The 143,579-nt window shown below is 39.6% G+C and overlaps 9 protein-coding genes and 1 pseudogene across 12 annotated transcripts in view; 5 read left to right on the top strand and 5 right to left on the bottom strand.

The window, feature by feature from the left end:
• The window catches only part of LOC122002974 (E2F transcription factor-like E2FE), a 16,969-nt gene extending 3,357 nt beyond the window's left edge, over nt 1-13,612 (top strand). For 2 of the 4 annotated variants that reach the window (XM_042558383.1, XM_042558385.1), the window contains exons 3-12: nt 229-455; nt 541-661; nt 752-829; nt 915-962; nt 1,065-1,185; nt 1,276-1,349; nt 1,458-1,530; nt 1,625-1,680; nt 1,773-2,163; nt 11,934-12,460. In XM_042558383.1, the coding sequence (XP_042414317.1) occupies nt 364-455; nt 541-661; nt 752-829; nt 915-962; nt 1,065-1,185; nt 1,276-1,349; nt 1,458-1,530; nt 1,625-1,680; nt 1,773-2,163; nt 11,934-12,043 (1,164 nt within the window). In that variant the 5' untranslated portion in view covers nt 229-363 and the 3' untranslated portion in view covers nt 12,044-12,460. Of the gene's footprint in view, nt 1-228; nt 456-540; nt 662-751; nt 830-914; nt 963-1,064; nt 1,186-1,275; nt 1,350-1,457; nt 1,531-1,624; nt 1,681-1,772; nt 2,164-11,933; nt 12,461-12,519 lie in introns of those variants that run through there. The other 2 variants (XM_042558384.1, XM_042558386.1) reach the window with 2 other exon arrangements.
• Nucleotides 13,613-14,456: 844 nt separating this feature from the next.
• On the top strand, nt 14,457-15,722 carry LOC122002975 (heavy metal-associated isoprenylated plant protein 35-like). The gene is made up of 3 exons (XM_042558387.1): nt 14,457-14,613; nt 14,704-14,779; nt 14,940-15,722. The coding sequence occupies exons 1-3, from the start codon at nt 14,566-14,568 to the stop codon at nt 15,644-15,646; spliced, it is 831 nt and encodes a 276-aa protein (XP_042414321.1). The 5' UTR covers nt 14,457-14,565; the 3' UTR covers nt 15,647-15,722.
• A 14,489-nt stretch (nt 15,723-30,211) lies between these two features.
• On the top strand, nt 30,212-40,865 carry LOC122002972 (zinc finger CCCH domain-containing protein 4-like). The gene is made up of 13 exons (XM_042558381.1): nt 30,212-30,452; nt 30,844-31,030; nt 31,346-31,519; nt 31,866-32,016; nt 35,303-35,611; nt 36,367-36,513; nt 36,590-36,770; nt 37,026-37,492; nt 38,564-38,708; nt 38,780-39,042; nt 39,133-39,318; nt 39,817-40,320; nt 40,555-40,865. The coding sequence occupies exons 1-13, from the start codon at nt 30,305-30,307 to the stop codon at nt 40,765-40,767; spliced, it is 3,075 nt and encodes a 1,024-aa protein (XP_042414315.1). The 5' UTR covers nt 30,212-30,304; the 3' UTR covers nt 40,768-40,865.
• An 86-nt stretch (nt 40,866-40,951) lies between these two features.
• LOC122002973 (cytochrome P450 716B1-like) lies at nt 40,952-42,742 on the bottom strand. Its single transcript, XM_042558382.1, has 4 exons — nt 42,230-42,742; nt 41,612-42,053; nt 41,347-41,534; nt 40,952-41,251 (listed from the first exon to the last, which is right to left on the bottom strand). The coding sequence occupies exons 1-4, from the start codon at nt 42,728-42,730 to the stop codon at nt 40,952-40,954; spliced, it is 1,431 nt and encodes a 476-aa protein (XP_042414316.1). The 5' UTR covers nt 42,731-42,742.
• A 4,752-nt stretch (nt 42,743-47,494) lies between these two features.
• On the bottom strand, nt 47,495-48,826 carry LOC121999795 (annotated as a pseudogene).
• Nucleotides 48,827-61,877: 13,051 nt separating this feature from the next.
• LOC122002971 (lysophospholipid acyltransferase LPEAT1-like) lies at nt 61,878-68,613 on the top strand. The gene is made up of 8 exons (XM_042558380.1): nt 61,878-62,492; nt 63,057-63,158; nt 63,257-63,294; nt 63,783-63,847; nt 65,003-65,071; nt 66,608-66,741; nt 67,510-67,650; nt 68,322-68,613. Exons 1-8 carry the CDS (start codon nt 61,977-61,979, stop codon nt 68,424-68,426), a joined length of 1,170 nt encoding a protein of 389 aa, XP_042414314.1. The 5' UTR covers nt 61,878-61,976; the 3' UTR covers nt 68,427-68,613.
• A 1,886-nt stretch (nt 68,614-70,499) lies between these two features.
• LOC122002970 (RAN GTPase-activating protein 1-like) lies at nt 70,500-74,273 on the bottom strand. Its single transcript, XM_042558379.1, has 2 exons — nt 74,098-74,273; nt 70,500-72,402 (listed from the first exon to the last, which is right to left on the bottom strand). The coding sequence occupies exon 2, from the start codon at nt 72,380-72,382 to the stop codon at nt 70,757-70,759; it is 1,626 nt and encodes a 541-aa protein (XP_042414313.1). The 5' UTR covers nt 72,383-72,402; nt 74,098-74,273; the 3' UTR covers nt 70,500-70,756.
• Nucleotides 74,274-75,717: 1,444 nt separating this feature from the next.
• Nucleotides 75,718-109,518, bottom strand: LOC122002969 (magnesium/proton exchanger-like). Its single transcript, XM_042558378.1, has 10 exons — nt 109,344-109,518; nt 97,534-97,935; nt 96,964-97,139; nt 96,575-96,693; nt 96,053-96,210; nt 95,097-95,227; nt 94,405-94,624; nt 94,174-94,303; nt 78,764-79,069; nt 75,718-76,093 (listed from the first exon to the last, which is right to left on the bottom strand). Exons 2-9 carry the CDS (start codon nt 97,907-97,909, stop codon nt 78,772-78,774), a joined length of 1,608 nt encoding a protein of 535 aa, XP_042414312.1. The 5' UTR covers nt 97,910-97,935; nt 109,344-109,518; the 3' UTR covers nt 75,718-76,093; nt 78,764-78,771.
• A 15,665-nt stretch (nt 109,519-125,183) lies between these two features.
• LOC122002968 lies at nt 125,184-127,444 on the top strand. The gene has a single exon (XM_042558377.1). The coding sequence runs from the start codon at nt 125,249-125,251 to the stop codon at nt 127,259-127,261; it is 2,013 nt and encodes a 670-aa protein (XP_042414311.1). The 5' UTR covers nt 125,184-125,248; the 3' UTR covers nt 127,262-127,444.
• Nucleotides 127,445-128,751: 1,307 nt separating this feature from the next.
• LOC122002967 (heat shock 70 kDa protein 15-like) lies at nt 128,752-135,134 on the bottom strand. The gene is made up of 10 exons (XM_042558376.1): nt 134,967-135,134; nt 133,511-134,706; nt 133,056-133,283; nt 132,754-132,849; nt 132,491-132,685; nt 129,967-130,161; nt 129,741-129,887; nt 129,524-129,673; nt 129,304-129,434; nt 128,752-129,180 (listed from the first exon to the last, which is right to left on the bottom strand). Exons 2-10 carry the CDS (start codon nt 134,678-134,680, stop codon nt 128,955-128,957), a joined length of 2,538 nt encoding a protein of 845 aa, XP_042414310.1. The 5' UTR covers nt 134,681-134,706; nt 134,967-135,134; the 3' UTR covers nt 128,752-128,954.
• Between the last annotated feature and the right edge of the window lie 8,445 nt (nt 135,135-143,579).

Below are 143,579 nucleotides of genomic sequence, written 5' to 3'. Positions count from 1 at the left end.
AAGGGGCAAGTTCTTACTACTACTATTATATACATTTCGCGAGCAAAACACCCGATCCATGCCGATCACCTGGCTCCTCGCGTCCTTCAGTACAGTCCTTCTAGGACACATGCCGCGCTCCGATTCTAGGAAATTTTGAATTGACTAAAACACCCCTTCAATGTTTGCCCTTTTCTTCTATTACTATCTGTCAATACTTACACAAATTGATGGCATGATCGTCAATAGATTCACGAGGGCGCGATACTGCTGAAAATTTTGAATCCCGGCGGGCAGTCGATCCTCAAGAGGCTCCCAAGTTCCCACCCGCCTCCTCCTCAAATCTCAATCGATCGAGCAGGCGGAGAAGCGAGGCGGGGAGCGATGTCTTCTTCACCGTCTCCTTCTTTGGATTCGAGGTCGAGGCATCACAGTTACTGCAGGAAGCAGAAATCTCTCGGCGTCTTGTGCTCCAAGTAATCGATCTGTTTTTCCCCCCTTTTTTTCAATAAAGTTCTTGATCAGAATTTGGTTTTGTTTCGATCTGTTTGGGCCGCGAAGCTTCGTGAGTTTGTACGTTCAGAAAGGGGCTGAATTTGTGGACCTTGACTACGCCGCAAGGCAGCTTGGCGTCGAGAGGCGCCGGATCTATGATATCGTCAATGTCATGGAGAGTGTCGGGGTAATACCTTGCTTTTGATAAAATTATAAAGCGTTTCTTTGAGTTAGAGTTTTTGTTTTTGAAGAAACGAGTTCTTTGGTGCATGGATAGGTCGTTGCGAGGAAGGCGAAGAGTAAGTACTCTTGGATAGGGTTTTCTGGGATCCCAAATGCACTAAAGGAACTCAAGGTCTGGTCGCTTCTCTGTTTTGGTTCGATCTGTTGTTTTCATCTCCTCAATCTTCGTTTGCCCTAAAATATTATGGCCCGAGCAGGAGGAGGCACTTCAGGAGAGTTTTGCCACTGATGTGGCCTCCGTAAAAGTAGGTTATGTGCTTAGAATTTCATCATAATTCCTCGTGCGACTGAAAGTTGAGATCTTGTGTGCTGAGTTGATTGTTCTTGCGATTTTTTGCGTGTAAAAGGAAGCTTTGGAGGATCAACATGAAGACAGCGAAAGCCAGAGCCACGATGATGTAGATGAGAAACCAAGCAAAATTGGCAGCATTTCTTCATTGATGGGCTCTTTTGGCAACATATTGTCAGGTAATTTGTTAAATTTTTTTCTGTGTTCAGTTGGGAAAAGTATCTTCTCGCCTTTATCTGATTCTTTATCGTCTCACCTTGAATTACCAGCTACTGAGAACAGGAAGGATAGATCACTATACCTGCTGAGCCGAAATTTCATCAAGCTTTTCCTGAATTCAGAAGTAATTCATCAAACTTATCACAGGAAACTTGGATTCCGATTCCTTTAATAGCTTGCATACAATATTTTCTCAGGCATCCTGACTGATTCATATGTAAACATTGAACAGGTAAACACTATCTTACTGGATGAAGCTGCAAGGCTGCTGCTTGGTGACAACACCAACTTATCCCACATCAGAAGTATATGCCAATCTCGTTTCACATTTTCTTTAGGCAAAAAGAAGTAAATAAATCTTATCTGTGATTTGATTCAGTTTATGAGATTATCGTGCAGCCAGACGTCTGTATGACATAACAAATGTGTTGTCGTCTATCAATCTTATCGAGAAGGTAATTTATTGGTATCTGTAATGTAGCAATTTGAAACAATATAAATTGTGCTTGTTCATTTTTCTTCTGTTTTGGAAAATTTGCATATCCAGATTCAAGAATCTAGGAAGCCAGCGTTTCGATGGCTAGGAACCAGTGGCAAGTCTAAGATGGATACTTCTGTAACAGTTGTTGCTTCTAAAATTGGAAATCATTCCAATAAGAGGGCATTTGGAACTGAGGTCACTAATGTGGAATTGAAGAGGAGCAGGCTGAGTCCTAAAGCAAGTAAGAAGCCTAGTAATTATGCACAACTGTGGAATCAGGACCTCAAAGAATGTAATCTGACAGCTCAGAAGCAATTAAGCATGAAGAGTGGCTTTGTTTTTGGTCCTTTCTTCCCTGCTGGAGCAACTAAAGAGGTAACTGAGGAAAAAGGTGGGAAAACTGCTCAAGGTTTGGAGGGTTCTGCATGCTCGTCGCGACCACAATACCACAATGAAGGTTTGCGATACATTTCCTTTACACTTTAATTATTGATGTATTATGATTATCTGCTCTGTCTAAAGGTTAACTCAGTCATTATTTGCAATTTCAGATTTATTTTGCTATCCTGAAGTTTGATCTGACCCTATTTTGCATTGTTTCACACATTGTTTTCCCCTTTGAAGGATAGGATCTATGCTATAGATTGTTAATTCCACCAGTTTTTCCTACAAAAACATTTCCCTTCTCAGGGCAATTTTTTTTGTTCCCTTTTATTGTGAATCTTTGTTGTCAAAACACAATTCTTTTTAGCATTCATTTATATGAAAGAACTTTTACCTGTAAATAAGTAGCTTTATCATACATGGTGCACTTTTTGATTTATAAAACTAAACCTTTTACATATCATGAACACATCTCATGTTTATTTATAGTTTTATATTTTTGAACATTTGATGAGATTTTGAATTCTTGATTGAGCAAAGATAGGTGATCCTGCTTGAGATTGTCGACGGACGAATTATTAGTGAGTTGACATTGACTAAGTTTTCAATCACCCAGGGGCAACAAGATTTTATAAAGAGGTCTGCCAAAATCTAAAAAGGAGAAGTAAATGAAGAAGAGGGGGTTAGAATAATAGCCGTGAATGTTCTAGCCCGATCCCTTTGATGCTCAAGTTAGCATAGGGGTTATGGAGGAGCAAGGAATGAAATAAGTAAGTTGTGTTCTCGTCGCTTGCGGGGGGCGAATGATCTTTTATACAGTTGTGGTTGTGCCCTCACATGCACTATGCGTCTTGAGATCCATATATATGTTACCCATATTTTTCGAAATAAATGGTTGTGTTACTCACCTCTTCTGGGATAAATGGATGTGTTCTCCACATTCTTTAGGAAATAACGACTACGTTGTTCTTATCTTTCAGGACCAACGACTGAATGTCCTATCTGTCAGAAGTCTGGTATACTAATTCGAATCTAGGTAATCCGGAGTTGGGGATTGATTGAAGTTGGGGATTGTTTTGAGTTAAGGATCCCATGGATTCACGGATTGTTTGGGGTCGGGAGTCCCATGGAGTCTAGGGCAGACTCAAGTCGGCGACTGCATGGAATTAATGGATCTTATGGAGTTGGGGATTTTTTGGAGTCAAGAGTCCCATGGAGCCGAGGGTTGTTTGGAGTTGGCGATCGCATGGAGTCGAGGGATCTCATGGAGTCGAGAACATTTTGGAGTAGGGAGTCTCATGGAGTTGAGGGCTTACTTGAGTCGGTGATTGCATGGAGTTGAGGGCGGCCTGAAGTTGACGATTGTATGGAGTCAAGGGTAGCTCAGAGTTGGCGAGTGTCTTTCTATTGACTTTGACCATCATCTCAACATAACTATTGACTTTGACCATTACCACAACACGAGAATTGACTTCCTCAATCATGTGGCTCCCTTTGGGTATCCGTATCACCAGTCTTTTTTTCAAGTTTAATCGAAGGAGGTGGAAATTTGATTGATTTGACTATTGTGCGGTTTGATAGGGTGGTTATTTTTGCCCTGACTACAACAACCACGTGGCGAATCCCAAGCGTGATTTAAACGACATTGTGCATTAAATTCGGCCATGCTTATTAAATGTGCACCATGCGGTAACATGCCTCAATCCTTGAATTGGATGTACGTTGGCAGTATGTTTTTGAGGTTGCGTCTAATTATGTGATGTGACCATATGTAGAAAACGAACTAACATTCAAATTATAATGATTATTGAGATTTTGTTTAATCCATGCACTTGATCGAACGGTTGAAATTTCATCATGCTATTTTGTGTAGAGATCCAATGGTCAAGATCGGGAGAGCAATGTTACATTAGGTTGAAAGGAGATGCCATTGCTTTTATTGCTTAATCTTTGCTTCTGCAATTGTCGCTTTCATCTTTTTAGTCTTCGAATACTTCCTTTTCAACTTCTCAATAAGTGTTTACTCCTTGCTTTCACCCTTTGCATTGATAAACTGTTGATCTTCTAGCCCTCAATTTCAGCTTCTATTTTTGTATTATATCTTTGGATGGTCGTGGAGCCGTCTTTTGCTCCTTGATACAAATCCATCGAGTCAGATTTTAATGGTGGTGAATTGGATCGAATAAGACTTATAAGATTCCTACCAATAATTGCATAGTAGTCTAGATAATAATGATCACCCAGATCATCTTCCTCTTGGTTTCATGACCTTCTTCCGAAGTCACTTATCGAACGGGCTTCGCTTTTCCATCCTAACATTCTTTTTCAAAGTGTCTTAGTAATTTCGTGTTTCTTTGTCTCATCTTAGTCTAAATTCTTTCCAAATCCTCACTGGTGTAGTCATATAACTGCTTGAGTTTTTCATTATTTCTTTTACTAAAAGAAATTAGAAGACAAGGTATTCTTTTTTTTTTTTGCTCTCCTAAATTGGGTTTAACTTTTTGAAAAAATTTCCCTCCTCACAAGGGATGGAAATCTTATTTTTTCTTGGTGAAGCCTCTAAATCCTCTGTGTTAGCCCATTCAATAGCAATTTGAGTTATCCGTGGCTCCTTCCTTCAAGTATTATCATTTGGAGCTGGATTATTTTTCTGTGTCCAAGAAATTGTAAGATCTGTGATTCAGTAGAAACTTATTACTTGAGGAGGGGTTGCTTTACATATTCGAGCAGAGCCTCGTCCCGATTCCTCTCAAAGCTTTATTCGGTAAGACTTTTTTGCTTTTATAAGTTTTAATATCTAATTGAATGATTGCCGACTCAAGCACACAATGTTGAAGGCTTCTATTTGTAGGATCGAGATGCGCTAGAGGGGGATGAATAGCGTTTGTGGCTTTCATGTTTGTTTTAAAACAAAAATTGAAGAGACAAGGGTAGCAGAATAAAGATAGAAAAAAAAGCAAACACTAACACACCAAGATTTACACGGTTCGGAGCTTGTGACGACTCCTACTCCAAGGCTCGTGATCGTTGATCATTTTTGTTAGACAATCATTATCAATTCGAAATGTTACAGTAATGATTACAATTAAGCAATTAACTTTAACAATAATAAATAATATTGACGACTTAGAGAATTAGATCTTGAATGTGGTTATCGTTGGAGTAGCTTTTGGGCGTCGTAGAGGCTTTATCAGAGTAGCACATAGAAGTGGAAGTTGCTTAGAATATCGTTGTGAAGCCACTGGGTGAAGACTTCTTTTATAGCATGTTCCGGGCGCTTGGATCCCTTCTCGGGTGCTTGGACTGTGTTGACGTCGTGTGCTCTTGTCGAAAGTTGATCGACAAAGGTTATCCACCTCTTGGTGTGTGACGCAGGTCTGACCAATCCTCATGCTCCAGCTTGGCTAACAGATGATATTTGGCTGTCCGAGCACTCGGACCAGCTCATACAGATGATATTTCCTAAGTTTGCGGCCTTGAAATTGTTGACTATTATTAGAGAATATCACGTGAGGTAGGCCAAATCGGTAGATAATATTTCGCTATAGGAACTTCTTGATGTTATCTTTTATTATCTGAGTTAAGGCTTCAACCTCCACTCATTTAGAGAAGTAATTCACTACCATAAGAAGAAGTTGTAAGTACTTTGGGTAAGTTTTGATATAATCAATCAGGTTAAATTAGATCCTGTGGTGTTTTGATCTTTGTGTCTAAATGTGTATGAACTTAGGAACACAAGAAGTCTAGTGAAAGATGTAGCTAACGAGAAGGATGACACGGAAAGGGAGCTGATGGACGTGGTGTATTCGAGAGATGAGATGTTGCGGAAGAGTACACCAACGAACGAGAAGGACGTGCGCGACGTTCAAGGGATGAGAAGTTGGGGAGGAAGCTTGCTCAAGGAGAAGACCCGAGTTAGGTTCGGGTAAACTCAATTCTCGAAGGCTTGAGGATCACTCAAGCGTTTAGAGAAGAAGGTAGCGACTGAAGAAGGCGTCGGATGGTCAACACATGGCTAATCGATCCAGGCGCTCAAATCACTTTGGTGCCGAAGGGGCGCCTCGATGTAGTGGATCAACTTTGGGTCCACATTAGCAGCGGTTCGGGTGCTTGGAGTGGGTCTGGGCGCATGAGTATGGATAAATTCTTATCCTTTTACCGTTGTGAAGCGAATTGAGATGGCTAACTGGGGGTAGCCAGATTGGGTTTGGAATCTTGGATCGTGCCACGTCATCAAATAGTTGCTTTGACCTAAAAGGAGCCTGGTGCTCTTCATTCAAGATAACACTTTTTGTACTTCGAATTATAATTTTGTTTTCAAGTTCTGTGCTTCCAACACTTGTTAGAGGTTTTTTTGCTTATGACGAAAGGAGAATTTTATTTGTGCTTTCAATATCTTAGATTAATAATTTCCTTGATTGTAACTAAGTAAAAATTGGTAGTTTTTTTTAATTTATGCAATATAGTTTTTGTTTATTAAAGTATTTGTTTTAATTATAATTAAAATTCTTGAGAAGGGTATTCTTGTCTTTGTAGGGCAATTCACTCTTCTCTTACCGGCCGCATAGACTAATAAAAGTTTCTTTTGTTGAGGCTAATTGAGAAGGGACCTACAATATCTATGCCTTATTGATTGAAGGGGTGTGAGACAATGGAGGTTTTCAGGAACTCAATTGGGTAATGAGAGAGGTGCTAATGCTTCTGGTAATGAATGCAGGCGGCAACAAATTGGGTCATGTTCGCCTACATAGTCGGCCAAAATACCCAACCATCAGTGTCTTTCGAGCTAGCATTCATCCCCCAATGTGATTTCTGTAAATACCTTTATCAATTTCTATCATGACATAAGCATTATCAGGACTAGGCATTTGAGGAGGGAGCGTGAGAAGGTTCGTTGATATAATTGATCCCTAATTAGAGTGAATCAAGGAGCTCTCCACTTGAGTAGTCGAGTTTGCTCTAGATCAGTGGGCATAGTTCCTTGTTGGAAGAAAATAGTTAGAGGGGTCCTCTAGTTGGCAGGCCTATCTTGACTTGGTACTTGATCAATCTAGGCAACTAGTAAAACCTGAACCATCTAGTTATCCATGGTCCAAGTCGCAAGTGTACTCACCAATTTAGCTAGCTCATTCACCTTTTAATTTTCAGCTTAGGGAATGTTTTGTAGATTAATCTCTTGGAAGTCAACTTCCAACTTCTAGAAAATTTCCTCAATCGATCATTCTTAATTTGAAAACTTCTTTCTAATTGATAAGCAATCAATTGGGAGTCCGAGCAGATGACAACATGGGAATCCTTGACTTGCTTTATTGCTTGGAGTCCTACGAATAATGTCTTATACTCAACTTCATTGTTGGATACTCGGAAGTTGAGTCGGATTGAGAGTTGGAGTACGTTCTCCCGAGTGGATGTTAATAATATCCTGAATTCCCGATACAACTATCTTGTGTATTGGAGAATCTATGCACATAAATTTTCCATGTTCTTTTAATTTTTTGGTCTGGAACTTTCCTTAGGAAATCAACTAGGGCTTGAGTTCGGTGGTCCATTTGATCAATCTTTTAGAGGCTTCTGGATTTGTAGCACTCGGCCCAGAATATTGTTGGTGAGTATTGTGAAGATAGAAAGTACAATCTTAGTCAGTGAGTGATAAGAGTCAACCCCAAAGTCAATTTCTCCAAAGTAGTGTATTTGCTCTTGACGTCCTTTAACAAGTGGCTCGTAAAATAGATGGGGTGTTGTAAATTATCTTCTTAAGATAGCAAGACCGTGGCAATCGCTCCCTTGGTTGTCGACGGTACACCCATAGCCTTTTGTGCGCTACTGATTTTGAGAGGAGTGGTAAGCGGGACATGTATTCTTTCAACTTAGTGAAAGTCTAATCACAGTTTACATCCCAATCAAACTTGGAACCCTTCTTCAATATCTTGAAGAAGAGTAAACTCTGATCAGCAGAATGGAGATAAATCGGGAAAGCTCTTTGATACGATTGAGTAGTTGTTGTGCTTCTTTGAGATTGTGGGAAGGCATATTTTGAAGCGTTGGGACCTTCTTGATGTTTGCTTTGATTTCCCTTTTAGTGATGATGTGTTCAAGAAATTTCCCGCTCTTGACTCTGAATAGATATTTGTTGGGGTTGAGGTTGAGCTCCTACTGCCTTAAAGTATTGCATGTCTATTTAATGTTTGAGATTAAATTCTCAGATCGAGTAGTCTTGATTAGAATGTTGTGTACATAAACTTCAATGTTTCTTTCTATTTGTTACTTGAAGACCTGATCCATAAATTGTTGATTAGTTGTCCTTGTATTTTTTAAGTCGAACGACATGACATATTAGAGATGATGAAACTGACTTTTTCTTGATCCTCAAGGGTCGGGAGAATTTGATGATAGTCTTGGTAGGTATTCAACATATATATAAATTCACAGTTAGAAGTTGAATTTATCAGTTGATTAATGCGGGGAGTGGATAACAATCCTTTAGATTGACCTTAAAGACATTAGTATCATGTTGGTGAGTCAAGTCGGGAATTGGATTTCTTGAATGTGTCCGACCTCTATTAACTTGTTGATTTCTGTTTGGATTATTTGGCTTTACTTGGGAAAATGTTGTTTTTGTCGGACCAGCCGAACATTTGGAATTGTTTTTAGCTAGTGGGCCATCGAAGTCGGAAGTATGCCTATGACTTTTTAGCCGATAAAGCGAAGACGTCATGGTTGGCGAGAGACATGCAATCAAGTCTTGTTTGAGTTCCGATGGAAGATTTAAAGCTACTTTGGTGATCCCCTCTATCCAATCCTGATAGATTTGTATGTCTTCTTGTCCTTCTATCGATTGAGACACCGTCACCTCTTAAATAGTTGGTACTAAGATATCTTGAGTTTGATGGTTTTGTGTGAGTTGATCTTGATTACATCAATATAACATTTTCTGGCCATCAACTAGTCCCCTTTCACCTCTTCGACTTGGTGTTCCATAGGAAACTTAATTTTTTGGCAGAAAGTGGAGATTGTTGCTTGGAAAGCACTTAGCGTCTATCTCTCTAATATGACATTGTAGGCTAAAGTTGAATTTATGATAATAAAGGGAGTACGCTGAGTCTTCATGAGCGGTTCTTCCTCTAAGGAAAGAGAGAGATCAATTTGGTCGAGCGATTGCATTTCATCTCCTGTAAATTTGTACAAGGTGTGTATAGGATGAAGCTCTTTCCCATCAACTTACATTTGGTCGAAGGCCTTTTTGAAGATAATGTTGATGAATTTGCTCGTGTCTATAAACACTCTTTTCACAATGTAATTGGTGATGAGAGCTTCGATCATTAAGGCATTGTCACGAAGAGCCTCTATTCCTTCCAAATCTCTCGGCCTAAAGTTGATTGAGGGGCTCCTTCCTTTTCCTCTAATGGTGTTGACTCCGTAACTCTCCAATTTTCGATCATGGACCTTTCTGACCTGAGTGGAGTATCCATTCGTTGGACCTCTCAAAATCATGTGGGCAGTTCCTCGAGGATCAATCTTGCCTTTGCCTTTTTCCTCTTTATCCTTCTCTTAATCTGTCTCCCTATGAGATTGGGGCGAGCCTCCATGCTTCCCAGAGGATGAGTGAGTTTGCCGATCCAACTGACGATTAGTAGCGGCATGGTGAGTAGGATGGCGGGACCGTCGGTAGGGCTCAGGAGATCTTCTACTTGGTCGATTTAGATTGATTTTTTGTTGATCAACCACATGCTGCAACTCTCTCGTGTACTCTTGGCAATCTCGAGTAGAATGAGTTTTCGATTAGTGATAAGTGTAATAGCGATCCATCCCGAAAGGTTCTTGACCACTTTTGTGTCGAGCCCGAGAAAGTTGTTAAAAAGACTTGACATTTGATGTCATCCATATATTGATGTAACAAAGAGACATTTTCAAATTTACGTATATGGTTTTCTGGGTTGGTTATGCCATTATATTCCTCGATCTCCACTGCTTAGAAATGTCGTGGTAATTCGTCCTGAAAGATGCTTCTTGAAAATGGAGGGTCTTGGGAGACTTTCGTTTCATTAAATGTGAGGGCTTTTCCCCTCAAGGCATACTGATGCGAGGTCTCTTCTGAATATTTCAAGGATAGTGTTCGCATAGTTGATGTCCCAATTATAGTAGGGATAGGAGCCTTAGGTGTTCAAGTGGGTCGGGTGGATATTTGATGAAGCACTTGATCGATCGGGGTAGCGTCTCAAATGGTGTAGGGTTGGGTATTGACGGTGCTAGCTGTTGGGGCTATCCTTGAAACATGCTTACATCGTGGCAGCAATCAGTTTGTTGAAATCATCCGTTTCCAAAGTGACGATGTTGGATATTTCAGTGTTGTTTATCTCAACATTTTAATTTATGTCCTAATTCAGTGTTCTCACAGACGATGCTAATTTTGATTCTGTTTGCGATCACTGATGGACAAACTATCGGTGAGTCAACGTTTATGTTGATTAAGTCATCAATCATCTATGGGCAACAAGGTTTTGTGAAGAGGTCTTCTAGAATCTAAAAAGGAGAAGTAAAGGAAGGAGAGAGTTAGAATGATGATTGGGGGTGTCCCAGCGCAGCCACATTGAGTGTTGTCTGGAGTTGCTGACGACATCGAGTCGAGGACGACTCAAAGTCGACGACTGCATGGAGTTGAGGGAGCCCATGGAGTTGGGAGTTCCATGGAGCTGAGGGATGTCTGGAGTCGATGACTGTATGGAGTTGAGGGATCCCATGGTGTTGGGGACTTTCTGGAGTTGGGATTCTCATGAGGTCAAGGGCTGTAGGGAGTCGGCAACCGCGTGGAGTTGATGGCAGCCTGAAGTCTGACTAATGCATGGAATTAAGGACAGTTTGGAGTCGGCAGGCGGTTTTCTATCGACTTTGACCACTACATTTGCAGGACTATGGACTTCCTCAATCATATAACCCCCCTTCGAGTACCCCGTATCTATAGGAAAAACTGAGACTAGAAAAGGTGATAATCAGATTAACAAATGTGAAGATAACAACCATCATTTGAATCTTTTATACTTTAGTTCAGTTTTCAGTGTTTTTCACCGTCGTATGTAAACTTACGGACAAGTTTAGCAATGCCATTTTTTGTATTACCCTTTAGCGAATTAGCCTTGTAGTTTGTTGCTTGGATTGGATTCAATCATTTATTTGCAATCACAGACAAACAAGGTCGCATAGTCACGAAAATCATTTTCTATTGGCATAAATCTAGACAATTCCATATCTTGGACAAAACTGGATGATAGCCATGATTTGGTGAAGTGTGCTTTCACTACACAATTCTTGTTTCGGGAGAATCTTCAAACATGTTAACAAACATGGGCATATATATATATCTATTAGACAAGTATACTCACATCATATCTACTGAACATGTGCATTTAAAATTAAGAATTCATGTGCTTACAGTTGCACGAAATATACACAAGTTTACAAAATTAATGCACATATGTCTCTACTAAATCGGTATATCTACAGTTACTAAACTAGTGCAATTTAGAATACAAAATTGGTTCATCTATAGTTGGTTGAAACAACTCTCTTATCATACTTGCATATTATATACAAGTCTATAAAGTCAGTACATATCCTTCTACTAAATTGGTAGAGCTTCTAATACAGATGGTATCTACAGAACTAAATTCTGTCATATCATCTTCACTCAACTTACGTTTTGAGCACTTCATCATATTTAGTAGCAACTGCAGCGACGCTGGAATTATTTTTGTCCAGATACACATGATCTATGATGTTTCATTTCATATTTGATCTAAACATTCACAATTATGGTAATACGACCATTTCAAAACTCCTCTCTTGCAGCCCTGAGTGAACTTTTTTCCCATTACATGGAAGCATGGAAGTCATGGTACGCCGAACTCGCTCAAGGCAGCAGCAACCTACAGCAGCAACCTTGCAACACCTCCAATTGAAACACATGTGACTTTTGTAGGGTAAGCCATTACTTACCCTCCCCTTTATTGTCCTTTTTCCTGCTGAGAAAGAAAGGGTTCTAGCTACATGGTCCCTTAACCTGTACGATTCTTGCATAGTAGAGAATGATGTTCTAGTGTGGCTATCCTAATTGATTTCTGTAAATTAGCAATGAGAAGGTTTTAGCTGAAACACTGACGTTGTGGTGTTAACTGCTGATTAGAGATTGTCGTTCCAATTGTTAGATTTGAGTAAACATAAGGTACTCTCATTGTTTATTGAGCAGCTACAGCTAAAAGATTATGATTTGAGATCACTACATGTAGATTATTAATATAAATTATATGCACATATTTGATATCACTGCAACTTTCTTTCATAGAGATGCGTCGCTATTAATCTCTTTTTCAAATAATGTACAACCAAATTGACGACTATTAATGCTCATCATATGCACTGGCATTGCGTCAACAAGGTCTCACTCCATCTGACGCGGCTTCGACGCTTCCGAGGCTCATCCTTATCCCCATGCGATGGCACAGAGGTAATTAAGTGGCTTTCTCAACTAATTCAGATTATCTGTTCTCTAATTTTTTTTTGTTTCCGTGTCCCTTACTGATTAAATGGATCAGATTATATTTCAAGGTATTATGATATTCTTAAGATGTATGTAATATCCTTGTGACGTGCAAAATATTTTTGAGATATAATATGATTCGTTTGATCGATAAAGGGACATGAGAACAGAAAAATTTAAGAAAGAGCATCAGAACTCTTTCTCAACAGTCTCATTTTTTTTAAAATGTAGTTTTTCGTGTCCGTTAAATCTGATCCTTTATGAATACTTTTATGATTAGGGAGGCACACGTACTGAGATTAGGAGATGAGTTTATTTCTTGATGTATTTGAGATTAATTCAACTCTTTTCGGAGGTTAGATGTGGGTCTGGTTGGTTTTTATGAGGTTGGTTTCTATCGGGTGCCTGTTTTTGTTAAATCGATCTCTATCGGATCAGCTTCTACCGTATCGACTTCTGTTGAATTGGATTGATCGAGATTCAGCTTGATGGATAAAGAAAAAAAGAAATAAAGAAAGAAAGACGTAACAAAGTGAATTGGATGTTTCTAATTCCAAAATTATTCATTAAAAGATATGTCTATCTCGATTGAGGTAGTTAGTCACCCTAATAATCAAATTAAAGTTAAGACAGACTTAACCACACACCTACTTGTTGATTAAGTGTACTAATTAAGTGAGTGATGAGTGAGGTGGTCACGCCTTCAATTATTAGGCCATGGGACCTCATGCACCATCACCTTCATTATCATCTCTTATCAACACAATTCATGTGTGTGGTTGTGCTTAGCTCTCATTAAGAGACAAGTGGCCTTCTATTTATTTCACTAACTCTTCGTACAATTAAATAAGGTGTTTATTTATTTATTTTTTATAAAAAAATTAAGGATATTTTATTTTGCCCCCTATAGTTTTGTTCTTTCACAAAATACCATTCGACGTTCCCCTCCCATAATTTATTTATCCTACTCATTTTTAAAACGGTAAAGGAGTCAAATGAGTCAAATTTATAATTTAAAATTTAAAATTTATTTAATAAGGCAATTGAGTTCAACTAAATGGAAATAGCTGTTCAAATTTAATTTCTTTTTTAGCTTAGCTTAAGTTTGTTTAAGTTTAATTCATTAGAAATTTTTTATAATTTTAAATTTGTTTTATTTTTAGAATATATATGTATACACGTTCAAAAAAAATAATATTCTTTTAATAATAATAATAATAGTAAAAATAAAGATTGCTTTTTTTTTTAAAAAAAAATTACCATAAGAGAATAATATTATCTATCATGTGGCAAAAAGGCGATTCGCTCGTCATAGTGCCCCCACTAACCCGTCCTTAGGTCAATACGGAGGAGGTAAATCACAGGTGACTACTAGCCATTAGTGTAAATGGCCAAGACATGAGGGAGATTATGCTCGGTCATGCCGAGTTTTGACCCCAAGACCTCATGTGATAACATCCCATATCTTAACCATCGCGTCGTCCCGAGAGGACAATAATATCATCTATCATGAAACTCAATGTTGATCCCAAATAATATTGATAAATATGAGATATTTGCCACAATGCATTGCATTGACAAGGCGTTTGATGAATTTACAATGTGCCATAGTTCTAAACCCAATTAGCGTAGGGATAGACTTTATAATGAATTACCTATTATTATTTATGTTTTCACCTCTCACTTAAAAAAAAAAAATTCCATAAATATTTCAAGTCTACTCGGATTAAAAAGAAATATAGTAAACCATGAGGACCAATTTAAAATTTTGATTCCTCCAAGAAAAAAATTCTTTCCTTCCACCTTCCCCTTTCTCTTTCCCTTTCCCTTTCGATACCAAACAAACTCAACTCACCAGCAATCCTCTTCGTTTACTTCCTTCTCCCTTTATCTATCTCCATTCCAAACCTCCTCAACTTCTCTCTCATTCCTCTGCATCTCACAATGGCTTCAGGAGCAGGAGCAGCAGCAGCAGCAGAAGGCAACTTCAAGGTACCATTTTCACTCTCATTTTATTTTATTATTATTTTAGTCATTTTTTTAAAAAAAAAAATTATTTAAACACATTCTTCGATCCTTCAGACTCTCGTTCTAAAGGTCTCCATCCACTGCGAGGGCTGCAAGAGAAAAGTCTCCAAGATCTTGAGCAAAATCGAAGGTGTTTCTGTTGGATTATATTTAATTTCTTTATCAGTGGGCTTACATGTTAATTTAATAGCACATCCGATTGTGTCATGTTGGATTGAATTTGAATTATTTCTTCAGCTTCATCTGTTTGAATTTGGTAGATCAATCTTTCTTTGTCCTTTTTGTTTCAGGTGTCGAGTCAGTCGATATCGATGCGAGGCAGAACAAGGTGAGCATTAAGTCTCTTGTGGATGCCCAGACAGTAATTCAGAAGCTGAAGAAGCACGGCAAGCCTGCTGAGCTCCTGCAGGAGGTGAATCCGAGTGATGATCGAGTTCGTAAACCGGCAACCGAGACCGACAAGCCGCCTGAACCCGCGAAAATTGGTGTACAAGGCAGTAGTCCTGCTTCTTCTCCCGGTGCTGATCAGGCTGAGACGGTTATGGCAGTTGACAATTCTGTTACTGAGGCCAAAGTGACCAAGGATGAACCCCCCCAAAACCCCGAAAAATCCGAAGAGGTAAAGTCGAAAATAGGCGATAAAAACATCGAAGATACCTTGAAGCCGTCACGTGAAGAAGAGAAGTCCAAGAAGGTCGAAGAATTAAATGATGAGCATCACACCCCTCGTCAAGTGTTTCCCCCGCAACCGGCTTACGTTATGAGCTACGACACGACTAAGCCAAGTATGAGTCAGTCGCACTTTGTGCCTCCTATGGCAACCGTTTCGTCTCAAGGGAACATCTACGATGATCAATATCGGAATTTTCCACGATATTACGATGGCCCGGTTGAAGCTCATTCGAACTCAACTGGTTACATGCATCAGCAAACAAATGATCCATACAACGCCATGTTCAGCGATGAGAACCCGGACGCGAATTGTAGTCTTATGTGATTGTCCCGTAGAGCTTGACTAGAATCATGTAAGCTAAAATTGTGTTAATCAAAGACCGTGCGTAATATTTTGATCATTGAAAGATGAAACACCTCTCCGATGAGATTGATTAGCATGAGAATAAGTTATGATTTCACGAAGAAACCTTTTGAAGGCCCCTTACGACTATCGGATTCAATTGATTCGATCTTAATCATTCGTAATGGCTCTAAATTAAGAGGACCTTCGGAGATTAGCAGCGAAGATATAAAATATGAAAATCGTTTTTTTAGCAATAATGGAAATGAAGAGTGATCCAAACTTATCGAGAAATGATGATCAATTCAATAGGTGAAGACATTTGGTAGGATTTGGTTACTTCACAAGCCTCGCGATAAAGGAAAATGACCATCCTATGAGTTAGGAGAGAGAAGGAAGAACTAGATGCAATCCCATTTTATATCAACAAAGATCAAGTTTACACCTTAAAAAAATGAATCGTCTTAGTAAGCGAAACACTTGACATTTTATTAATCTGAATCATCTGGACCGCAACCCTTGGTCCGCTCCTGGACCAGAGTTCGTTGATAGACGTGATTTTAATTAGTTATAGCAACACATAATCGTAAATGAATCTTGAATCCTTAATCTTAAATACATTTTATCAAAATTATTTAAATTTAATTAAAATCATTTTAAGTTGATCAAAATCACTTTTAAAATAGTTATAATAGCTACTATGTAGTTACTATAATACTACAATAATACAATCGCTCTGAAAATAACATATGATGGAATGCTTATCATTGGATATGATCCGGCAGTAAGGAGGGGGGGCCCCCATTTTAAGTAAAGTTAACGCCACGTGGAAGTCAAAGGGTCAAACGGCCGATCGGAGAAGGGGAGACTGGTCGGCCGAACGGGGTCTCATCATAATCGAAAGCAACCCGACGGGGAGTCGGGTCTCCGACGCTCATGGGGAACAGGGTCGCCGGGCCGATCGGGGAGCCCGCTCAGCCAAGGCAGAAAACAGCAATACTGTGAACAGTCAGCAAAGCACCGACTGGGAATCTTCCGAGCGGACTAGCACATACGACCGGTCGGACGTGAGGGGACTGCTGACCGGCCGGACGCTCGGCATGGGGTAAGAAGAGACAAAAGGACAAGGGAACAGCTTCTGACAGCGATTATGCTCAACGACCAGGCCATACGCAGCATCTTACGACAGAAGGTTCTGTTGTCCCATCAGAGAGGTGCCCGGACTGTAGCAGTATGGTGTCAGGCAAGCTCCTCTGACAAGCCCATACTGAGGTATGGTGAGAAGACACGTATTTGCCTCGGTACGTGTGCATAAGTCTCTTCCTAGCTCTATATAAGGGTCATCATTCTTCACCGGAGGTACGCATTGACGAGATCACGCATTCTCTGAGATTGAGAGCCACTTCTTTGTTGTCCACTTGCCTGACTTGAGCGTCGGAGGGTCGTCGCCGGGAACCCCTTCCTGGCCTGACTTCCTTGCAGGTTCGCCGGAGGTCTGTACGACCGGTCGGAGATCCACGTCAGCAGTTCGGAGAGCCCCACGTGCCCAGCGTCCGTTGATTCAGCGTTCGAACAAGATCAATTTGGCGTCGACTGTGGGAACGCTCCTGCATCCGATCGGGAGCAATGGACGAAACTGGACGACCGCACTCGGTGATGCTCTCCACAAAGGAGCTTGACGCTCTGATCGAGACACCAGCAGCTAAGCTTGTGGAACAATAAAGGCAGAAGTCGCAAGCCGAGCGGATTGAGCAGCAAGCGACATCAGCATCAGGGGGCCGAGCGGAAGCACCGCATGCCACGGTTCCATTTCATCGGTCCCTATTCCGCACGCCTCCTGAAGCCGCAGCAGTGAATCGTGATCGAGGATCTTCATCAGATGAAATACCAATATGATACAACAGAAAAGGCAAGGCCCCCCGAGCGGACGCCTCCCCCGAGCGGATCAACCGTCAATTCTCAGAGGCCATCCTGCGGGACCCTCTGCCAAAGCACTATGTGCCCCCGGCGATCGGTGAATACAACGGAACCACCGACCCGGACGATCATTTGGGTAAGTTCGACAACACAGCTACCCTTCATCAATACACAGATGGAGTGAAGTGTCGGGTTTTCCTTACCACCCTCTCGGGATCAGCTCAACGGTGGTTTCGGAGGCTGCCAGACGGATCCATCACAAGTTTCAAAGACTTTCGCACGACCTTCCTCCACCACTTTGCAAGCAGTCGGCGTTATCAGAAGACAAGTGTCAGCCTGTTCGCTATCAAGCAAGAGCCCAGAGAGCCGCTCAGAGCTTATATCCAGCGATTCAACCAGGTGGCCATGGACATTCCAACGGCCACCTCAGAGACAATGATGAACGCATTTACGCAAGACCTCGTGGACGGTGACTTCTTCCGTTCGCTCATTCGGAAGTCGCCCCGAGACTACGACATATGTTACACCGGGCCAATGAATACATCAATGTGGAAGAAGCCCAGGCGGCTCGAAGGAAAGAAGTTCCAACTGAGCGGCCAGCACTTGCCGAGCGGAAGCCTGTCACTCGCCAGGAGCCGCCCAGAGGACCGCGGGCCGAAGCAATCCGCTCTCATCATGCGAGGTCCCATGTCCAAGAGGTAGCTGCCGAGCGGCCCAAACCAAAGAAGAAGGTATGGACCCCCATGTTCTGCTCTTTCCATCAGACCGATACACACAACACAAGAGATTACCGAAGCCTTCCCTTGATCGCCCACCCCGTTCCCCGGAGTGGCGGCCGTCGATCGCCATCATCCGACAGGCGACAGAGACCTCGTGAAGCCGATCGGATGATATCCGACAGGCGACAAAGACAGACTCCCAAGCGGCATCATACTCCGAGGCGTGAGAATCCCCGGATGTCTAGGGAGTAGCCTAGACCGTCCACTCGGGAAGAAGAAAATAGAAACAACACTTCCCGAGGCGAAATCAACATTATAGCTGGCGGGCCGACCGGGGGCGACTCTAACAGAGCAAGTAAGGCGAGCGTCGGGCAACTTCAGATTCATGCGGTCGGCTGCAGCCAGGAAAGGGCGAGTGGACCAGAAATCAGCTTCGGGCCCAGGGACTTGGAGGGAGTCGAAGTGCCACATGACGACGCTCTCCTCATCAAAGCGGTAATAGCTAACTACACTCTTCACCGCGTTTTCATTGATACAGGAAGCTCGGTCAATATTATATTCAAAAAGGCCTTCGACCAACTGCAAATTGATCGAGCCGAGCTGCTGCCCATGACAACCCCCTCTACGGGTTTACGGGCAAATGAAGTTTTGCTGGTCGGACAGGTCCGACTGGCTATTTCGCTGGGAGAAGAGCCGCTCAGGAGGACGAGAACAGCAAACTTCGTCGTGGTCGACTCTCCCTCAGCATACAACGTTATCTTGGGACGACCGACGCTCAGCGAGTTCCGAGCGGTCGTATCCACCTTCCAACAGAAAATCAAGTTCCCGGTGGAAGATAAAGTGGGAGAAGTGCGAGGAGACCAGCTGGCAGTTTGGCGATGCTATGTCGAGATGGTCCGAGCCGAACTAAATTCCGCTCGGAAGGCGCCACGGATCGAGGTAAACGCCATAACCGAGAAACCATCCTCTTTGGTGTATGAAGAAAAAGAGGAAGTGCAGATTCACCCGACCCGATCGGAGGCCACCATATTCATTGCGGCCGATCTGGAGATGAGTCAGAAAGAGGAAGTGATCAAATGCCTCCAGAGAAACTGTGATGTCTTCGTCTGGTCGACGCATGAGCTGCCCGGAATTTCGTCGAGTATAGCGCAGCACGAGCTCCACGTCTGACCGGACGCTCGGCCGGTGAAGCAAAGAAAGAGGGATTTCAGCGCTGAACAGAATGTCATCATCCGAGCAGAGGTTGAGAAGCTCCTGGAGGCCGGCCATATACGCGAGGTCCAGTTCCCGAGCTGGCTGGCGAACGTAGTATTAGTCTCCAAGCCGGGCAACAAGTGGAGAGTGTGCATAGATTTTCGGGATCTCAACAAAGCGTGCCCGAAGGATTTTTATCCTCTGCCTCGGATTGATCAACTGGTGGACTCCACAGCTGGCTGCGTGTTGATATGCATGCTCGACGCCTATCAGGGCTACCATCAAGTGCCGCTCGCCCGAGAAGATCAAGAGAAGGTTAGCTTCGTTACAGCCGACGGCACATACTGCTACAATGTGATGTCGTTCGGACTGAAGAACGCGGGGGCAACCTACCAGCGCTTGATGAACAAAGTGTTCAAGGAGCAGATCGGACGCAATCTGGAAGTGTACGTGGATGATATTCTCATCAAGTCCGTCCGAGCGGCTGATCTCTTTAAAGACATGGAGGAGACTTTCCGAACGCTGAGGAAGTATGGAGTTAAGCTGAACCCTCAAAAGTGTCTGTTCGGAGCAAAAGGCGGGCGTTTCTTGGGCTACATAGTGACCAAGCGGGGCATCGAGGTAAATCCCAGCAAAGTGAAAGCTCTACAAGATATGTCGCCCCCAAGAAATCTGAGGGAAGTACAGCGCTTGATCGGTCGGATAACAGCATTGTCCAGATTCATCTCGAAGACTGTCGATCGGAGTCTCCCGTTTTTCAAAATCTTGCGCAAGGCTACCAAGTTTCATTGGGATGAAGAATGCGATCGGGCGTTCGAAGAGCTGAAGACGTACTTGAACTCTCTACCTGTGCTAGCCAAGCCTGCTGTGGGCGAGCCGCTCTGTATTTACTTATCTTCAACAGAGCAGGCCATAGGCTCGGCCTTAGTAAGGACGAGCGGAGAAGAGCAACCTGTGTACTTCTTGAGCCATATATTAAAAGACGCTGAATCTCGTTACACTGGGCTCGAGAAACTAGCTTTTGCTTTGGTCCTCGCCGCTCGGAGACTTCGCCCCTATTTCTTGGCACATACTATCATCGTCAGGACAAATAGCCCTTTGGGAAGAGTGCTGTTGAATCCAGAAGCGTCCGGACGGCTCATTAAATGGACCACGGAGTTGAGCGAATTCGACATTCAGTATCAGCCCCGTTCGGCGATAAAGGCGCAGTCATTGGCAGATTTTGTCACAGAAGTGCAAACGCCAGAGCCCGAAGCTATGTGAAAAATATTTGTGGATGGATCGTCCACTCGGCTCGGGAGCGGAATTGGCGTGTTATTACTCTCTCCTCAAGAAGAAAAGATGCACTTATCCGTCCGGTTGGATTATAGAGCTACAAATAACGAAGTGGAGTATGAGACCCTTATAGCAGGCTTGCAGGCCGCCTGACATGTGGGGGCCGGTCTAGTGACGCTGCATTCAAATTCGCAGCTTGCCGCCCAGCAGCTCTTAGGCACTTTTGAGATTAACAACGCTCGACTCAAACTCTATGCTGAAGCCTTCGAAAAGCTCAAGTCCAATTTCAGAGAAGTAATTATCTAGAATATACCCCGAGCGGAAAACCAGGCGACAGATGAGTTAGCCAAACTAGCAAGTTCAATAACGTCGGTCGTCATCCAGCAGTCAATTGAACAAGTATCTTTGGTGGCGCACGTCGACTGGATGGAGGGTCTCGCGTTTCCGAGCGATTGGAGGACAGCCATCATAGAGTTTCTGCGCTCGGGTGCGACACCGTCCGATCGGGAGGCTGCCCAGCTGTTAAGAAGGAGAGCCGGTCGGTTCACACTTATTGGAGACCAACTCTACAAGAAGGCTTTCTCCCGCCCGCTTTTGAAATGTGTAAGCTCGGAAGACGCGGCGTACATCCTCCAAGAAGTGCATCAAGGATCATGCGAAGGGCATCTGGGCGGACGATCACTAGATAAGAAGATTCTGCTGGCCGGATACTTCTGGCCAACCCTGCAAGCAGACGTCGCTCGGACCGTCGCGACGTGCCTTTCCTGTCAGAAGTATCACAACTTCTCCCACCGACCGGCGGAGGAAATGAAAGCAGCTACCGTATCCTGTCCGTTCGACCAGTGGGGAATGGATATTGTGGGTCCATTTCCTATGGCGACCGGTCAGCGGAACTTTCTACTAGTGGCGGTCGACTACTTTTCCAAATGGGTGGAGGCCGAGCCACTAGCCAAGATCACCGAGCAGATGGTCAAAAAATTTATTTGGCAGCATATAATCTGTTGGTGCAGCATCCCTCGCCGGCTAGTATCTGATAACGGACGACAGTTCATCGGGAAGCAGCTCAAAGACTGGTGCAAAAGTTATAACATTGAACAGCACTTTACTTTCGTGGCGTATCCTCAAAGCAACGACCAAGCGGAAGTAACCAACAGAGAAATCCTTAGAAATCTTCGGGCTCGACTTGATCATATAGGAGGAAGCTGGGTGGACGAGCTGCCAGGCGTTTTATGGGCTATCCGCACGACCCCAAAGGAAGGAATAGGCGTTACGCCATTTCATTTGGTGTACGGCGGTGAAGCAGTTATCCCGATTGAAGTCGGCGTCGAGTCCGTCCGGATCCAGAACTATGATGATGACAACGCAGAGTGGAGGAACATGGAGTTGGACTTGATCGATGAAGACCGGGACAAGGCGGCCGTCCGGCTGATGGCGTACCGGCAGCGGATGAAGCAAAACTACAACCGGCGCGTAATCCCCAGAGCATTCCAAGTTGGCGACGTTGTCTGGAAGAAAGTAAAGCCGGTCGGCGACATTGGCAAGCTGGAGGCTCTTTGGGCGAGCCCCTTCAAAGTCATCGAAAAACTCCGCTCGGGTGCTTATTAGTTGGAGGATGAAGACGGACGGCGGCTGGATCGACCATGGAGCACGAATCATCTCCAGCCGTACCGAGCCGGGTGAGAGGTGCGCGGATGTAATTCATTTTGTGTATCTTTTGGTCGCCTATGTCCTTGTAATGCAAGAAGCAAAATGATAAAAGGTGCATTTGCCAATATTCGCCGAGCGGTAGTGTTGAAATTAGCCTTAAAGGCCGTCGAGCTCCGACGTTAAATATCGAGAGTCGAACCGACGACTATAAACTCTCCGAGCGGAAGACCATCGAGCTCCGACGTTAAAAATCGAGAGTCGAGCTGGCGACTATAAACCCTCCTAGCGGAAGACCGTCGAGCTCCGACGTTAAATATCGAGAGTCGAGCCGGCGACTATAAACCCTCCGAGCGGAAGACCGTCGAGCTCCGACGTTAAATATCGAGAGTTGAGCCGACGACTATAAACCCTCCGAGCAGAAGACCGTCGAGCTCCGACATTAAATATCGAGAGTTGAGCCGACGACTATAAACCCTCCGAGCAGAAGACCGTCGAGCTCCGACGTTAAATATCGAGAGTTGAGCCGACGACTATAAATCCTCCGAGCAGAAGACCGTCGAGCTCCGAAGTTAAATATCGAGAGTTGAGCCGACGACTATAAACCCTCCGAGCAGAAGACCGTCGAGCTCCGACGTTAAATATCGAGAGTTAAGCCGACGACTATAAACCCTCCGAGCGGAAAACCGTCGAACTCCAACGTTAAATATCGAGAGTCGAGCTAGCGACTATAAACCCTCCGAGCGGAAGACCGTCGAGCTCCGACGTTAAATATCTAGAGTCGAGCCGGCGACTATAAACCCTCCGAACGGAAGACCGTCGAGCTCCGACGTTAAATATCGAGAGTCGAGCCGGCGACTATAAACCCTCCGAGCGGAAGACCGTCGAGCTCCGACGTTAAATATCGAGAGTCGTGCCGGCGACTATAAACTCTCCAGCCGGAAGAAGATAATAAAAAAGTCGACTTGTTAGTCGTTTGGGCGTTCGGCCAATGAATCAAAGGTACTTCGCGAATATCTATCGAAAATCCTATTTGCGAAACAAGATATATTCAGTCGAGCGGAATAGCTACGCAAAATACTTCGCGAAAAATCGTTTTCGAACAAGAGGTGTGATAAGAACCGAGCGGGACAACACTCATATTGAGTAGCAAAAGAGAAAGCAAGTAAAAGGATAGCATTAAAGAAATCAAGGCCGAGTGGCCAAATTACTAAAAAGGGATAGTTTTTTGGCCGAGCGGCCGAATAACAGGCAAACTTCTATTCTAAATACTCGTAGAGATCTTTCGGGATATTGTTGAGGAGTGTTGCCTGGTCCTGAGCAGAGATAACGGCGGAATCGGGAAGTTGTCCTTTGGACTTCAAATATTCCGTCGTGGCATTCATGGCAAGTTCAAAGGCCATGTACATCCGCTCGCAAACTTTCTCCGAAAATTCGGCCGAGCGGATGTAATTCTGTCTCAGGGCGGCGACCCGACTTGGCTCGGCCTCTTGATATTCTTTAAGGGCCGCTCGGGAAGCATTGGCGGCTGCCTGATGTTCTTGTAAAGCAGTCTCGAGCTTCGCCACCTCATCCGATCGGGCAAGCTTCTCGTTGGCCAGTTGCTCCATCAACTCCTTTACTTTTTGCTCCAAGCCCCGAGCCTCGACATTCTTTTTCTCTAGATCGGAGATAGTCGTGTTTTTCCGAGTGGTGGCTAGGCTTATTTTTTGGTCGAGCGTCTTGACTTGCCGCTCGAGCTCGGCCAAAGTGTGGGCCTGATCGGCCGTCTTCTTCTGCTCGGCAGCCAACAAGTTTTGGGCCTTCTTGAGCTCTTTCTGCAGCTCAGAGTAAGAAGGGCCTTGGGAACCGGGCGGACCGCCTGCAGCCTTTAGTCTTCTCAATTCTTCGTCCACCATCGCCAGACGGTTGGAGACAGCGATCTCCTCCACCCATCTCTGACAAAAAAGAAGAAAAAGAAGTTGTTAGTGGCCGATCGAAAAGAATGCATAAAAAAACTTGGAAGAAAACACACTTACTCCAGTGGCCTGTTGCATGTGGCTATTAGCCAAGTTGCTGAGAGGAATCATAGCGACGCGTGCCCGAGCGTCGGCCCACATTTCGGCTAGAGGCCCTTTCATGGTGATCAGGTGCTCGGGCATTGTTGGTCGATCGGCTTCTGGCATTAATTCCTCGGTGGGGAAATGCAGGGAAACCCGGATGGTGCGGCGCCGACCGGGTGTCGTCTGGGCGGACGCGGGGGATGGATCGGAGGCCGGCATCGAAAACTGCGACAAAATCGCTGAACGTTGGACTTTGCGGGGAGCAGGTGGAAGGACGCTGATCGGAACGGCCTCAAGGGGGTCCGCAGACACGTCTAGTTGGGAGGGCGTCCGATCGGAAGAAATCGCCTCGATCTCTGGCGCTTTGCCTCGGGAAGCGGCGGTGGCTCGCTCGGTGGGATGGACTGCAGATGTAGCCGAGCGGAGTGGTGTTTCCGCTCGGCGTCTCTTTTGTCGGAGGGGGCGCTCTTCCTCTTGAGCCGAGCCCTCCTCCCGAACGGAAGGCCCTTGACTAGCAGTTGCGCCAACCGCTGGCTCCGGGAGAGAAGCTTGGGCGGCCGACTCCCCAGCATGTGTTTCGCTCTCGCCTTCATTGGAGTCGACCGGCTGAATGCCCAATTGCTCCATCTCTTTTGCAGCCGCGGCCTCGAGCGCCGCCGCCTTCCTCTTCAAAATTCCAACCATCACCGACTCCATGACAATGTTCGCTGCAAAGGAAAAAGAAGAAAATCAATTAACAATTAAGGCGAAGGCACAAAGTAAAATTCTTACCGAAGCCGCTCGGAAGGGGGGTCCTGATCGGATTCAGACCGAATATATACATCACCCCTTCAGGCAGGAATTTGTTGATGTCAAACCTCAGACCGGCCAGCATGTTGGCAGCATGAAGATAGTCCGGTCGGGTTTTGAACCTTTTGAGCTCTGGTGAAGTTGGTGGTCCGATCTGCCACTTCGTTAGGAAGGGGGCCCGCTCGGGCATACGAAGATAGAAGTAGAATTCTTTCCAATGTTTATTGGAAGAAGGAAGTTTATTGAAGAAAACCAAGCCGGGGCGAGCCTGGAACATATATGTGCCCAGCTCGGACTGTTTAGGATAATAAAAATAATAGAAAACCTCCGATCGGAGGGGGAAGTGGTGGATTTTGAACAGGACAACGACGCCGCATAAAAGGCGGAAAGTATTAGGGACTAGGCTTCCGAGCGGAATGCCGAAAAAATTGTAGACTTCAACGATGAAGGGATGAATGGGAAACCGCAGACCGACTGTGAACTGGTCGCGAAAAACACAAAAGGCTCCGCGCGGCGGTTTGTGAGGCCGAGCGGAGGAAGTGGGTAAGATGATTTCGAAGTCAGATGGGATGTCAAAATTTCCCATCAAAATATCGGCTTCGCGCCGATCGAAGCGCGACTCCATGGTAGTATACCATGGGCCGAGGGCTTAGTCTAGAGGTTGGGAGGAGCTAGCCATTGGCCGAGCGGACGAAATCAAAAAAGGCGAAGAAAGGTAGAGGATAGGAGAACAAAGACAGCAAACGAAACGATACCCCGATGATCGAAACTCGGGAAAGAAATGCAAAGAAAACACAAGAACCAAAGAGAGAAAGAAGGAGAACCTTACAATGAAGAGGAGGATCGAGGAAAGCGCACCAGAGATCGCCGAAAACAGAAGAGCAAGATCGCCGGAAATCTGGAACGCTAGAAGCAGCGGTAAGCACTCAACAGCAGAAGTGCGGCGAAGACGGAGAAAGCGAAGGCTTTATAGGGTTGAGCCCGAGCGGCCTCCACCGTCGAATTCAGGTCGCGAGAATCGGAGCACGCATCGCACCGTTCATTTCGAACCGCCTGGATCCCGTCAGAACACCACGCCGCCGCCGTACAATGACGGCAGCATCGCCACGTGGCATTCAGCCACTGGAACGCATTTAATAAGCATGTGCTCGACCTTAATGATGGAGATTGGCGAAAATTTCGAAAAGATACCGAGGAATGTGGGCGTTGACTGGCGTTTTAGCTGCCCCATTATGTCCGAGCGGAGGGTAGTCGCATATGGACGCCGCTCGGTGCAACTGATGGTTCAGTCAGTCGGACTAATCGCCTCCTTCGACTAGACTTGAAGGGGAGGCAAGTGATCCGACAGTAAGGAGGGGGGACCCCCATTTTAAGCAAAGTCAACGCCACGTGGAAGTCAAAGGGTCAAATGGCCGACCGGAGAAGGGGAGACTGGTCGGCCGAACGGGGTCTCATCAGAATCGAAAGCAACCCGACGCTCATGGGGAACAGGATCGTCGGGCCGATCGGGGAGTCCGCTTAGCCAAGGCAGAAAACAACAATACTGTGAGCAGTCAGCAAAGCACCGACTGGGAATCTTCCGAGCGGACCAGCACATACGATCGGCCGGACGTGAGGGGACTGTCGACCGGCCGGACGCTCGGCATGGGGTAAGAAGAGATAAAAGGACAAGGGAACAGCTTCTGACAGCGGTTATGCTCAACGACTAGGCCATACGCAGTATCTTACGACAGAGGGTTCCGTTGTCCTATCAGAGAGGTGCCCGGACTGTAGCAGTATGGTGTCAGGCAAGCTCCTTTGACAAGCCCATACTGAGGTATGGTGAGAAGACACGTATTTGCCTCGGTACGTGTGCATAAGCATCTTCCTAGCTCTATATAAGGGTCCTCATTCTTCACCGGAGGTACGCATTGACGAGATCACACATTCTTTGAGATTGAGAGCCACTTCTTTGTTGTCCACTTGCCTGACTTGAGCGTCGGAGGGTCGTCGCCGGGAACCCCTTCCTGGCCCGACTTCCTTGCAAGTTCACCGGAGGTCTGTACGACCGGTCGAAGATCCACGTCGATAGTTTGGAGAGCGTTACGTGCCCAGCGTCCGTTGATTCAGCGTTCGGACAGGATCAATTTATATGATTCCTTAAACGTGGATGCTTTTCAAATTTTTTTTCTAAAATTGAATTGATTAAAACTTTATTTTTCAATTTCGATCCCCTCACAAAGTTTAGATTTAGAATATTTATAACCTAAATTAAATCTGTTAATTTATTTTTTTAAGAAAAAAAATCATTACTTCTAATGATTTGCAATGTGATGTCATCGGGGGAGATTTAAAGATTACAATTTGCATGGCCCGTTGGAGACGATCTAATTAAATTTTGGGAATCTGTAGCTAAGCGAAGATCGAAGTGGACCCATAATCCAACCCCGCCGATTAACTAATCGGACGTCACTTTATTCCACGCTTGCCTAATCACTAATCGGGTACGAATGCGAGTAACGATCCTTAAGGCTGGCAACAGATTTCCTAGGCATAACGCTACGGTCAATTTGCCGACAAACTACCATTTTGCTACTGTAGAGCCACGTGACTGGCAGCAGACATCACGTCAATGCAGTGTCAAGTTAATGACACAATTTATGCATGGGCTAAATTGCATTTCAACCCCCAAAGTTAGTTTTATATTTAAATGAGGATTTTAGAAAAGACAAAACTTTGGGTGATAAAATAAAATGTACTTTATTCTAAAAGGCCCTTGATTTTTTTGTTTATATAAAATGCTCTTATTTTCAACTCCTAATGATCAATTGTAAACCTCAAGACAACAGCTCATCAAAGACACATAAGATTTTCTAACCACCAAATTTATCTTAATTTATATATTTGATGTAAAAAAAACATTACATCAACTTTACATTTATTATTTAAATTTAAATTGCATAAATAATATTTCTCTAAATTTAAGAAATACAATTTATTTATTAAATATTAAAATATTATTTAATTTACAAGAGAGAAAATAAAAGAAATAGATTTAGTAATAAAAAATAAAAAATTAGATGAGAGAAGAAAATAATAAAATAATAAAGATAATGAAAATTTTAAGGTAGCTGATATAGTATGTAGTAAAAAATGATTTTCTAAATTTAATAAAGTGAATAGTTTATTTTAAATTTTAGAGATATTATAGAAATATTAATGTGGATGCTAAGTTGATAGTCAAGATGATAGATTTGAATCATATGAGTAAATCTCTTGGGGTTTGCTTTTTACCTAAAAGATACATTTTACTTAAAAAAAAAGTTTTATCGAAATGATAATCTACTCAACACAAACTCAAGATCTATTTGAGACAATAATGTCGTGATAGTGTGTCTTCTTAATTTTTTAAATATCTAAGGATTAAGTTCTAGTTTGATGAATTTTTCTTAATAAATAGTTGACCTAAGAATATTGGACTAATGAACTACTTATTATTTATCATGATGGCTGATGAAAAACTTTTATGAAATGGAATTAATTACTTTTAAAATATATATGATAATTGATAAAAATAATAATTAAAAAATACAATAGTAATTAATACAATATACATTTTAAACTTATTTATTTACTTATGAAATTTTTTGAACTTATTTATTAAAAATCTTATGTTTAGCTAAATTATTTATAAGCTCAAATAATAACGTTATTTTATTTATTTATGAATATTCACGAATAAAAAATTACTAGCATTTAACCTTATTTATCTTTATATACTTTTATATAATTGAACGAATATATAACTTTATCAAATTAAACCCCAAGCTAGCTACGTAAATACACCCAACTTTAATTGTATTTTTAAATTATTAAATACTAGGGCTAAACCTAACCGTTTCTATATAAATTAAAAATATATATTTGGTAAATAAAAAATAATCAGAGAAAATTTTGAAGGAATCAACTAAATAAATAGTGATTAAGATTTTTGTTTTCATTTTTATTTACACAATTTTGCATAAATATAAATAAAGTAAGCATTTATTTTTGTATATATACTTTTCACATTTTTTTAAATATTATTTTTCTTATACAAATTCAATTTTAGTAGGTCATAATTAATTTATTTAAAATAAAGGGGGTAAAAGATAAAAGTACTTTCCTTTTTTTAATCATTAAATAATTATCCAATTGTCTCTAATATAATACTACTCAGTACCGTTATTTCTCATCTAAATATCGAGTTGACCGAGCACATTATAATTATAATAAGTATGATTTTATAGTTACTATACATACATATTATATATTATAATAGTTATGATTTTATATCTACTATAATACATATTTATTCAACGTTAATAGAAATTTACATTATAAATAATTATGAAATCATAACTATTACAACGTGAATTCAATTTACTTATTTAACATTCATCTACAAAATAATAACTATTACAATACAAATTTAATTTGCTCACATGACATTTATTTTGTAGTAGTTATAAAATTATAATTACTATAACACGCCCGAATAATTTTAAAATTAGATAGAAGATTTAGAAGGAAAATACCAATACTTAAAAGTATTGGAGGCTAGTTTAATAATGATTGGAATGAAATGTTCATTAATAAAAACTTAAAAGTATGGGAGGGTAGTTTATAATTATTGGAATGAAATGTTCATTAATAAAAACTTAAAAGTATGGGAGGGTAGTTTATAATTATTGGAATTTAATACAAAATTAAAGTGGGATAGAGGGAAAAAACTTAAGGAAAAATTCATGATAAACACATAAATTTGTGGGTTCTATTGTTCATTTTTGAATTTTTCTTTAAGATTTTTTTTCCTTTGTATTATATATATATATATATATATATATATATATATATAGGCACCAATTTTGATAAAAAAATGGAATTAGGAAATTCTTGTTAATTTTAGGAAATCCACTGGCGTATTCGATAAATTTCCCAACATCGAACTGCTCCGCTCGGTCCGAGACTTCAAAAAGCAGGGCGAGAGGAAAGTGGAGGCGACAGCGCCGTCTCCTCCGCATTCTTCGCCTCGAAGTCAGATGGGGAAGTCACCGGGGGAAGCCTCCTCCTCCTCCAATCCTGCCGCCGGCGGCCGTCCGCCACTCCCCGTCATGGCTCTCCGCGAGAAGATCGTCGCTAAGGTCCAGCAAAATCGAGTGACCCTCATCGTCGGCGATACCGGTTGCGGTATGACCTAGATGCTTTGCTGATCGTACCTCGACTTAGGTTTCATTTGAAGTCCTCTTTGGTGCTTTTTTGCCAGTTGCATTTTGTTGATGTTGCGTGGTTCATGCTAAAGATGGCTCCTTTTCTTTTCTCTGTCTTGATTTTGGATGACATAAAAATCCATGTGCACCGATAGTTCATAATCATCACTGATTGCTTAATAGTTGACTTCCAAGAACTTGTTCATAGATAACGCAATGCTTGGTGTTGTGTATCGCAAAATAAAGTTTAATTCGGTGAATTCATTTTTTGTTTATTTATTTTGTACAAGTATTGTTTTATCAATCTTGTAAAGTTGTACTTTGACTCTTTATTATCATTTTTTAAAAATTGTTATTCCACTATGTTACAGGTAAAAGCTCCCAAGTGCCACAATTCTTGCTCGAGGAAAATGTTCAACCGATATTGTGCACACAACCTAGAAGATTTGCTGTTGTTGTAATAGCAGGAATGGTAGCTAAAGCACGTAATTGTGAAGTTGGACAGGAGGTTGGATATCATATAGGGCACTCAAATGTCTCTGACCTTGGCTCAAATCGGTATTTGCTCCTTAAAAAGTGCCATCGAAAATGATATTTTGTTTAGTTGTTTTACTATTTCTTTTCTTTTGTTCTTTTAGTGTTAGATTGTATATTGTTGATGAGAAAGACAAGGATAGTAATTCCATATTGCATTTAGCTAGTATCATCTGTTACTGCTCTTCTGTTGATCTTTGCTCTTCTGGTGTGCCTGCTCCACCTAAAGTTCTCCATCTCGTAGAGTCTATGATATTGGACAGTATGAAGATGAATGTTCCTTCTCAAGTTGATTCTGAACTTTAGGATGCTTACTTTTTTCCTTCTATCCTGTTACAGATCAAAAATCGTCTTCAAAACTGCTGGTGTTGTACTGGAACAAATGCGTGATAAGGGATTAATTGCACTAAAGTATAAGGTTATAATTCTTGATGAAGTGCACGAACGATCAGTAGAATCTGATCTTCTTCTTGCCTGTGTTAAACTGCTTATGATGAAAAACAATGACATGAGGTTGGTACCATGTTCTGTTTTCCCATTTCTCAAATTTCCTAGTCAATGCTCTTATTCTTCATTGTGGTCTTTGTTTCATTGCATGGTTTTTGATGCTTGGCACAAGGTTTATACTCATAAAGTGTGTTGAAACATGATCAGATCTTACTTTGGTCTGTGACAGTTGCACCGTGCTAATTCAATGCCTCAAGACAACCATATCTAGTTATATGCTATTGTTTCTTCATAAGCAGATGGTCACACAGTCATGGGACATCTGATATGTTATCTGAAAAATACACGACCTATTTTAGTTATGTGAATTTGCCTTCAAGCTAGAGACTCACGGTGCTCCAATTTTGCCTAGGGTTGTTCTCATGTCTGCCACAGCTGATATTACAAGATATAAGGATTATTTTAAAGACCTTGGGAGGGGTGAAAGAGTGGAAGTTATTGCAATACCAAATGCGCCACAACAAAGTAGCATCTTCCAGAGGAAGGTTCTCTATCTCGATCAGGTTAGTTAAATCTGCTCGTTCTCATTCATATGATGTTGAATGTTGATGGTGAGTTTAAGACTTATATCTTCATTGTTTGATTAGATCTGGTTAACTGCTTGGCAAAATTTTGAATTGTTGATACCTTATTGGGAAGAAGTAACAAGATCTACATCGTTTGATAGGCTGATCTTGCTTAAGGATGCCAAATTCACATATTCAAACAAGGGGCTCAAACTTTGATATTTCACTTCCCTAGGAATCATACCATTTATGGTGTGTGGCTCACGGCTTACCTATTAGTTATCAATTTACTTGATTTCATTGCATGACTTGGGCTTGTTCTTTTTCTTTCCTCTTGATTTTACCACCTAAATAAAAGAGCTAAATGTCATGTTTGTTCTGCTAAAAGATTAATCCTCGTGGCCTATGGTGGCTGGAAGCTTCGAAGAATGGGATTTGGTGTTTCCAGCCCACATAAAATTTAAATTGTTACTCCTTGTCTAGGGTCAATCAATCTATCAGTAGATATCTTTTGGACATGCCTAACATTGCTGCAGCAGTTTCTATTGGGTAAAATCAGTTGTTAGCAAATGTCTTGTGCAACTGACTTGACATCCTCATGAAACTAGAGGCACAACCAATAGTAATCACACTAACAATATCACATCTCTCTCATCTGTAGTTGGAGATTTGGATAGTTGTCCTTCCCATGGTTGCCAACAAGAACTTCAAATTCGCATAGCCAAAGGAGATAATTGGAACTAGGGGTGCAAACGAACCGAATTGAGCCGAATAATATGAAAATATTGATATTTGAGTTCATTCTCAAAAAATATATGTGATATTCAAATTTGATTCGAAACTCAAAAATACATATACTTTTGGCTCAACCTTGGTTTGAAATAAAATATGAATTTGAGTTCGATTTGAATTATTCAGACTTTACTTTGCATATTAAATTTAAAATTGTGTAAAAATAATCAGAGTTCGATTCAAGTTTGACTTGTAAACAATCGAACAAAATATTATGGGAATTTAGCTCAAAAAAATTATCAAATATGTGTAAGGAATTAGGGCGCTAAACACGCGTAAGCGCAGCGAAAAACATCTAGTTCCTTCAGAAGATCCATGCGAAAAGAAATCATATACTAAGATTTACATGAGAGGGAGTTATACCTTTGTTGCATACCCTTCGCAATCTCGACAGCAACGTTTCTTTAGATGCGGATCTTAACGCGATCAAGTGGTCGCGCCTCTATGGTATCCAAACAAGTTTCGTTTGTCTCACAAACTCACAAAGTGGAGAATGAAACAACCAAAGGTTGTGCTAGCAACCCTTCTTGGAAGTTTCGGTCAAGTGAAAGAGAGGAGGAGGAAGAAGAGCAAGAACACCAAAAACTCGTCATCAAATAAATCCAAAAAACCTCTTTTTATAGATTCATGAAATTGCCTCATGCCTTAATGTCAATTGCCTTAATTGACATTAATATTTATCTTCATCCAATGAATCCAATGCATGAGCAATTCAAATTGTTCACTCTTCATCCAATGCATCCAATGCATGAGTAATTCAAGTTGTACACTCCTCTTTCTTCATGAATTCAAATTCATAAAATCACTTAATGAGTCAAACTCATTAATCATCAATCCAATTGACTCAATGAGTCTAATTCAAATTGGACTCAATCCAATAGTTGGATCCAATTGAGTCTAACTCAATGAGTCTAATTTGAATTAGATTTAATCTAATGATCCATTATATGAATCCATCTCCATTGACTTGTTCTTTGTGCGTAGCCCAATAGGTTCTCGTAACATTGATAATGTATCCAAATCAATATTTAGATACATAAGCAATGAGTGTCATATAGTAAGACATCATTGCTACCCAAGTGACGAGAATGTGGAGATCCAACTTAATCTTTTCGTGGCTATTATCTTGTATGACTCAGTCCTTCTATCCTTGATATTTAAATTGATTAATGAGGCATAATCGTGTCATCCTCTTATCAATCTTTGTGTTTCTTGATCTCTAAGTAGACACATTCAATCAAATAAGCTCAATATCGCATATTGACTCATTTAAGCATGCCCATGCATTCTTGTGTCCTACTAATCAAGGGGCGCACAGATATCACTTCCGTTATGTGGAAGGGATAGATCCCATCTACATCACTCACGTCCCTCCGCATAACTTATTGCATACCCAGGATCGACTTTATGGTCCACCCTGTTATGGGTGACGTTTATCGATACCAAAGTATGCAACTTCTTATATAGGGAACCGTAGTGACTTCAGGTCTAAGGACTATTCATACTAATAGTCACATGAGAATATTTATGACACTCATATAATGATCCATGAAACATTCTCATGGCGGGTCATTCAGTATATATTCTCTAATATATACTCATGTGTCAACCTGATATCTCATATCCATGACTTGTGAGATGAAGTCATCCATTGACCTACATGCTAGTCTCAACGCATTAATATTGTCCTTGCATATTAATGCTTGATTAGAAATAATTAAGAGTAGTATTCTATGTATATCTACAATATCTCACTATCAATTCATCCAATTGATATGTTGTAGATTAGAACCTCCTACTCTAGGACATTATTATACTTATTCATTTATCATTGAATTGAAGTAAATATAATAACCAACTTTGCCTTTATTAATAATGAAATATGATACAAAAGAAGCCCTTTACAATCATCTCATAGTTGATACTAGGGTTAATACTAACAATATGTTCTATTTCTGGATAATTTTGATTATGAATCGTGAACGGGTTCAATTCTTTTGCACCCCTAATTGGAACCATTAAGATTGATATTAGTTCCAATATCATGATTGTGGTTGAGGAGGATTCCATGATGGATGAGAAGATGATACTGAGGTTGAAATGTTTCGGGGTTGAAAACTTTGGAAAATTGTGGATTAAGTCTTAGGGCAGTTTGGAAAAAGAGGTAACCTATGGAAGGTGAAGTGAAAATTTCTTCAAAATATATCCAGCATTTTTCTTGTTGAACTCTGGGATATTTTATAATTTTGAAAGTCGAGGCATTTTGAAAAAAGAGTTGATACTGATGGTGAAATGAAAATTTCCCCAAATATGTCTATTTTTCCCGTATTATGTATTTGTTATGATAAAATATTACTCTCATTTTTTCCCTGTGTCTGCAATTTGGAACATATATTAAGCTTATGTTGTTACCGCTGCATGATTCTAGTAACAGAAATCTGTCAACTTTCTATATCATATAGATAATTACTGAATTTGATATCCTGATCAGGTTGCAGAGCATCTAGGCATGGATTTAGATTCGGTGTCATCAATATGCTGTTCAGAATGGGTCCCTGGTGATGCTGATATTAAACCTGAATTACATGAAATTATTCACAAGTTAGTGATGCATATTCATAACAGTGAACCAGACATTGAAAAAAGTATATTGGTATTCCTCCCAACATATTATTCTCTGGAGCAGCAATGGGTTCGTTTACGACATCTTAGTTTACTCTTCAAAATACACATTCTTCACCGAAGCATTGACACCAAGCAAGCACTGTTAGCAATGAAAGCCTGCCAATCTCACCGTAAGGTAATCTATAGTAGTTACATTGTTGTTTCTAAATTTTTTTTTGCTATCTCATTTGATCAGTTAATTCTTTGAGTTAACTATAAGCTAATACAAACGTCAGAGAATCATAAATGAGGTAGAGCATTAACACCAACCTGGCCTTGTATGTTTTAGCTAAGAAAAGTGTTATTTTAATTATTTTTATCTTTCATAGGAGATTGAAATTTTATACTATTTGTATTTGAACTATTCCTATATCATTGACAAAACCGGCCAAAATACATTTTTGTGCACATGAAATGCCTTCTAAGTTCCTACCTATTTCACCGTTGTTGTCATTTGGAATATCATTGTGACTTGTTCTTCTCAGTTATTTTGTCACACCGTGATAAAATTTTCTTTTTTGTCTGTCATTGTTAACTTTAAGATTTCATTATCTTTGCCTTTTAAACTTCTATAGTGACTACTGGGTTAAATTACTTTTGATTAGTTGGATTACTATTTACTGGGCTTTTTGAATGATATTGAAACTGACCGAATTGTCATGGTCCTTTTAAATTTTGTTTCATATATAAAAACATATCATTTTACATGCGAATCATAATGTGTCATACGATATGAACACGAAGCCATATAATTTTAAGACTTACATGTACATTTTTTAACATGCTTCGGAAGTTCTGCTAATTTATTTGGAAGAAGCTTTATTACTTTTCTAAAATTACTTCCCAAAATAATGCAGTTTGTTCTTCTCTATTCCTTTATTTGAAGAACAGGTGATACTAGCAACAAATATTGCTGAATCATCAGTCACGATACCTGGAGTTGCTTATGTAATTGATTCGTGCCGATCTTTACAAATTTTTTGGGATCCTGGCAGAAAAGCAGATTTCTCTAAGCTTGTTTGGGTGTCTAAATCACAGGTGATTAGTTATTTTTATATCGGCTTTTCAGTGTTGTAAGATGTCTTGCTGATATGCATGCTCAATGAAATTTCAGGCCGAGCAACGTAAGGGCCGAACTGGTCGAACTTGTGATGGTGAAATATATCGGTTAGTCTCAAGATCATTCTATAATAGTTTAAATGATCATGAAGATCCAGCAATATTGAGATTATCATTGAGGCAGCAGGTGCTCATGGTTTGCTGCTCAGAGTCTAAAGCAATCAATGATCCCAAAGGTGAAGTTTACATTTAATTTTACTTGCTTGTTTGGTTTTATAAGTCTACTTGAACTCAAAATGACGAGAACGAATCTTGTATACTTATTTTTTATAACAAGGATGATTTGAAATCTCGTAGTGTAACAAGCGACATGGGTAATCTATCCTATGCTACCGTTGCCATTCATGTCGATAAGCATCATTTGTGTCCACAATTGACACGCTTTGCTGAGGGCTTTAGAGGCCTAACACTTGACCTTTGCCATATGGCAGTCTTATTGCAGAAAGTTTTGGATCCTCCGGAGAAAGATATCGTGGAGGATGCTCTTAGTTTGCTAGTCAAAATGAACGCATTGGAAAAGCCTCTTTCTAGCAGAGGCCGCTACGAGCCAACATTCTATGGGCGTTTACTTGATAGTTTTCCGCTTTCTTTTGATGCTTCAATGCTGGCATTGAAGTTTTGTCAGGTTGGGATACTTCGTGAGGGAATCATTATCAGTATCCTAATGGACATCCAACCACCTCCGATTTATCATCCTTTCGGCAATCAAAATTTGGTATGGGAACTAGTTGTTTATTTAATATCTGTGATTTTCTTTTTACTGACAATTTTCCTATCTTCTTTTCCAAAGTACATAGACAATTTCTTCGATGGTAGCAGCTGCAAGCCCATTGCAAAGAAGGAAGCTTCATTGATGGCAAATTTGTGTGCCTTTCAATTTTGGGAGCGGGTTTTTAAGGTTCTTATTTAAAAACCATTTTAAAAATATATCGACCCTCACAATCTTATAAAGTTTTCTTGTTTACCTGAAGACATGCATGATATTTTTACAGGACTATAGAACTTTCTCCATTTCAATCATTCACTATCTATGACATTGGCGATATCTTCACCAACATCTCCTTGTGTATAATAAATTAATATATCAAAAACTCTTGCAATATTTTCTTGTCCATCCAACTTTAGGATTCTCTTATTTAAGTTTACATTTCTTTATTTTATTTTAGTTTAGTTTATGATAAAAGTTTTAGTTTATCATGATTTTAGTCACAATTTAAGCATTGAATTATTTAAACATTCACCTATCGGAATATGTTTGCCAATAACAAACATCATGGAACTATTTCCCGCACAGCTCATTTAGTTCTAATATAAAAACATAAATTTATGATTGACTCTTGGTGTAAACTTAAAGTTTTAGAAAATTATTTATTTTATTCTCAATAATTTTAACACTAGTATCCATGATCATGCACGATCTTGTTTGCCATTATTATCTTCATCTTGATAATACTATTCTTGATATCTTCATCTCTATTTGTCTTAAAATAAGGTAAACTGGGTGAGATGATATGAACTTGTTCAAAGATGATTCAGTTTAATTTATCGATGTGGAAGGAGTTAAAGTAAGAGTGAAAAAAAATGTTGATCAAAAGATTGAATTGATTTGAATATTACTATCGATAAAGTTTTGCATAGAGCTTAATGAAAGAATTCCATATATGTAGCTGGCCTCAAATGGTTGAGACACACTAGATGATGTTGACCATTAAGTTGCGTTAACCTTAACTCTCCATTGAACTTATCGAAGGATACATCTTTAGTAATTTTGTTAACTAGAGTTCTAAATCTCATTTATTAGAGTTAACCTAACTGGATAAACAACAAAAGGCAATTGATCGGTCTCTTCTTGAATGGTAAATAGGTGACAAATCCTTTATGGCATATGCATACATTCTTGTAGTGTTTTTACCGAATATTAGGCCAGTGATTTTAAACTTCTCTTTTGTGTTTGCCCTGATTCTTTAAGGACAAGCACCGTCTGGAAAGACTAAAGCACGTTGTTAATGTTGATGAATCGTCGTATTCAGAAGTCTTGTTTTCTAAACTAGAAGAGGAATGGTGCTCATTTCACAACCTTATTCAGACGTCGCTGCACACTCTCTCTGAAATTTGTGAGCAAATATCTAGAGTCTATCGATGCTCGCTTTGCTTTATTTTCCTTAACTGAATTCATTTTCTGCAGATGAAGAAACTGTCGAGATACTGCATCGATTTAGGCCAGCCTTTCTTGCAAAAATTGAAATTCCCTGTTACTTTGAGCCATATACATTCAAGCACACATGCATTTTGCAATCTGAGCTGGCAACAGATTTGGATGCCCTAACACTGGAAGACGGGAACCTTGATACCGCAACTAGACAAAAATGTATCACTTTACCATATGTTGCTCCTGATGATTTTGGTGCCACATCTGTATCTGAGAAACTGAAAAGTCTTGTTAAAGAAGTATGTATCGAAAAACTCCTCTTCCTTTAATTTTCTTTGCAACCAGAAAGTGACTACCATTATCACTCATATCCAAGCATGTTCGAACAGATGCGGATGCAATATGTGGAAGACACATCTGGTTTTCTACCCAATACCGCAACTGTTTCTCAAGCCAATGAGCCTGCTATTTGTAAATTCTTCGCGATCGGAGCATGCAACAAGGGAGACCTTTGTAACTATTCTCACTCATATCAGTCCCAGAGGCCACTTTGCAGGTTTTTCCATACATTTCAGGTACTTACACGCCAGTGCTTTTGGTGCTATGTACAATAGGAAGACATTGAATATGTAGAAAGATGATTAGTGAATCACGATATGATTTCTTTTACAGTATCGAAATTGATATCTGCTATATATTCTTTCTATTTCTCTTTTTGTCTATCTTGAAAAACCGAGCAATAAAGATCAGTATCATAGTTGCCTAATATAGTATCAGCAAATAAGAAAATACATTGGTTGAAGCATCTCCTTTCTGTCAATGCCAAATTCTTAGAATTCATTGTCTGCATTGTTGATGCAATCTGTTTCATCTGGATCACTTCTCTTACCGAGTTCGAGCGATATTTGACCAACAGTAAATGATGTGTAATGTTCTTTGCGTATCTCTATGAAATGATATCATATTTGGTGATTTTTTTTTTTTAATTTCGGTACATTCTCCTTGGTTCTTGAGATTATATTTAAATTTAATTTCCTTTCCAATAGCATATTTAATATTCTGTGAATGTGCAGGGATGTCGGAATGGAAATGCGTGTTTCTTCCTACACGACTATAACAGTAGTGGTAGGAGAGCATTGAATTTCTGCTTACAAGAAGATGCAACTACTTCTGCTGATTCCTTCTTGCAGTTGCTTCCAATGTCCTACGAGTATGTTCTTGTCTTGAATGACAATGATCTATTTTTTTCGGTTAACCTTGCACAAGTTTATGATGCGAACAAGATAATTGCCACTACACATCGCTCATACTCTGAATTTGAGGAATCGCTTGGGATCACAGTGTTGTGTGATGTAGCTGAACCCTGGTATGTGTTTACGGAAAGTAATGAAATTTCAATTCCTTGGGAGCAAGTTAGGTGTATATTATGGTTTGCTGACATCGAGGACGATGCGGCGAGGCATTACCATCTTTTACAAGATTTATTCCGTCATCTCGCTGTTAAAATTTTGGCCGACACTTTGTTTGATATTCGGGTAATTATAACCATCAACAACGTCAAATTCGCACAGCTACAGGTATGTCTGACGTTCTGAATCCCAATCGTGCACTTCTTGGAGAAAATCATGAAGTTGCATCACAAAATTTTAACTAGCATTTGAAATAGTTAACATGATATTGAGCATCCTGACCTTGTTAGAGAAACATGTATATGGTTTTGTTCTCGTTATTCGTCGTTGAGAATCATTATTTCATTCACTAGTCGTATTTTTGATCTTTCTACTGCTCATGACGAAGCATGATTCTTTCAGGTGGAGAAATTGGCAAGGGAGTGTTTTTTCTTTCTTACCGAGTCGTTTTGCTTCGACGAATTAAGTTTCGGCAAGTTTTCTGGCTCAAAGAACACAAGGATAAACAACCACATCAGCGTGCCTGTTTCTTATGTTTTCGAGTTGTATCCCCCGACCGATCTCCAATTCGGGGATTATTCTACTGTGCTTCGGAAGGGTTTATGTCGACAATGAAAAGGTTTTTATTTACTTTGTAAATATACCAGTGTGGATCTATATATATGCTCAAAATCTATATAAAAACAGTGCTTGTTAAGAGTATTCTCGGATCACCCCATGTTCTTGTTTGTTTGGATCGAAATGGATGGACACATACATAATCATATAGTGTTATAATAAGACCCTGCTATGCATTTGATCAATTCTTAGGCTCGAGATCAATTGGAAGTCCATCGGTAGGCGTCGGTAGAGGAATCCTCGCAAAACCATTATCTTTGCAGCTCAATCTCCACTTGAATCTTGTGACCACATAATGCATCATAACCAGGGTTTCTATCCTTGCAAACTCATTCCCGGGGCATATCCTTGTTCCTCCGCCAAACGCCACAAAGGAGTAAGGAGGAATGCACGATGGATTTGCGAATCGCGAAGGATCAAAGTTTTCCGGAGACTCGAAGATATTCTCATCCATTTGCGTGGTGCTGGATGCCCAAAGTACCTTCAAATAGTCAAAAAAGGATGAGATTTTACACAAGTTCCATGTAAGTAAACTTCTCCCGCCAAAAGTAGCCGTTAAGATCTCTCTTCAACTACCTGCCATCCTTTGGGTATGATGTAACCTTCATATTCGATGTCTTTCAGGGCCCTTCTGAAGTTCCCAAAGACAGGAGGAATCGTCCTTAGCACCTCCATCGCCAATCGCCATGTGTGTTTCAGCTTGTTAACGTCATCCCATGTCAAAGCTTCGCTCGGAGCCTTGGCCTTCGCTATATCTTCATTCTCTGACATCGACAATGCAAGAGAAATCATAATAGATAGGCATGCATTGTTCTTTTTCTTTTATAGCAGTTTGAATTACCGCGAAGAACAAGGTCATAGTTGGTTGGATCATTGGCAAGATGACGGATGATGAAGGTCAAGAGAGTGGACGAGGTATCGTGGCCGGCAAACATGACGAGGACCGTGTTGTCGACGATCTCCTCCTCCGTCAAGGGCTCTGAATTTCCATCGCCTCCTAGACCGAGCAAACAAGTGATGAGATCTTGATCAGGGGAACACTTTCTCTGCTCTAGCAGGGTCTTCTTCTGGCGGACGATGCCTGAGATCAATTGTGCAGCTCTTCGCCTGGCTCTCAAGCTTTTGCCAAATTTGGTGAAGGGTAGATTGATCGGCACTGCCCACACCCCGCTCAACATCTCGGTGAAGTCCTTGACGAGAGCTTCTCGGATTTTCCCTCTCTCGAGCCCAAGGACCAGCGAGCATATGAGGTCGAATGTGAGACCCTTGGTCAATGGATGCACCTGCATCATCGTTGTTGGGATTCAATTAAAATTTCACATTAAAAAGATTTAAAAAAGATCATAGGTTTAAAAAGATGTATCATATTTCTATTGATATGAGACTTTTTAGATAGAGCCCAAGAATAAAATCATGAATATTTAAGTTCAAAGTGGATATATAATATCATTTCATATACCTTGATGTTGGTCTTGCCAAGCCAGTTCATCTGCAAGTGACGCTGGACCTCGTGGTCGATCATGCCGACGTACCTCCTCAGCACTTCGGGCTTGAGGAACTGCATGAGTGCTCCCCTGACGCGCCTGTGCTCTTCGCCGATCATCTCCAGCAGGCTCCTGCTTCCGATGATCGCCGTGGCCGATTTGGGCTGCTGCAGCGCCAGGGCGTCGCTCGTGAAGACGAACTTGTGGGCTCCGGGGCCGGCGAGGAAGACGGTGTTCCTGCCGAAGAGGGAGAGCTTGGAGATCGGCCCGTACTTGTTGCTTCTTCGTCTCAGCCATTGCTCGCCGGTGTTGCTTCTCATTGCTCGGAGGAGGCCGAAGCTCTGGCCGACGAGAGGGAAGCCGAGCGAGCCCGGAGGAAGAGGCTTCTCGTGGGGAGGCCTCCTTGTCTTCTTCCTGAGCACAAGAAGAGGAAGACAGGCGAGGAAAAAGAGAGTTAAGAAGACGATGACTGGCATGATTTGGGTGTAATTCCGAGGATCCAATGACTCAACGAAGGAGTTGAAGCTTTTAAAAATGGCGGCGGAATCTAAATGATGAGTGAATGCAAGATGCCATGTACAAGAAGGACAAGTGTGTGTCTTTGGCAGGCCGGATTAATTGAAGAGTTGTATATTTGATGTCAAATTAACAAAATAGGTTTATATATATATATATATATATATATATATATATATATAGAATTTTGTTATCATGTGCGACGTCACAGTGTGCGATTGTACGCGCCGTGCAGGATAACAACTGTTTTTTCTTTTTTTTCTTTTTAATTGTTTTTTTAATTTATGAATTAAAAAATAATTTTTAAAAAAAATATTTTTTAAGAGTTTATTTATAGGGTTCAGGCTTTGGTTAGAGTGTTAAAGTTATTTTTTTTTAGATTTTACCTCTAGGGTTTAGGCTTCCCAATTAGATTATAATGTTTGGTTTAAAAAAAATTAAAATAAAATTAATTTAAGTATTTATTGAGTATTGTAATATGTTGAGGGGATATATTAAGGTATTAAAAATTTATATAAGGAAATGTTAAAATTTTTAATTGATTTTTTAAATTTAAAATATTAAAAAATCAAAAAAATAAAAAAAAACCGAGCAATCTCCTGCGCACGCACAGTCGCGGACTGTACGCGCGCGCAGGAGATCACTCCTCTATATATATATATATATATATATATATATATAATTTATCTATTGTCCCTAAATTATGTGTCCTCTCAGTTCACTTGTTGATCAGACCAATCAAATCACATCTTAAAAATATTACATATATCTCAAGAATATCATGACCGTTTGATCGGAAAGAGGACGAGAGGACACATGATTTCAAGACAGAGGATCCGAACTAGATTCTAAGAGGTGTTTGGTTGGATGACATGAGAGTGGAGAATGAAAAATTAATATTTGATTTGAGAAATTGATTATGGATCCCACGGATTCAATCTCTATATAAATATAAAAATGAATCATTATTTATTAAAAGGGGAGGAATGAAAACTCCTCTATTCTCATTTTCTTATTTTCTTATTTTTATTTCCATTCTTATTATCATTCCCATTCTCTTTCAACAATTAAGCATCCTCTCAATTGCTTATTTATAATTGTTTGATTGTATTTAGAGAATAGGAGTAAGACAAGGAGATAACTGCTAAGAAAAAAATAAATAGAGGTTATCGAACCTCGGAGCTGTTTTATACAATAAAAGCAGAAGAAAATTTTTACATAAATATAGTCGGATTTCTAATAAAAAGGCAAAGAAAGTCCTTTTGATTAGTATTCAAATCATGCTGAATCCGGATATTATAATAAATGATGATGATAATAGTTTATTTTCACAGAAGGCACGCAAGAAATCGCTAAACACCTATATTTCAATATCTTAACCGAATAAATTAAATTCAAAATAAAAATCTTAACAACAACTAAACGAAATTGTAAATAGTTTTAAAATCCTAATGATACATAATATGAATATATCCGAAAATCGATGAGATGGATACTGAGGATATGGTGTTCTCGTTGATCTCCTGCGCTCCGGTCCTGCAACACAAGCAGCGTCAGTGCCGAGCTAAGGAAGGGGTCCTGACGATGTCTCTTCGACGCTTAAGTTAGTCTCAGGCGAATAAGCAAAGAAGCGAAGCAACACAAAGACTGTAGCGCAACAGTAAAATATCGTATACGTCCGTCAATGCTTGGACCCCCCCTTTATATAAAGTTTCGGTAGCGTGCATGCACACTTCCCAAGGTGGATACACATCTCAAAACTTTTCCTGAAAAGACGTGTCAGTAAAGTATCCCTGACACAGTACTTTAATGGGCCGAGCATATCTCTGAAGTGACAGTGAAAACTTCCCCTTTATTTCTGATATTTCTGAAAGTATCTCTAACACAGTACTTTTTCTGAAATTTTTTATGTATTTCTGAAGTTGACATCACAGATGGCAGTCGACTGGTACTGCTTTCCAGCATTTTCACGAGCTGATTTTGAGTATTCTTATGCCCACATTGATACTATAGTATGTGTAAAACTTGAAAATTAAGGATGAGAGCATATGCTAAGGGGGAGCTTGGGCTTTATGCTTTATGTTTACATATTGCTTGTAATTGTTAATGTTATTATTTGTGCCTAACTTAAACATATTGCCACAAATTAAAAAGGGAGATATTGTTGGTGCAATCGACCCAAGCTTGATCGGTACGATCATTGTTTTGATGTGTGTGTCAGAGAGTTTAAGTTAGACTTTCATATATGTTTGATATGTGTGTTTGAGTCTTACAGGACTTGGTGAAACATACATGAGGAGCTTGGTGCATCTAAGCTTGGGAAGCTCATCCTAGGGCTCAGATCCTTGAGTCGGTGAAGGATGATGCGGAAGACATCCAAGGGACCACTGGACGAGGAGCAACGGAGTGGAGCAGAGGGAAGCAGACTTCAAGGCAACGTGAAGGATGACACGGAGAGGAGCCACGGGATCGGGTGCATTTGAGGGACGAAGGCCAAAGGAAAAGGGCTTCAAGGGCGATTCCGGAGAGGATTGTTGGATCGAAAAGAATTTAGATATCTCCACAATAACATGATATTGTCCACTTTGGGCCTAGACCCTCATGACTTTGCTCTTGGACTCTCCCCAAAAGGCCTCATGCCAATGGAGATATCTTTCTCTTATAAACCCATGATCTTTTCCATGTGTTTTCAATATGAGACTATGTTTGCAACCCCAACAATCCCCCCCTCAAACAAAGGACCATGGGCTTCCCACGTCCGATCCTTGACCCACCAGGTCTTCCTGCCCCTCGGTCTACCCGACCTACTAGGACTTCCTGCCTAGTGTCTGGTCCTCTTGATCCGAACATAGGAGCCCCTACTTTCTTTGTTCGAGGTCAATATTGTACTCACATGGTTCAATCAGACCATAGCTCTTGTGCACAGTCGGCGGTTAAACCTTCTGGCAGTCCGGGCTCTGATACCAATTGTTGGATCGAAAAGAATTTAGATATCTCCACAATAGCATGATATTGTCCACTTTGGGCCTAGACCCTCATGACTTTGCTCTTGGGCTCTCCCCAAAAGGCCTCATGCCAATGGAGATATCTTTCTCTTATAAACCCATGATCTTTTCCATGTGTTTTCAATATGGGACTATGTTTGTAACCTTGCAACCCCAACAAGGATGAGTGTGAGTGTGTATGGACCAGTCGACTGGTGCAGTTGATTGGGAGTGAACAGAAACATTCTGTTCGCTCAGCCAGCAGCTACCAGTCGACTGGTAGTTTTACCAGTCGATTGATAAATGACCGTTGGCAAACCGTTGGTGCTGCGAAGTAGTTGTTGGCTACCTCCAACGGTAGCACTAGTTGACTGATAGTTTTGCTAGTCGACTGGTGTCGAGGTGAGTTGATATGTCGATCAACTCTCTTATCTTATTTATAGGAAACTTTGGGGCTTGAAGGAGGTTACCCATACTTATTGAATAACTCCTAGTCTTTGTCCAAAACTTCCAAATTTACTCTTTTCCTCTCAAACCTAAACTTCGTCATTGACTCATTGTAAAGAGGAAGAGATCCTTTGTGAGAGGTTTGCTCCACCGAGAAGGAGAAAGTTCTAGTCGGAGATTGTCGAGGATTGATCCATCGAAAGATCAATGGTTCGTCCACCTCAAGGACACGTTGTGGAGTAGGAGCAAGCAATCCACCGATCCCTTACATAGACCATTAGTGTTACCAGGAGTTGAGTTGTAAAAAAAAAAAAGATATAGAAATTTTGAAAAATAGAAAAAGAAAAGTCTTAAAAATAAAAAATAGAGAATATTATAAGTTTTATTAATTAAAATTTTGATATTTATGTAATTATAATATTAGGTTTAGTTTGATCAAGATATTTGAATGGAAAATATTTTGGTCAAAAATATGTGTTAGAATTGAGTTAAACAGGGAAAGGATTTTTGATCCATAAATGTTAGAAGTCCAATATTTATATTGATGGGGATAATGATCTTTACCTATTTAACATGTGAAAGTTATCCTTTCACCAATTATCTTTTCTGATAAGTGATCCCGTCTCATTCTGAACTTTTAAATCAAATAAATTGAATTTTCATAAATAAGTTTAATATTTAATTCGATAATTTGTTTAATAATAAAAAATATATAAAATAAATAAACTCAATCTTTTAAAATTTATAAATAATCTATGCATAAATTTATTTATTAATTCAAATAATATTTCGTTATATTTTCTTATAATTTTTTATCAAATAACTAATTTATAAGGTCATTGTTAATCTCTAAAATTCTCCAAAAAGGTGACCTGAGACCATCTCCAATGCACATCATTAAATTTGGTGTAATTTTCACACCAAAATGGTACTATTTCAACACCAAATACTATTTCAACTCTAACCCATCATCACCATATCACACCAAAAAAGAATATTCTTTGGAATATTCTATAATTCTTATTAATTTTTTATATGATAATTATTATATTTAAAATGAATACTTCTTAATATTTGATATTTTAAATTTTTTAAAATTTAGTATCCAACTAATTAATATATATATATATATATATATATATAATTTTTATTTTTAATTTGATTATATAATTACTAGGCATAAATATATTTTAAAAATATTATAAAATCACACACAATTAGGATAAAATATTTTACTATTTTATATTTAAAACAAACAAGGATACTTAATTGAAAATACAATATTACAAGACTTTAACTTTCAGAATTACTATATTGTTCCCATAAATGCTCAATTAATGCATTTCGAAGGGTAATATGAGCTTCTTTGTCTTTGATTTGTCTATATCGAGCTAGAAACTCTTCAAATCGAGTACCATCATCTCCTGCGGGCTCAACATCTGGAGTCGGCACCTCAAAGTGTTCCACGATTGGTGCATTTAAATCACGTTCATATTCAATTATCATATTATGCATAAAAATACATGATGTCAGTATATCATGTAAAATATTTTTCTGCCAAAAATGTGAAGGTCCTGCAACAATTGTAAAGCGTGATTGGAGCACGCAAAATGCTCGCTCAACATCCTTTCTACACGCTTCTTGCTTCATTGCAAATAATTTATTCTTTCGACCTTGTGGAGCATGAATTGTTTGAACAAGTGTTGACCATTTTGGATATATACCATCAGCTAAATAGTAACTCATATTGTACTCTTTTCCTTGAATGACATAATGAGCAGGAATTGTAATACCTGCAGCAAGATTAGCAAAAAGATGAGAAGACTCAAGTACATTAATATCATTGTTCGATCCTGGCAACCCAAAATACGCATGCCAAATCCACAGATCATAATCGGCTACAACTTCTAGAATAATTGTTGGCTTTCCACTACGACCAGAATATTGTCCTGCCCAAGCTGATGGACAATTTTGCCATCTCCAATGCATGCAATCTAGGCTACCTAACATACCTGGAAAACCTTGTAGCTCACCAATATGAAGTAGCCTAGCAACATCGTGAGCATTTGGAGATCGTAGGTACTGCCCTCCAAAAACTTCAATAACGGCACGACAAAATCGTTTCACACTTTCAATAGCAGTTGATTCCCCTATTTTAATGTACTCATCAGTAGCATCTGCTGGTACACCGTATGCTAATATCCGAAATGCAGCTGTTATTTTTTGCAAGCTTGACAAACCAAGTCTTCCAAGCCCATCTCTTCTCTGTATAAAATATTTGTCATGATTAGTAACAGCATCACAGATACGCATAAATAAATTCCGTCACATTCTGAATCTTCTTCGAAACATTGCATCATTATACAATGCATTTTCGGCGAAATACTCATTGAATAGATTACGATCAGCAGCTTCACGATTACGATTGATCATCTTATGACCAGGAATTGAGCCTCGATGCCTTCTTTTGTTGCTTCCTTCATTGAGATAATTTAAGACAATTTGATTATTGGTAGAAATCACCTGAGCGATCAGTTGTTGCCTTGCACTAAAACTTTCTGCATAGTTATCATCATCAGAGCTTGAAGATGATAAATTTGATGAACCTTCAATATTGTTATCCATTTTCTGAGATAATTGAATGGATGATGTACATGTTGCTTATGGGGTATGTATTTATAATGTATGTTATAAACACATTTGGACAAATATGCACAGATGACGTGACACAACAATGACAACATCGAGACAAGTTTAGCAGGCGACATGACCGGGCATTGAAAACACATTTTTGTGTGCCCAGATGATGTGACCTAACAATGAACACATTTGGACAAATATGCACAGATGACGTGACACAACAATGACAACATCAGGACAAGTTTGGCAGGCGACGTGACCGGGCATTAAACACACAATTTTGTGTGCCCAGATGACGTGACCTAACAATGAACACATTTGGACAAATATCACAGATGACGTGACACAACAATGACAACATCAGTGTAGGATCGAAAAGAATTTAGATATCTCCACAATTAGGGGTGGCAATTTTTGACCCGACACGAAAACACGACCCGAACCGAACACGAAAAAATTAGGTTAGAGTTGGGTAGTTTCAGGTTCGGGTCGAAATCGGGTCGACCCAATTGACCCAATTAATAAACAGGTCGGGTTCGGGTCAACCTGAAATGACCCAATTATAACCCGCGAACCCGTTTATAATTATAAATTTAAACTAAAATTACAAATTTAAAAAAGCTAAAAATCCTAAATATAGAGATGTGCTATTGATAGCAATGTTTCTATGATTTATCATTTATGATATGGATTTTCAATTTACGTAGATAAATGTTATTTTTAATTTTTAATTTAATATACAAAATTTCTTTATTGAATTCAGGTCATGTTCGGGTCAAACGGGTCAAATGGGTCAAACAGGTTAAACGGGTCAAACGGGTTAAACGGGTCGGGTTCGGGTCAAGTGAAAATAAACATATCAGGTTCAGGTTGAATAGTTTGACCCGAATTCATAATCAGGTCGGGTTCAGGTTGTCATTTTCCAACCCGCCAACCTGCCAACCTGAACCCGTCAACCTGAACCCGAACCGAATTGCCACCCTTATCCACAATAGCATGATATTGTCCACTTTGGGCCTAGACCCTCATGGTTTTGCTCTTGGGCTCTCCCCAAAAGGCCTTATGCCAATGGAGATATCTTTTCTCTTATAAACGCATGATCTTTCCCATGTGTTTCCAATATGGGACTATGTTTGCAACCTTGCAACCCCAACAATCCCCCCCTCAAACAAAGGACCATAGGCTTCCCACGTCTGATCCTCGACCCACCAGGTCTTCCTGCCCCTCGGTCCACCCGACCTACTAGGACTTCCTTGCCTAGCCGCAACTAGGACTTCCTGCCCCTCGGTCCACCCGACCTACTAGGACTTCCTTGCCTAGCCGCAACTAGGACTTTTTGCCTGGTGTCTGGTCATCTTGATCCGAACATAGGAGCCCCCACTTTCTTTGTTTGAGGTCAATATTGTACCCACATGGTTCAATCAGACCATAGCTCTTGTGCACAGTCGGCGGTTAAACCTTCTGGCAGTCAGGGATCTGATACCAATTGTAGGATCGAAAAGAATTTAGATATCTCCACAATAGCATGATATTGTCCATTTTGGGCCTAGACCCTCATGGTTTTGCTCTTGGGCTCTCCCCAAAAGGCCTCATGCCAATGGAGATATCTTTTCTCTTATAAACTCATGATCTTTCCCATGTGTTTCCAATATGGGACTATGTTTGCAACCTTGCAACCCTAACAATCAGGACAAGTTTGGCAGGCGACGTGACCGGGAATTGAACACATATTTTTGTGTGCCCAGATGACATGACCTAACAGTGAACACATTTGGACAAATATGCACAGATGACATGACACAACAATGACAACATCGGGACAAGTTTAGCAGGCGACGTGACCGGGCATTGAACACACATTTTTGTGTGCCCAGATAATGTGACCTAACAATGAACACATTGGACAAATATGCACAGATGACGTGACACAACAATGACAACATCGGGACAAGTTTGGCAGGCGACGTGACCGGGCATTGAACACACATTTTTGTGTGCCCAGATGACGTGACCTAACAATGAACACATTTGGACAAATATGCATAGATGACTGTAGGATCGAAAAGAATTTAGATATCTCCACAATGACATGATATTGTCCACTTTAGGCCTTAAGCCCTCATGGTTTTACTCTTGGGCTCTACCCAAAAGGTCTCATGCCAATGGAGATATCTTTTCTCTTATAAACCCATGATCTTTCCCATGTGTTTCTAATATGAGACTATGTTTGCAACCTTGCAACTCCAACAATCCCCCCCTCAAACAAAGGACCATAGGCTTCCCACGTCCGATTCTCGACCCACCAAGTCTTCCTGCCCCTCGGTCCACCCGACCTACTAGGACTTCCTTGCCTAGTCGCAACTAGGACTTCCTGCCTGGTGTCTGGTCCTCTTGATCCGAACATAGGAGCCCTCACTTTCTTTGTTTGAGATCAATATTGTACCCACATGGCTCAATCAGACCATAGCTCTTGTGCACAGTCGACGGTTAAACCTTCTGGCAGTCCGGGCTCTGATACCAACTGTAGGATCGAAAAGAATTTAGATATCTCCACAATGACATGATATTGTCCACTTTAGGCCTTAAGCCCTCATGGTTTTACTCTTGGGCTCTACCCAAAAGGCCTCATGCCAATGGAGATATCTTTTCTCTTATAAACCCATGATCTTTCCCATGTGTTTCCAATATGAGACTATGTTTGCAACCTTGCAACTCCAACAATGACGTGACACAACAATGACAACATCAGGACAAGTTTGGCAGACGACGTGACATGACACTGAATCAAAATTTGCATAATTTTATATTCACATTTTTTCACTATATAATGGTTTACCAGATATTGGTATAACACATTGTATGCCAATAATTTTTGTGAGAGTTTCTCTTCTACTAAAATGATTGCAACCCCCCAACAAGCTTCATACTCATTTGAAGAAGATAAACACTTATGTTATGTTTACCTTCATATTTTCACAAAATCCAATCATTGGGATCAACCAATCGAAGGATCAATTCTGGGCAAGAGTTGAGAAAGAGTTTCATGCAGATCCAAATTTACCGCCAAGATCTTTGCAAAAAAGAATGCTTCTTATGCTAAGTTCAGTATCCAAAATGAAAGGTTGCATTCGACAAATCGAACATCTGAATCCTAGTGGAGCATCGGAACAAGATATTGTAAGTTACTATGCTCATATTTATTTTAGACTATCTAAATTTTAAAATCTAAGTCTAAATTTATTAATACATATTATTATCTTCATAATTGATGTTCAATTATTTTCTTACAGTTAACTCGTGCCAAAATGTTATTTGAAGTAGACCCAAAATACACAAAGGGTTTCAAATTTGATCATGTCTGGAATATTCTCAAATATATTGAAAAATTTGGCACTGACACTATGAATACTGCATCCATGAAATTGCGACAACAAAATGCTAATGCTGGTTCATCCAAACAACAATTCTCCGAGGAAGCATTTCATACACCTCATCTCCTTGTGTGTCTGCTTTTGATCTTAATATTACTGATTCAGATAGCGGTGGTAATTCTATTAAACGACCTCCAGGGGTGAAAAAAACAAAAATGAAGAAAAAGAATGATGAACAGATTGCAAAGGTAATTAATATTTGATCCGGTGGTAAGAGCCCGGGACCCCCTAACGAGGGGTCAACGTCACGTGGAGGTCAAAAGGCCAGGTGGTCCGTCGAAGAATGGTGAGCCGACCGGACCCATGAGAAAAGGGCAAGCCGATCGGTCTGCCAGTAAACATCTGATAGTAAAAGGCGCCCTGACAGGGATCGGGGTTCCGACGCTCAATGAAACAATAGCTAAGAGCCAAGCGGAAGGCCTAAGAGAAGGTGACATACTGCTAACAGTCCTTACGTAGCACCCGCCCGGAAGTCTCCCCAGCATATCAATGCAAATGACAGGCGGGACGTGATGGGCGTGCCGCCCGGCCGGCGCAGGGGATGAGGGCCGTCCGGACGATGCTTTTCGTCCAGCCGGCCAGACGGACGTCCCGGCCGGACGGACGTCCCGGTCGGTGGTGGGTAAAGAAGCACAGGAACATCTTCTGACAGCCGTCAAGTCCTATGGCTAGGCCATACTCCAAGTCTGACAACGAGGTGTTCTGTTGTCCCATCGAAGACATGGTTGGACTGTAGCGGTATGACGTCAGGTAAGCTCTCTGACAAACACATACCGGGGTATGGGCTGCGGACACGTACGTGCCTCGGTGGGCGTGTAGAGGCTCTTTCACCGCTCTATATAAAGAGCCGCAGACTTCGCCGGAGGTACGCATTCTACGATTTTTGGAGCCGCTGCTTTGTTGCTTGCTTGCCTGACTTGAGCGTCGGAGGGTCGCCGCCGGGAACCCCTTCCCGGCCCGACTTCTGTGCAGGTTCACCGGAACTTCGTACGACTAGCTGGAGGCCCACGTCATCGACTAGGAGAGCGCCACGTGCCCAGCGTCCGTTGAGTCAGCGTTCGGACAGGATCAATTTGGCGCCGTCTGTGGGAACGCTCCTGCATCCGAACGGAAACAATGGACGAGGCTAGACGATAACACACGGTGACGCTTTCGACGGAAAAACTTGACGCTTTGATCGAAATAAGGGCCGCCAAGCTTGTGGAGCAAAAACAGAAAGTAACAGCCGAGCGGCCGGATAAGCAAGCAACGTCAGCGTCTGGTGGCCGAGCGGAAACACCACCGGCTACCGTTCTATTCCGTCGGGCCCTATTCCGGACGCCTCCTGATGCTGTAGCAGTGAATCGCAATCGGGGATCTTCTTTAGATGAAATATCAATACGGGACAATAGAAAAGGCAAGGCCCTCCGAGCGGACGCTTCTCCCGAGCGGAAGCACCGACTGCCACAGTCCCATTTCCCTCAAAAGCAGATACTTCATCTCCCGAATTCAACTTATAGCAAACCCCTCCTTCTAGAACCTCAAGAGCGGGAGTTTGATGTCAGGCGATGAATCGACCGCATACAAGGAAGTTGGGTGGACGAGCCGCCGAGCGGATGAAGATGGATTGGCACTTGGATCCACCATGAAGCGCAAATTATCTCCAGCCTGTCCGGGGCAGGGCGAGAGGTGCACCAATAGAATATGTGCTGTATATTTTCCGTTTGGTTGTATATTTGAAATGCAGAAGACCAAATGTTATAATGTGCGCAATTGACATTATCGGCCGAGCGGCCTATCTTCATGGTGTATAAGATCTGAGCCAAGCGCTTTTGGCTCGATGAAGAAGGCCTCGGGGCGTTCGGCTGGAGGTATAGTATCCTAGCCAGGCGCTAGATGACGAAGGCTCGTGGAGCAATGGGAGCATAAGACTCAAGTAAAAGGATAAAGTAGCAGGCCGCCTCCACCTCTGGTAGGCCGAGCGGCCATGGAGGACCGACCGAGAAGTTTCGCCATCCTCCTGGCCTTGATAAATTTCGACGAGTACATTGTATCCACCTCACTCCACGGGTATTCGGGAGTTGAGAAATTGCGTTAGATCTTATGCTGATCGACAGGTTAGTTTTTCAGATGTAGTTTCTTTCTAGCATAGAATTCATCATAATTTTCCGAACGAAGGCCCCGAGCCGTTCGGCCGGAGGTATAGTATCCGAGCCAAGCGCTCGAGGACGAAGGCCCCCGAGCCGTTCGGCCGGAGGTATAGTATCTGAGCCGAGCGCTCGAGAACGAAGGCCCCGAGCCGTTCGGCCGGAGGTATAGTATCCGAGCCAAGCGCTCGAGAACGAAGGCGCCGAGCTGTTTGGCCGGAGGTATAGTATCCGAGCCAAGCGCTCGAGGACGAAGGCCCCCGAGCCGTTCGGCCGGAGGTATAGTATCCGAGCCAAGCGCTCGAGAACGAAGGCCCCGAGCCGTTTGGCCGGAGGTACAGTATCCGAGCCAAGTGCTCGAGAACGAAGGCCCCGAGCCGTTCGGCCGAAGGTATAGTATCCGAGCCAAGCGCTCGAGAACAAAGGCCCCGAGCCGTTCGGCCGGAGGTATAGTATCCGAGCCAAGTGCTCGAGGACGAAGGCCCCCGAGCCGTTCGGCCGGAGGTATAGTATCCGAGCCGAGCGCTCGAGAACGAAGGCCCCGAGCCATTCGGCCGGAGGTATAGTATCCGAGCCAAGCGCTCGACGAAGAAGACCCCGAGCCATTCGGCCGGAGGTACGATATCCGAGCTGGGGGAAAGGTATGCTAAATGTAAATTTATACACATTTCGATCGCCCGTGTCCTTGTAATACAGGAAGCAAAATTAATTCAAAGGATGACCAAGGGTTCCGCCGATCGGCAGTATCGTAGTTAGCCGTAAAGGCCGTCGAGCTCCGACGTTAAATATCGAGAGACGAGCCGGCGTCTATAAACATCCGAGCGGAAGACCGTCGAGCCCCGACGTTAAATATCGAGAGACGAGCCGGCGTCTATAAACGTCCGAGCGGAAGACCGTCGAGCTCCGACGTTAAATATCGAGAGACGAGCCGGCATCTATAAACATCCGAGCGAAAAACCGTCGAGCTCCGACGTTAAATATCGAGAGACGAGCCGGCGTCTATAAACATCCGAGCAGAAGACCGTCGAGCTCCGACGTTAAATATCGAGAGACGAGCCGACGTCTATAAACGTCCGAGCGGAAGACCGTCAAGCTCCGACGTTAAATATCGAGAGACGAGCCGGCGTCTATAAACGTCCCAGCGGAAGACCGTCAAACTCTGACGTTAAATATCGAGAGACGAGCCGGCGTCTATAAACATCCGAGCGGAAGACCGTCGAGCTCCGACGTTAAATATCGAGAGACGAGCCGGCGTCTATAAACGTCCGAGCGGAAGACCGTCGAGCTCCGACGTTAAATATCGAGAGACGAGCCGACGTCTATAAACATCCGAGCGGAAGACCGTCGAGCTCCGACGTTAAATATCGAGAGACGAGCCGGCGTCTATAAACATCCGAGCGGAAGACCGTCGAGCTCCGACGTTAAATATCGAGAGACGAGCCGGCGTCTATAAACATCCGAGCGCGCGGAAGACCGTTGAGCTCCGACGTTAAATATCGAGAGACGAGCTGGCGTCTATAAACGTCCGAGTGGAAGACCGTCGAGCTCCGACGTTAAATATCGAGAGACGAACCGGCGTCTATAAACGTCCGGGCGGGAGACCGTCGAGCTCCGACGTTAAATATCGAGAGACGAGCCGGCGTCTATAAACGTCCGAGCGGAAGACCGTCGAGCTCCGACATTAAATATCGAGAGACGAGCCGACGTCTATAAACGTCCGAGCGGATGTCCATCCAAGTGATACATTCCGGCGGTAAGAGCCGACCGACGACAGAGCCTGTGCTTGAAGGCCAACATACAGCCGAGCGGCTCGCTTAGCAAGAATATATGGAAAACCTCTTTGAGGTAAGGTGCAAAGCAAAAGATGGTTAATAAGAATTAAAGGTGGGAGCACGTGAACGTGCGATGTTCGCACGCCGAGCGGCTATGCAGGCGCATTGGGAAAAGACATTTTCTGAAAACAATCGGCTTGAGTCCGTATTAGAGTATGAAGCTGAGCGGAGGGGTTTTAAAGAACACTTGAACGTGACGAAAGAAATTTCTTGCCAAAACAAAAGTTGAAGGAAAGGAAAAGATTATCTATTAAGCACAGGGCTAACCAAAAAAGTTACAGCAGAAATAAGTTTGGCCGAACGGTGGGGATACAAAAAAGTTCATAAGAAACACTCCTCATGCGTTGAAATCAAAAAGAGCATCAGGGATGGCGCCCATCACGGTCGCGAGGTCCTCGGGAGGGATGGTCAGCTCGGCGGGCAGGTGGCCTTTGGCCTTTAAGTGATCCACAGCCGCTTTGATCGCCTCTTCAAAGGTGAGGGAGATCTTGTCAGTAAATTTCTCCCCAAAGGCATCCGAGCGGACGAATGCCTTCCTCACCTCGTCGGAGTGAGCCGACTCCCCCTCTTGATACTCTTTGAGCTCGGCGTGGGCAGCGTCGCTGGCAGCTTGGAGATCCTTCAAATCTACATCAAATCTTTGAAGATCGGCCGAACGGCTCTCCTTCTCGGTGGCCAGAAGAGCATCCAGATCCTTGATGCGTTGCTCCAGCCCTCTGATCTCCGCCTTCATTCGGTCCATGTCATCGATGGCCTGTCGCTTCCGAGTGATCGTCGTCTTGATCTTCTTATCTCGTTGTTTGACCATCGCTTCAAGCCGAACGACCTTGCTCGCCAGATCGGAAGCCCGTTTCCGTTCGGCTTCCAGTAATTTTTTGGCCTTCTCCAGAGCGGCTGTCGACTGTTGGCTATCCCCCGCGGCCTTGAGTTTTTTCAATTCATCCTCCAGCTCGGCCAACCGATTGCTAACGGCAATTTGCTCCACCCAGTTCTACGAGCCAAAGTGAACAGGTTAAAAACTTAATTCAAATACACGAGCAAAGAAAAACAGCATACCCCGGTGGCCTGTTGAAGGTTGCTATCGCCGAGCTGCCCGGGAGTCATCGCTTTTATTCGGCGCCGAGCGTCCTCCCAAGCTTTTGCAAGAGGGCCCGTCAAGGTGATCTGCTGCTCGGGGACCATTGGCCGATCAGCAGCAGCCATGTATTCCTCTGAGGGGAGGCGCAGGACGGTTTTAATTAAATTCGGGCCGCTCGGCTCGCCCTGAGAAGCATCGGCCTTACCGGATGACCCACCGGTGGACGAGGAAGGAAGCTCACCCAAACGCCTGATACGACGCAGAGTTCTTGAAGGGCTGGACGGCGGCACCTCAGAGCTTGCCCTCGGAGAGCCATGTGGGGTCGGGGTACTCTCTAGGGAAACCTTCCCGGACAACACCGGAGCATCCGCGCCCCGCTCGGGCTGTGGCTCATCAATTGGAATTGAGGCAGATGCAGATTCCGGTCGTCGGCGTTTCCGAGTGAGTAGCGGAACATCATCGGCCGAACGACCCTCCACCTCCGCTTGGATAGAAGGCTTTGTGCCGCCCGCTGCCTCGTCGTGAGAGGTAGTAGTTGCTAAGGCTTCAGGGGCATCCTGGGTCCCCTCGCCTAATTCGCCGGTCGGATCGGCTGGATCAAGGCCCCGCTCGGCGACCTCCTTGTTCTTCACCGCTTCAATCTGAGCGGCTTTCAATTTGAGCTTCTCGGTCGCCTTAGCACGCCACATAACTTCAGCTGCAGAAACAAAGATTAAATCAATTAGAACAAAAGAAACAGGAGGGATGAGAATCGCTTACTCATGCTGCAAGACAGATCGGCTGGGGTGGAAGACAGACCGAATATATACATTACTCCTGGGAGGAGCAGCTTGTCAATGTGATAGCGCTGACCCACCAACCGCTCGGCCGCATGAAGGTAGGCCGCATCGCCTCTAAATTTGTCGAGCTCCGGTTGCGCCGGCATCGCCGTATGCCACTTGGTACGAAAAGTTGGCAGTTCGGGAAAACACACATAGAAAAAGTGCTCCTTCCAATGTTTGTTGGAGCTCGACATATTATCAAAAAGGACGAAACCTATCCTAGATTGGAAAATAAAGGTACCCCACTCGGCTTGCTTGGGATAAAAAAAGTAGTGAAAAATCTTAGGGTCGAGGGGGATGTTGTTCAGTTTAAAAAGGACTATCACTCCGCTCAACAGCCTAATGGAGTTAGGGACTACCTGGCCGAGCGGAATGCGAAAATAATTGCAAATTTGTAAGAAGAACTTGTGGGGTGGAAAACGTAGCCCGGCCAAAAATTGGTCTTGGAAGAATAGAACGGTGCGGGGCGGCGGTTCATGAGGCCGATCGGCCGGTGTGGCTAACACTATTTGGTGGTCGGTCGGCAGATCATAGGTTCGAGTGAGGCGCAAGGCGTCCTCCTCGTCGAACCGGCTTTCCATGGTCGAATACCAAAGACCCGGACCACCGCCGGTCGGCTGTGAGGTGTTGGTCATGGTATAAGGCTAGGGATGGACGCGCGATGGAAGGAGGGAGAAATAAAAACAGGAAAAGAATGCGGGATGATGAAAGAAATAGCTAATAGAGAGAAAAAAGGAGAGGCAGCAAGGAAAAGGAATCCTTACGGGCAAAGAAGATGATCGAAGGGGGCTGTAGAGTCGTCAGAGAGCTGAAATGCAAGGTCGCCGGAAATAAGGAACAGAGGGATGGCTGGAGACGATAAGGTCGAAATGCGGCGAAGAGCTGGGGTCGGGAGCTTTATAAGGGCGGCCGCGATCAATTTACACCGTCCGATCCAGGTCGACGATAACGAGGTCATCATCCAGCCGTTTATTTCAAACGACGGATGTCCCATCGGAAGTGATGTCACCGCCATACTCTGACAAACGCACGATTGCCACGTGTCAGCAGGATACTGGCCACATTTAATGAGGTCCCCTTACCGTGCGCAGCGCACGCGATGGGTAGTAGGGGAGAGCATCGGACATGGATTCCCAGAGAACACAAGGCACGGACAAGATACGGCCGAACGGATGAGTATCCCTAGGCCTGGCCGAGCGGCCTAATGCAGTGATCATTGCTCAGTCAGATCGGAAGTCCAGTCAGTCAGACTTCGCCTCCTTCGACTAGACTCGAGGGGAAGGCAAGTGATCCGGTGGTAAGAGCCCGGGACCCCCTAACGAGGGGTCAACGCCACGTGGAGGTCAAAAGGCCAGGTGGTTTGTCGAAGAAGGGTGAGCCGACCGGACCCATGAGAAAAGGGCAAGCCGATCGGTCTGCCAGTAAACATCTGATATTAAAAGGCGCCCTGACAGGGATTGGGGTTCCGACGCTCAATGAAACAATAGCTAAGAGCCGAGCGGAAGGCCTAAGAGAAGGTGACATACTGCTAACAGTCCTTACGTAGCACCCGCCCGGAAGTCTCCCTAGCATATCAATGCAAATGACAGGCGGGACGTGATGGGGGTGCCGCCCGACCGGCGCAGGGGATGAGGGTCGTCCGGACGACGCTTTTCGTCCAGCCGGTCGGACGGACGTCCCCGCCGGTGGTGGGTAAAGAAGGACAGGAACATCTTCTGACAGCCGTCAAGTCCTATGGCTAGGCCATACTCCAAGTCTGACAACGAGGTGTTCTGTTGCCCCATCGAAGACATAGTTGGACTGTAGCGGTATGGTGTCAGGTAAGCTCTCTGACAAACACATACCGGGGTATGGGCTGCGGACACGTACGCGCCTCGGTGGGCGTGTAGAGGCTCTTTCACCGCTCTATATAAAGAGACGCAGACTTCGCCGGAGGTACGCATTCTACGATTTTTGGAGCCGCTGCTTTGTTGCTTGCTTGCCTGACTTGAGCGTCGGAGGGTCGCCGCCGGGAACCCTTTCCCGGCTCGACTTCTGTGCAGGTTCGCCGGAGCTTCGTACGACTAGCCGGAGGCCCACGTCATCGACTAGGAGAGCGCCACGTGCCCAGCGTCCGTTGAGTCAGCGTTCGGACAGGATCAATATTAATGCTCAACTTGTTGAGGCAATGAATGCAAGTACTGCTGCTACTACAAAAATGGCAGATACTATGCTTTACAAGGAAGAAATCAAAATTTTATTCAAAGATTTGAACTCGATCTCTAACCCGATGATGCGTGAATATATTCGCAATGAGCAAATTAGAATTATGCAAAAAAGAATGCAAGTACAAGGATCTCATTCAGCTGCACATCAAGGAGAAGGATCTCAAACATCTCAAATACAGGGAGAAGGATCACAACTTAATCAATATCAAGGTGAAGATCAAGAATCTCAGAATCCTACGAATATTTTTGGACAATTTCATAATTATTTTAGCGGAATGAGGAGTGATCTTCCTGAATATTAGTATTATAATATTATTAAAGTAATTTTAAGTTTATGTGTGCTTTATTAGTATCGTTTGTACCATGTACTTGTTTGTTAAGCTTAGTTAATTATGTTTTTAAGTTTGTATTAGTAATATTTTAATTTAATGTCATTACTATCTTTATTTTGTATGTCAATGTAATGGGTAATGTATTGTATATTTATGCATATCAAAAATTTTAATATTTTATTGTATTATGTTTATGAAATTAGTGATAATTTATAAATGTAATTATAATTAAAATATATTAAATAAAATTAAAATAATAATTTTAATAAATTAAATATTTACAAATATACATAATAAAATTTAAATATTCTATTAAATGCACTTAATTTAAATTTATAATAAATAATAATTACATTTAATTATACTATAAATAAAGAAAAAGAAAATAATAATTATTAATTAATTACATTTGATTTTATAATAATATAATAAAAATAAAAATAAAAAAATCTCTCCATCACCAAATATGGTGATGTGAATAGTGCAACACCAAATATGGTGTTGCACTATTCACATCACCATATTTGGGATAGGTTTTAATGTATGGATTGGAGTAATTTGGTATTTTGATGATGAATTGGAGATGTCCTGAGAGCCTCACGACTGTCCCATATGATGTGGTGTTCAGCTATGATCGAGAGGCATTCATCATTACTTGAGCTCTATACAAAATCCGACCCCAACAAAATTCTTAATAAAAAGCTTGAATAAATTTAATAAGTAAATAAATAATTTGATTGCTCATTTATATTTTTATTTTAAAGTTATATGACATGATTATTATGATCCCAATGGAATTTCATGTATGATCAAAAGATAATTTAATATTTTGAAGGTCATTCTAAATAAATTGTAATTAAGAGAGAAGACCATCTACTTTTAAGATGAATGGGATAAAGTCTACCACCTAAATTATATAAAAATAAAAAAAAAATATTTTTTAAAAATTAAAATTGTTCTAGATTGATTTAAGAAGGTATGAAATAATAATAAATGAGGGGGTTTTGTTAAGGCCTTTAGTAGTTTCTAAAAAAAAAATACGTTTACTTAATAATTCTGAAAAATACAGATGTAAATAAAAAAATAAATCAATATTATTAAATAGTATGTTAATCGTTAATAAAATTTAAAAAATAGTTTAATATTCATAAATTTTAGAAGGTATTTCGAAAAAGCTTGATCCGGAAAACAGCTGTATACACCGCAGCTGCACTATTCCACTCCAATCAAATCAAGTCTCTCTATTCTTCTTCTCATCATGCGATCGACGGTTCCCTTCAGCTTCCCCGATCGTTAGGGATTCTTCCCATGGCGTCGGCCGATCTCGCCGGAGGTGGTGGATCTGAAGCTGACTCCTCCCACTTTGTGCCTGGAGATGGAGGCGCTTCCGCCACGCCCAAGGACGACCAGCCGCTCCTCGAATCGGACTCCTCCCCCGCCTCGGTCGTCGCCGCTGCGGTACCGATTTCTCCCGAGGAGTTGGAGCGGAAGTACGCTCCCTACGTGAGAAGGGACGCCTACGGTGTAATGGGCCTGGGGCAGCTCCCGGCGACGGAGAAGGTCATGTTAGGGATCGCGGCGGTGACGCTGGTGCCGATTCGCGTGGTTGCAGGGGTGTTGATACTCGTGCTTTACTATCTTATCTGCCGGATGTGCACGCTGTTCTCGCCTCCGAGTCGGGAGAATGGCCAGGAGGACTATGCTCACATGACGGGGTGGAGGAGGGCGGTGGTTGTGCGGTGCGGGAGATTTGCCTCTAGAGCAATGCTCTTTACGTTTGGTTTCTACTGGATCAAAGAGACTCGCCTGAGCCTCGACAATGAGGTATTACCGGATTGGGTTAGAAATATCTCTCCAAGTTTTAAGTTGTTGAATCATTTTCTATCCACTTGATTTGTTGTTTCTTGTTCAGTTCATGATGTTGAATGTTCCTATTGTTCATCCTAAACAGCATCATTATTCAATACCAAATTTTTAAAACTATGTTTTTAATGACAACTTAGTGATCGATCCACTTAAAAATCATCAAGAAATACCTCCTACATGCGTAAGTTTTTTACTTTTCTGAATCAGATAGAATAAGGGTGATGACAATTGAGAAGATGGTGAAATAGATCCAAAGGTATATGCAAATTTTTTAATAATGATAATTGAGGCGATGGTGAAATATTTTCAAAGTTTCTTGTTCTGTTCATGCTGTTACATGCCCCTATTATTCGATACCAAAATTCTAAAACCATGTTTCTTGATTTTAAGTCATTGTACTGGTCTTTTAAACAAATATAACTCTTCATGCTTATGAGATTTGCCTCTTTCAGATGTAGGAACCTCTATAGAACATTAGATATCTTATATTATTTTCCTAAACTCCATAATTCTTGAAATTAGGTCAATGAATTTGAAAAACCAGGTGCAGTTGTCTCAAATCACATTTCTTACGTGGATATTCTTTATCATATGTCATCAGCCTTTCCAAGTTTTGTTGCAAAGGTATGTTGTTATTTTTTCGACAAATGCAGGTGAAATTATGAAGATATTGCGCTTTCTAATTTTCAACTAACATTTTGAACTGACACTTTTTGTTGAAGAGATCAGTAGCTCAGCTTCCCTTGGTTGGTCTCATCAGGTACTTTTCTTCTTTTATTTTCTCATTTTTTGACTTGTTGCTTACTAATTAACGCTTTATTATTTGACAATGGTGATTTACAAGTGCTATGATTCTGGATTCAGCTATTGTGCCTAATCATGCTTGCGAGGTTATCAAGCCTTTTCTCTCTCTAAGCGATCTATTTGTCCATCTTGATCCAAAGAAATTTATAATTTTTAAATTCTCTTTCATTTTCTACTCTTCCCTGTGTCTTTGGCCATCAAATATTTGTCAAACTTGAACTTCATTTTACCAGATTTTTTGAGCTAAAATAGTATATGGCAGAATGGAAGTAAAGCTCTCCCTTCCTTATTACATCCCAACATGAATTTTTCACTTTATCTTAAGTGTCGTATAATATAGATTATCATGATTTATGTGGAACAATAGAAAAGATAATATACTGTACTTTATGTATCATTACTCAAATAAATCAACTATAGGGAATGATGACGCTTTGTTTGCAGCAAGTGCCTTGGTTGTGTCTATGTTCAACGAGAGTCCAAGTCGTCTAATTTTAAAGGGGTTTCAGGTATGTTCCTTTGCAAATCTAATCAATTATACAGTTCTGGAGTTTGGTATCATATTATCCGTATTGAACACTGGGCTCTTCATGAAATGCAATTCTTTATCTTTAATGTTACGAGGAGGATGAATAGATATGCCGATTGGTGTATTTAGAAACTAGTTGACTAGTTGGCACAATGACCAAAAGAACACTGTTTCAGCTGTTGCTGTGCATGAAACATCAGTTTGCTGATCTCAAAAGGAGGAAAGCAGTGAGCACTTGTCATACTTTGGAACCCTATTCTCTGATATCTTACAATAGCTTGTGTGTTTGGTTGTCATTCTTGTTATTCTCTAAAGACCTCTGCTGGTGGATAGTTTAGGATTCAAAGGATAATTTAGAGACTGCTACGTCCTTCATTCCCTTGTGTTCCATTGGATGATAGTTGTATTCCGTGCATGTCTAGCTACTACTGCCCGTTCCCTAAATACAGAAGATCCAAAAAAGGCAATCCTTACAGCATTGGGAAGTACTGTGCAGAAAAACATAAAGGTAAGAGTAACAAAGATCTGGTCCTAGAACTGAATGAAAACAAAATTCTTGTTAGATATTCAGCAAAAAGTGGGCTCAACTCTGAGCACTATTTGTCTAGTTCATTTTGAATATTGAAAAAGTATTTTCAACTCCAGAGTGTTATAATCAAAGTTGTTGGAATGATGAAATTTCTTGACCAATTCTTCTGAAACTGAAGTTCTTGCTTAAGCAGTTCTCACTGAAAAGACAAGATTATGGAATACTCAGCACCTTGATCTGTTTATATGAATATTGTACTGTTTGTTTGCTAAAATAACTAACCTAACAACAAAGAAGCTGTAAAGGCAAAGGTTTGGTAATGATATAGCTGTAATGATGACAACAAGCTATGGTGCATCAAACTCATAATGGTTTACTATAATGGACATGTCTTGTAGTATTGGAAATTATCAGAAGAATTAGAATGATTGAAAATTAACTTATATGTCTGTTATACAGATCTTTTATCATTGATCTCTGACGATTGGTGTTCATTTGTATTTCTAGGATCTTTAGCAGTCCCATTAGCTGTAATGTTCTGTTTCAATTTTTCCTGCATTGTTTTGCATGCTTTTTTTTAATTCGCATCCTGGTTTATTTATGTAGGTATTGTGACTGAAAGAATCCAGAAAGCCCACAAAGACTCTCTATGCCCAATGATGCTGCTTTTTCCAGGTCAGTATGCAATTCTGTTTGTTCTTATCTTTGACTTCTAATATTTTTATAACTTTTTAGACTGATAAACTCTTTCTAGTATCACAGCTCAATGAGTTACTTGCCAATTCAAAATTTAGTCAGATTATTAGGAAAATAGGTTACCATTAAGGAAGCAGTGGCATCTTACTCTCCAAAAATAGAAAACGCTGAGCTCATATGCTTGCTCAAACATGACACAGAATATGGTGAAGCTTCTGCAGCGTTTTATTTTCAATGTTGTGATTGATGCAGTTAGCTCAAGACCAGATAATTACGTGGCCATTTGAATAATAAAATACTTCTGATAAAAGATGCACTTTTTTTATTTCAATTGATTACTAGGGACTGTACTCATCGGTTTGTTTCTGATTGCTAGATTGTACCAGTTAAGCTGTTCTAATTGGTCTGTGTAGTCAGTTCGTTTCTGTATTGAACAAGTCAGTAAGCAAACTGTGCAATCTAACATGGGAACTGGAATGAATCCATGTTTTTAATCTTGATCTGATCCGCCACAATTTATAATGCCAGTTTTTGCACATTGAAAATAATCTCTGAATGAACTGTTTTAGCATAGTGTCAACCTTGGGTGTAAGGAAATATGGTGTTTTGACCAATTGTTGACCAAAAGACATCTTCTCATAACATTCAACTCCAAGTACAACAATGAGCCTATAGACCATCCCTTTTTTACCTGTGACTGAAGTCATAAATGATCTTCAAACCTTTTGAACTTTGTTTAATCAATTCACTTTTCTGTATTCCAATTTATAGCTGGATTAAGTATGCATGTTGATTATTGACTAGAATTTTCATCACCTCATCACATTCAGCTCTAGCCTATAGTATAAGAATGTGCCTAGATACCATAGCTAAAATGGTGATTTTTTTAAAAGATCTTCTATCGCACAAGGGGGCATGCTCCTTTTTAGATCTTTTATTCTTAATGGCCGGGAGAGGATACTGAGGATGTGCTTGGTCAGGTTCTCCATCCAATGGGGAAATTAGGATTTTGCCTGATATCAGGAAAATTTAAGCAAGAGTTTTTTCAGTGCAAATTGGTGGCGTTAACTGTCCCTTCCTTGCTAAGAAGCACTTTAATATCATCAGCTTGTTCTTCCTATGTGGTTGATTGTCTTTACTTCAGTGGGGATGTATCTACGTGGGAGAAAAAAAATCAGTAAATTTGAATCAAGCTGGAAAATCAATCTTATTTTATTTATTTATTTATTTTGCTTAAGGTATAGATCTTGTATGGATCTATTTTACATCAGTGCCTGTCTCTACTTTTTGTTTTTTTTTGTATGACCTATAAATCAATCAAGATTAAGTTCTGTGTGCATTCTTCTGTACCATATCGATCATTGTTAACCATTCTATATTAAACAAATGAACCTGCTTTTTGAATATGCTTTCTCACAAACTTCTAAACTATTTATTAAGATTCAAGTTATGACTTTTATTCCATTTAACTAATTCAGTTGATGTGGTGCCAATAATTTATTTTCTCAATTTCAGAGGGAACCACTACAAATGGTGACTATCTCCTTCCTTTCAAATCTGGTGCCTTCTTAGCCAAAGCCCCCGTGGTTCCAGTTATTCTTAAATATCCTTATGGTAGATTTAGTCCAGCATGGGATTCCATATCAGGGGTGAGGAATCAGCGACCCATTTGTTGAATAGTATTTTGCCTCTATTTTCAGCTTATTTAGTAGATTTGCCGGATGCTTGAGACATGCATTTTTAAGATTTTGATAGAAACTTTTGCTGTATCCACTCTATATTTGTGTGTGTGGCTATTGAGGGTGGAGTGCATGATAAGAAGTTCAAATATGATAGATTTGCTGGATTTGTTCGTGGATTAGTCTTCCATCACCATGTGCTTGCAATTTACCAGTAATATGTGAAAGTAAAATTAGGAAATAATATAATATTCAAAAAATGATGTGCATTGAATGTATAATCGACACCCTATGCACCTGTCTGGGACACTTGAACATGGACACTAGAAAATATCCCCTTATTCATGGAGAATTTTAATTTAAATTCCTAAGAACATGGTTCTCCTAGTCATTGCCTATGGAATGATTTCTATTTGATGACTTTTCATTCAACCCACCAAATGAACATTACAATGTGGATTAAGCGTACAGGATGAACTGTACAAAATTTTAGGAATATTTGACCAGTTCCAGATGTCATGGATTAAGAAGAGTTTTTAAGTCATCCAGTTTTATTGTCATTTTATTGACACAGACGCTGGCCACCCAACTCCCTCTCTTGTCCAGAAATCAGGATTGCCTGGTCCTTCTGAATGCTACTATTCTATTTGCATCTTCAGTAACTTGTAAATTTATATGTTGTTAGATTAACTCTTAAATTACCCTCTTGCTTATCTCCGATTTTATAAACATTTGCAGGTACGCCATGTTTGTTTGCTTCTTTGTCAATTCGTAAATCATCTTGAAGTGATCCATTTGCCTGTTTACTATCCTTCTGACCAAGAAAAGGAAGATCCCAAACTCTACGCCGGCAATGTACGGAAGTTAATGGCTACTGAGGTATGCTTGGTCACATTCTAGGGCAGACACTCGCAAAGATGTACTAAAAGTTTACTACAGTTCTTATATTTAATATATGGTTTTTAGAGTTTGTGCTGGCTTTGATAGTTACCATCAAGCTTGAAAATTGAGGGACTGAACATACAATTAGCAAGGTCTTCGATGCTATATCGATTGAGATAGAATTATTGATGGCATCTAGGTGGTCTAAGTGAACTTATCTGTCTACTGGTCCTGGTCTGACTGGTATTGATAATGCGACTATGAAGTTGACTCTGTTTTACTTGAAATCAACACATTTTGAACGTTTGAACCCCACCAATACAAATATTGGTTCTCAGATTGATATTGTTGGTCTAGTATCTATCACCTGTATCATGTAGAATGGTTTGGCCTTTTCCCCATGTTTAGATCATTTGCTGTTTGGCAACTGTGCTGTTTCACTCGACCAAAAAAAAAAAAAGAAAAATCCTATTTCTGTTTCAATCAGTGTGTTATGTTTAGGGCTTCCTATTACTGTTTCAAGTGAACTCCGGTTTCTTTTAACTTTTTTCAGTATAAAATTTTAGTGCCAACTTCAACATTTTTAAGTGGCTCTATCACTTTGAGAAACCTTTTTGTTAATAAATCCTGGTTTGTCGTGTGTCTAATTGCCTGTTCACCTTCTCCAGGGAAATCTAACACTCTCAGATATCGGACTTGCGGAGAAACGAATCTACCATGCTGTGCTGAATGGTAATAGTCTACCTCGTGTTTTACGTGAGAAAGGTGATTGAAAACAATAGAACAACTATTGCAAGATCTGTATCGGTCAGTCGAGTCGGTTGCTCCGTATGTGATACCTCGTGTATCTGTGGCCATGGTGCTAATTTTTTTCCCCTTTGTTTTTGAATGTTAATGGAAATTACTCTAACTCCTCTACTATTTGAAATTTTTAACCAATCTTGTGTTCCTTTGATTTCATTTCATGGTGTGAGGTGATCTTTGGGAGGCTGCACCACCAAAAACTAAATCATCTATTTGTTCTTGATGCAGGTATGTTTTTCCAAAGCTAATTGGGATTCTCTTCTTGTAGGTTTCTTTCTTTCATTCTTTCTTTTTTTCTTTCCTTTTATAATCAATAGAAACAAAAATCGAAAAGATGCAAAATTACAACATTGCATTTATTGGTCAGCCAACCTTTCTCGCATCTACAGCTCAAAATAAAACTAAGATAAAAGAAAATTATTCATCTCAAAAATCGATGGCAGCTCTTTTTCCCCTTCATATTTAGCAATTTTTTTTCTTCATTTTGGCTGTAGTATTAATTTTGTATATCGGTCATTAACAATTTTATATTACAAATTTGTGATAAGAGTTACTAATTATAGCCTTATGGATTTTTTTTCTTCCAAACTTTATTTTGAGAACACGTAATTTTGGAGATTTATTTGATGTGTTTCTTAAATCATCTGAACCTTTTTTTTTCTTAAATTGTGTTGCCTATGAAGAAAAAAATATGCTGAAAGAGACATCTTTTTTCTGGCTTTTTCCCTGTGTTTTTTTTGTGCATTGTTGTTTTTGGTATATATTTTTTTTCTTGTCTATTTTGACAACTTTGGTCGATTCATTTTTGCTTGATTTTGGCGGTGAGGATTTGTTTTTCTTTCTTTCCTCTTAACTTTTCAAATAAACTATAAAAGCAAATCAAGGAGGTATTTAATTTATAAACTTTTTTCACGCTAGAAAAAAAAAATAGTATAGAACATTTGACCTAAAATTGTTTTCAAGTTAGGCGAGCTGTTTCGTGTTTTTAAATATACTTTCAAAAGAATAATTAAACATTAAAATATTATACCAATATTTAAGTAAAATACTTTATAAATATTAAATAAAAACTAGGTTAGAAAAGAAATTTGTAAAAGAAATATATATATATATATATATATATATATATATATATATATATATATAATCGAAAAGAAGTTTTCTAAGTAGATTCAATTTGATCTTAAAAAAGTAAACGAACAGTAAAAAAATATCATGTTTAAATTAAAAAAATATCATCTTTAGACACTGTTTTATTTATTTATTTATTTTACAAATGTTTTTCATTTATAATATCATGTTTAAATTAAAAGTAAAAAAATTGAAAGGGCGTTTTTTTATTGGAATAGTCAAAAAAGGCCTCTCTTTCATTTATTATCAAAAGAGGTACATTTTTTTTAAAAAAATTGCTCTTACTATAGGTGTTATAGTAGCTACCAACTGCTACTTATTTATTTATTTATTTTACAAATGTTTTTCATTTATAATATCATGTTTAAATTAAAAGTAAAAAAATTGAAAGGGCGTTTTTTTATTGGAATAGTCAAAAAAGACCTCTCTTTCATTTATTATGAAAAGAGGTACATTTTTTTTAAAAAAATTGCTCTTACTATAGGTGTTATAGTAGCTACCAACTGCTACTTAATTATAGTAATTACGATTCAGTATCTATTAAATTATTATAAATTATATAATTGTTACACCACATCTATTTTAATTCTGATTAGTAATATTGTGTTTTAGTAATTGCAGTGTATAGTAACTATAAATCATATTATTTCATCTCTTGGTCATTATCGATTAACGTTTGCCAATATTATATTATAGTAACTACATTGATTAACGGTAACCAATATTATATTATAGTAACTATGAATTATAACTTATCATTTTTAATAATAAATGAAAAAGTTGCCTTTTTTATGATCCTAATCTGATAAACGAACTAAAAATTTAACTACCTGAAGCATAAATTTCCACCGAGGTCTTTCATAACGATCTTTGCAAAATAAATAAATCAGACGTATAAGAACGCAGCAATCTAACAAACAACTCAGATTCCATGAACATGGTCATCTTCGTCAAATTACTAGGCAACAAAAGATGGCACATAGTGCTGGGCAAGGGGAACCCAAAATCATGTTCCCTAACCATCAGAAAGAGGAAAAAAATAAAATCAAAGTCAACCAACACTACCTAACCAAACTACATTGTTCAACGAAAGTAGTAAACAAATGAAATGCAATGGCCACATTGCTTAAATAGATGGCAAGACTAGTTTTTGCGTCGATAATAACATCTAATCCTTGTCTACTTTGAGATGATGGAGTTTAGACTCCAATTCGCCTTGATCCTCCTCTTCCGCATCGCCATCCTCTTCCCCTTCGTCCTCACCTTCGGGATCATTATCATCCAATGGCCCAAGCACATCCTCAGAGTTTTTACCGTTCTTTAATATTTCCCTAACCTCGTCGATGCCCTCATCTGGGATAAAATTTCCGTTTATGTTCAGCCGCTTGAAGTCTGGCTTAGTTGACACTGCTTGCGCCAAGCATCTAGCCCCTGCCCTCCTTATCATGTTGCTACTCATGTCAAGTTCCTCAAGTTGAACATGATCATCTTCCAATGCTTTGCCGATGACAATTGCACCCTGGTCCTTCAGTTCGTTCTCGGACAAGAAGAGTTTCCTGAGTGATTCCTTGGCAGTGATGCAATCGACTAATGCTGAGGCAGCTTTTAAAGTGATATCATTCCCGCCGAGGTCCAAGACTTGCAAAGAAGGCGCGAAATTATTCAGCGCATTCACAATGGCAATAGACCCTTCGTCCTCCAAGTTGAGATAGCTAAGGTAGATTTCTGTGACATGAACAAGCTTTTCGAGTGCCTTGCTAAGGGCTATCCCTGCGTCAACACCAAAAATATTATCACGGAGATCAATCTTCCTTAAATGAGTGCAAGTCTCCAATGCCTTGGCCAACTCGATTCCACCCTCAGAGCCCACCCTTGTCGATGAGCATCTGAAATCCTCCAACAACGGAGAACATTTAAGAAGTTCAGAAATAGCTATCGCACCCTCATCACCAGTCATATTGTTGTGGAAATGGAGCGTTGTAAGCTTGTCGGTTGAAGGAATTAACTCACACACAGCCTTTGCAGCTTCCTCGGAGATTCCATCATTCATCAAGTAAAGCTCCTCCAAGCAGTTTTGTGATTTTAAAAGTGCCCCGAATGCTCGAACACCCTTCTCGCCTAAGGCATTGTCAGAGAGGTTGAGATATCGGAGAGCAGTGCCTTCCAGAGCCGAGGAGAATATCTTCATGACTTCGAGAGCTTCATCCTCTGGTCTTCCGGCAACAAAATCTGACAGGTTTACTTCTGTCAGCTGCTCTTTAAGAGATGTCAGAATAGGCGCTGCAACGCGAGCTGCATCGATACTGAAGCTTCTATTGCTTAAGCAAATTTTGCTGTATGAGTTTCCCTGCACAGTTAGCGGCCTGAAAAGCTCCCTGACCTCTTCCACCTCTATAAATGCCCTTTTCCCACCGGATATGTCAAACAGAGTCTCAACAGGTTTTGCGATCCCACCAACCGCAGTGGCTTCTACATCTTCTTTGGATCTAGGGCCTGTTTTAAGAACTTCTAACATTAGCTTGCTAGTTTGCTTCGCGTAGAACTGAACTGCAGAGCTTCCATCGCCGTCAGGCTCATTGTGAAAATGCTCATTTGCAGCAAGGAAGCATTCGTCTTCAATGCGTTTGGCATTCTCATAGGCCTCTTCTTTGCTCAACAGACCGTACTTCCTGGAGAGGAATGTTTCCGAGGAGAGGTTCTTTGTCATCTTGTCCACAAGCATTGCTCTGGTGTTTGCACTGGGAGGCCATAATTTAATGGAGAATGTGCGTTGAAACTCTTGAGCGGTTTCCATACCGAACAATGAAGCTCTTACTGCAATGAAATAAATACAGTACAATAGTTACACAAGCAAGAAAAATGATATCCAAAGAAAAAAAAAGAATCGAGTGTACAAATATGTGAGACGGAATCGTGGGAAAAGAACAAACTAATGTTGGAGAAAGGTGCAAAAAATAAGTAATTTTGCCTAATAGTGATGACAAAGGGAAAAAAAACAAATTTTTTGTATCAGAATGCTATAGCTTTCATAGAAGACGATCGCTTAAACTCGTGGATACACTTAAGCCAACTCTTAACTAGCTTTATCAAGTTTCAAAACTTCAAACAACTCGTGGATACACCTAAGCCAACTCTTAACTAGCTTTATCAAGTTTCAAAACTTCAAACAAATTCCTTAAGACTATGCTACATTTTACTAGGGGAGTTTTGGCGCAACAGTAAAGTTGTTGCTATGTGACTAAAGGTCACAGTTTCACAAGTCACAAAAACAACCTTTTGCAATACAAGATAAGGTTGCATACAATATGGTTCGGAAAGGCTGCCAACATTTTACTCTACACAAAGCTCATCCTAACATAACTAAAATCAAGAAAATAAGTGCAACTGTGGCCAATCGTAGGATATTCAAACATTTACGAGAGTAATAATCAAGGCACACCTTATCGAAGCGAACTCTGATGTTCATTAGAACATGTTAAGAATTCCATTAGCACAGACAAGAATTCCCAAATCAACAATGAGAATCAATCAATTCAAATAAGTGACTCTTCAAATTATTTTTTTGTGCTAAAAAAGAGCAAGCTTTCTATAAGCTTGATCCTATCAGTCATGATACAAGTTCGGTTTAATAAACTGTCCTTGGGAACACAATAGCAAATAGACAAGCCTGAACCATCTCAAACTTTTTATTCATCAACTAATGTCAACCAAACAAATCTAAGTTTGCAATAAATGAAGCAGATTAAGTGTAATAAATAAATATAAAATTAATTGAAAAGAAAAGGTATTACAATCTCTTAGACTTTGACATCAAAACTTCAACAACAATGACAATTACTATGACTAGTAAACTGACACTACTTTTTTCTACCATTCCCACAAGTCAAAAACCTCAAACTCCTACTGGCCTTAAAGATATTCTCATTATACATTAGGAGTACTTTCAGGAGATCACTTAAGGATATAACTACAATGAACTGGAGTATAAAGTTGGATCATTAAAACATCACAACTCCATCAAGGCAAGCTACAACTCTCAGATTGAACACCCCAATTTACTTTTGGCCTGAACAATGTTATCATTATATTGTCTGGTCAAAAATACTTCGTACAAAGACAATACAATGAACTGAAGTATAAATTTGGATCATTTAGAGCTAATCAAGGACATGTACCACTCTCAGATCTAACGAAGCAACACTAGTGACAATGATGTGCTTGTTTTAACGAATGAAAAAAAAAGAGGAAAAACCTCTAAACCTACACAGGAATCGTAAAAGAATTAATACCAGTGCACTATCCAAGTTCACCAATCAGATCATTCAGAAACAAGATTTCAAGGGGAAAAAAGACATTTTTATGCGTCCGAACAAGAAGTGAGTAGAAGAGAACATTCGGAAAAGCGATGACAGTTGGGAAAAATTAGACCCGACGAAAAAATGAGCAAAGAAGAGAGAAAAGCGTTCGGGAGCAGTGATTCTTCTCCAGATCAGAAGAAGAAAAACGCACCTCGGGTCGAAGCCTGGTCTGGGCCGCTGGCGAGCGACGGCGATCGCTAACTTGGGACCGGCGTGGAGCGGAAGGAGAGAAGATGGCGGCGCCGTTGGGTAGAAGGAGCAACCGATGGGGGCGATTCTGACGCGATTAGGGTTGGTACGTGGGCCTTCTAGACATTCCACGTTCCCATGACCGTTCGCCAATAGATATATAACATTTTATTTTATATTATTTTACATAGGTAAATTTTTTGAAAAAAAAAATCCAAAAGATAATTTCATATTTTTTTTATTTTAAGCATTTTAAAAAATTAATTTAATTAAAAATATTATACATAAATATTTTTATAAAAAAAGGTACTTCGATTCCGTCGATACGGATCAAACCACATTGATAAAAAATTGTTTTCACGATTTAAATATGTGACTTTCATATAGTTCCGACTTGGGCATGTCAAACCGGACTCAGCTCGGGCACGAGCCGGATTCGGCCTGAGCCCGTAATTGTAACTGGACCGGTTATGATTCCAGTCCAAATTAATGGCTGAACTGGCCGCCGGCTCGGTGGGTTTTTTTTTTTAAAAAAATTTCTATATAGATTCAAATTAGGATCTTCCATATGATTGATCAACCAATCATATTGCAGCTATTAATATTTTCCTAGATTAGTTAATTGTTAAATCATTAGTTTCTTTTTGTTATATTAGTATTTTTAATCATTTTAAAAATAGATGCATATTTATTTATTTATTCATAATCATTTATTATATATTAATTAATTAATTAATAACTAATTAATATTTTTTTACTATAATTATTCTTAATAAGTTCAATGGAATACGAGTCCAATAAATAATTTTATAAATTTATAATTAAAAATAATAATATAATAATTTTGAAACATGACGAATTGTACATAAATTATGACCTATGTAATATCATATTTTCATATACCCCAGTCAATATGTGAGGAGATCGAAATGGAATGTGCAAACTTTTGGTGAGGAATGGATAATGGTAAAAAACACATGCATTGGAAGCAATAGGGCAAACTTTGTGTGCTAAAGAATTTGGGTGGGTTGGGATTCCAACAACTCATCCCATTTAATCAGGCGCTATTAGCTAAGCAAATTTGAAGGTTGATTCGGCAGTCACAATCATTGTAATTATCTCATTTTTTTAAGGCACGATATTTTTACCACATGGATGTAATGAATGCTCCTCTAGGAAATAATCCTTAATTCGTTTGACGTTCACTGCTCTAGGGTCGGGAGTTGCTGGATAAGGGGTTGCTTTGGCGTATCGAGGATGGGAAAATAGCAAGGATATCGAAGGACAAGTGGCTACTGGAATGCCAAAGATAACGAAGAACCAAAGAGTGTACTTTTTAATCTCAGAGGGGATGTGGAATGACTCAATTATTGGATCAAGGTTTGCTCTAAACTATGATGAACAAATTTTAAAAATTCCCCTTTCATCTGATGAGCCAAACACTGTTATGTTTTGGAGATTTGATAGCAAGTGGTGGTACACGGTTTGACAAATTTTAAAAATTCCCCTACTTTCATCTAATGAGTCAAACACTATGTTTTGAAGATTTGATAGCAAGTGGTGGTACACAGTTTGAGGGAAGTATAAGGCAACATGTAATATACTATCATTATCAGAAAACCAATCAAATTATTCATTAGGAGCTTGGTTGAGGTTCATATGGAACCTAAACGTACCTCCTAAAATCCAAAAAAATTTTGATGACGCCTATCGAATGATATTATATCCGCGTCAACTAACTTGAAATAACGTCATATGACATGGAATCATGCATGCCTGCAGTGTGGTTTTCATGCACTATTCCTTTGTGCTTCCGTAAAGAAATGTTGGAAGAAAACCAACCTCTGAAATATTGTGTCAACCCTCCAAGACACCAACACCTTAGATGACTGCCTTTGGATCCAAACCAATATAAGCAAAGTGACTTTTGAGAGGTTGGCCACTGGTGCATGGAGCATCTGGCAATATCAAATGGAAATCATATTTGGGAACAACGAAAAAGAGCTGAGACATAACTTGAGCTGGTGTGATAACCTATTACATGATTACCCGAAGTCTAGAATGAAATTACAATCTAAGCCCACTATGTCGGACCAACCATAGCCTCCACCAAGGATGACTCCGCCATCGGGTACTCTTCAAGTGGAGGTTAATGTATGCATAAATGAAAGACCGAACAAATATGGAGTGGGAGAGGTGGTGAGAGACTCTTAAGGAAGTAAACTTTATGTTTTGGGGATGAGTATTCTTGTACCATCATCAATGACACAGGGTGACCTCATAGTCATTCATGAATGGAGAAGTTTTTCTTACTCACGAGGGTTGTGAAGATTCCGAGCTATTTCTAACTCATTACTCGTCGTGCAAGTAAGCACAGGGGTTGATGAGTAACTTCATTACACAGGGTCTCGTATTCAGTTAATTCAAATACTTAATTATGGATGCAACACAACCACATAAGTCATAAAAGATTATTTACAAATTTTATGACGTATAATATTACCAGTTTTGCCCCCCCCCCCCCCCTCTCTCTCTCTCTCTCTCTCTCTCTCTCTCTCTCTCTCTCCTGTACGAGAGAGTGAAATTTTTTTTACTTGCATAGAAATATTACAATTTAACGTTTATCTCTAATAAAAGTTACAATTTTCTACTTTAAAAAAAAATTTGTGGCTTTCAGATCGTATTACATTAATTTTATTATTGGATTAAGGCTCCCCTTTACTTAAAATACTTTTTTATTATTTTAATTAAAATAAATCATTTTAACATAGTTAAAAATTAATATTTTAATAAATTCAACGCAGAGTCAAAGTTTGTTCTGTGCTCTCTAATTTATTTATTTTTTTTGTTTCTACTTGTATTTCTTTAATTATGGTAGAAAAAATATGGAATTTAATAGAATTTAAAATGATAAGTGAAAATCTTACTATTTTATTAAAAATTTCTCCCCTTTACTAACTAACTTTGGTAAAGCCTAAAATGAATTTACGTTAATATCCTTTTTTCTATTCACACTAAAAATAATTCCAAAATTTATTAGTAATTCCACAAGCGAAACAATTAGTGATCTAAAGTTCGAAATTCAGCTGTGACATATTATTATGAATTTTTCTCATCATTAATTTTCTCTGCTTGTTTTATATAAAAAAAATATAGTTCTCTTTAATCCCATATCTTAGAATTGACAATACTATGTTCAAAAAAGCTTCTATAAATATTTTAGGCCGACAATGTTAAAAAATATACTTTTCTTAGTTTTTTTTTACTAAAATAAATATAATATTAAATTAAATTAATTTTTTACAGAGGGAAGTCCGTTAATTCTCTAGCGTCACCCTTGCATTATTGTACTATTGCATGAGTTTGACCAAAATAATTAATTCTTGGTTCTGAACATAAGGGTGAATTAGGCATGTACTTTACTCGAAATAATTTAGATTTTCAAAAGACAGATACTTTATCCTAATGACTCTACTTTAGTATTTTAATGCTAAAATGCTTTAATTTATATAATTTCATTATAAAGGATCAATATGGTTTCAATGTATGTTGCACTTTCGAGAGGAGTTTCTGAACAAACTACGAAAATTCTGGAAACAGATGGAAAATAGAAAGGTTAGTATTATATTTTCCTTCAGTACATTAGATATAAAATGAACATTGGATTTTTTTTAGTCATTAGAAATATTTACACGCAACGCGCGATCACTAGTATATATATAAAGTGACTTTGCAGATTTTAATTAAATTTTAATGAGGCAAATTTCAAAATATAGAAAAAATTTTATATTTTATCTCTAGAAACTCATCCCGTGAATATTATTTTGTTTTATTTTTTAAAATTATTTTTTTAGGGTTAGAGTATAGTATTTAGATTAAAAACAAAATAAAAATAACACAGAATGCTCACAAATAAGTATGGAATTTAACATTTTCCTAAAATACATATATATATATATATATATATATATATATATATATATATATATATATATATATATATATATATATTTGCAATCTTTACTGATCTTATTTTATTTTTTAAAAAATATAAATTAAATGAGAGACTATAAATTCACACACAAAAAAGCTTTATATCAGAGAACTAAATAACAAAAGAAACTAGGCAATAGAATACATAATATAAAATAAAATAATGAATTAAATGTCATTATCATCAACAAATTATATTTATCCCAACTATTTCAATTCTAATCAACTAGAAAAATAAAAACTCCTTAAACCATAAGATTTCAAAGGGAATAAATGTAACGATACCAAAATAGAGTCAACTCCTATATATTTCCAAGGAATAGATAAAAAATTCTGCAAAATCATATTGTCCATGTAAATTCTCACTTCATAGATTGAGATATATATATATACACTAACAAAAGATTGTTCGGTACATGAAGCTTTTGTCAATGTAAAATCTCGGAGAAGAGTCCAACCGTATTAGATTTATTATATATAATTTTATCCCCTATTGCAAAAAACTGTTTCACGATTTGAAGTCATAACCTCTATATATATTACACTAACACTCAAATATAGTTCTAAGAATCATGAAGGAAAATAACTCATTGCAGAAAAGAATAGGAAAGAGCAGTACAAGTTTGAGATTTTACCTTGTGAATTATATTTTTCCTGACACTTTAAGCGACGATAGAACAACGAAAATGAGCCACAAGGAAATGAAGAATGCCGACGTCGACCAAGCCCACAACTTCGGCCCACCGAGTTCGGCTCCGAAGACGAGGCGCCGAAGAACAAGAACAGCAATGCAACAAGCTGAGGTCACAAAGAACACCAAAAGAGAGAAGCTTAGCCCGGCTGCGTTCTGGATGTAGAGTGGTTCTTGGTAGGCGAAGAAGTTGTAAGTTGTGTTTATCAGCCAAGGAATGCCAATGCCGACATATATGTTCACTGAATTGCTGGCAAGAAAAAGAATGCGAAAAAATAAAAATTACAAAGAACAAATGATAGAATGAAAAGTCAATTTCTTGCAAAATTCGAGTCAGCTAGTGCAAAATGTCAGCTAAAAGTAGACTTGAAACAGAAGCAAAGCCAATTTCCAGCTTATTATCGAAGACCGAAGAGTGTTAGCTCGGCTAAAACTATCTTAAGTCTAGACTGAAATGTTGGAATGTATACTGAAAGCCTAAGCTTTGTAAACATTTATTATGAATAAAGAATCACATTTGGTCTAATTGTCTACATTTGTTTGTAGTTGTTCATTTAATTTATATTGTAGATAACATAGTATGTGGTGTCAAGGCCATGTGCCTCGCCACGTCAGTACTGGAACCTTTTATGGAAATTAGTATTTAATGGAATTAATAACTTAAGGAGACTTGGGTCGAACGTGTTAAGTTCCGCAGGAGATCCAAGTTAAAACCTAAAAGAACAAATAGATTAAGTTTTGGATCAAACGTGTTAAGTTCCGCAGGCGATCCAAAATTTAATTTAAAAAAACACATGGTAGCTAGGAAAAAGGTTCAGACCTTTGTACAAAATTTTTGTACAGTGGAACCTCTAGGTTTTCCGAGTAGCAACCAACAATTGGTATCAGAGCTAGGGTTTTGCCTCTGTGTATTTGGTATTTAGTTTAATTATGCACATGTCATACATAATTTAGGCAGGATAATAGTAGGATGTGCTAACTTTGTGGATGCAGGATCCAACTATTATGGCTTCTAGTTAATTATGTGTGTGATTGGACCCTTGGACATGTCAAGGGCAATTTATATGTGTGTGCATGATTGTATTAAAATACAGCAGGAGCTGTATTTAGTTTTATTAGGATTTTATTTTTGATCTAGATACATGTACATTCCTTTTATGGAATATAGGATCAAAATGTAAAATTCTATTTATGTCGTGGATCGAATCTTGCAAAGCGTGGAACCTTCTAAGGACCAGAGGCGCAGTGAAACTAGGAGCAAGATGGATGCGACAGCTAGACCCGGTGGCGGTGGACAAATATGGCAGCAGCTTGGGATGACAACACACGGAGGACAATTAGAGATAAAAGCCATAATAGTTGAAAATTAAATTTTCTATTTATTCCTTTTATATTGTGCTGTGTGTGCATGTTAGTTTACAAGTTTAAGTAGGCTAGCATAGTTAAAATTCCTCATTTATAAATAACTAAGTGGGAGAGAGATTTTAAATAAATCCCATGGTCTCCATTCTGGTTTGTAAGTGATGCAAACAAGCTTGCGTTGGCTCGAGTGCCTTCCTCCATAACGGATGAGCTTGTTTGCGGATCACTAGAACAGACTTCCATTTTGGATGACTATAGGAAGTTAATTAAGAGCGTGTGATCTTCCCCAACCAAGGGGCATAATCTTATTAATGGACTTAGTGTCAAGTAATGGTATACACTTAGACACATCTAATAGTATCCTCCTAATCGGAGTCACTGCTATTATTTGTGTGACCAATGATACCAACTATTAATTTTATTTGTCAAAAAGTTAGGTTGACAAGATAATAAAATTAATGGGTTAAAACCCTCCTTTACAAATGTTGAATTTGTATCGTCCACACTAACGTGGCATACAAAATTCACTGTTATGAGGTGTTGGTTAATTTAAAATAGTATTGTTTGAGGAATCAATATTATTCTAAATTTAGAGTTCGACCAAAAGTTATTTGTGATTCTTAGGATGTCTTTCAACCCACCGTCCATCATACTTCAACAGAAATAGACTTACTGGACCAAACTACATACATTGGAAAAGAAACCGGACATTGTTTTCTTCTGAAAGCTATAAATATGTTGACCGAGCAGTGCCCTGATGCACCTATCGGTGAATCTACCCAAGAGGAGATTGAATATCATAGGAAATGGGTAAAAGCGGATGAGATGGCGCGGTGTTACATTTCGCTTCAATGTCAAATGTATTGCAACATCAACATTTACCAACAGCCCATGATATTATGAACAATCTCAAGGAACTCTTCGTCATCAGATAGGGCTTCAGGCAAGAAGCCATGAGAAAGATAATGACGGTCACCATGCAAGAGGGTACTCCAAGGGATCATATCCTAAAGATGATGGCTTATCCGAGCGAGATACGGATCCTTGGAGGAGAAATTGATGGGAAACCCGGATCGATATGATCCTCCAAACGCTACCTAGAAGTTTTAAGCGGCCCGAACTATAATATGAATAAGAGGGTTTATTCATTAGCGAAACTACTGAACTTCAAGAAGCAGAAGGATTATTTCGTCACAATGCTCAAATTCACTATCTTGAAAATGGTTCTACTTCTAAACCGAAAGGAAAGAAGAAGAAGAAACAAGTCGGTTCAAGAAAGAAAGTGAATAAATCTCGTAGTACGGATTTAAAGTCGGAATGAAGAAGCCAAGGACAAATGCTTCATCCGTAAGCGTGCGACATCGAAGGCGATCGTCTCGTAGGAACCAAAACAAAGGTATATCTCATACTCTAGTTGTTGAAACATGTTTAGCGGTGTTATCTACCAGCACCTGGTGTGTAGATACGGGAGCCACTGATCATGTCTGCAATTCCTTGCAGGGGTTCCAGGAAACCCGACGACTATCTGAAGGAGAAATTACCGTCTACATGGGCAATGCTACTAAGGTGGCAGCTGTTGCAGTGGGAGACGTCTACTTATCTTTTAGTAGAAATAGGAATTTGGTTTTAAGAAATTATCTTTATGTACCCAGTTTTAGAAAGAATTTAATTTCAGTTTCTAAACTGTTTTTAGATGGATATTCAGTTTCTTTTAGTAACGATGTAGTTATTAAAAGAAATAAAGTGATTATCTGTTCTGGTGCATTAGTTGGTAATTTATATACTTTAAATCCAATTTCTTCCACAAAGCAAAACATGAAAATTTATAACTCATCTTCTAATTCTAATAAGAGAAAAGTGTTGGTGCAACCTTAGGTCAAGGTTGACCTGGTTGACCCAACTCGAGTTGACGTGACTCGAGTTGTATTTTGATGTTTGACTTGGGAAGATTGTCGGTGCAACCTTAGGTCAAGGTTGACCTAGTTGTGTTGCATGTTGATGTTTGACACTCGTGAGAGAGTTCTATTCTTGATGTGAGACAAGAATAGATGTTTGGGAGATTATTGGTGCAACCGTAGGTCAAGGTTGACCTGGTTGACCTGATTCGGGAAAAGTCCAAGTATGGAGACTTGGCACTGGAAAAGTCCAAGTATGGAGACTTGGCACGGAAAAATCCAAGCAGGGAGCTTGGCACGCGAAAAGTCCAAGTATGGAGACTTGGCACCGGAAAAATCCAAGTATGGAGACTTGGCACTGGGAAAGTCCAAACAGGGAGTTTGGCACGGGGAAAAGTCCTGGTAAGTGAAGCCAGGCAGTGGAAAGTCCTAACTGGGATGTTAGGCAGTGTGGAAAGTCCTGGTGAGTGAAGCCAGGCAGTGGGAAAGTCCTGGTGAGTGAAGCCAGGCAGTGAGAAAGTCCTAACTGGGATGTTAGGCAGTGTGGAAATCCTGGTGAGTGAAGCCAGGTGAAAGTCCTGGTGAGTGAAACCAGGCAAGGGAAAATCCAGATGGATCAGGGATGATCGGACTTCTGGTGTTGGAAAGTCCAAGTTGGCAGGGAGTTCTAGCAGGTCAAGGGAGTGACCGAAGCTAGGGATGAAGTAACAATAGGTCAAGGTTGACCGGATATTGGTTCGAAGTCTTGGGACTTGGTTTGGGCAAAATTGCTCGGATCGGTCACCGCACCGATCCAGGATACTGTTTGCTCCGATCGGCCGGTGAACGATCGATATCGAAGTTTTCTTATCGATCGGCCCGTGACCGATCGCCAGAGGCGAAAGAAGGCAGGTGATCGGTCCACGCATCGATCAGTTATGTCCCGATCGGTTCGGGACCGATCGAGACGATGTCGCCGAATGAAAGCCAAGAGTAGGGATCGGCCGGACCGATCGGGCCTCGATCGGTCCACGCATCGACGTAGTACGCATGAAGGTTCTCAGATCGATCGACGGTCCGGGGACCGATCAGTAGGCCCGATCGGTCCTAGACCGATCGGGGTTCTAGCTGCGACGCAACGCCAGTTTTTTCACCGCCTTCTTCGCAGTATAAAGGGGTCGAGGGTGCTGCTGCACTTTAACTTCTTCTTCCTTCTTCTTCGACACCGAGGTCCGTTGAGCTTGCTTCTGCTTGAAGCTTCGCGTGAGCTTCCTAGGCTGGGTCACCAACAGTTGCTGCTGTAGTTGGGCTTCTTCCAGTCGAAGAGAAGGCAAGAAAGTTTACATTTGTATTGTACTTTATTTCTTGTTTTCCTTGTACTCTTTTCTTGCTGTTGCAAGAAGTTTCTGTGGCGAGGTTTCTCCACCCAGAAGGAGTGTTTTTATTAGCCGGTTTTCCGGGGACTCATCCACCGACGGATTGATTGGGTTCGTCCACCTTACGGACACGCCGAGGAGTAGGAGTTTCATCTCCGAACCTCGTTACATCCTTGCGTAGAGGTTTGATTTCTTCTCCTGTTTTCTTTCTGCATTTAGTTTCTGCTGCGCTAACCCTAGTTTGTAGAAAGAAACGTGAGCAATTGGGGTCGGCTATTCACACCCCCCTCTCTAGCCGTACAAAGGATCCTAACAAGTGGTATCAGAGCGAGGTCGCTCTTCATCGGATTCACACCCGTGGGAGCACAAGCGCTAGAGAATGGATCGGTTCGGAGAAGATGTCACAATTCCGCCTTTCTACGACCGCGATGATTTCGCGTTTTGGAAGGTAAGAATGAAGTATTTTCTTATGACTAACTTAGTGCATTGGAGTTGTGTACAATTAGGGTTCAATCCTCCGATGGATAAAGAAGGAGGACCTTTAGAAAAGAAGAAGTGGACGGAGGAACAAATCCACCAATCCGAGATCAACGATGAGGTAACGAAAATTCTTGAGTTTTCATTACCTAATGACATTTTGTGTGAGATAGGTGGTTACAACAATGCCAAGGGGTTGTGGAACAACTTGGCCAAGTTCCATGAAGTGAGCTCCACTTCAAGCCATGAAGAGGAGCCTAGTGAGCCAAGTAGCTCACATCATGGAAGAAGCGAATTGGGAGTTGAGGGCTACTCAACATCCAAGGAAGAAGAGGAGGAGAGTTCTTCTTCAAGTTCGGAGCAAGAAGAAGAAGCTTCTACCTCCGGGAGGGATGAAGAAGAGAGCTCGCATCCACCCTCAACCCTAGGTAACTCAAGCAATTTAAGTTCAATTAAATTACATATTATGTGCTTTGAGTGTAGGGAACGTGGACATTACAAGAGTAAATGTCCAAAGAGGGTAAGAAAGACTCCACCGGCGCCAAAGGTCAAGGAAGCCGGAGTCCCGAAACGCAAGGGCAAGGAGCACATCGTGTGCTTCCAATGCAAGCAAAGGGGACACTATAGGAGCCATTGTTCAAGGGGGAGGCAACCTCATAAGGGCAAGAGACCGGGCACATCGATAGGGGGAGCTAAGGCAAACCCTAAGGTATCTTTTAAGGCTCATTCGTGCAATTCTAGTAGGATACATGCTAGTAATTTTATTGCATTAGTCAATAATGATAAGCATGTTAACACTAGAAATCAATACATGTGCTTAGGTGCTAAACATGTCAACCTAGATAGGGATACTACTAGGAATGTTAACCCTAGGATTAACACTTCTAAGGTTAAGGAAAACCTAGGTAGAAACCCTAAATCAACTAGACACATGCCTAGGAACACCTCAAGAAAGAATGACAAATCAAAACTTGAGGTATTAGAGAAAGAAAATCAAGCCTTAAGGTCAAGACTTGACTCTCTAGAAAAGGCTCTTAAGGATTTGACTCTAGGGTCTAGGGGTCAAAAACCCAAGTCCAAGGACAAGAAAGGTTTGGGTCACAAACCTAAGTCCCAATTGGTCAAGCCCACCTATCATAATGTTCCATTCGATTATGGAACAAATCCTAGGGCTAGGAAGACCACTACCAAAGTCACAAGGGAAGTCACCCCTATAGTTGACCTTGATGAGACCCAAATGACCAAGGCTTTAAAGCCTAAGAGGGTCATTAGGAGGGTTGCTAGGGAAGTTATCCCTAGTGAATATTTAGTGAACCCAATGAGCTCTAATAGGTATTGGGTTCCTAGGAGCATCTTCTCTACCCCATAGATGGGTTAGAGAGTGTCAACTCCAATAAGAAGGGTAGTTAACCCAACTTTGAGGAAATTGACACTCAAGGAGCATTTTCAAGGTGTTTGGGAACCTTTGAAAATGAAATGGAATAATCTTTGTCATTCACTCCTTGGAAGAGTAAGTTGTGCCAAAGTGAGAATATATTAATCTTACTTTAAATTGACACAATTTGGAAAAACCTAGAGAAATATCAAATTGGGATTTTGATATTCTCTTAGGTAATCAAGGCAATCCGGGCCTTAACTTAGAAGTGCTACTCTTGTAGAATTTTAAATGGTATAAATCAAACAAGAGATCAAGAAATGTCAATTTGGGTTTTGACATTTTCTTGGAGCACTTTGGGCAATCTAGGATTAGAATTTAAGTTAGCTAAGTGATTAAGGATACTTAGATAGGTAGTCTAGGTATTTTATTTGTGTTAACTTACCATGGTTGTTTGCCATATGCCATGTCATGACACCATATTTAATTTATGATCATTTGAAATGTCATGATAATGCTTAGGTTATTATATGTTATGCTTTATTTAAGTTTTCAAGCTTTATGCCATGACATCATGACATTGGCACATGTTTTTACTTATGATATCATTTATGCCATGTCATCATCTCTTGCATTAATAATCAATGAAATTGATTTAAGGATAAAAACACATTTTGATATTGAGATCAAAGTGTAGTTTAGAAAATGCATGAGAACTTAGCCTAAGTTGACCTTAACCCATATCTCACATCAAATTGACTTGAATGTGGTTTGATACACCTTAGATGTGTGTGAGATATTAGGATCATGAGTTAGGATCAAGGTGCATAGTTCTTGTACCTAGATGAGCCTAATTCAAGAAATGGAGGATCATAGGGAAAGCTTGTGTACAAGTCATGTACATCTAGCCCTAAGATTATGGTCCTAAATTCAAATGGTTTTAAAAGCATTTTAAAATTGATTTGAAAAACCTTGATGAAGCTTTCCTAGTGATAGCATTCATCATTGAACATTGTGATACAAAGTTGAGTTAAACTTGAACTATTTCAAAGTTTTTGAACTTTGTATCAAGATTGAAAAATGGAAACTATTTTCATAGAAAATTATTTTTCCGTGATAGACTATGGTATGAGGAGTGTATCCTCAAAATTTTACGATTTTTGGAATTTTCTGGAATTTATTAGGAGTTTCTGAATTTCCGGGAAGGGAAATCAGAAATCTCTGATTTCAGAGTGTGGATCGGTCACCGGACCGATCCAGGGAAGTTCTGATCGGTCTGGTGACCGATCAGTGACGATCCAGTGCGATCAGTGAAGCGTGGATCGGTCTGGGGACCGATCAGTGCGTGCCAGTTTCTGATTTTCAGCTGTTGGTCTGAAATTTCAGCTGGAAGTTGGGTTTTGTGGATTTCTAAAGGTTTAAAACTCGCCAAGACATTGTTGGTGCAATGGTCAAGGGGGAGTTGACCTTTCGGGGAAGTTTTACCTAATTGTCAAGGGGGAGTTGACTTTTAGGGGGAGTTTTTACTCCAAAAGACTTTTAAGGATTAGTGATATGGGATTATCACTAAGTTGATTGTTGAGTTTAGTATCAAGGGGGAAATTAAGAGTTTCAAATGAAAGGTATGAGACTTTCATTAGAAGAAACTCTTGACCTTGATACCTTCCTTGTTCTTTTGATGTGTGTCAAAAGGGAGAGTGTTCATGAGAATTATTGGAGAACCCAAGTTAGGTTATCGGGTTAACCTAAGCTAGGAAAGAATGTCAAGGAATGTTCAAGAAAGAACATTGGAATTCTTTTGATGTGTGTCAAAAGGGGAGAATTATCGAGAACCCAAGTTAGGTTATCGGGTTAACCTAAGGAGAATGTCCAGAGAATGTTCAAGGAAAGAACATCGGACATTGGAAGATGATTGAAACCTAAGTTAGGTTATCGTTAACCTAACTTGATTATGGTTTTGTCAAACATCAAAAGGGGAGATTGTTGGTGCAACCTTAGGTCAAGGTTGACTGGTTGACCCAACTCGAGTTGACGTGACTCGAGTTGTATTTTGATGTTTGACTTGGGAAGATTGTCGTGCAACCTTAGGTCAAGGTTGACCTAGTTGTGTTGCATGTTGATGTTTGACACTGTGAGAGAGTTCTATTCTTGATGTGGGACAAGAATAGATGTTTGGGAGATTATTGGTGCAACCGTAGGTCAAGGTCGACCTGGTGAACTGATTCGGAAAAGTCCAAGTATGGAGACTTGGCATCGAAAAGTCCAAGTATGGAGACTTGGCACGGAAAAATCCAAGCAGGGAGCTTCGCGCGAAAAGTCCAAGTATGGAGACTTGGCACCGAAAAATCCAAGTATGGAGACTCAGATCGGAAAGTCCAAACAGGAGTTTGCACGGGAAAAGTCCCGTAAGTGAAGCCGTGGAAAGTCCTAACTGGGATGTTAGGCGGTGGAAAGTCCCGTGAGTGAAGCCGGGCAGTGGGAAAGTCACTGTAGAGTAGGAGAAAGTCCTAACTGGATGTTAGGCGGTGTGGAAATCCTGGTGAGGCAGGTGAAAGTCCCGTGAGTGAAGCCAGCAAGGAAAATCCAGATGGATCTGATCGGACTTCTGGTGTTGAAAGTCCAAGTAGGTCAAAGGATTGACCGGACACTGGGTGGAGTTCTAGCAGTCAAGGGAGTGACCGTGTTAGGGATGAAGTACCAATAGGTCAAGGTTGACCGGATATTGGTTCGAAGTCTTGGGACTTGGTTTGGGCAAAATTGCTCGGATCGGTCACCGCACGATCCGGATATTTGTTTCGCCCGATCGGTCCGTGAACGATCGACATCGAAGTTTCGTTATCGATCGGCCCGTGACCGATCGCCAGTTTAACGAGGCGAAAGAAAGGCAGTCGATCGTCCACGCATCGATCAAAGGTCCCGATCGGCCCGGGACCGATCAGAGACGATGTCGCCGAGAAAGAAAGAGTAGGGATCGGTCCGTGGACCGATCAGCTGTCGATCGGTCCACGCATCGACGTAGTACGCATGTAGGTTCTCAGATCGATCGACGGCCGGGACCGATCAGTAGGCCTCGATCGGTCCCTAGACCGATCAGGTTCTAGCCGTTGCGACGCAACGCTAGTTTTTTCGCCTTCTTCGCAGTATAAAGGGGTCGAGGTGCTGCCTTTAACTTCTTCTTCCTTCTTCCTGTTCTTGGCGCTGCTGCTGAGCTTGCTTCTGCTTGAAGCTTCGCGTGAGCTTCCTAGGCTGAGGTAGGCGCTTGGAAGCGGCTGCTTCTTCCAGTCGAAGAGAAGGCAAGAAAGTTTACATTTGTATTGTACTTTATTTCTTGTTTTCCTTGTACTCTTTTCTTGCTGTTGCAAGAAGTTTCTGTGGCGAGGTTTCTCCACCCAGAAGGAGTGTTTTTATTAGCCGGTTTTCCGGGGACTCATCCACCGACGGATTGATTGGGTTCGTCCACCTTACGGACACGCCGAGGAGTAGGAGTTTCATCTCCGAACCTCGTTACATCCTTGCGTAGAGGTTTGATTTCTTCTCCTGTTTTCTTTCTGCATTTAGTTTCTGCTGCGCTAACCCTAGTTTGTAGAAAGAAACGCGAGCAATTGGGGTCGGCTATTCACACCCCCCTCTCTAGCCGTACAAAGGATCCTAACAAAAAGAACCTTCGGAAATGAACCAAGCATATCTTTGGCATCTAAGGCTTGGTCATACTAACTTAAGTAGGATTCAGAGGCTTATAGCCGATGGACTTTTGGGTTCATTAGAGTTGGAAAATTTTCCAACTTGTGAATCCTGCTTGGAAGGTAAAATAACCAAGAGGCCGTTCAAGGCCAAGGGGTATAGAGCCAAAGAAGTGTTAGAGTTGGTTCACTCTGATTTGTGTGGTCCTATGTCTGTCCAGGCAAGAGGAGGTTTTGAATATTTTGTCTCTTTCATAGACGATTATTCAAGATATGGATACATTTACCTAATGCGCCGCAAGTCTGAGTGCTTTGATAAGTTCAAAGAATACAAGGCTGATGTGGAGAAACGACTAGGTAAAAGTATCAAGACACTACGGTCAGATCGTGGTGGCGAATACCTCTTAGGAGAGTTTAGGAATTACTTATCAGAAGTCGGGACTCAATCCCAATTGTCCGCACCTGGAACACCCCAACAGAATGGTGTAGCAGAACGAAGGAATAGGACTCTTATGGAAATGGTTAGATCGATGATGAGTTATTCGTAATTACCAAATTCTGGGGATATGCTCTGGAAACAGCAGATACGTTCCGAACTTAGTACCTTCTAAATCGTTTCTTCTACTCCCATAGAATTGTGGAATGGGCAAAACCCAGTCTAAGACATATTCGGATTTAGGGTAGTCCACAGACACGTCTGAAACCATATGATAAGTTAGAATCTCGCATGAAGTTCAGATGTTTGTAGGATATCCCAAAGGAACGAAGATGGTTTATTTTATAGTCCTAAAGACCGTAAGGTCATTGTTAGCACCAATGCCCGCTTTTGAAGAAGACTATATAATGGATCACAAGCCCAAGAGTAAAGTTGTTTTAGAAGAACTTAGAGAGGACATGTCTACTTCAATACCAACAAGACAAGATGAAGTACCACAAGAGACCCAACACGTGTCACACATGATACACAACCACGGATAGTGCCTCGTCAGAGTGGGAGGGTTGTGAGACCTGAAGATTCATGTTTTGGGAGAGTCTTCGGACTTGATCCCAGGCCTGATCCCCGATCATACGATGAAGCACTCCAAGATATAGACGCAGATCTTGGCAAAAGGCAATTGAAATAGAGTCCATGTACTCTAATAAGGTTTGGGAGTTGTAGAACCACCGATGGTGTAAAAGCCGTTGGATGCAAGTGGATCTACAAAAGGAAAAGAGGGATGACGGAAGGTAGAAACCTTCAAAGCTAGGCTTGTTGCAAAGGGTACACTCAAAAGAGGGAATCGATTATGAGGAGACCTTTTCACCCGTAGCCATGCTTAAGTCTATCCGGATACTCTTATCCATTCTTCTCATATGGATTATGAGATTTGGCAAATGGATGTCAAGACAGCTTTCCTTAATGGAAGTCTTGAAGAGAACATCCATATGAAGCAACCAGAAGGGTTCATTGAAAAAGGCAAAGAGCATTTAGTATGCAAGCTCAATCGGTCCATTTATGGACTGAAGCAAGCTTCAAGGTCTTGGAACATCCGGTTTAATGAAGTAATCCAGTCATATGGATTTATTCAAAGTCCGGATGAGTCTTGTGTATATAAGAAGTGTAACGGAAACGTGGTGGTATTTCTTGTACTATACGTAGATGATATTTTGTTAATTGGCAACAATGTCAAGGTATTATCAGACGTAAGGGTATAGTTGTCCAAACAATTTGATATGAAGGACTTAGGAGAATGTGCACACATTCTTGGGATCAAAGTTATAAGGGATCGTAAGAAAAGAATGTTGTGTCTATCCCAAGCTTCATATATTAATACAATCCTTGCTCGTTTTAGCATGCAGGATTCCAAGAAAGGTTTCTTACCTTTTAGACATGGAGTAGCTCTATCTAAAGAGATGTCTCCAAAGACATCAAAAGAGATAGAGGACATGAAAGCAGCTCCTGGCTGGAGGAAGCCTAATGTATGCAATGCTATGAACGAGACCGGATTTTGCCGTGGGCATGGTCAGCAGACATCGAGTAACCCTAGACAAGGACATCGAGGTGCGGTAAAGCATATATCAAGTACCGAGAAGGACTAGAGATTATACGCTAGTTTACCAAGCAGATCTGCTCCCTGTGGGTTACACTGATTCGATTTCCAATCGATAGGGATAATGAAGTCTACATCAGGCTATGTGTTTACTTTAGAGGTGGAGCCATTTCACGGAGGAGTGTTAAGCGAAATGCGTTTGACTCAACCATGGAAGTTGAATACGTAGCACCTCCGAGGCGCCTAAAGAAGCGATGGCTCAGAGCTTTAATGGACTTAGATGTGATTCTGGTTTGCCAAAATCATCACAATTTATTGTGATAATAGTGGTGCATTGCAACTCGAAGGAACCACGAGCTCATAAGGCAAGTAAACATATAGAGCGCAAGTACCACCGATACGAGATGTAGCGAGGAGAAGTTGTCATCACCAAGATTGCATCAGCGGATAACCTGGCATCCTTTCACTAAGGCCCTTCCGAAAGCTTTCGATCGATATGTGGAGGAATGGAATCGGATGTATGGTAGAAGATATGGCACTAGTCATTAGTATAAGTGGGAGATTGTTGAATGTATACTAAAAGCCTAAGCTTTGTAAACATTTATTATGAATAAAGAATCACATTCGTCTAATTGTCTACATTTGTTTGTAGTTGTTCATTTAATTTATATTAGATAACATAGTATGTGGTGTCACATACGTAAGATGATGTTATCAGTACCTTATAAATTATAAATAGGAGCTCACGACCAAAATGGAAAAGGAACAAACCATTGAAGGTCGTAGTGTAATTAGGTATTAGTTTATCTCGACTATATAATTACACTAGTACACTCAGAGTGTATTGAGTAGGACCATTTGAGGTCGTTTCTTTTATACTGACTTTATAAAGAAACAAAGACCTCGGTTATTATGGAAGTTGTGTGCTTAATCCTAATATAATAACAAGCACATATATTTGATATTTATTTCTTTAATTTATCAATGGGTGAGATTTAGTTCGTTGAATCAATAAACCCGATAAGTTGGGAAATGGTATTACTTATAGTGTGTGTTGTTGATTATAGAAGGAAACTGTGTCCTAGAGATACTAGGTTGATAATGTCCTCAAGAGGAGCTCATAAAGATTGTCATGTTAAACCCTGCAGGTGGACTTAGTCCGACATGACAATAAGGTTGAGTGGTACTACTCTTGGACTTAGATATTAATTAAATGAGTTGTCAGTAACTCACTTAATTAGTGGACATTCGATATCTTAAACACAGGGAGACTAACACACTCATAATAAGAAGGAGCCCAAAATGTAATTTGGGATTGGTGCAGTAGTTCAATGATAGTTCTCTAGTGGAATGAATTATCATTGATAAAATTAAGTTGTTCGGGGCGAACACGGGATGCTTAATTTTATCGGGAGACCAAAACCAATTCCTCCTCTCGGTCCCTATCGTAGCCTCTTATTTATAGAGTTCTATACCCACCTATACCCACCTTCTATACCCACCAATAAGGGGCCGGCCAAGCTAGCTTGGGAACCAAGCTAGGGCCGGCCTAGGTATATTATTGGGTGGCCTAGCTTGAACCCAAGCTAGTAGGGCCGGCCAAAATAAATTAAAAAAGAAATTTAATTTTAATTTTTATTATAATGTGGAAGATATAATTTAAAGAGAATTAGAATTAAAATATTTCTCTTGTAAAAGATTTACAAAAGATTAAAGAAAGAGATTAGATCTCTTTCCTTATTTGTAGATTGGAGAGATGTTTTATTTTCTCTTTAAAATTATTCACATGTTAATAAAATTAAAATTATAGATATTTCCTTTTATTAACCATGAAGAGATTTTAAAGAGAAATTTTATTTTTTAAAATTTCCGGAAACAAACTAGGAAGTTTTAATTGTTGATTAAAACTTGTCCTCTTTTGTTTTCCAATGATGTGGCCGGCCACTTGAAATTGATTTGGGAAATTTTATTTTATTTCTCTCAATTAAATCAAGTCAAGGAAATTAAGGAAAATTTATTGTAATTAAATTTCCTAATTTGCCTAGGCCAAGGAATATAAAAGAAGGGGTGAGGGTGCCTTCATGGGATACAACCTCTATTGTTTTCTCTCCCTTTTTCCTTGGTGTTGTGGCCGGCCATTACCCTCTCCCTCTCTTCTTCTTGTGGTGGCTGAATACTTCATCTCTCTTGGAGTTCTTGTGGTGGCCGGATACTACTTGGAGAAGAAGAAGAAGAAGGAGAGAAAGTTAGCATCTCTTGGAGCTTGGTTAGTATTTTGATTTTCTTCTTTGGTAAAGTTCTTCCTTTGTGGCCGAACCTTGCTTGGAGGAGAAGAAGGTGGTTGGTGGTTTCTCATCTTGGTAGATCGTTGCCCACACAACGTCCGAGGTTAGAAGAGGAATACGGTAGAAGATCAAGAGGTTTTTCTACAAGGTATAATTAGTAATTTTTATTTCCGCATCATGCTAGTTATTTATGGAAATAATACCAAATACAAGAGGCTTATGATCTAGTATTTCGAATATGTTTTTCGATGTTGTGTTCTTTTGTTTTCTTTCTTTTCCTTGTGATTTGATTGTTCTCTTTGGTTAACCTAAAGTTATTTTAGGAAATTAAATATTAGCTTTCTATTAAAGGTTTTGTCTAGTCGGTGGTGGTTGCTCCCATATCCAAGAAGGCCATGCGCCTCGCCACGTCAGTACTGGGAACCTTTTATGGAAATTAGTATTTAATGGAATTAATAACTTAAGGAGACTTGGGTCGAACGTGTTAAGTTCCGCAGGAGATCCAAGTTAAAACCTAAAAGAACAAATAGATTAAGTTTTGGATCAAACGTGTTAAGTTCCGCAGGCGATTCAAAATTTAATTTAAAAGAACACATGGTAGCTAGGAAAAAGGTTCAGACCTTTGTACAAAATTTTTGTACAGTGGAACCTCTAGGTTTTCCGAGTAGCAACCAACATGAAAGTCATGAACTGGTCAAGTACTGTGAAAACTAATCAAGCATGGATGAGTTGCAATAGAAACAGTTTTGTCATGAATGATTGGCACGGCCTTTATAAGACTTGATACAGGATCAAAGTTAAACAAGAGAACTAAGTGATGCAAGTAAAAGATCTTAAGCTTATATTAGATCTATTGCTATGTTTTCTAAGTACATCGATGTGAGGAGAATGGAACCTGCAAGTGATGTTAGCAATGGCAGAATCTGCTGTTACTTGGCGTTCAGCGGCAATCTTGCTTGCGACTAAATCAGGCCATGAGGTTCCACCAGCTAGTGCAGTAAAAGCTATGACATAAGGATTTATTCCTACAAGAAAAAAAAAATCAGAAACAATGAGTATTCGTGCAAAAAACACAAATAAATTGCGAAATGCAGGAGATTCATTGGGACAAAAGGAAGAAGAAAACCTGTCACACAGCTTATGCCTTCTGTGAGCTTGGTAACCACGTAGGCTATCCCACTTATGAAAATGAGAGATCCAATGAATGCTACCCATCCATGAGCAATTTTATATGGTGGCACAAAAGCAAATAATAATTTCCAAGGCATTAGGGTTAATTTCCAAAGAATCATTGTAGCCCGCAAGTAAAAGGTATCCGCCGTCTTCTTAGATTCAGTGGTAGTGAACTGCAAGCCAGAACAAAAGATATTAGATAAAAAATAGAGAAAAATGGATATTATCAAAGGTAAAAAGGGCAGTAATATGAGGAACAATTCCACATTTTAAGCATTTATTTGGGCCACAATAGTTTGTGCGTCAAGAATGTGGATAGCCGCTGGGAATGTTGATAAAACAACCATTACAACTATGCTCAAGCATCTCAATAGTAAGCATCTCAAGCATTGTCGAATTTAGATCATTGCATTGCTGGTGGAACTCTTGTTTGACATGTTAGTTGTAAAAGGCCAAAAGATCAACTAGATAAGTCCATCCTATTGAGATATGAACAAGCAATCTCTTAAAATATGAGAAAAGATTCACTCTCCTCGAGCAACATTGACAGTTAATTATCAGCATTGTAATACATAAATATTTCAGTTCTCAAGAAAGAAAATGAAGAAAACAATTTAAAATATTTGAGGTACTAAGTGAAATTACCATTAGTGCATCAAGAAATTGTTGGCCCCAAACTGAGAAGACATTCTCTTTGTTGTCAATTACGTTTCTATAATACAGTACATCTGTTGATTCTCCCATATCCTTATCTGGAATGCTTTTGTACTCCAAATCTGCATCAGTTATCCATTCTTTTTCAAAAATATCTTGTATTACTAATAATATGTGAATGCTTTCTCACCATGTGAAGTGTGCAATTGGATGAAAAGTTATGCAGTTATGCAGTTATGCTTTAGTTTACATGATCAAGGTCCGTTAGCATGACCACTGTTAATAATATAAATGAATAAATTGATCTTGTCCTAATAGCTCAAGCTTTGGAATAATTGGTCAGCTAATCAAATTTAACATAGTAACACAGCAAGGTGTCAGGTAAATGTTTACTTTCCTGCTTGTGTCAGTAATATACACTTTGTTAGCTTACATATTAGGTTCGGGCTAAAGACAGATCTAGTCAAGTCCAGTTTGCTCACCCACAAAAAGAGGGTTGTGAATGTAAACATATAAATTGCTCTCTCTTTTAACACAACTAAAGTTTTGGGACAAGTAGTGGGTCAAAATTTAACAGTTAGTCTATTAAATTGTACCTTCCCGTCACAATTCAATAATGCAAAGCCAAGGATATATAATAACATAAGTATTTCTATAAATGTTATGCTAGTTCGCACTTCCTTCTTCCCTATTGATCCATGATGGGGTAATGTCTTTTCAAAGGAAATCAATTATGCTCAAGCTCAAATTACTAGAAGCAAGACTATCTATCATATGATAGGAATTGTATTACCTAGTATGTCTGCGTAAAGCCAGCATTTAACAGCTGAAAGATATTGATTTAATTACTTAATCATTCTTATCTGATATTTCGTGTGATGGATATTTAAGCAATAGCTGAAAGCCAAAGAAAAAGATTAATGACACAGTATATCTCAGACATTTACCTGAGGTGGCCTGAGATGCGTGAATGTTGAATATATCTACAACACCATTGTCTTGTGATTCACTGACCTGAATTATCTCATTGCCGTCATTATTGGACTCATCGCTGAACACATTCTCATTTTCTGGAACCCATTCTTCTGGCCTCTCGCTTCTTCCCCTGATCAGAGAAATTTGGCTTGGTAAAGATGATCATATTAAGCTTTAATTTGGTTAACAAAATTATTTTACAAAAAATTGAGAATCAAGATGTCTGACAAATAGATAAAAAGTTTTCTACACCAATTTATAAGAATAAATGTAGTCGGCATTGTTATTCTAATTCTGGATGCAATACAGTAATCAATGAAAAGAAGTATTAAAAGAAGAATAAGAGATGAAACTTTTTTTTTTTGGGAAATCAATTTGGTTTCATAGCAGGAAGATCAATTATGTAGCCAATCCCAAATAGTTGAGATTAACATGGCTTGATCATGATGAAAAATGAACATAGAAAATTCGAAAACAAGGACATAAATGCTTACAGAGGAATTGACAAATATGGCCATTGTTTGTCTTGAGCATATGCATGAACCAGCAGCAACCCAAATTGCAAGACTGTTAAGAAGGCCTCAGAAAGGGTGACCATGTTTGGTGTCCAGACCTGCAATTGATAAACATTTCAACTGATGAATGTCTTAAAAAATCAACAGTGCAATGAAAATATAATGCATCGGCATATGGTTTTTCATGGTATGAACAATAGCATCAGATCCTGAATTATATTCAATAATAGACAGCAAAATACTACCATTAACTATCCACACTTACAGTCGCTCTTTCTCCCCCAAAAGGAGCATTTCTCTCAAAGCCAAGTATGTCTTAAGCATAGAGCCAATTAAGCACAAAATAATATCAGTTGCAAATGAAGTACCTGTAAGATTATGAAGAGCCAAACATACGCCCAAAATGACCAGAACAACTCGACTAGCCAAACTCCTAAGTCCGATATCTTTTTCAAAGTACCTGCTTTTGGGACAACTACACAAACTGCATGTATCGGGAACAAATCAAATGCGGCAGAACCTACAAGGGTGCCTGGCCCTAAACCTGCAGGCCAGATAAAAAATATTAGCAATAGCAGACGAGCCAGTTAAATTGATTAAGCTGAAACCAACAGTGCAGCCTAGATAATAAAAGCAATCTACTAGCTGAAAACTTGGTACTAATCAACTTCTCAAGTATATGCCAACCTTTCAACTTTTCAAATATATGAGATAATAACAATATCATGAAATTGACTGCCTTAGGAGATAACTTAGCTACTAATAAAGTAAAGGAAGATACAAGATAACTTGGGTTAACAACAAAAGAATTTCTGAATGTGATTATATCCGCACAGAAAATGCTTGTAATCTTGTATGTATTACACAATCTAGAGGCAAAAGTGAATTTATAAAGAAAAATGAATGGGATTTCAAAGATGTATGTGAGAAAACCATACCTCCAGCAGTGAGCTGACCTATGTTTTGGATGGCATCAATTGTAGCTAGAGAGATCTGTGGAAAGCTTGTCCCAAATGCCAGTAAGGTGATATCTGCGATTGTGTAATTCCAAACTTTATCGTACTTAACCAACTCTTTGCCTGTTGAAGGATCTATTTCCACAATCTTCCGTGAATGCTTAACAATGTTCTCCATTGATCGGAAAAATCGAGCAGTAATAGACGACAACCCAATGAAACAGTATGCAAGAGCAATAAAATAAAGGAATGCCCACATCCCATTAGAAAGTGAAGTTTCAGAATATAAGAGAATATAACTTTGACAGCTTTCATGTGATGACGAATTAGAAAATCCAAATGTCACTGCCATGCTCATTTTTTATGCCTGGAACTTCAACCAACCTACATAGAATTAGTATTTTTTAGAAGACATTGTTTAGTCAAATTTTTATCATTATTGAAATGAAAATAGCCTAACAAATAGCAAGTATGAATCATAGATGGAAAATCATTAATTGAACATCAAGAAATATGAATTAAAGACAAAATTGTCCTGATTTATAGATAGAAGATGAAGTTAATCTTTATATATGTGTGTATGCGCATACACACATGAAAGTTAATCTTTACATATATATATGATCCTGTCCGAAAGTGGTGAAGGCGGTGAGTTGGAAACGTGGCTCCACTGTTGACCCGACGAAAACTTCGTGCGGTCCTGCAACAATAGGAGCGTTATTGTCGGGACAGGGAATGGGTCCTCGGCTTTGGCCCTCCGATGCTCAAATAAGTGATCGGTGTATGAGGAGGAGAAGAACAGTAGAAAAACTATAGCAATGGGCGTGTTCAAATATGAAGCATCGCAAAGCTCTGCCTGAGACCCCCTTTTATAGTCACTGTTGCTTTATGCATGCCTCTCAAAGTATTGACACGTTGTCCCAAAGCATTAGGAAAAGACAAGCCATAAAGTGTTTCTAACACCTTTCCTTAAGAGAGCACGCAAATCTCCGTGATCTGATGGGCTAGAAGCTTCTAAAGTACGATTTGCCTGCAGAATGTTCTCTATCCTTTCTGGCACAAACTTCCATAAAGTACGACATGACAAGTGTACGAGTTCTTTTGTAGGCTAGTTGGCCGCCGATCGGCCAAGAGAACACCCGTTCGGCCTTATAGGGCGTCGTATTCGACTCGGCGCTCACTCGGCCTATCCCTTAAGCTGAGTGAGGGCACGTTGAGCCCGGTCGACCCTAAAGCCCGATCGGCTTAGGCCGTGGCTCCAAGTATTTACTATTTAACAATGAGGATGGCACGCTGGCTCCAAGTTGAGACGCTAAATCCAACCAAACTAGAGGCCCGGTTGGACATTCATGTCTGACCACCCATGTAATCGGCTAGGGCCTGCCCTCACTGTTGCTAGTACCTTTAACCTCCCATTGACTTTAACTATCATGTCAGTCGATCTTCTATACTTTGACCTGCTTTTCGGGGGTCTACATTTATTATCGTATCACAAGCCTCCCCTCCAAATCTAGTCGAAGGAGGCTGCAAGTCTGACTGACTGGACCTTAGCATTACTTGCAATTTTTCTCCCTGATCGGACGCTTTGCTTACTAGGCTATAGCTCGGATACAATGAACGTTGTCCTCAATGGTAGTTGTTCCGTGGGTATTCACCTCCCCAATCGGAGAATTCGTAATACAAGGCTGCATGACCTCTTTTCAGCTCTCGTAGTATATGGTCGTTCGACCTATCTTTCCCGAGCTGCCTCCCCTCCTTGCTAGTGCCCTTTTATTATGGCTGGCTTTCTCTTAATTTCTTAGGAATCGATCAAATCCCCTACTATTAATGCCAAGCATGTCAAGCATACTTTTTTATCATGAACCTGTTGATTACATTCGTTCATCATAAATGCATCCTGTGATTTGCCTCCACGTGTCATCTTTTCCTATCGCCGAATGTGTGATGTGACAAGCGACTGTTGGAATTCGATGTGACAACTGCCTTTTCGAATTTAACGGCCCAGATTAAGTCTCGCCTTCCTAAACCCTTGATCGGATAACTTTGCTTAATCGACGACTAGGTTTTTTTAGGCCTTCGTCTCTTGTGCGTTGCATCGCTATCATCTTCGCCTTCCTAGGCTTCCCTGCATTCTGTTCATCATCGCCAGCGATTCTTGCCCAATAAGTTCACCCTTTCTTTTTCTTTCCTTTCAATCTTTATCTTTTCTCATATGACCCATTTTCCCTCTCCCTCCGCTATCCCCCGGTTGCGGTACACCTCCACCTCGTCTGATTTTAATGGCGATGAGGTGATCAAATGAAACTCACCTATCATATCCCCTGCGATTACCAGCTTGCCATCCCTTCTGCCTATGATCGTCCACACAATCCTCCGGACGACTTTCTTACTTTCTTTAAGGACCAGCTTTACGCCGGCCTCCGCTTTTCGATACACCCATTTTTCTCCGAAGTCTGTAAATACTTTCATATCCTGTTATAGCAATTGGTACCCAATTCCTTTAGGTTACTGTGTGGAGTTGTGGTACTATTCCGTTTATATAGGATTTCTCTCCATGTTCGTATTTTCCACTATTTTTATTACCCTATATTATCCGAGCCAGGCGTCTTCCTCTTTCAGACCCGAGTGGGCGTTGTTTATTTCGACAAGATGCCCACATCCAATAAGAGTTGGAAGTCCTATTACTTCTACTTCCGATTTCTCGACCAGCTCGCTTTTCTGATCGGCTGGTAGATGGATCTACCTAACTCCCTCGGGCTGGGAAAATACCGCTAGGATCCGACCTACCTCCAAGCCGTCGCGCAGCTATCCAACCTAAAATACCATATACATAAGCTGTTGCTAGAGGACGTTTTGTACATGTTCGGGCTGAGCCCCATTTGCGCCCGGCTGCCCGGCCCTTTTGGTAAGCCATTTTTCCTTTTGTCATTTTTGAATATAACTAATTTCTTTTTCTTTTTTACAGCCTAAGTGATATTTAAGGCAATTCTCAGAGGATCTGTCAAACTAACTGATGAAGAAGTTGAGACTAGGGGAGCAGCCAAGCTGGAGAACCATGGGCTCTTCCCGATCGAGCCCTCTGAAGAGCAGACCGGCGAAGCTGAAGCGAGCCAAGGGGCAGCAAGTGACGCCGCGACTAATACTGGCGAGCTACCTCCCAAGCGGCCTTCCATGGCTCCCATAGCAGTTTCTTCGGAATCCACCACATCCATTGAGCCGCTAATCCAACACCAATGCCACAAAAGACTTTGACAGGAAGCTTCTTCCTGCTCACCCCCCTAGCTCCTAAGTGTCCCAATAAGTGGTATCAGAGCGAGGCCGCTCTTCATCGGACTCATCGCCGGAAGGGCAACGAGCTAGAGGAAGAAGAAGTTGAAGCCCAAATTTCATCAAGTCAAAGTCCTCATCAAAGGCTCAACTTCAAGATAGAATTCCGAGATAGACTCGGATTTGACATAAGGGTGCCTCCATCATTCACAATGACAAGCTTCGATTCTTGGAAATCAAGAATCGAAAACTTTTTCATGATGGAGATAGAACAATAGTTTGCTCGAATGAAAGGTTTTGAAGCTCCAAGGGATAGCAAAGGCAAAATCATCAAATGGATCAAATAGAGCGAGGAACAAGTCAAAAGGTGTGAGGCAAATGATAAGGTAACCAAATTATTGGTTAGCTTATTGTCTAGCATTATTATGTGCAAAGTTGGGTAATATCAAGACCCCAAGAAGCTTTGGAACAAGTTGGCGAAGATCCATGAAGAACCCTCCACTACACTAAGTCAAGAAAAATCCAAAGAGGGCAACTCAGTGGATAAACAAGAAGAGGTCTTCGAGATTGAGAGGTGCTTAACATTGGAAGAAGAAGAAGTCCAAGAAGTTTCATCCTCAAAGGAGTGCAATGAAAAAGGCAAAGAGGGAGCATACTCTTTGTTTCATGTACAAGAGGATGAAGAAGGAAAAGCCTCCACCTCAAGGATTGAGGGGGAGCGTGGAACATCAATGTCGGATCAAGAAGAAGTCTCTTCATCCGGATCAAATGGAGAAAGTGTCATCCCTACAAGTAAAGGCATAGAAATTTCAATTGTAATTAATAAAAATCATATCATTTGTTTTGAATGTAGGAAAAAAGGGCACTGCAAGAGTAAGTGTCCCAAATTGGCAAAGAAAAGGGTCAAGTGGCACCAAAGGGCAAGGAGAAGCCCAAGAACATCAGCCCCATGGTACGCAAGGGTAAGGAGAACATTGTGTGCTTCTCGTGCAAACAAAATGGACATTACCAGAGCCGATGTCCAAAGGGGAAGAATTCGGTCAAAGTCAAAGGAGGAAACTCAAGCCAAGGGGGAGCTTCTAAGGGGAAATTCAAGGTATCATTTATTGAATCAACTCCTTTGACTCATGATAAAAAAGCATGCTAGGTCTAGTTTATATCATTTTAATGTCATTTATCATGAAAATAGGAAGCATGGTAGGGTTAAAGAAAAATATATAGTATATCATGCTAAGACTACCTCACCTAAGGTTAGGAAGGTAGATAACAATCTAGGCAAAAATTCTATGGATTTTAGATATAAGTCTAGAAATAGAAATGCTCAAGGACCATATGAAAAATCAAAATCTATGGATTTAAGGATGGAAAATCAAACCTTGAGGTCAAGACTTGATAAATTGGAAAAGACCCTAAAAAGAATGGAAAATATCTTTAAGGGGCAAAATGAGCATAACTTAGGTTTAGGAAGACAAGAGTCATCCAATGGCCATAGAGGTTTGGGATACAAACCTAAAGCCAAGAAGGATGTGGCATCATACCATAAGGTTCCATATAGTCATTGAGCCAATTCTAGGTCTAGAGGTCAACCAAAGATACAAGGAAAGTTATCCCTAGAAGTATCTTTGCAAACAGTAACATGACTAAGGCTTCTAAGAAGCCTAAGAAAGTCGCCAATAAGGTCACAAGAGAAGTTATTCTTAGAGTTGACCTAAGTGAGTCAAGTGTGACCAAGGCTTCAAAGAAGCCTAGGAAGGTCATTAGGAAGGTATCAAGGGAAGTTATCCCTAGAGCATACCTAAAACATCCAAGGAGCTCCAATCGATTTTGGGTTCCTAGAAGTCTATTCTCTACACCCTAGATGGGTTTAGAGAAAATCAACCTTAATTGGAAGGGTAGTTAACCCAATTTTTAAGAAGTTGACACTTGGAGGACATTTTCAAGGTAATTGTGCTCCTTGAAAATGAGAATGTTTAATTGTTTACTCTTTGGAAGAGTAAAATGTGCCAAAAATTTGAGAAATTGGACTTAATTTAAATTAGCATAAATAAGAAAAAGACCAAAAAAAATGCTAAATTGGGTTTTGGCATTTTCTTAGAAGGACAAGGGAGCAATCTATGATTAATTTTAAGTGAGCAAATTTGTTAGAGATACTTAGATAAAAAATCTAGATATATTTATTTATACTAAATTGTCATGATTATTTGTCCATCCTATGCCATGACATCATATTTTGCATTCATTCTTGAGATGAAAAATACAAAAATATCATGTCATGTCATACATACATGTAGCTAAAATAGTTTTTCTTTTGAAAAATATATTGATTGTGATGTATGTCATAAATCATCATGCATTATTTTTAATTCCTTGTAATTAAGGATAATGACATTAACCAACAAGTGTGGTAAAGGAATTTATCAACAAATGACATCCTAGGTGCATGATCAAGTTTACAATGCCTAAATAGATATGCATGAACCCCTAGATTAGGGCAAAAACAAAGTCTACATCTCACAAAAACTATAAGTTGACTTGTATGTGTTTTTAGTGCACATTAAATACAAGTGAGATGTTAGGATGATGAACTAGACTCAAGATGTTGATTTAGTGCATCCATCTGAGTTTTAGCTTCATCAAAATACATAGTTATGTGTTATCCAATCATTGGGAAAGCTAATGTACAAGTCATGTACATTTAGCCCAAAGAACATGGTTGAAAATTATTTCAAAATATTTTTGGAAAACTTTGGTGTAGACTATCTTTTGATAGTAATCATTATTGAAAAGTTTGACACAAACTAGAGAAAAATCATTGAAGTTTTCAAGAGCTTCTAATTTTGTGTCAATCCATGAAAATAGGAATTATTTTCATAAAAAACTATTTTTCCTTGATAGTATATGTCTTAAATAATGTCTATAAGATTTTTCATGATTTTTTTGAATTTTGTAGAATTTTTGGTGCATTTCTGAAATTCGGCTGAAATCGATTTCAAAAATCAGATATGGTAATCGACTAGGCTAGTTGATTATCACATCCTGATCGACTAAGGTAGTCGATTAGGAGACTTTCCGTGAGCACAAAAGCTCACAGAATCGATCACTGTGATAGATTAAGAGTCTTAATCGATTAACACCTAGGAATCAATTGAATCCCAACTTCAGTCGATTACGACTGGTCTTAAGTGATTAAGGGCTTTGTATAAGCGCTTAAGACTCTGATTTTAGCTTAAATAAGTTTATTTAAGTTGAATAAGGTGTGAAACCCAATGAAATTCAGTTTTGAACGTTTAAGGGTAATTTTCTCGATCAAAACAAGATTGGATTAGTTAAAGAAGACTAAGTTGAAATTTGGGATGATGTTTATTTTATTATTGGATTTTAGATCTCAAAACTTCAAATTTTGGGTTTTCTAAAATTTTAGAAATTCCAAGTTATTGTTGGTGCACTGATAAAAGTTTGGAGCATGTTTTGAGGGGGAGCTACTCCTTAAAGACATGAAAGCAATTTTTGAAATCATGGAAGGTTGTAAAACCTTCGTTATAGTAAATGCTTTGGGAAGAGCATTGGAAAATAATGGAAGATTGGATATCTTCATTGTTTGAGTGTGAATGCTCTAGAATGAGTATTGTGAAGTGGGTTAATGCTTAAGGATGAGCATTGGAGACAATGAAAGGTATGAGACCTGCATTGTGAGGTTGTGAACAACGTATGGATAACTCTTTAGGAGGAGAGTTTTTGATGTGTGCCAAAGGGGGAGAATGTGGGGTTTAAGTTAGACATTTATACCAAAAGAGGGAGTTTGCCCTCTAGGAAAGGGAGAGAATGAAGGAAACCCTCATTCATGCTTTGGCATGAAGAAGAAGTTGAGGCTATAGGATTAGCCTAACTTAAATATATTGTCAAACATCAAAAAAAGGGAGATTATTGGTGCAATTCCCCTATGTCAAGGTTGACCAGGTTGACTAAGCTTGAATTGACTCAAGCTTGAGTCGTAATGTGTGAGTTTCGATGTTTAACAATATGTGAAGATTGTTTTGACAATGTATGGAGATTGGTCAAGGTTGACCAGTTTAATGTAAAAAAGAGTCAAGTAGGTCAAGGTTGATTGGATACTTGACCGGGAGGTCCTCGTTGGAGGTTAGGCAAGGAGAGTCCAACAGGAAAGTTGGCAGAAGATGAAAATCCAAGTGGGTCAGTGTTTGACCGGACACTTGATGGGAAAGTCCTGGTGAGTGAAGTCAAGAAGAAGGAAAATCCTAGTGAGTGAAGCTAGGTGATGGGAAAGTCCTGATAAGTGAAGGCAGACAATTTGAAAGTAGTGAAGCTAGACAGATGGAAAATCCTGGTGAGTGAAGTTAGGTGAAAGCCCTAGTAAGTGAAGCTAAGCAGATAAAAAATCCTGGTGAGTGAATCCAGGTCAAAATCCTAGTGAGTGAAGCTAGGCAGAAGGAAAGTCCTGGTGAGTGAAGCTGGGCATATGGAGATCCAGGTGGGTCAAGGTTGATCGGGCATCTAGCGTTGGAAAGTCTAAGTGGGTCAAAGGATTGACTGGATACTTGGTGAAGAAGTTCCAGCAAGTCAAGGTTGACCTGATGCTAGGCAATGAGGAGTCTCAATAGGTCACTGTTGACCGGATGTTGGGTAAAGGAACCCTAGACTTCAGTTTGGAAGTTAGGGCTTGGCAATCAACTAGGTTAGTCGATTACCAAAGCTAAATCGATTAAGGTAATCGATTAAGCTGAATTTCGCGAATGCGCAGAGAGTTTGGTAAGCGATTAAGCAGGGAAGCTTAATCACTTACGAGTTGTTCTTGTGTGTGCAGAAGTATGCCTAATCGATTAGGCTAGTCGATTAGGAATGCGTAATGATTGGAGCAATCGATTACGATTAGAAAACTAACCGTTGTGCTCCCGATAAAAGGATTTCGTGTGCACTGTTCCAAAGGATCGCTCACAGGTTTTCTTCTCCAGTCTCTTCACCGAGCTTGCCAGTTCTTAAAGCTTCTTGGAGACAAGTGTTGCTGCACTTCCAAGGTCAAGAGGCATTCCCAAACAAGAAGAAAAAGCTAGCTAGGGTTTCATTTGTGTAAATCTTGTAAGATTTTCCTTGTATTTGCTTCTTTCTTCCTCTTGTTGTATTGAGAGCCTTGTACGAGGTTTCTCCACCTCCGGAGTGTTTCCGAGAAGGAGTGTATTCATAGTGGATGTGTAAGTGAGGGTCGAATCCTTGGATTAGTCACCTCTTCTTGAGATGGATACCAAGTAAATCTTCTTGTTAGCATTTGGGAGCTTTTGCGTAGAGTTATATCCACTGCAACATCATCATCGATGAAACGCGAGAAGCTATTCACTCCCCCCCCCCCTCTAGCTCCGAAGTGTCCCAACACTTAGCTCGTTTATAACTCGGTTGATCGGCGTGAGAGTCTGGGACACTAGGCACAGAGCTTAGCTCGCTTATAACTCGACCGAACGGCTCAAGAGTCTAGAATACTGGGCGCGAGAGCTGAGCTCGCTTATAACTCGGTCGAACGTCTCGAAAGTCTAGAATGCTAGGCGTGAGAGCTAAGCTCGCTTATAACTCGTTCGAACGACTCGAGAATCTGGAATATTGGGTGCAAAAGGTGAGCTTGCTTATAATTCGGCCGAACAGCTTGAGAGTATGGAATACCAGGCATGAAAGCTGAGATCACTTATAACTAGGCCGAACGGTTCGAGAGTCTGAAATACATGGAGCAAGAGCTTAGCTTGCTTATAACTCGGACGAACGGCTCGAAAGTTTGGAATATTAGGCGCGAGAGCTGAGCTCGCTTATAACTTCGTCGAACGGTTCGAGAGTCTGGAATACTTAACGCAAGAGCTTAGCTCGCTTATAACTCGACAAAACGACTCGAGAGTCCGGAGTACTTGGCACGAGATCTTAGTTCGCTTATAACTCGGCTGAACAACTCAGGAGTCTGGGATGTGGCGCGAGAGCATGCTCGCTTATAACCTGGTTGGCTGCTCAGGAGTCTGGGTCGTGGCGCGAGAGCATGCTCACTTTTTACCAGGTTAGCTGCTCAGGAGTCTAGGACATGGCGCGAGAGCATGCTCGCTTATAACTCGGTTGGCTGCTCGAGCGTTTATTAACATCTCCAACTCTTTCGAAGTAAAGGTCACGGTCGTGAGTCGTCTAGCGTCCTCCATCCTCACGTCTAGGATGCAGGTGAGATTCCCACATACAACGCCAAATATGATCATGTCCGAAAGCAGTGAAGGCGATGAGCTGGAAACGTGGCTCCATTGTTGACTCGACGAAGATTTCGTCTGGTCTTGCAACAATAGGAGCGTTAGTACCGGGCCAAGGAAGGGGTCCCTGACGTTGGTCCTCCGATGCTCAAGTCAGTGATCAGTGTATGAGGAGGAGAAGAACAGTAGAAAAACTGTAGCAATGGGTGGGTTCAAATATGAAGCATCACATACCTCCGCCTGAGACCCCTTTTATAGTGTCACTGCTACGTTATGCATGCCTCTCAAAGTACTGACACATTGTCCCAAAGCATTACTAGGAAAAGACAAGTCATAAAGTGTTTTTGGCACCTTTCCTTAAGCGAACAAACAAATCTCTGTGATCTGACGGCTAGAAGCTTCTAAAGTACGATTTGCCTAGGGAATAGCACAAACTTCCATAAAAGTACGATATGATTGGTGTACGAGTTCTTCTGTAAGCCAATCGGTCGTCGATCGGCTAGGAGAATGCCCATTTGGCCTTATAGGGAGTTGTATTCGACTCGGCGCTCACTCGACCTATCCCTTAAGCTGAGTGAGGGCCCGTTGTGCCCAGTCGTCCCTAAAGCCCGATCGGCTCAGACCGTGAGTTGGAGTATTTACTATTTAACAATGAGGATGACCTACTGCCCCAAGTTGAGACGCTAAATCCAACAAAACTGGAGACCCGGTCAGACATTCATGTCCGACCGACCATGTAATTGGCTCGGGCCTGCCCCCACTGTTGCTGGATGCTGGTACCTTTGACCTCCCATTGACTTTGACCGCCACGTCAGCCAGTCTTCCATACTTTGACATGCTTTTCAGGGGGTCCACATTTATCACCGTATCAATATGTATGAGCATGTAGGTTATCCACGCAAAAGGTGAAGGTGAACTTGGAGTTTTGGATTGTCAGAAGAACATTCTCTTACAAAATGTCGGTGGAAATATTATATCCTTAGATAAACCATAGTGTATGTACTTTTGGCAAGCCTTCATCCCTCATGCACACTAGTCACAGATTACCTCATCCCATAAATGGCCTTTGCTGGTTAGAAGCTCATTTGTCCACAGGGACTTTCCTTCTACTCTACAGGTCATCGGCAGTAAAGGATGAAATTTATAATGGATGAATGGGTAAGGCAATCACAGGATCCACTCTATGTTCACTATGCTATTTACCTCTTAGCTCTTGCAATGCACCTCTACGATGAATTTCAGTGTGCATGAATTGAGGCTGCACCTTTGGTAAATCAATTTTATGTAGCCATCAGAGATGGAATAAATCAAGCAAGTCCCTTGTACTGTACATCCAACCGCCTCCTGCTCCAAAGACTCCCACCATGATACTGAACTGCTCATGGTTGTTTTGTTTTGAGTGAAATCTGCTTGCAGATTACTGCACTTTTATAGGCACTATGTCAAATTGACCAAAAGATTTTCTACATAGAAGGCTCAGACCGAGATTAAAATGTTGGCATGGATAATCATCAAAGATGAAATACGCACAAAGAAACGCCTAACAGAGATGCCATTTTTAATGAACCTTTTTTTGCATTTTATGTGGTCAAATGGACAAGCCGATCGAACATTTTGTTGTGTCAATGCCCCTTCACAACACATGGATGAACAGGTTGACTTCCAAATGTGAACTGGATCCATCCTTGAGGAATAACTTTTCTCCATCCCTTTGAACACGTTGTATCACAAAGCTATTAGAGTAGCTAGGATGAACAAGATTACTTCCAAATGGGATATGGACCATTTGAACAGAAAGAAGGCAATTTTCTAATACAAGGGCACTGAACTTGGTTAATTCAAGTAGCTACGATTTCATAGATCCCTTTTACATGCATATCAATGGATTATCATGGAAGACTGTGCATCTACATTTATAAGAAATCTGGGTAAATTTCTGACCTTTCGTTCCCCTCGGAAAAAAAAAATAAAATTTCTATCAATCACTATCAAACAGCCTTAGGCTTAGCTTAATCCCAGAACAATCAACATCCACAGAAATTCTACAGCTTCATTCGACTCTCTCATGTTTGATTCCGGAAGACAGAGCTACGCAATCCCAAATACAGAACCAAAAATCGACAGAGAACCGAAGAAGAATAAAGCTTCGCGTCGGTTAAAATTCGAGATCTGAAGCAGTAAAAGAATTAAACCCCACATTCATCATCATTCAACCATCCCATCTCCAATCCGGCAGAGAAATTAACAAACTGATCCCCGAGACCGAGAAACCAGGAAGCACGTCGACAAACCAAAACTCACCTGACTGAATCACGAATAAATACAGTAAAATAGATCAGCGGCTGGAGTAGGGGGGACTTCCTCCGGATAACGGACTTTCCTATTGCCGGAGGGCATCAACGGGGCTCCGCGGTGGCTCCGGCGTACTGGAGACGGGAGGGAAGTGAAATCGATCCCCGGAAAGAAACAGGCGGCCGCTTGTGATATTTAATTCGGACAAATATCAACTTAAGCACCTGAAAGAATTTAAAATTCGCACCTCCTATTCAAAGATATTCAATCCATACTCTTTTGGTAAAAGTTTATCTTCTATTATATTATTATGACATACTTTTTTTATATTTTTGAAACGTTAAATGAAAAAAAATCAAATCAAATCCACTCTCTGTTAAAAAAAAGATATTTTATTTTATTAGCTTAAAAATACTTTTATTACATTAATATTAATTTATTTGATGGATAAATATTTTTTATATTATTTCTAAAATTCATAATATGATATCTAATAAATGTTCAAAATTCTATATCTCTCAGTTTTTCTCATAAGGATTTTTTATATTCATTCTTTTCTAACAAATTCTACCTAGTGTCTTCTCTCTTACCGGATAGATCTTCTTGTCTATAATTTACATATTAGAAGAGAGCTCATTATATGAATTGATTAATAAGTGGTCCATCAAAATCAATCAGTAAAAAAAATAGATCAAAGAATCTCTCTTGCTCCATTATAAATAGATGTTTGATTAATGTGGCAATGCTCCTAGGACATAGTACAAACGGTGGATGCATGACACCTAATGATGAGGGATTGATTTTCAAAAATTGATGACCTGAGATTTACCTCCCATGCACCTTAATGGATCTACACTTGATTAATTTGACTAGTGTCTTACCTCATTACATTCTTGATTATATATAAGAGTGTCCTCTCGAGACGATCTAGTGGCTAACGCATGAGGTATTGCCACAATGAGGTCTGGAGTTCGAATCTCGGCAAAAGTCGAGATAAATGTCTCCCTTATGTGCTAGTCACTATTCCAAAAGCTAAAAGTCGCCCGTGATTTACTTCCTCCATGTTGGTCCTGAGGCGGATGTAGCCAAGTGGATCAAGGCAGTGGATTGTGAATCCACCATGCGCGAGTTCAATTCTTGTCGTTCGTCCATTACATTTTTTTCAAATAAAAAAAAATCTAATTTCAATATTCCTATTTACGGTGACGAAAAATAAAACTATCACTATATTTTTTCCTTTTTCCTACTTCTTCTTCCAAGCGCAAGATAACCCCAAGGGATTGTGGATTTTTTTCTACCAATTGGGGCTCTCCCCTCACCGCCCCCATAGGGATGGTCTACAGGGTTCATAACTACTCCTCTTACTACAAGATGTTTATCTAGCCAACACTTACAATACTAGAAGTGAGTGTATTCATCTTTTGCCACAATTGAATAAATTTAAAAAATCTTGACTTAATTAAAATAGTTTGTAAGAACTATTAGAGTAATTTTCAATAATATTAGAATAGTTTTGATAAAAATTACTTAACAGTTACGAATTTTGAACAAAATGGCTATCAAGAGCACTTGCTCATAAAAATTTAAAAATAACCTTTTTATTATTATTATTATTATTATTAAAAGAGCTATTGATTTAATTAAAAATATATATTAAAAGAAATTTTATATTTTAAAAATACTTTTATTTTAATATTCTTAATTGTTATAATATAAAATAATTGATCACTAAAATATAAAAAAAGACTTTTGATTATGTTTTTAACTGGACTTTTTTATGATAATGAAAATAAGTTTATATATATATATATTATTTTGACTTAATTTAAATTAAAAACAGAATATGACACCTTTTAATGTATGTAAACATATTTAGCTCTTTTAATTATAATAAAAAATAGGGTGTTTTTTAAAAAAAAATTTGATAATAAAATAAAACAAAACAAAACAAAATAAACGTTGCCCTTTCATTAAGTATTGAAAATCTCTCCACAAACATAATTGGTGAATAGAAATTATTTAATTCAAAGACAATGACTTCCAGCTACCTGCCTCGTGCTGCATGAGTTAAATTGCTTGAAGCTCCTAGCTGCCGGCAATGGTACGTCTTTTTATAAACGAATTTCAATTTCTATTAATTAACTGATAATTGAATGATTGATTAAGTACATTATAATTATTTTTCAATCTATGCTGATAATTAATAAAAAAATGATCTTTAAAATTAATTGAGGTCCACCCTCCACCCACTATTTACTTATATTAAATGAAAAAAAACGAACCAATATTTTTCCTTTTTTTTCTTTTAAAAATATTTGTACTGAGAGAGATGAGTAGTACTGGAGTTTAGGGCGGTAAACAAGTTGAGTTGAATCGAGATTTGGGGTATTCAAATTTATTTGATAAGATAATTAAACTGAGTCGAGTCGAACTTAAAATGAACCAAGCTTTTGAAATGAGTGTTCAAACTTAACTTGGTTTATTTTTTTATGAGCTTGAGCTTGTTTGAAGCTTGGTTTGAGCTTGGTTCATTTAAATGTTATCAAGCTCTCAATTCAAGCATGTTTGATTGTTTAAAACTTTTAGTTGTTTGATTGATTATTGAGCTTGATAATTTAAATTTATTTATTTATTTATTTTATTATTTATTTAACATATTGAAAAGAGTTTTATTAATAAATATGGTTCGTGAACGTTGTTCACAACCATTGTTCACGAATATTATTCACGAACATTAACGAGCTGAACACATGTGTTCAAGCTTGTTTGTTTAGCTTAATGAGTTGTTCTAGCTTATTTGTTTAATTAATCTTATGTATATTGAACGAACATAAATAAGCTTTTACCAAGCCGAATACTAAATTTGATCACGAACGCTTGGTTCATTTACAATCTTATCGGAGTTTATAATTACATGTAAGGTAAAATATAATAAAAAAATATGGGACGACGAAAGAGTTGCTGAGATATTTTTTTTTTTGTGAGAAATGATATGAGCGGCGAATTCACATGAATTTCCTCCGATTGATGCGGCCCCTATCTCTCCTTCTCCTTCTTCTTCACGTCCTTCATCCCTCTCTCGTCGCTCCTCTCGTCAGTGAGTTAACCCAGTGAAGGAATCGAAGCCTTCCATTTCGGGCTAACCCAACCCTAACTCAGCCACACCTCCTTCTTCTTCCCTCTCCCTTCCAAGGAATCGAAGCCCTCTATTTCTTTACCCTAATTTCTCACCCCTACTAGGAGAGAGCAATTCGTGCTCCATTTATTTTAAAGCCCCAATCCTGAAGTTTTTTTATTATTTTTACTGAATCATGCCCCTTTTTTTTCAGCCCCAAGTGTCCACATTCTTCCGGCAAGTGAGGTTGCAGGGTTCTTGTCAATCCAACGACACTTCTGACGAGTATTACTTTCTATTGCTCAATTTATCTAGATTGTTTGTGCGAAAGCCCTTGACTTATTGTTGTTTGTAAATTAATTGTATGCTTGGAATTAGTCTACTGTGTGCAAATTATATGAATCGGTATGTTTGTATTTTTTTGCTTTTGTTTTGTTTTTCTCGACTTTGTTTCATGTTTTTTATTCTATTTTGCATTTATTTTTTGCCCGACATCTTTTAAATAAATGTAGGTGAGGAAAGTCTCATGATAGAAGAATAAATTAATTCAAATGAGGTAAAGGATGATAATGACCATGCAGTTCAAGACTCATCTCCATCTAGTATAAATGAAGTCAAGCTTCCTGAGATTGGATTGACATTTTCATCTGAAGAAGTTTGTACTTTTTATAATTCCTATGCTCAGAATGTTGATTTTGGTATTTGTAAATTAGGTGGTAGAAATGGAGATAATGGAAAGCAAAAATATTTCTCTATTGGATGTGCCAAAAATGGTAGAAAAGTATCTCAACTAAAAAATATGTTATACCCTCGACTTTTTACTAAGACGAATTGCAAAACCAAGATTAATGTTGCTATTCGAAATGATGGGAACTTTATGATAACTAGTGTATTCCTTGAACACAATCATAACTTGAGACCTGGAAAGTCACGACATTTTAGATGTAATAAAATATTGGTTTCAGCTACAAAAAGAAAATTGGAATTAAATGATCAAGCTAAAATAACTTTAAACAAAAGTTTTCAATCATTTGTAGTTGAGGTTGGAGGCTATAAGAATTTGACATTTGATGAGAGAAAGTGTAAAAATTATATTTCAGAAGCTAGAAGGTTGAGGTTAGGAGATGGAGATGATGAATCTTTGAGTAATTATTTTTATCGCATGCAAAGTAGAAACTCAAACTTTTTTTATGTGCTTGATTTAGATGGGGAATCTCGAATAAGAAATATTTTTTTGGGCAGGCGCAAGATGTAGGACGGCGTATGATTACTTTTATGATGTTGTGACTTTTGATATAACCTATTTGACTAATAATTATGACATGACATTTGCTCCATTTGTTGGAATGAATCATCATGATCAATCAATTTTGTTAGGATGTGGATTATTATCAATCGAAGACTCAACAACTTTCATATGGTTGTTCAAATCTTGGTTGACATATATGCTTGGGCGTGCTCCAAAGGCTATAATCATATACCAATGTCGCACCATGGCAATTGCAATTGAAGAGATATTTTCAAATTCTCATATATCATCGCTTGTGTCTTTGGCATATCATGAAAAAACTTTCAGCAAAATTAGGTGGTCATGCTCAATACAAAATGATAAAGAAACAATTAAAGAATATTGTTTATAACTAGCTTACAGTTGATGAGTATGATGAGAATTGGTTGAAAATGATTGAGGAGTTTAATTTGGAGAACAATGATTGGTTGAAATCTTCGCATGAAGAACGGAATAGATAGATACATGTATACATTAAAGATTACTTTTGGGCAGGTATGTCCACATCTTAAAAAAGTGAAAGTATGAATGCATTTTTTAATGACTATGTCCATTCTAAAACATCCTTAAAGCAATTTGTTGAGCAGTATGATAGTGCTTTAAAGAATAAGATTGAGAATGAAAAATATTTGGATTTTGTTTCTTTTAATTCTATCATGCCAGTTATTCTTGGTCATCATATTGAAAGACAATTTCAAAATGTCTACACTAACAACTTATTAAGTTGTTCCAAGATGAAATAAGAGGGTTGATATTTTGCGATGCCTCATTATTGAAGGAAGAAGGGACAACTTTAATATTTGAAGTAGTAGAAACTATGTTGGAAAAAAATAGAGAATATGTTATAGAAGTTTCCTTTAGGGCTCATTATACAGAGTTAGATTGCCAATTGAAGTGTTTGTATCGTCTATTTGAATTTTAGGAATTTTATATAGGCATGTGATCAAAGTGTTGGATCGAGATCACGCTAGAGGGGGGTGAATAGCGCTCGTGGCTTTCACACATTTCGTAATCAGAAAAATATCGATTTAAAACGTATCAGAGTAATGCAGCGGAAGTATTAAAGACACAAAAGACAAGGACACCAAGATTTACTTAGTTCGGAGCCTTGGGCGACTCTTACTCCAAGGCCCGCGATCGTTGATTGTTTTCGGACTATAACATCGTTAAAGATTACAAATTTAAAGTACAATCTTAAAATTGAAATGACAATTATACCGACGAAAAATAACAATCTTGAAGCTTCGGGTCGTCGGGGACTTGTCGTAGCTCAACCGGAATGTCTCGTTAGCAACGTACTGAAGAAGGATTTCTTTTTGCTTGAATTGCCTAAGTTGTTGGTCGAAGTGGCCTTAAATAGCCTATTGAGGGCCCCTCCAGATCCGTCCGAGGCGCCTCTAGCGCTGCTACGTGCGCTGCTTCTGCCTTGCACCCGAGGCATCTCAAGCTCCATGAGGGCACTTCTGGTACTATTCATCCGAGGCAAAACTTTATGTTTTATTACCTGCAAGATATGTTAGTCCCAAAATATCCTGCAGCACAACGTTAGCGCATAACAAACATAATAGATGAAATATTTGACAACCTTCGGGCTGTCCGGTTCTGACTTCGGATTTTCCACCGGAAACCCTAGGTCGAACCAACGCCTACTGTTCCCTCTTCCGAGGAACGCGTCCTCACCTACTCCACTCAGGAGAGCATACCTGATGCTAGTCCGGTCCTCCAGACCAACTGGACTTTCCGCCTAGAGTTACCACCCCCTAGGATTTTTCGCCACATAGGATTACCACCCCCTAGGACCTAAGGTTACCGCTCTTACAATTTCTCCTCCACCTAGGGTTACCACCCCCTAGGACCTAAGATTATCGCCCCCTTAGGGTTTTCCTCCACCTAGGGTTACCACCCCCTAGGACCTAAGGTTACCGCCCCTTAGATTTTTCCACTTGCCTAACCACAGTTAGGACTTTCCTGAAACCTCATTTAAGATCGTTAGATAACAATTAACCTTAACTTTGAATCCCTTTTGTCACTATCAAAACTAAGGTTTGATCGTCGGATGCTTCCCGCACCAACAATTTCCCTCTTTTTGATTATGACAAATAAAATTCAAAGTTAAGCAAAAGGATAATAATGAAAAGATACAAAGCATCACCAATCATAGGTACAAGCATAAAGATAGCACAAATTTAGTACATACAACGATAAGCTCCCCCTTAATAACAGCTCCCCCTTTTTGACTAAATTTTTTTTAAAATTTTAAAAATTTCTTTGAGCTTTGAATTTTCTTATACTCTCCTCCTTTGTCATATATCAAAAATAACTAAGGGAGAAAGAAAATAATCGTTATCTTATTATTCATAAATAGAGCGTCAAATAACCGCTTAGCTTTTAAAGAGGGAGTAAAAAGGCTTTTAAATAGAGGATTAAACATACTTTGATAAACACTTAGCTTTTTAGAATTAATTTTATTGAAAAACATTTAGCTAAGTGAAATAATATAAAGAAATTTGGAAAACAAAACTAAGTTTGAGAAATTCCTTTTTGAGAAGTACTTAGTTAAATTTGAAACACTTTTTGAAATGATCGTAGCCAAATTTAACAAGCTTTTGAATGACACTTAGCATAAATTTTGACAACAAATCTTTTTCTTTTGGAAATTACTTTAAATGCTAAGTTTGAAACACTTTTAGCTAAGTGAAGTATTTTGACTTTGAAAAATAACTTAGCTAATTTTTTAGAAGCTTTTAAATACCAAAAAAAACTTAGTCAAATTTGAAAAAAAAAACTTTAGAAAATAATACTTAGATAATTTTGAACAAAAACTTGTAAAATTTTAACTCAGGTCAATTTCACTTTGGAGCAAAAAAATATTCCTAAAGTCCAAGCATGAGTAACTAAAAGGTAAATACTTAAATTCCTTGTCCACATGTCTAACCATTAGTTATTAGCTGATTACCTAGAGGGTAACAACTTTCACTTGGCTAGTCAAGTTAAGTTAGTGATCCAGTTATATTTGACTAAGTCTGGATAACTTAACTTGATTACTGTATTTTGGTATTTTACGCCCAGACTTATGTCGATGCATTGACATAAGTATTCTTAAGTCCAGGCAATACCCTATGCACCTCACTCCGTTCTAAGTATTTTCAAGCACAAGCAAGTTAGACCTAGTGTGCTTATGAGATGCTCTGGCTGAAACTAGGGGTACATGATTTCTAGGGGGTAAATTCCTAGGCTAAACCAGATTTTTGAAAGACTAATAAAATTTGAAATTTTGAAAAATATTTTTCCTAAGATTTTTAAAATTAGTTGAGAAAAGTAAGTAGAAAAATGAATTCTATTCTACTAAGCACATCCCTATTTTGTATGTAACAAGCTGTATTAATTGCTTCAGCTCAGAATTTGTTAGATAATTTGTATTCATTTAACATGGTCCTAGCGACTTCCTGTAGGGTTCTGTTTTTACGTTCTACTATACAATTTTGTTGGGAGGTCCTAGGGCAAGAATATTCATGTTTATACCCATTAATTTCACAAAATTCAATAAAGTTATGATTTTCAAATTCTCCTCCATGGTCACTTCTAATTCTTTTTATTTGAGTGTCTTTTCCATTTTCAATTAATTTGCAAAAAATTTTAAACACTTCAAGAGTTTCATCTTTAGTTTTTATAAATTTTACCCAAGTAAATCTTGAGCAGTCATCGATTATTACTAAGTAATATTGGTTTTTGCTTAGTGACTTGGCTCCATGTGAATCAAACAAGTCTAGGTGAAGGAGCTCAAGTATTGAAGTTGTTCTGTTTAGGTTGGTTAACTTATGGTTTGACTTAGTTTGCTTACCTTGTTGACAAGTATTACAAATTAAATTTTCAATAAATTTTAATTTGGGCAGACCTCTAACTAAACCATTTTAACTCATTTTTGATATGAGTCTAGTATGAGTGTGACCCAGTCTCCTGTGCCATAACTCAGTTTCCTCTTGTTGTGTTAATAAATACTCTAGTGAGGAAGTTGATAGGTCTATAGTATAAATATTCTTTTTCCGAATACCCTTAAGTGTAATTTTAGGTTTATTAATATTCTTAATTATACATTCAGTTTTTGAAAATGTGACTAAATATCCTAAGTCGCATAACTGGATAATACTAAGTAAATTGAAATTGAATTGTTCAACTAATAATACTTTTTGAATGTAAAAATCAGAATTTAATTGGATGTTACCTATTCCGATTACTTTAGAGTTCCGTTGTTGCCGAACGCGACAGACCCTAGGTTCTTGAGTTTCAACTTCATGAATTTCAGTCTGTCTCTAGTCATGTGTCTGGAGCATCCAATATCTAGCATCCATTGATCCAAATCTTTATATTCCTACATAAAGTATTTGATTTGGGTCAATTTACTGGATTTAGAAGATAGTTTGACTGAAATTATCTTAATGTTCCATCTCACCCAATCTAGATGATCAATCATGGTATTCCTATGAGTGTTTGTGAGATGATTTATTAAGTTAGTTGACTCAATTGGGTTAAGTCAATTAAATTAAATTATTAAATTGATTGATAAAGCTAAATCATTAAATTGATTAAATTAAATTATTAAATTGATTAATTAAGTTAAATTATTAAATTGATTAAATTAAATTATTAAATTGATTACTTAAGTTAAATTGTGTTAAATTATTAAATTAAATAAATTGAATTGAATTATTAAATTGATTAAATTAAATTATTAAATTGATTAATTAAGTTAAATTATTAAATTGATTAAATTAAATTATTAAATTGAACTAAGTTCAATCTAAATCCATCTCACATGATTCTAAGTTATCAATCAGGAACCTTAACTAGTTTTGTGAGATGATTATCTTTGATTTAGATTATTTCTATGGATTAATTTACATTTGAGTTAAACTTAGGTTTTTCAAATTAGTCAATTAAATATGTATTTGAATTAATCAAATTGGTCAATTAAATAATAAGTATGAAAATAATTTGAATTAATCAAATTGGTCAAATTATCCTTCTTTAAAGGAGTGTAATTAATATTTAAATTTTCTTTCAATTTTAATTTTATTGTGTTAAAATTTTTGACGTTTAAGTTTTCATTAGTTTTCAAATTTGAATTGATTAAACTGTTAAAATTATATTTCTTTAACTGTTAATTTAAAAAAAAAATATTTAATTTTAAATTTTCTTTAATGTTTAATTTTGAATTTATTAAATTCGGTTTTTGTTTTATTGAAATGTTAATTTATCCTTATATTTTCTGTGTCTTTTAAGTTTATATTATTAGTTGAATTTATTATATTAGTCTTATCTTTAAAATTTAATCTTTTGTTAATTAAATTATTTTATTTTGGATAGAATTTTCTAAATTGATATTGTCTAGATTATTAAATTCTTTATTAAGGTATTTATTGATTTTATCTAAATATATTTCATTATTTTTTGAATTAAACTTTATTTTAATGTTTGAATTAATTATTTTTGAATTAATTAATATGTCTGAATTGATTTGGTCAATGTTTTGTTTGACTAAGTCACGGTTGATGCTGATTTGAAGTCTTGATTGACTTGATCAGAATCTAGATTATTTTGTGGTTTTGAACTTGAATCATGTAAATTTAGATTATCATGTACCATACTTGGGATAATTTCATACATATCTAAATTATATAGGGGTATTTTGGTAAATTATACTAACCTTAACCGCATCCCCTAATTCAGTAGGCTTTTCGATTGGATTTGACTCAAGTCCAGATTTGATTTTGACTTGATCCTCTAGCTCTAACTACTTCTCGTGTAGCTTGATCAACTAGGTTCAAAGCTCATGTGCATTCTTGTAATTTTCTAGTCTACATAAAACATTATTAGGTAAAATATTACAAATAAGTTTACTTACATTTTTGTTCAGTTCTGAGTCCGTTTTCTCAATATCAACAAATTATCAAAATTTAGACTTCCTAAGAACCATTCTATTCCTCACCTCCAGTAGTTGAAATCTTCTTGATCGTATGGTGGTAGTTCGTGGATATTCCGTCCTTCTTGAATAGACATTGGTATATTTGTAAAAAAATAGACAAGAAACAATTTCCAAGACTTTGTCTTGGGATAAGCAATGTGGGAGATAAAGAAATATGCGTGAATTTTTTTAAAATAATAAAATATTAATAAAAAGTTATTATTACAAATTTTGTTAAATGCAATATTTTGTCAACACTAGTCAACGGTGAAAAAATGAAAGTGAATTTTTCAAAAATCCTTGTTAGATAGTAGAGCTCGCTAGAGGGGGGTGAATAACGATCGAAAATTCGTTATCGAATTAGAGTAAGCAGCGGAAAAATAAAAGCAAAATACAATGCTAAAACGAAACTGGTTTTACTTGGTTCGGAGCCTTCGTCGATTCCTACTCCAAGGCCCGCACTCGTTGAGTGTTTTCGTTGGGCAATTCACTAGCAGTTCCTAAAAAGGGTACAAATGTAAGTACAAGAACTTTAAAGGAGAAATGCCGACAATAATAAAAGAAAGAAACCTTTTAGCAGCAGGTTGTCGGAGAAGCTTCGCAACATCGCAAGAGCACAACGCAGTAGAGCAGTCATTGGAAGACGTTGTTGTACTTAGCTCTGGTGGAGGCCTTCTTTTATAGAAGTGTTCCGGGAGCCGAGATCCCTTCCAGGCGCCCGGACTGTGACGTAGGTCCGACCAATTAGCGCGCTCCTCGTTGCGACAGGATAGAGTTTTGCTTTCCGGGCGCGCAGACCGATTCCGGACGCTTGGACCAACTCTGGGTGCCCAGACCACCATCTTCCAGAAAGTCCTTTTCCTGCAAGAAAATGTTAGTCCGCGGTAAAATAAAAGTTATACTACCTTGCAAAATAAAAGTTAGCACAAATATAATAAAAGAGTAGTAATTAGATTCAGTCTCACCGAGACCAGAATCTAGTTATGATATTTCCAAAATGGTTCTAAGTTGGATCGACGCTCACTGTTCCCTCAAACGGGAAACGTGTCCTCACCAAGTCACTCTCCTCCAGTGACTTACCTTAACTTATCTGCCAGACGTCCGATCAGCCCGCCAACTCGTCTGGACATCATGCCAGCTATCAGGTCAACCCGTCAACCTAGCTGGACTTTGTGTCAGACATCCGGTCAGCCCGTCCACCAATCTGGACTTTGTGCCAGCTATCAGGTCAGTCCGTTGACCTATCTGGGTTTCATGCCAACTATCAGGTCACCCCGTCGACCTAGCTGGACTTCGTGTCAGCTATCTAGTCGTTTCGTCGACCTAGCTGTGCTTCTCTTGTACACTGTTGGGTCTGAAATGTAGCTAGAGGGGGGGTGAATAGCTCGTCGCGCGCTTCGTGTTCTTCGTTGCTTGTTTCTTTGATGGTGTGCAGCGGAAACACAAGAAACAAAAACATACAACTGTAACACTTAAGGATTTACTTGGTATCCACCTCACAAGAGGTGACTAATACAAGGATCCATACACGCACGCACCCTCCACTAATAAAACACTCCTTTACAGTAACTACCGAAGGCGGAGAAGCCCTACAAGACTCTCAATACAAGAAGAAAGAAAATGGCAGTAAAGAACAAGCAAAAGCTCACAAGAAGTGCAATAAAAGCCCTAACCCTAACTTCTCTTCTTCGCCTCTTGACTTGGACAAAACTTCCAAGAATCTTTAAGATCTGGCGTGAAGAGCTCTGTGGAGAAGTTGTGGAGTCGCCTGTGAAGATCGAAGCTGTATGCGTGACGTTCTACCGAAGGAATCGAACGTCTGCAGCTAAATACGACGCCAACGGTCGGATCCCGATCGATTGGAACACTCCCAATCGATCGGGGAGGCTTTGGATCGATCGACCGATCGATCCAGAGCGCCTCTGTGCTCTCTGGAATAGCCTAGATCAATCGGTCGATTGATCCAGGGCTTATTGCGCGAAATTGCGCCTCCCAATCGATCGACTGATCGATTTGGAGCTCTGGATCTATCGCCCAATCGATCCAAAGGGGCTATGTTCGCGCGACACTTCTCCCCAATCGATCCACTGATCGATTGGGATAATGCCTGTCGCGAGGACTACCCGATCGATCGACCGATCGATTGGGCATGATCCAATCGATCGGCTGATCGATCCAGATCTTGATTTTTGCCCAAAACCAAGTCTAAAGCCCCCTAAACCAACATCCAGTCAACCATGACTTATTGGAACATAAAACCTAGCATCCGGTCACCCTTGACCAGCTAGGACTCTCTCACCAAGTGTCTGGTCAATCTCTTTGACCCACTTGGACTTTTCTCCTTTTGCCAAGTTTCAGGTCAATTCCTTTGACCTACTTAGACTTTTCTTCCTCGTGTTAAGTATCCGGTCAATCCCTTTGACCTACTTGGACTTTCACCAGATGTCTGGTCAACCTTGACCCATCTGGATTTCCCTGTGCCTAGCTCACTCACCAGAACTTCCCTTCTGCCTAGCTTCACTCACTAAGACTTCTCTTCTGCCTGGCTTCACTCACCAGGTCTTTCACCTAGCTTCACTCACCAGGATTTTCCTCTACCTGGCTTCACTCACCAGGACTTTCACCTAGCTTTACTCACTAGGATTTCCTCACTGCCTAGCTTCACTCACTAGGTCTTTCACCTGGCTTCACTCACCAGGATTTTCCAGCCAAGTATCCGGTCAACCTTGACCTACTTGACTCTCCATCACAATCTCCACACATGAACAATTGCACCTGCAATCTCCATGTATTGTCTACATGTATTGTCAAACATGTATTGTCAAAACCATCAAAACATAAACATTAAGACTCGAGCTTGACCCAATTCAAGCTCAGTCAAACTAGGTCAACCTTGACCTGGGGAATATTGCACCAACAATCTCCCAACAGTACACTTCGTCAAAGTGTTAGATCACCACGAGACTAACTTAACCTACTTTGTCATTCATCAAAACCTGAGTTAGACCGTTAGTGCTAACCGTAACAACACCTTCATGCAGTTCAATTAGTTTCCCCCATAAGTCTTTGGCGCTTGTAAATGAGCCGACTCAGTTAAGTTCTCCTTTGGTTAGTCCGCATTAGAGGGCTTGAGTCACCTTGGCATCAGTCTCGATCATTTTCATCAAGTGTGTATCCCAGTTTTCGTAAGATACAAGTGCTCTGGTGGTGTCGACTAGTAGGGAGAGGCCCGTTTGGATGATGATTCACATTTCTACCTCGGTCTTCAAATAGTACTTTATTCCACCATTCCAGTAGCCGAAATCTTCACCGGAGAATAGTGGTGGTCGAGCAGTGTTGTAGCCTTCTTGGTGGGTCATTTAGAGAAATCTTGCACACAATTAAAAAAAATGACAAATGTCCCAAAACTTGGGTTTTAAGCAAAAACAATATACTCCCTGCTCGATTGGTGGTTTCACCAATTCATAGCGGCCTGACTTTGATATCAATTCTAGGATCAAGACATGTTAGAAGGGGGTGAATAGCACTTGTGACTTTTACGTTCCCTTTAAAACAAAATTGAAGAGCAGGCAGTGGAAATAAAGAGACAACAAACAATCGCAAACACCAAGATTTACTTGGTTCGGAGCCTATGGTGACTCCTACTCCAAAGCCCGCACGTGAATGTGCTTTCGATGGGCAGTCGCTAATCAATCATAAAGAGTACAAGTACAGTCTTAAATGATTACAAGCAATTTGAAAAGTAAAGAATACTAATGACTTTGTAGGATGAAATCTTTAACAGAGTCGTCGTTAGAGTTTTTGGGCGTCGTAGAGGCTTTATCGGAGCAGCGCACAGAAGCAGAAGTTGCTTAGAATTTTGTGTTTGATGCACTACTAGAAGAGGGCAATTATAAGTCGTTGAAGGCGTCTTTAACCTCCTTAAAGGGTTAGTGGAAAAACATAGTAAATTGGTTCAAGCCATAGCACAAATTTTAATCCATTCACTTATTACTTCAGCACTTAAATATATAAATTTTATTTTATAACTTATTACTTCATCGATTATATATTATGACATAAAATATCAGATAAAATCAGAAATGAGACCCATATTTTTGAACCTACGAAGTCTAAAATTATATTTACTATATCAAATTTATTATCGAAGTTGATTATCATATATTACTTCGTAATTATTAATTGTCGAAGTAAACAGTGGTGAAATCTATTTCCCATTTTCACATAGTGAACCCCAACTGTCTTCTAGTACTATCGAATATTGTTATCTCCTGCTTAAATCTTGAGTCGGTTGAATGCATTACAACAGCTATGATTTCATAGCTCATACAAGCTGATTTAACTAACTAATTGTTGTAGCAATTATTAAATTATAGCGGTTATAACTGTAGCTATGAAATCGTAACTACTATAACATAATTTTGTATATAATAATTGTAGTAGTTATGAAATTATATCTGTTACAATTATTGTTGTTGTAGCAGCTATAATTTCATAGTTACAATAGTTAATTATAATTGCTATGAAACTGTAACTGCTATAATATAGACTGTTAGGCGTAATATAATGTAATTAATATTATTTTACTATGTTTGGTGAAAGAATTGTATACTATGTATATAATCTTTGATTACAATGGTAATTATATTCTTTTATTTAGTGTTCATTATTTTTTATAAGTAATATAATTAGTATTATTATAAAATGATAACATATCCTATAACCTTTGTCGGTGGCGGTTGGCGGCCACGACCGACTGTGGTCATGGCGCCTTCGCCGGTGGCAAACGGTCGGTGGTAGTGGGCGACGGCGCCAACCGATGGCAGGCGATCGATGACAGTGGGCGACGACGCTGACCAACGACGGCTGGTGTAAGAAATGAACTAGATATATAATTGACATATTAAATCTTAAGATTGTAATGTAATTACATAATATTAGTTTTGTAATCTAGATTACAATTTTTTTATATATAATTTACATTATATTATATTACATTTGTTTAAAATTGTACCAAATAAAATAATTATTATTATAATATAATTTTTATTATATTAGAAAGCTAATTACCCTTCATCAAATACAGCTGTAGATGATAAATTATGTCAGGATTTAATGCGTGGGTTAGAAATGAATAATATACCAAGAATATTTGTGTCATTTTATGGATTTTATGGAGAGTTGGTGAGGTGAGACGTTCAAATATATATATAATTAATTAAATGGATATAGTTGAACAGTAATATTTATGAATATAAATTATGATTTATTCCTAAATAAAATTACCAAAAGGAAATTTTATTAAATTTATAAATAAATAAATTTTTAAAAAATAATAAATTTATGATATTGTAATAACAACTGCTTAACTCAGCACAAACAATAAATTTCATGGTCTGACTCGCCCTAGTCACACCGATCCTGGCCTGACTTGAACGAGTCGGAAACCACGACTCACCCCAACTCGCCCGAGTCACACCGATTCCGCGAACCCTTATTTCTCTCACGATTTGTGGACTTGGGGTCCATCTTCCCTTTCGCCGCCGGCGATGTACGAAGCCCAGGTTTCCATCTCCCTCTTCCTCGTCCTCGCCTCCATCACCGCCGCGCCCGTGGCGGGGGCGGCGGCCACCGCCCTTGGCCTCGACACCTTTCTGGCCAGCGAGTACCGCCGCGACCCCTCCGCCTCCGCCGACTCATTCGCCGCCCTTCCCGCCTCCCTCAAACGCTCGATCGCCGCCACTCTTCCGCCCTCCGACCATGCTGCCCTCGTTTCGGATCTCCTTTCTTACCGGATCCCCGTCCCTGTCTACGTGAAGCTCGTGGGCAGCTTCTCCTCCGCCGCGCCCGATCTCCTCCGGTCCTTCGCCGCGGCGGCCGTCGCCTCCGATCGGTACAACGTTATCGGTGCCTCCCCGCACCATCTCGCCGTCGGGCACACCCTTCACCTGGATCCCTCTCAGTCGACTCTCGGATCGAAGATATCGGACGCGATCCGGTCTCAGATCGAATCCTCCACTTTGCCGCTGTATCGATCGGCCTTTCTCTCCGTTCCCTACTCCACGGTCGACCAGATCATAGAGCAGGATTTTCAGAAAGAGAATTCGAATTCTGCGCCAGGGTTCTACATCTATTTGCTCAATCTCGGCACTCAATCCAAACCCTATGCCTATTCCGTCGATTCCAGGGATTCCTCTATCGCCTTCACCAAGTGCTTGGGAACTCTGTGGACTGGGAAAGAAAGGTATGTGTGGATCGACCTCGCTGCAGGACCAGTAGACTACGGCCCGGCTATATCTGGCGAAGGCGTGATTTCCCGAAGTGAATTCCATCCTCTGGCCTCCGGCCATGGACGGCCGAAGTCCGAAAGGAATCTCCTTTCAGATCTCTCCTCTCTGGTCCTCAGCGCATACAAAGCTCTGCTAGTTCCTTCTCTGAGAATTCCAGTCTTCTACGAGAATTCCCTCCTGATCCAATTCATCCATGTTCATGGAGCTGATCCAGTCAAGGATGGCCTCGACTGGAGCCTCATTCAACAGACGCTGAAAGAAAGTGAACTCGCATACAAGGAACAATCTTTGGAGTTCAAATCATACAGTGTAAGATTCTCAGATTGCCCAATTTGCTCTTTTGCAATCAGCCGATCAATGAGTTCATACACTTCGCGCTTCCTGTTTGAAAATTACACCCTCATTGTGAGCGAGTATCTGGACTCAAAACGCCTGCATCAGATACTTTCAGACTCAGTGGAAGAACTGCACCGTGCTGTGCAAATCCCAGAGGAAGATTATGGCAAGGTCCTTCCAGTATATGTTTTCGATTTGGATTACGATAAGCTCCTTTTGCTCGATCGGTACCACCAGTCGGTTGCATTTAGAAACATGGTCATTGCTGTGAGGACCAAGAGCTCACAAACAGTGAGCGACTACAGCTGCAACGGCCGGCATGTGATTACCCAGACGCGTAACCTAGACCGTTCGGTCATCGGTTCTGTGCTTCAGAGTATGTGGGGAGTTTCGCCTACCCACCAGTCATGGAGCTCACAGCACAACACCACCATGGTCGACTACACTTGGAGTGTTGGCCAAACTCCATTTGGGCCCTTTTCGGACTCTCTATCGCTGTCGTTTGCTCAGAGAGACGCAGCGCGGAGAAATGTTCTTCTCACCGCATTGAATTACACGATCACAAGTGCCATCGATGTATTGCAATCCATGGCTGCACATGGTGGAGATAGGAAGCTTCTCAAGGATAATAAGCATGTAGCGTTTGTTCAGAGGTGGAATTTGCTCAAGTACAAGTTGGAAAAGGTTGTTTCTGCTATCTCCCAGTTTGATTTCGAGAAAGCCATGTACTTCGTGCGGTCTTCCGATCACGATCTATACGCTATACACACACTAGTTTATGAGGCATCACAAAAGCTGGAGGCTTCCCTTGTGTGTTTCAAGGATCCACCATTCCCATGGGTATCACTCTCTCTGTTTGGTGTGTTCCTTCTCGGTTTCTCTTATGTTTATGCGAAGAAGGACAAGGTGTTTAGGAGCAAGAGAAAACAATTTTGACAATGGCCTTTGAGTTTTGCAATAACTATAACATCTTCATTGCATATTTATTCTCTGAGGTTGTTTCTGAAGCCAATCTCTTGCTTGCTCGCTATGTTGTATCTGTTATGAATCTCTTTTTGAGCACCCTTTTTTTGTTTGCGACTGCTGTGCATGAATCAATTTGCATAATTGGGATCTGAACATGCAAAAGTCTCTGCTGAATTTGTGTAGGATAAACACATAAATGCAAACTATGCTTCTCTTCAGAATCTCAAGGATATTTAGGAAAAGACTCGTGTAGCATATGTTGAACAATAACAACTGAGTTTTTTTTTTTCCAGATGGGATCGATTATATAGATCTTGCAATGACTATTTTCTATTATATTATTATTTATATTTAAATAAATTTTATTTTATTTTATTGTTTTCCTGGTGTAATATACATATTATCATAATTTTTTAGTACATATTTGAACTATCTTAAACATAATTAATTTTGCTTAATAGATGTAATCGTTATTTTTTTTATATAATTTTTTTATTTCTTATTTATTTATTTTAATATTCTTGTCTTTTATGACTTTTATTTTCTTATCCAATAATAGAGAAGTTATTAAATTGTTGGAAAGTGTTGTAGGTTTGTGTGTCATATGAATGTTATTCAAAGGATTGTCAACGGAGAAGTAATTTGAACAAATGACATTAAGATGGCATTTAGTTTAGGAAATTAGGAATGAGTGAATAGATTTATTCCTAAATATTGTATTTAATTGATAGAAATGAAGTTAAAATTTTAGAATGAAGTCTAAAATTAGTATTGATGAAATTTGTCTCCTTCATTCAGTTTTATTCAATTTTGATAGAAATGAGAATGAAAATAAGAATTAAATTTTAGACGGGAATATTTTTAATATATTTATTCAATTTTACTTTCTTATTATTTTCTCTTTTCTCATCCACTTTCATCATACTATACTCATTCCATAATACTATAATTTCCATTCTCATTTTCGATTCTTAATAAAGAAACAAATGCCACCTAAATGTGGCAAAAACGGCAGACCAAATGATTTTGAAGCAACTTAAGAGAAGACGAAGTAAATTCTAATTATTATTAGACTGAAGCAGTAGTTTAAATATCTTGTACAAATTTTCAGTAAAATTACTTTTTCTAACATCTGTTAACAGGCGTGATACCAGATTTAAAATCATGATCAACACAAATAATATTTTCTTCGTATGCTTCATTATCTTTCTCCATGTCAAAATAGTTCATACCAGTTAAAGACAACTTTCGATTTAAGAAAGTTGCACTATAAGAAAGTAGAATAAACCTCAATCGGATCTCAGATGTCTCATTGTAAGAAAGTTACAGTAAAATATAAAGTGTCGAAAAAACTTTTATTTGGATGCCAAGTGTTTTCCTTGTGAGAAAGTTGCACGAAAGACAGAATGTTGATTTCAGAAGTATGAATATAATTTGGAGAAAACATGAACAAGAGATGCTAAAAAAATGTAAAACAAATTCTATAAATTTGATTGTAGAGCATGATGACTAAAACCTCATGAACTATCGTACCTGGGAGTTCAGATCACATGGAACTAATTTATGATTACACTGCTAAGTTCTAGGAGAGATACAAATACTATAAATCTCCAGAAACATCAACACATCATCTCCGCTATTAAGACTCATAAGTTCGATGTTTCTAGGCTGGCGGGGCATTCTCTGCCTTGTCAGTGTCCATTGGCTCAGCAGCCGCTGCCAGGGGTTCTTGACTACCGTCATCAGACATGGGCTCCGCCGATGCATCCTCATCCTCTCCTTCGTTGTGTGGCTCAGAGGTTTGAGATTGCTCGCCCTGTGTTGGAGTCGGAGGGGTCTGAGGTTTTGGTGGAGCAGGCCGTGGCTTTGTCATTATCGGCTTGCAAAACCTGTCAATCATTTGTAAATCCAACAAATTAAAAAATTGTTGCACGATAGTGAGACTGTATTGGAGTAGCTGAGTTAACATCCCAAAACCGGATCTAATTCCTATTTAAATAGTCAGATTTTACCTGTCCAAAGACTCTGCCTTTCTTTTGATATCGGCGGAGAGAAGAATAGGATTGGCATGTTTGGGCAAGGCATTCTGCTGCTGCTGTTTCTCCCGCAGCCATGCTTCTGCTTCGCCACACTCACTAACCACCTGCAGAACATGCATCAGCATTACTTTATCAACTCCTTTTTCAAATTGAACATCGGAAGTAGGAAGTGTAGCAGTGAGAAAAAGGTTACCTTCTGCTTCTCTGCTAGATCAATGTGGTCAAACTTGGGATCGTTCGACAAAGCTGCTGCTCTGAAACTATTGATGCAATAAGCAAGTTGATCAACTGCTGGACCTCTGTCTGTCCACTCCCTGTACCGCTCCTCTATCGGATTACCTTGCTGCATTGCAAAAAATGCCATCAGATTGTTTACACTCGATCTACAAGGTCAAACGCAAATGTTTTACCTTTTGAAGTTCCTCGAGTTTAGCAACATATACACCTTTAGTTTCATCTTCACCATCTTCATAGAGCCAATCCTCAACTTCCTGAAGCTTTGCAACAAGCTCATCTTTCTCTGGTGATGTTACAAATGCCTCATACTTATCATAAAGCTGAACATGGATAGCTGTTAGAATCTTAACGAAAGGACTGGGGGTATATCCAACAATCATAGTAAGAAAGATATATTACCTTGTTCCGCATGTCATACACATATGCCTCAACGGCATTTTTCTTGTCTTTTGTTTCCTCCATTACTCTATCCTGAAGTGCCATTTCAAACTCCTTTTCGGCCGCCTTCTGCAATTCATCAGCTGACAGCCCACCGTAGACTGTCTCAGCAACAGGAATATTGGTTTTCTTAACTTTCTTTTTGGTAGCTTCAACCTGGGATATATAAACATTACCAATATAATTAAACACCGAACTTAGATCAATCAAAAAAGTAAAGCTTAGCAGTATCACTTCTAAGCAGAAATAGGCACCGAAATAGAAGAAGACATGGTTAATAGACATAAAAAGGAATAAAGCATAGGATTTCAATACTAAACCTGAATATCATTTACCTTGTGATTGATCTAACCAGTCAACAACAAAGGTACAGCATGCCCAAAGAAAATGAATATCGACAAAATAGTCTTTTTATAAGAAAAAACTAAATATAGCACTGCCTGTACTGATTTTCTGAACATATCAATTTTCGCCAACATTATTATGAAAAACTGAGAATATAGTTTCATATTATTACCATTTTGGACTTGATGGAGACACACAGTTTCATCCTATTCCCATTTTGGACTTGATGGGGTCATAACTCCAACTCAATCTCAGACCGTTCTGAACTCGAACCAGCTAGTAAATTCCAATTCAGACCAATCAGGCAACCTACTCATCCAACTCAGATTCCTACCAACAGGCCACTCAACTTCATTATGAGATTTCTTACTAGATTTGGTACAAGGTCACAACAATAGGTACGTTATCAACAAAATCACCATGAATCATGTCCAGCCAATCCAAAGCCACCATGTAGCAACAGGATTATTCTTGTCCAGGCCAAGGCGTCAGCCTATCTGGCATTAGATGCAATGGCCAAACAAACATTAAATGCCCTCTTGGTGGCAAAAGGCAAATACGCTCACCCCCAACGCTCTCGCCAACCCGTCCCAGGCCAACAAGGAGGAGAAAAATCACAAACAACTACTAGCCTTTGGAATAGTGATTAACACATAAAGGAGGTATTTATCTCGGCTTTGCCGAGATTCGAACCCCAGACCTCATGGTGGCAACACCTCATGCGCTAGCCACTAGAACCATCCGAGGGAACAACATTAAATGCTCTCTTGGACCATATAATGGGGGTTACAAATGTAGGTGGCAGCTTTGCTACAATAGGGCAAAGGGTTAATTCCTAATGGACACATGCGGGAAAAAAAACTCTCCCACTCTCTAGCCACTTGGCGATCGGCAATAAATCGACTCCATAATTTACCTCCCTTGACATAACCTCAGGACGGACTTTGATGGGCATCTGGGGTGAACGTAATCACCTTTTGCTACAAAGGGATTACAAATATGACCACAAACATCAAATCAGCAAAACACTCAAGCGATGCATTGCAGCCCTATAAATTGCAACACTCAGCAAAACACCAAATTGCCACGTTAAGAGCTTTGACTCACAAATCTGGTGCACTCACTTTAACTTAATTATCAAATTATAACCTCATCAGGCCCTTTCATGACTGTACCCTTGTAGGTTGTCCATTTTCATCCTCAAATAACCTGACTTAGCCTAACTTTGTGACTGACACCCAATCCATGACCCACACTCGAAAGTGTTAAACTCTCCAATAGAGATAACACCTTAATAGAGAAGTAGAACAACAATTAGGAATGATTTAGGCTTGTGCCACACCTCAAAGGAATTGGCAAGAAATAATATTCATTTCAATTTATTTTTTAAAATTCTCATAAACTTGACAGCAAATATGCCCAAGGAATTCCATCCAACTTCTTGTGCATGCGATCTTTCTCAGAACTACATATCTGCATATGAATATGCATTTGCAATGTTTTACCAAATAGCATACATCTGCATATGCCGATTGAATTCACATACATTAACCTTCAATAATGCAACTAAGCAAAGAACCTACTAGTTGCACCAAGCTTCATAGCTTCAGGAGTACACTATTGGAAATCCAGACTGAATGATAAAGTGAATATTTAATGGTTTAATACCAAAAGATAATGCGCTTAAAGATTAGTGAGAATAGTATAGATTGATGTGTGTGCACATGTAAATAACGGATAGAAACATGGAAGATCATACAGTCTGTGACTAATGCTAGATTGATGTGTGTTTCCACAACAACATGCATATAAACAGAATGCCTATATAATATGATGATCATGTTTTTTAGTAAACCCATCTTTTGTTTTGCAAGGGTTAGGATATAACATATTGAATAAATGTTAATAGCGGCAACCAGAAAAAACCACAGGAGAGCCAGCTTAAACAAGTCTCCTAAATTTTCCTTGGTTAATCTACGAAGGGTATATTAAGTGTCTCCACTACCAAACATCATGGGCCAGGCTACTAAAGGTTTATAACCTAAACTGCTGAAGTGCCAAACAAATTGCTATAATAAGAAAACAACATGTTAAAAGAGAGACAACATGCATGCAGCTGAGAAATTAAGAATTTACAAACCTTTTTGTCAGTTTCCATCTCTATGGGCTTCTCCTTGGACTCTGGCTCTCCATTGTCAATCCCACCGGAAGTCTTTGCATCTTCCATGTTTACATCAGTTTCAGTTTTTGAGGAATCAGTTACTCCATCTGTATCCATTTTTGCAGATTCCTTAGACGGTTCTTCAGCCAAGACTGGGATTTCAACTTCCTCCAACTGTAGAACCAAGTTTAATTATGGTAACAATGAGGTTGTTACAATAAAATTGAAATTAATGTACTTACGGTGGCTGAGTCAACTGAAACAATTCCATGCAGATTTAAGCGTACTTTCACTTTCACCTTAGCCCGCTCTCCAGTGCTCGACTGGAACTGTCCAATCTGCAAAGAAGGTTTAGAATTGTTAAAAGCGGCAAAGATTTAAACACTTTTGGCAATATCAAGCTAGCCCTGCCTCATGTTTACAAGATTGAAACAAATAAAATTATCTCCGAAGAAATTTTGGAACTTAAACTCTTAAAATAATAACTTTATTTCACAAAAAAAGTCACTGCATGTTTGTAATATCATGTCAAGAAAATGATTACCGTGTAAGTGCTAATCTTTGCAGGAACTTGTGCATCACCTGCATCTGCATATACAACATCAACAGAAAATGTACCACACCGAAAGAATGTAAGAGCTTTGACACTGGGGATTGGGTTCCCTTTTGGAAAAACAACTGTAGACTGCTGGTTTTCTATTCCACCATTCTGTGTGTCAGTAGCGGATCCTTTCCATGTTAAGGCTATTGAGAAAGGGAAGCTATCATGAACCTGTATAAATCAATTTTACAAAGTTTGTATGCACAAATCAATAATAGCAATAACATTGGGCGGAAAAAAAAAATGATTAGAATATGGGTTAACCTAAATAAAATATACATTTGCATCCTAAATCCATCCTGGCAAGTTAGATGGCCTAATTTAATCAAACTTTATGCCAGTACAATAGTAGCACGTAGTTTTATAAATCAAAATAAAGATGCAAATAGATTTAGTACCTGAAATTCCCGCACTTTGAATGTGGGGCTTAGAATGGCACATTCAAGGGCACAACCGCGAGCAACACATTCACTTGCATTCATAGTTCGCCTAGGCTCTTTACCAAAGAAATCTGTCAAAATCTTGATAATAGCTGGAACACGAGAGCCTGATCCAACAACTTCAACAGAGTGAATATTCTCCTGACTCAACCCAGCTTCGGCAAGGGCTTTCTCCAATGGTCCTTTGACACGCTCCAAGATGGGAATGCTTATCTGCTCAAACTCTTCTCTTTTGATAAAACCCCTCACGTCCTTTTCATCCATCAGACACTCAATGTTTAGTGGAGCCTCAGGGTTTGCGCTGAGAACCTTCTTTAGCTTCTCACATGCTGCTCGGAGTCTGATACAGGCCCTGGCATTCTGATACACATCAATTTTGTACTCATCCTTGAACTTAGCAGCAAAGTGCTTAAAAAGAACTTCATCGAAATCTCTCCCACCAAGAGACTGATCATAAGAATGAGCCAATATCTTCAGTTGCCCCTTCTTGTACCCAGCCACGCACACCTGCATGCTTGCATGCCCCACATCAACAAAAGCCACATTGATTTGATCATTCTCTGGCAAATCTGTCTTATAAATACCATAAGCCAATGCAGTTGCAGTTGTCTCATGGAACAGGCGGAGAGGGCGCAAGCCAGCTATTGTAGAAGCATCTAACATCGCTCTCCTCTGTAAATCATTGAAGTAGACTGGAATACCAATGCAACAATCAACAACTGCTGCATTTAGATTGTTCTCTGCAATGCTCTTCAGGTTAGAAAGAATCATTGCAAGAACTTGGGTCGGAGTAAACGCCCTCACTTCACCTAAATAGTTTGCATGAATCAACGGAAACCCATCAAGTCCTTCAGTGACCTTAAACGGGAAGGACTGGATATCTCTCTGTACCTCAGGGTCCGAAAACTTCCGACCCAAAAGACGCTTGATCTGTGAGATGGAATTCTTAGGGTTCATAGTAGACGATGCTGCACCTGCAGTCCCGATAAAACGCTGTTTCTCGCCGAAGCAGACAATGGCAGGGGTCTCACGCTTTGATTCATCATTCAGAACCACATCGATCCCGCGTTGCCTTGCCACCGCAACAATGCCGCTCTCGTTCCCAACATCAAATCCCACAACGCTCATTTTCGATATCTACTATACCCAGAGATCTGCGATCAAAGAAGCGAGTTTCAGTTAGGCGGATCTCAAAAATGCGAAAAAAAAAACACATTTGTGGTTAAGAAAAATAGATCTTACAGTTACACTACGACGCTAATATAATAATCTAACAACAAGTCCGATCAAACAGGACGCCCTATGTGATCTAAGGTTTCGACCTACAGAGATTGGTCAAACAACAGAACAAACAACAGAGAAGAGGTAAAGAATTAAGGATTTGGCACGGAGAAACGCAGAATTCGGATCGTACCAACAGGAAACCGCAGAACGGCGCGAAGCGGCTGCTGAACCTCGCTGGATCGAGATATTCTTCCTGGTCGTCACCGGAGCCGATGAAATTTCCCTCGCGCAGAAGCAAAGGCGAGAGGGATGATCGCATATAAGCGCGCACTAGGGTGAGGCGCTCGCTCTTTCTAGAACCATCCTCTCCGTGAGGCTTAGCAATACAGGCTCGCAGGAAGAGCAACCGATTATGACCGTCGATCGACACACGTCACGCTTGATCTGCGGTCAGGATTGGCAAGTTGACACGGCCAAGTTTTCGCAATCGTCGGCCGAGCACGACAACACGTGGCGCGCGGTGGGCCGGGGAGGGGTAGTTTGGACCGGACCTGCTGCTCGCTTTCGGCGGACTGAACCGGAAATGCTTCCAGAAGGATCCTTTGGCTGAATCGCTGATGCTATTGGAACGCGTTGCAAATTACCCAAGTGTCACCTGTTCCATTATTGGCAATGGGAAGATGTTTTTGGTGGTGTGTACCGGGTACAAAGAGAACTCCGGCTTTGACTTCGAACTCGAGGACAGCAACACGTAGACGTGTTTTTATTGGTTAGTTTAATTATTTTATATTTTTAGAAAATTAGAAGAGAGAGGGTATTAGAAGGTGTGAGAATCAAGTAGATGCTGCCGGAGTCGGTTACCGATGGACCCAATTAAACAGGGTAGAATCAACTCGTATGGGATTGGGCCGATTCTGATTCAACTTTAAAAATTACCGTGAACTTGAATTGTGCGGTTCAATTGTGTTTGTTTTTTTTTTAATTATTAGGTCGGATTTTAGGTGTGGTCGATGGGGGGAGCAGTGAAGATGGTGTGGCTGCTAACCTTTAAAAAAAAAAAATTAATTAAGTTGAGTAACTAGTTGGGTGATCAATTTAATTCTATAGAAGTTTTTTATCGATCAATAGGATAAATCAGGAAGCACTAGCGGTGAGCGGCCCAGAAGTCCAACATCCCTTAGTTGTAAATCCCATTTAGAGGAAAAAAATTTCTACATATACGTCATAATTGGGAATCTAACTTGTAAGTACCTCATGATGGTTTTGATATGATCAACCAAGTCAAATTAGGTCATGTTGTATTTTAACCCTTTGTATCTAAGTATGCAGGAACTTAAAGACATAGGAAGTCGAGCAAAAGACGTATCTAGCGAGAATGATGGCACAGGAGAGAGTCGATCGGCTCGGTGCGTCCGAAAGACGAGGTGCTGCGGAAGAGAAGAAGGACAAGAACAAGGACACAAACACAAACAAGAGACTAACCCAGAAAAGGCACAAGAACCTAAAGGCGATGTACGACGAAACTTCATTATAATCAGAAAACGAGGCTTATGCGGACTAATGTTAATGCAAGTCACCAAGAAGAAGAGGACGAAGCAAGCTCTTTTGTAATGAGCATCGATGAAGGGAGAGCAACATCTGAAGAGAGCAGTTCTACAGGGGGAGTGTCAGATGATGAAATCAACAAGGTAAGTCAAGTACGATCATTATCGCCTGATAAACTAATTAAATTTATAAAAATTCTGACTAAAACGTCATATAAAATTGAAAATAAGAAACTATTAGAGGATTTTGAAAAACTCAAAATAGGAAATAAAAATTTAAAACAACAAATACAAAATTTGGAAAATTTTGCATGCTCAACTTTTATTCCTTCAAATTTTAAAAATAATTCAGAACTTAACTGATATTTCAAGTATCATAAGGGTCAAATTAAAAGAATATCACAAAAGTATGTTCATAGAAAGTTTCTAGTTGATATGGTACGAAGGAATCTGGTTTGGGTTCCAAAATCATGTTTAAATTAAAATTATCTTTTTTTGCATGTTTTAATTATTTTTAAAGTTATACCTAGGGTTTTCAGAAAAAAAAAATATTTAATTTTTTTAAGAGGCTTTGTCTAAAAGTGATTGTTGTTCTAATAATCAAGAAGACATAATATTTCGTCATAGTCTAGAGCGAATTACTGAAATGAATGTTTAATTAAGTAACTGTTAAGCGTTTAACTATTATAAAATTATCTAATGCTTTCGAATAAATTGTTTTGTAAAATTTATTTTTCTGTGAAACTATATTATCTTCTCTATCTAAGAAAATTTCCCTAAAATTTTTTTTATCGTTGGTGAAATTTCTATTAATTATTTGTCCAAATGCAAAATTCTAACATTAAATTTTTTGAAAATTTAATTTTTGAATTTTTTTTTCTGCAAAGTTACTAGCTATTATACATTCTCAGAAAATATTTCAAGATTTTTCGAGGTTAATAACTATTTTTAACTTCTTGATTATGCCGAAAAGAATTTATTTCTACTTAAAATTGGAAAAATCAACTTAAAACTTCTTGATTTTTTTACTATGTTTTAACCCTTAGACTCTATTTCAAGTTATTTTGGACTACTACATTTTAATGTGATCAAAGAGGGAAAATTAGTGAAGTCTAGGAGGAGGTAGAATTTTTTTTACATATTTTGTACTTACAAAATTCATTACCTTACTATTATTTTTATTTGGTTTACCCTGATTTAACTTGGGTTGCTCATATCAAAAAGGGAGAGATTGTAAATACCTTATGGTGGTTTTGATATGATTAATAAGTCAAGTTAGGTTATGTTATGTTTTAACCATTATGTCTAAGTGTGCAGGAATTTAGGAGCACAAGAAATCGAGCGAAAGACATAGCAAGCGATAAGAACGGCACAGGAGAGAGTCGACGGACTTGGTGTATCCGAGGGACGAGGTGCTACGGAAGAGTACACTGGTAGATAAGAGGGAAGCGCGTGACTTTTCTGAGGGATGAGAAGACGAAGTGGAAGGTTGCTCGAGAAGTTCGAAAGATAGGTTCAGGTGATCCCTATTCTAGATGGCCAAAATCACCCAAGAGACCGGAGTCGAAACGGAAGATCCGAAGGAAAAGTCAACCTATGTCGACTATGCTCCGGGCGCCTGGACTCCGAGCGCCCGGATCACTTGGGTGCCTCGCCTCGGGGGAGCAAGAAATGCATAGTTCAAGCGCCCGGAACCCTTCTGGGAGCCTGGAATTGAAAAGTTAGCTAAACGCGATATGATGCAAGCCGTCACGATGGGAATAAAATTTTATTCTCCTCCATATGCTTGGAATCTTTCCAGGCGCCCCGATTAAGGCTATAATACAGCCCTGATCCCATAAGCTAAAAATAATGCTTGTAATTGATTCTAATTCAATTTAGGTTTGTAGTTGTAAGATTTAACTGCTGTAAGAGGCTTCTCCGCCCATGAGAGATTTTAGTGAACTTTCAACTTCCTCGGATTAACAATCCCCTGATTACAAACCAAGTAACTCTTACTGTGCCTCTTGTTTCTTTAATTAGCTTATTAATTTTTTTATGCAAGTGTTAGTTTAATCAAGTTATAAAAATCAAGAAAGGTTCGCTTATTATTGTGCAGGTTATTCACCCCCCTCTAGTCGGCCGCCAAGGGTCCTACAGAACTATGGATGTCTGGGAGACAACTGAATACCTTGCCATTGCACCATAGCCCCGGGGGCGTAGCTGCTAGCCTTATTGATCACTAGCTACAACGATGTCGTACAAATGATAGCCATGGATCACCAGTTAATTCGGGAAGTAAGCAAGGGCCCATGTGGTGGGTCCTTATCCCGGTCAATGAATAGTCCGAGTGGTATTTTTTAGAAATTGATCAACATAGGAATTATGACCTCTTAATGGGGGAAGCTTTAGGATTTTCTTCTTATGACCCTTTAGCAGCCCATTAATGATCCCTTAAGGGAGGACGACTCTAGAGTTTTCTCTTTATAAAAGTAAGGGAAAGATGAGGTATCTCGAATTATGTTTTTCTCTATTCTTTTACCTTATGTCGTCTACTACCAAAATCTCTAGGCTAACTTAGACATCGAAGTGGTTTCACCAAAGCTCCTCCCGGTGAACCCATTGATGTTTGCTACTCCATGTAGGAAATCGTAATTCTACAAGAAGAACTCTAGGAGAAGGCCTTGATGTCATTGTTCTTTAGCCTGTGATGAATTTCTATTATCGAGTCATCATGGTGAATGATCCTGTCTGAAAGCGGAGAAGATTGCGGCTGGTTGGGAAGGTGGCTCTAATGTTGACTACAGGGAGACTTCGACTCAATAAAAAATGACTCTAAGTGATATTGCGTGTCAAAAAGAGCATTAGAAATCAGGCCGGGAAAGGAATCCCCAACACAGGCACTCTGACGTGTTGGAGCAATCTCGATGGTCCGATGCGACCATGTGTTTTAATATTTGGGCAAAGGGTTTAAGTTAGGTTCACCCTTCTATTTGATATATGTATGTGAGTGTGCAGATTTGCAGGATACACATATAACTCATTTTGATGGCTTTGGGTCCGGTGAAGGATGGAGCATCTGAGGGACCATGGGCAAGACAGCAAGGACAAAAGTCGAGGGAAGCGCGCTTCGAGACATACACGAAGGATGACATTGGGATAAACCACTGGCTTGAATGCATCCGAGGGACGAGAGCCAAAGGAAGAAGGCTTGAAGACAAGAGGTCAAGGCTGTAAGAAAAGGTTAAATGAGTCGTGAGGGTACGAATGCATGAGAGATTGTACTCAGGGTAAAATCTCAATGGGTCACTGTAGCAATCATTGGGTACAGTAGCAGTTAACGGCACTGTAGCAAGTTTGTAGGATACACATATGACTCAGCTTGATGACTTTGGGTCCAGTGAAGGATGGAGCATCTGAGGGACCGTGGGTGAGGCAGCAAGGACAATAGCCGAGGGAAGCGCACTTCGAGGCATATGTGAAGGATGACATTGGAATAAATCGCGGGCTTGAATGCATCCGAGGGATGAGAGCCAAAGGAAAAAGGCTTGAAGGCAAGAGGTTAAGTTGCAAGGAAGGGTTAAATGAGTCGTAAGGGTATAAGTGCATGAGAGATTGTACTCAGGGTAAAATCCTAAGGGGTCACTGTAGCAGTCAACGGGCACAGTAGCAGTTAACGGTACTGTAGCAATTACTGTAGCAGTTGACTAGTGCACTGTAGTAGTCAACTGGTAAAAAGTCGTTGATAGAATCGCAGATTCTGTGGAGTACAGTTGGTTGGCATCAGTCGACTGGTGCAAAGACCAGTTGACTGGTAATAGTAAAATAGTAAAACTGTTTCTTCCCAAACTCTATAAAATGAAGCTTGGGATGACTGGCCAAGGTGATGAAATTAGATTTGGTTAAAATCTAATTAGTAGTCACTAAGTGCTCAAGATTTTCTTTGTGTCCAAGTGTTCTTGGTTGGTGTTGTGGTGATGTTTCTCCACCCACAAAGAGTTGTTTAAGTAGCCGGAGTTTGTCGGGGCTAATTCACCAACGGATAGGGATAGCTCACCTTACAGATAACTATGAAGTAGGAGCCATAATCTCTGAACCACATTAAAGGAAACGTGTTAGCCGTTTGATATTATTTCCTTATTATTTTTATTAGTTAGTTGTATTTCCACTTGCGTACTAATGTTGTAGGAGAAGTTATCGATTTGAGGGCGCCATCTATTCAACTCCCTTCTTGCCAGCCATACGATCACCAACACGACGCTCAAGTTAGTAATCGGATCGAAGATAAAGAATAGCAGAATCAACAATATGAATAGTGGCTATGAGCATGTATAATCGAGTAGCATCGCGTACCTGCATCTATAGATGAAGACTCCTTTTATAGTATTACTATTTATGCATGAATTTCAAAGCATGTTTAAAAAAGGCAAACCATAAAGATACTTTGACACATTTCCTAAAATGGACTAGCAATCTTTGCTATAATACAACTTATATATAGAATATCCTATCCTCCATGACATAAATTAAAATATCAAAAAAGAATATGAGGTTGTTGGATTGAGGGGCCTACCACATGCTTACCTGACAAGCCGACTAAGTTCCTACTGTAAACTGATCGACAAATGCTTGCAAGGGTAGGTCAATCAAATTTATAAAGTGTTGTCAGGAACTCATCCTTCACTCGGCTTATCAGTTTGACAAAGAGCTCAATTGGACCAGGCGTCCAGTCTATCTGATCGAGTTGTAGTTTTGGTATGTTGGACTACTCGACCGAGCTAGTTAATCATGCTATCTTCGAGTGACAAAGAAGTCTTAGCTCTGACAAGTGCTAACTCATCTTTAACTATTTAATAGTATTTAGTGGATCGACATTCGACCGACCCATTAGTTTGGTCAGACGAACTCTCAACCGTAACGATTGACTGCGCTGGCTTCGAGGGTTGACCCCTCCTTAACTTTGACTACCACGTCACCAGACCTTCTTGACTCTAACCTTATTCAGAGGCTCCACATCATCCGCCTTATCACAAACTTCCTTTTTTAAGTCTAGTCGAAGGAGGTTGTATGTCTGATTGACTAGATAATTATGTTATTTATGCTCCTTATCCTTCGATCAGATGTTCATACTTCGTACAGCCGCTGAGCTTGAGTTGATGCTACACTTATTTGTTGGCGTTTCTAACATCCTCTATTTCCCGATCGGACGCTCATTCTATGCGTCGTCGATCCTCTTGAGTTGACCTCATTCTGACACCTTGGAAGTAGGGCATGTCATTTGTCATTAATGTTAACCATGATAAACACACATTTTTACCATAAGTCTGCTTATTACCTTCCATCCCTTATAAATGTCGCCTATGTCTAGTTGACACGTGTTGCATGCCTGTAATAAAAAATATCCGATGTGACAAGCGATTGTTGAAATTCAATGTGATCGATCGTTGTGCCACATCCTTTCTCGCGACTCGATCTCATCAGCGAAGCAACCCTTGCACCCATCGTTGCCACCCTCCGCTTGATGCTATCGCCGTCGGTGCTGCCAGCTTCGCCTCTCCCTGCAACGATCCATCACTGTCACTTCTCCGTGTGTGCCATGAGACATCACGTCGTCGCCCCTTCTGTCTCCCGATTCACAACCGGCTATTGTCGCCGTCAATCCTCTATTTCAACCACCACAATAGACCTTAAATTGATGTCATGTGCTTCTGTCGATAATGAGACCACCATTGATTTGAACCACTGCTAGGGCAGTGAACATTTGCCAAGAAGAAGCAACGGATTTCTTGACCTAACCTTTAGTATCCTATCTTTGTTCCTAGTAGAAATTGGAAAATGTGATATTGTGGGATGGGGATGATTGAATTTGGTTAATTTTGAATAGGTTGGTAGATCCATTTCCATATTAGATGAATTATTTTTGTTTAAGGGTTCCTTGGATTGTTAGTTCATTAGAGCATATGAAATGTGAAGGAAAAAATTTAGATCTAATGAGGTTAAATTGATGGATATTTTCGTGATCAGATTAGGTTTAGTCTTTTTGGAGATTTAGCTATACTTAATTAGATCAGTGGATTTGATGAATGAAAGTTAATTAAATTAGGATCTTCCCTAATTAGATTTGGTGATAGGTTAGCTATTTGATTCATTATGGGTTTAGCTAACTGGTGTTAATGCAGTTGATACAAATGATAAAACCTGAATTTTGATGAATAAAAAGTAGATTAAAGTTAGATGTGTTGTTGATCTAACCTTGTTACTGAGTGCGCAAGATTGACTAACTTGACTGGTCAAGAAGACCAGACACCAGGCAGAAAGTCCAGCCAAGATGTGAGATTCCTGATTGACGAAATTCGGATGTGAGATTCTAACAGGAGGTCAAGATATTTGATTCCCGATTGGAGAAGTTCAAATGTGTGATTCCGGCAAAAAGACCTGGTGGGTCAGATTGGATGTCAAGAAGATAACTTGACATTTGGTAAGTGGAGGTAAGTCATTAAAGGAGAGTGTCTCAGTGAGGACGTATCCCAGTTGAGGGGACAGTAGGTGTCGGTCTAGTTTAGGTCCATTTGAGAAACCTAAACTGAGATCATGACTAGATTCAGATCTGGAGAACATGATCTAATTAATACTATTTTAATTGTGTTAAATTTGTTTTGAAGGTTATTATTTGTTTTGGGCTAACATGAACTTGCAGGATCAAATTGCACAAAGTAATGTCTCGAGTGAATAGTACCCGATGCACCTTCCATGCGAAGGAAGGCCCCTTAAATTGGGACATAGAAAGCACCTTCGAGATCTTGGGAGGCGCCTTTAGTTTGATAACACAAAAGACCTCAGCGATGATAAGAAGCTGAAAATGCCAGATAGATTTTGGGGTTGAAGACGTCTTCAACACTCAATAAAAGAAGGTCTTGCCTAAGGCTTCAACACAACTTCTTCACAACTCTTCTATAAGCCTTTGCGCATCTGTTCGACGCTCCGATCACTCCAACTTCGTATTGCTGCTCTGTTATGATACTGTTATGTCCGACTATTACTGAGGAGCTGACCAACACCAAGTTTGATCCGATCATCTACAAGTGTTGGGTAATGAAAGATTGATTTTGTATTTAAATATTGTTTAAAAAGAAAGTATAGTTTGTTACATTTATCCTCGTCTTTTTGTACTCGATACCCCTCTTCTGGCGATTCCGAAAGAGCTCATTAGTGGATTATTCATCGATAGATCCGCAGGACTTGGGTCTTGGAGTAAGAGCCGTCGAAGGCTCCGAATCAAG

This window comes from Zingiber officinale, chromosome 7A (assembly GCF_018446385.1).
Source record: "Zingiber officinale cultivar Zhangliang chromosome 7A, Zo_v1.1, whole genome shotgun sequence".
Taxonomy (NCBI): Eukaryota; Viridiplantae; Streptophyta; class Magnoliopsida; order Zingiberales; family Zingiberaceae; genus Zingiber; species Zingiber officinale.
This window is presented reverse-complemented; position numbering and strand designations above follow the sequence as displayed.

What these genes read in the sequence shown, in the direction of transcription:
- LOC122002975 (XM_042558387.1), top strand. Translation starts at nt 14,566, where the DNA reads ATGGCTTCAGGAGCAGGAGCAGCAGCAGCAGCAGAAGGCAACTTCAAG. An exon ending in CAGCAGAAGGCAACTTCAAG is followed by an intron (nt 14,614 to 14,703) that starts GTACCATTTTCA and finishes TCGATCCTTCAG; the next exon opens with ACTCTCGTTCTAAAGGTCTC. An exon ending in GATCTTGAGCAAAATCGAAG is followed by an intron (nt 14,780 to 14,939) that starts GTGTTTCTGTTG and finishes TTTTTGTTTCAG; the next exon opens with GTGTCGAGTCAGTCGATATC.
- LOC122002972 (XM_042558381.1), top strand. Translation starts at nt 30,305, where the DNA reads ATGGGGAAGTCACCGGGGGAAGCCTCCTCCTCCTCCAATCCTGCCGCC. An exon ending in ATGAAAAACAATGACATGAG is followed by an intron (nt 31,520 to 31,865) that starts GTTGGTACCATG and finishes AATTTTGCCTAG; the next exon opens with GGTTGTTCTCATGTCTGCCA. An exon ending in AGCAATCAATGATCCCAAAG is followed by an intron (nt 36,771 to 37,025) that starts GTGAAGTTTACA and finishes GCCATATGGCAG; the next exon opens with TCTTATTGCAGAAAGTTTTG.
- LOC122002973 (XM_042558382.1), bottom strand. Translation starts at nt 42,730, where the DNA reads ATGCCAGTCATCGTCTTCTTAACTCTCTTTTTCCTCGCCTGTCTTCCT. An exon ending in CTATGACCTTGTTCTTCGCG is followed by an intron (nt 41,535 to 41,611) that starts GTAATTCAAACT and finishes TGTCGATGTCAG; the next exon opens with AGAATGAAGATATAGCGAAG. An exon ending in TCATACCCAAAGGATGGCAG is followed by an intron (nt 41,252 to 41,346) that starts GTAGTTGAAGAG and finishes GACTATTTGAAG; the next exon opens with GTACTTTGGGCATCCAGCAC.
- LOC122002971 (XM_042558380.1), top strand. Translation starts at nt 61,977, where the DNA reads ATGGCGTCGGCCGATCTCGCCGGAGGTGGTGGATCTGAAGCTGACTCC. An exon ending in GCCTGAGCCTCGACAATGAG is followed by an intron (nt 62,493 to 63,056) that starts GTATTACCGGAT and finishes TCTTGAAATTAG; the next exon opens with GTCAATGAATTTGAAAAACC. An exon ending in TAATTTTAAAGGGGTTTCAG is followed by an intron (nt 63,848 to 65,002) that starts GTATGTTCCTTT and finishes TTATTTATGTAG; the next exon opens with GTATTGTGACTGAAAGAATC.
- LOC122002970 (XM_042558379.1), bottom strand. Translation starts at nt 72,382, where the DNA reads ATGGAAACCGCTCAAGAGTTTCAACGCACATTCTCCATTAAATTATGG.
- LOC122002969 (XM_042558378.1), bottom strand. Translation starts at nt 97,909, where the DNA reads ATGAGCATGGCAGTGACATTTGGATTTTCTAATTCGTCATCACATGAA. An exon ending in CCATATTTGTCAATTCCTCT is followed by an intron (nt 96,211 to 96,574) that starts GTAAGCATTTAT and finishes TTCTCTGATCAG; the next exon opens with GGGAAGAAGCGAGAGGCCAG. An exon ending in ATTGCTAACATCACTTGCAG is followed by an intron (nt 79,070 to 94,173) that starts GTTCCATTCTCC and finishes TTTTCTTGCCAG; the next exon opens with CAATTCAGTGAACATATATG.
- LOC122002968 (XM_042558377.1), top strand. Translation starts at nt 125,249, where the DNA reads ATGTACGAAGCCCAGGTTTCCATCTCCCTCTTCCTCGTCCTCGCCTCC.
- LOC122002967 (XM_042558376.1), bottom strand. Translation starts at nt 134,680, where the DNA reads ATGAGCGTTGTGGGATTTGATGTTGGGAACGAGAGCGGCATTGTTGCG. An exon ending in TCAAAGTGCGGGAATTTCAG is followed by an intron (nt 133,284 to 133,510) that starts GTACTAAATCTA and finishes TGATTTATACAG; the next exon opens with GTTCATGATAGCTTCCCTTT. An exon ending in AGATGGAAACTGACAAAAAG is followed by an intron (nt 130,162 to 132,490) that starts GTTTGTAAATTC and finishes TATATATCCCAG; the next exon opens with GTTGAAGCTACCAAAAAGAA.